Here is a 144,179-nt window from a genome sequence, read left to right on the forward strand (position 1 = left end):
CGCTGGATGCACAGTATATATAAATTTGCTATAAACATCTCTGCTCCAACAATGAGAGAATAGCGCACTATGGGTGATTGTCCGCATGTGATGCAGACCAAACCAAAGCTAGCCTCCTTTGGTTTTAAATTGGCTGCAGAAACCCAAATTCACTCTCCAAATGCATCTATAGCAATAGATTTTAGTCTGTTCCTTGAGACTCTTACCAACTCTAAAATTCCACAATTCTTTCAGCGTTCTGGGCTGGAAGACACTTTCAACTGAACCGTTAAATCCAATTTCCGACCACGGTTGATTACCACGTGGGGATTTACACCTCAGAGGGAGCTAGAAATGCCTTTGACCAAAGCTTCCCATAAATAGATACTGTTTCCTCTTTGCCCATAACAAGGGCTTTATTTTATATTTCGTTTCCGGATTTAAGTCACATATAGATTACAAAACGCCTGTCAACCAAGAATAGAGCACTTACCACAACTGGAAAAGAACCCAGAGCTGTATTCTTCACCAATGAGGCTTTGCCGCTATTTAAAATCCTGGGAATATTAGCACTTCTTTAAGAATCAATTGCTTCTGTCTTGGATGGAAGCCTAAGAAGTAAATGAATAGTGGATAAGCTTTTAACATGTAGAAGATAAGAGGATAGGAAAATATATGAAGACCAAAATCACACAGTAGTTGCAGGAAATAGTTAATGAATAAAACTGCAAAAATGATTCAACTGTTCAATCATCAATGTGACTTATCTCTAAATTATAATCCTTGTTACTGTCAAGTCATTCATTCCAAATGTAGAAGAAAGTGTCAGATTTCTTAATGTGGAATGTCATTGGAGGGAGCTTTCCAAATGCAAAATTTAAGACCCTCTTAGGTATAGTCAATATTATGTTTTGAAAATTCATATGATTTGATCATTGAGAGATTTTTTATATACTTATCTGTAACACACTGGCCTTCTGGGTTACCCTTTCCAATAGAACCATCTAAATCCCTTCCCATACAGAGGAGTAATAAAGGAAGGTAAAATAAACCAACTTGGGTTGCTGAGCCTCTGAAGATCTAACACTTCAAACAAACAGCCTCCACCTATGGCACTGCCCCCATACAGGGCGTCACCCCAAGTAGAGTACAGGCGTGTAAGAAGCTCCAGGTCTCTGTGGAGGACCTGCAGTCCCAGTAAACACAGTACTAGAAGATGGGGGGAAATTACATGCCCACATTGATTTCTAGAAGCCAACAGTAGTGAAGAAGAGATGCATTTGTGAAAAGTCAATGTTCCTTTTCTGCTCTAAATCACTGCTGCTATGTGCAAAATTCCTGTTTGCTAGCATGCACTTTGAGAAAACATGCTTTGAGAAACATTGGTTGGAAGCACCATGATATTGGGCTTCCCTTGTGGCTCAGCTGGTAAAGACTCTGCCTGCAATGCGGGAGACCTCGGTTCGATCCCTGGGTTGGGAAGATCCCTTGAAGAAAGGAAAGCTATCCACTACAGTATTTTGACCTGGAGAATTCTATGGACTGTCCATGGGGTCTCAAAGAGTCAGACACGACTGAGCAAGTTTCACTTTCACTTTCACCATGATATTATCTCAGACAGAGAAACACAAACACAGTAAAAAATAAGAAAACTGTCAGACCTGAAATCACACGAAATCAACTGAAAGAGCCACGCGGAGCTGGCAGCAGGCTGCATCCTCACCTGAGCCGAGCTCTACCAGGCAGGGGTGGAGAACACCAGGCTTGGAGAAGCAGAGCCCAATTCCAGCGGCTTGTCTCTTCAAGGTGGAGTGTGTTCCTTCATGAAAAGCCTGGAGCTATGGAAGCAGTAGGTCTCCAAGCCACACAGTCCTCCGGGGCACAGTGGAGGGGAGTGTGGGCAGGGGATAAAAAGGGAAGATGGGCAAGGAGGTGGACACCCACTAGGGAGGGTCAAAGGCAAGGAGCACAGTCAATGGGAAGGTGACACCCTGGGGTGCCTGGCATAGACGTTTTCATGGCACTTTATGCACACATCCATCCAACATTTATCCAGTCCCAGCAGAGAAGCTTTTGGGGATGTCCATCTCCCTGCTCCAAAGCTGACATCCCTGGGAGTCGTGAGGAAACACCATCTTCTCCTTCTCTTTCTGCTCATCTCTTCCCTCCCTCCCTGAAAAATTTAATGCAGGGCTGCAGAAGAACAGTCCCCCACAGAGAAAGGCTATGATCCCAGCGTAATCTGTGTCACTCTCGTGCAAAACCAAAACTCTGTGAGATCTAGCACCCTTGCTTGTGACAAGTGGAAATAATGTTTTGGAGGTTCAATGAGGGTGAATAAAACATAATTTATATCGTCACAGACACACAGTACAGACTGACACTTAAAATCTGTGACCATCTTGACATCATATTTCTATTACTTCCTCCCTTTTCCCTCACTTTATATTTTGTGAGATTTTAAAGTACTCATGTGGTTCAAGTTTTTATATTAATAAAGATATACAACAGTTTTTGAAACCCAGTAACTTTTTAAGCCACCTGGATGTGAAACTTCAATTTAGAATCATAACTGAGGTATAAGAAGTCCTATTCTTTTCAATAATAAAACAATTGAAGGGCTATAGAGTCAGCTTTAGGTAGATTTTCTTTCTCTATTTCTGACTCAGAAAGAATATTATTGAAGCTTTCTCTGAAACAAAATTATGTAGTTTTAAAAAGTAAGTTTTATATTTATAAAAATCCCTCTGAGATAAATGACAGGATCACACAATTCAAAAAACCTGGTCTTATTTCTTCCATTCAATTTACGTGGAATAGCATGGTGCACAATGGAGCTCTGCGGGTTAAAATACTGCAGAGCCACTTCTGATTAGAAATGTAAGTTCAAGTCAACCCTAGAAGGTTTTTCACTTGGCCCATAGAGCAGATAAACTGGCATTTAAGCCCGAGTCCCTGAGAATCTTGGCTTTGACAGACATAAATTACAGTCCTTCCAAGAATATACTTTCATTTATATTTCTCCTTCAAAGTAAAAGGATTGATAGTCAGAAAATCCACTGTGATAAATAACAGGAATTTTTTTCATGGCTCTTCATTTTACTTTCAATTCACATTCCATGCCAGTATATTTCTAGATAAAATTAGTTTTAACATATTAGCATTCCTGAGCGATTACGGTATTACTCTCATTTGCCAAAATGAGGTGAGAAATATAAAGAAATGGTAGAATTTGCCTTAAGTCACACATCCATCCCTGTTCATGCCACTGGCTGAATTGTAAGTCGCTGCTGGTAGTAAATGCTGTCAGAAGGGCTTTAACTGTTTCACAACACTGGGGATCAATTAACCTGTACAAATTATGTATTAAATGGACATCCAGTGCCCTAAAGGAGTGAAAGTACTGCTAAGGCCTTAGTTTAAAAACCAAAGCTTGACAAAGAAAAGAATCAGAAGCTATCAAAGGCATAGAGCATGAGGCTATGAACTCCTATTATTTATTCCAATTATCAAAAAGCTCTAATTTTCCACTTTTTGTTTTAGAATTTTCCATCCTTTTCTTTCTTCGGAGAAAAAATATACAAAAGGAATTAGAACAATATTAGAAAGTCACTTCAACTCCATGTAACCTTTCATCACTAAGTCTCAACCTTGGTTGAACATCATAATTGTTTGGAGAACATTTCTTTTTAATGTGGATGTGAGGCTCCCACTCTGAGAGATCCTAACTTAACTGGGGCTGGTGGGATATGGTTATTGCTTCCACCCTCCTCCCCCACCCCACAAATTCTCCAGGTGATTCTTATAAAAGTTCCAGTGAAGAACCACTGTTCTACCACAATAAGCTGTGTTGTTTAGCCACTCAGTCATGTCCAACTCTGCAACCCCATGGACTGTAGCCCTCCAGGCTCCTCCATCCATGGGATTCTCCAAGCAAGAATACTGGAGTGGGTTGCCAGTTCCTTCTCCAGGGGATCTTCCCCACCCAGGGATCGAACCCAGGTCTCCCACGTTACAGGTGGATTCTTTACCATCTGAGCCAACAGGAAAGCCTCCACCACAGTACAACCAACAAAATATAATCCATACTAGGACTACAGTTTGCTTAAATATACTTAAGTACTTTCTGAAACAAATGTGTATTTTTTGTCTTTTTATTTTATATTGAAGTATAGGTGATTAACAATGTTGTGTTAGCTTTCAGGTTCACAGCAAAATGATTCAGTTATATATACACATGTATCTATTCTTTTTCAAATTGCAAGTGTGAATTATATAACGTAATACAAAGTGCTTTTATTGTACCAAGACTAATTTAAAATCAACAATGCATATAATATATATATAATATGGCTCAGAAAACTAGAGTATCAGTTAATAAAACCCTTCCCTATTAGTTTCTGATGGACTTGACTTTGTCTCCATTGTGGTTCCTAAGACTTGGTCTAGCTTCTTTGCCAGAGATTTGCTCTTTCTAAAATGGGAGTGCAGAAAAAAATTCATCATACTAGCTCTGTGTGGCACATCAAAGATGAGTGATAATATAATTATATGTGTAATTTCTCTTTCTATGCTTTACCAGGCACATTTTTACACAAACTTGTTCCCTCTCCTACCTGGTGACAAGCTTTCAACCAGCCTCAGAGGAAGAACAGAGATTAACTGCCCTCTGGAAACTGTAACTGTTGCTTCCACCATGCCAGAGTCAGCATCTAATCAATAATATATTAATGACTGTATGCTTTGAGTCCTTGGAAATGAGCAGCTAAAGGCAAAGAGCTGTTTTTGTTCTCCATGCTACTCCTGTAGAGTTTAGCTCAAAATGAAAAGAAACATTGCGTGGGTTTGGGTTACTGTGAGCAGATTGCTTCTGCTCAGTGTAGTGAGTTCCTCCGCTTATCTTCCCATCACGGCAGGGGACGTTTGTGTCCCCAGCAAACGTCTCTAAGGCCACAGATTGTCTCTTAGCAGAGCTCTTCTTGGAGGCTGCAGGCAGTGTGCCTTGACTGGGTTTTGTCACAGGTTTCCTTAACATGCTCATCTTTTCTAAGTACAAATAAGTCACAGTTTAAGGTGAGAGCATGTGAGCTTGCCCTCTTTGCACAGCAGGTCCCTCATGCCAAGAGGGAGCCTGAGCAAGGAAAGGTGGTGAATTTAAAATCAATGCAAGACTGAAAAAGACCAGGCTAGATTGATTGATTTTTTTTAATCCTAGAAAATCAGAAAACTCTTTGATGTTCCACAGATGAAAATAAAGGTTGGAACAGGAAAATCTCCAAGATTATACATTCCTGCTAGAAATGCTGCTGAGCTCAGCAAAAGTCTCTCAGTCATGCTGACTCTTTGCAACCCCATGGACTGTAGCCCGCCAGGCTCCTCTGTCCATGGGATTTCCCAGGCAACAATACTGGTGTGGGTTGCCATTTCCTTCTCCAGGGGATCTTCCTGATCCAGGGATCAAACTCACATCTCTTGCACTGGCAGATGGATTCTTTACCACTGAGCCACTAGGGAATATTAGCTATTATTAAATCAAAGTTATTCTCCCTGAGAAACATGTCATAGAACTTAGAAATTATTTTTATTAATGGCTGGCAGGTCATGGACAATTGGACTGGCAGGCTGCCTTTCTCTAAAAGGGCAATGCATCTGAACTGTTATGATATGAACTTTTAAAAAAACGTCTTTAGATGGTTCAACATCTTCACATCACTTAATATGAAACACCACATAAACAAAGAATAAAAAACACATTATCATTAATTAGAAAAGATGTTTGCACCTCTGTGTTCATTGCAGCATTATTTGCCATAGCCAAGATATGGAAGCAACCTAAGTGCCCATCAAGAGAGGAATGGGTAAAGATGATATGGTACATGGATACACTGGAATATTACTCAGCCACACAAAATGATAACATCTTGATATGGAAGTTATTTGCAACAACATGGATGATCCTAGAAAATAGTATGCTAAGTGAAATAAGTCAGACAAAGAAAGACAAATACTGTATAATTTCCCCAACATACAGAATCTAAAAAACAAAACAAAGGAACAAATATAAAACAGAAACAGTCTCATAGATACAGAGAACAAATATGTGGTTGCCAGTGGGAAGTGTGAGGGTGGTGGTGAATGAAATAGTTGGGGAAGATGAAGAAAAACACAAGTCTCCAGGTATAAAATAAATGAGTCATGGGGATGAAATGCATAGTGTGGGAAATACAGTCAATTATATTTTAATATCTTTGCATGGTGACAGATGGTAACTGAATATCATGGTGATCACTTGTAATGTGTAAGAATATTGAATCACTACGTTGTACACCAGAAACAGACATAATACCATAAGTCAATTATACTTCAATTTAAAAAAAAAAAAAAAAACTCCTCAAATCTCTTTCTCTAGGCTTTTCAAAGATCGTGTTGGCTCTCACCACTGAGCTTCCCAAGTGGCTCAGTGATGAAGAATCCACCTGCCAAGCAGGAGATGTAGGTTTGATCCCTGGATCGGGAAGATTCCCTGGAGAAGGGAACGGCAACTCACTCCAGTATTCTTACCTGGAGAATCCCACAGACAGAAGAGCCTGGCGGGCTACAGTCCATGGGGTTACCAGAGAATCAGACGCAATTTAGCAACTAAACAGCGGCAGCACAATTCTCAGCTTTCAGGCAAAACTTCCCACTTGGAGTGGAGTCAAGGACATCATACAAACATGTGACATTGCACTTTCATTGTGGACGTGAAATTCTTCTCCTGATGCAACCAATAAGTAAAAAATACAGCTGTTAATAAAAAACGCTTTCCTCAATTAATTCACTACTTGTCTTTCCAAAGGTATCATTTGGACAGTTGGTGTGTGTTCTTGCAATGCTGCTCTTACTTTCAGTTTGTGCCTAGTTACTGAATAGGAGATCATCAAATTCTATCATGTGGTCACTGTTTCTCTCCTGAAATAGAAACAGCACAATTTCATAGGAAATTGCTCTGGGGAGTTTTCCAACCCAAGGCTGCAATCTTGAAACTTATGGAATCTTTGAAAAAGTTTAAGGTTACAAATGCAAAAGCTCCAAACCATTCCAGAAAACACTGAAATTTTTGAATTGCACACCCTGCTTTATTGAAATGAAGGCGGCTTGAACTATTCTTGATACAGTGCAATCCCAGAAGGTTGAGAAAGAGGAAAAATTTTAAAGCAAATGCTGCTTTTGTTTTTTAAAAATCGTTGGTTGAGTTTATGTGTCACCTTCATCCAAAAAAATCTTCTAAAAGTCCTCCACAAGCACCACTTTTCCACCAGAGGAGAAGTACAGGAAGGCATGCTCTGTGAAGCCTATCTTTTTTTGGTCTGACCCGCCCATGATTTTTAATGGTGTCATGGCTTTTGCAAAAATTACATACTACTTTAAATGGGTGGATTTTATGGTATGTAAATTATACTTCAACAAAGCTGTTAAAAAATGGCATATAGCTTGAGAAAAATTCAAACAATACAGAAAAGTACATTAAAAAAAAACTCTAAAAATTTCACCACCCAGTAATTACCAACTGTATCATTTTGGGGGTTGCCATCCTTCTGCTTTTCTCTATAATTAAATATACTCAGAAATATGTATCCAGCCTAATGCTGTGCTTAGGCACTCATCGTGGCTGTCTCTTTGCAACACCATGGACTGTAGCCCTCCAGGCTCCTCTGTCCATGGGATTCTCCAGGCAAGAATACTGGAGTGGGTTGCCATGCCCTCCTCCAGGGGATCTTCCCAACCCAGGGATCAAACCCAGGTCTCCCACATTGAGGGCAGATTCTTCACCATCTGAGCCACCAGGGAAGCCCAAGAATACTGGAGTGGGTAGCCTACCCCTTCTCCAGGGGAACTTCCTGACCTAGGAATCCAACCGGAGTCTTCTGCATTACAGGTGGATTCTTTAACAGCTGAGCTACCAGGGAAGTTCAGTTCAGTTCAGTCGCTCAGTTATGCCTGACTCTTTGCGACCCCGTGGACTGCAGCACGCCAGGATTCCCTGTCCAGGGCAAGAGTTGTGCAAATAAGAGACAGGAAAGCCAACCCAGGTACACTGCTTCAAATTTGACAGCCCACTAGTGGCTACAAACCTGCAGATGGGGGGAGTTACCAAAAATTCAGACATCTCTCCATCTGAAGTTTTACTCCATATATAGTTTATCCTCCTCATGAAACTAAGAATGTCACCAAAAATTTATAAATGCCACCCTCATTTCACTAAAACACATCCTTGGGATCTTGCTAAGGTGCAGGAGCTGGGCAGGCGGGCAGGTGTGGACTGTGAGGAAACAGCGCCACCTGCAGGAGGGATGGGGAATAACCACGCCTCAGAGGGGCCGCCCGGCCAGTAAGCCTGATGAAGAATCTGGAGGTTCTATCATTTCATGGTGGGAGACGGTCACGGGGGCAATGCCCTTGTTCACACTCAGCCCGGAGAGCCAACACTGTGTAAGCCGTTACCTGACAGCAGCTGAGGTTGCAGATCCATCTAGAACAGATGTGAGGAAAGGAAGGTGTCTGTCTTTGTTTTCAAGCCTGTCCTCCTCTTCCTCCCCACCCTCCCTTCTTCCCCTTCCCTTCCTCCCCCTCCTTCTCGTTTATTTCTGCTGCTGACCAGCTACACCTCCTGTCATTTGCATCTGCATTTCCAAACACACGTGCCCTGCTAATCAGTCTCCCCCAACACAAGACTGAACGGACACCGCACTGGCCGGGTAGGTGCTGTGTAAAGACGGGGCTCCCGGTGACCATCACGGCCACGTGACCCATGTCCACCTATGCTGACGATGTCCCACTGTGTCCTCTCAGGTCACACCTGAGCTTCCAGCTACCTGCCAGCACCGCCCCACCAAGGTGTCTTGTAGGCCCCTCTGGCCCAGCCTAGCATGGTGCCCCCACAGCCCTGCTGGGGCCTCACCCAAGGCTCAGCATCACTGTTCACTCCGCCAACCGCCCTCGTTCACACCTGCCCACTCAGGGACCCTGTGGCCTCCAGCCCCCCCACTCCATCCGCAATGCACTTGTCTTCACTCTGACTCTTTTTTAAAACTAGTTCCTTTACCTACCTCTCACTTTGGACACATGCAAACATTTATTATATAGCTACCAAATACTTTCTTGAATCACTTCTCAGCGCCTCCTTATCAACAAAACACCTTAGCACGCCACCTAGGCCCCCTTGGATCGAGAACTTCACACCTCGTCCAGCCTGCCATGAGGCAGTTCTGAAGGCCCGCAACCCACCACCCCTCAGCCCCCACACCTGGCCTCACAGGTGCCCTCGTGCTCCCATCTGCTTGTGGTGCTCCCCTGCCCCGCTGTCCACCCTCGGATTCCAGTCCGTAACTGGTGCACACTCCCTCCTCCAAGAGTGTCCCCAGAACCCCAGTAAGAACAAACTCCTCTGCAGCACGTACTGTCTGCCAGGCACAGCCAGACGCTTCATACACATCGCCCTGCTTACTCCTTACAGCAGCTCGCGGGGGAATACCATCCTTTTCACCAGGAATGCTCTGGTCCATGGCTCAGGACAGCTGTCTAAGGGGCCGAGAGGTCTCTGCACATAAACGCCTAACGCAGTAGTAACCGTGGTCGTTAGTGTAAACGCAGGTCCCCATGATCCTTACAACCTGGAAGTGGTAGTAGAGCCCTCCCCGGGAGAGTGACACAGAGGGAGCCCAGGGGGAGAGACAGAGGCAGCTGGGCCTTGGCTTTGGACAGAGGTGGGAAAGCAGAGAAGGCAGTATTCGGAGAGCCTGGAAGCACAAATCTGAACCCGGACTCCAGCTCCCTGGCTGTCAGATCCTGGCCAAGGAGCTGATACATGAGTGCCCAGCCCCTGCATCTGATCAGTGGTTGTGTGCCAGGTGGTTTGAGAAAGGGAAACACCAGAGCCATTGTAATACTACGGCCATGAGTGTATTAAATATTAATTTTTTTAAAAAGGTCACTGAACTATTCTTTAAGTTATTAAGATCATTGCCCTAGGGCTGAAAGTGACAGACCACGGAGGACAGGACTCGAGAAGGCAGAAACGAGGATTAAATAAGCTCAGCCAGCTGGTGCCAAAAAGATGTCAATGGGTGCACTTAAGGATGTAACAAAAAATGAAGGGAGAAAGGATGTCCCCACCAGCACCCTCCACCTGCAACCCTGATGTCCTGGGGGACTGGTACAAGACGTGCTGTTTTCACAAGCTTGCCAGGTGGTCCCAACACGTGAGGTGAGTCCAGCTGGGTGACTCACGTCATTCAGTCTGGGTGAGTCCTGCTTTGGCATGACCAGGCTCACTGCAGAGCAGATGAGGGTTTTAATTTAAGAATACTAATCCACAGACTACCCTCTTAAATTGGAAGTCAGAAAAAGAAATCCCACTAAAACCTCAAATGCAGGGCTTCCGAGGTGGTTCAGAGGTAAAGAATCAGCCTGTCAGTGCAGGAGATTTGGGTTCGATCCCTGATCCGGGAAGATCCCACGTGCCGCGGAGCCACTGAGCCCGTCCACCACAACTACTGAACCTATGCTCTATAGTCCGGGCGCCGCAACTGCTGAGCCCATGCGCCTAGAGCCCGTGCTCCATAGCAAGAGAAGCCCCTGCAGTGAGAAGCCCACGCACCAGAAGTAGAGTAGCCCATGCTTGTCACGGCTAAAGAAAGCTTGCCCAGCAACAGACTTGGCACAGCCAAAAAATATATAAATAAATAAAATATTAACAGTAAGATAAAAAACTCAAATGTAGGTGAAGTGTAAACAGCAACTGCTGTTTACAGAATGACTTCAAAACCTACTCAGACCCCTGACTCTTCCCCTTCAGACATCTGCCTGAAGCCCCAGAGAGCCCTGCCCCGCGCTGATCCCCTGGGCCGCAGCACTCGTGTGCGGGCACAGTGGCCACAGTCCGGAGACGCTCCTTCCCCGGCACCGACGAGCTCTCAGTGTGAGAGTCTGGCCTCCCCCAGGAGCCCTCGGAGAGCCCAGGGGTATCAGAGAACGACTCTGTTCCTGACATCCACTTCCTACTGAAGAACACACTTGGACATTTTCACAGTCAGGTTATTCTTTATCTCATACAGATTTTGTCTGGGATGGTGCAGATATGGAAGGTCCTCAAAGCCTCCTTTCATGCAGTGCCCATAAATGGCTCCCAGAGTAAGGCTCCTGCTGGGGCGTGTCAGCGAGGTAAAAGGATGAGGCTGTAAGACTGATCAGAAAAACCCTGCCACACTGCCCCAGTGGGCAACCAGTCCTGCCTCCCAGCCAGGTGCTCTGGTACGAACCACGGGGAACACAATATCGCTGTTTTCCATCAAATGTGTATCTCAGACCTGCTAACAGAGCTAGTTGGAAAGACACAAATAATGCAAGAGCAAAACTATTCCTGGAGAGGAGCTAAGAAACTGAATTTTAATGATGCTCAGAAATAGGATCAAAGTGCAGTCCCCGAAGCTGCACTCCAGCCCCCAAAAGCCTCAGGTCCAGGACGGTTGCCCAACTGCAGCACCCAAGGTACAGGCGATGCTGCTATCTGTGGAAGATGGACTATGATTTCACCCAAACTATTAATGCGACAAAAACATCCTACCAAAAATAACCCATTTCTGAAAAGAGTTTGAAAAAGAATACGTGTCTAAGTATATCTGAATCACTTTACCGCACACCTGAATCTAACACAACATTGCTAATCAACTGTACTCTAAAACAAAACAAAGCTAAAGGCACTATCTCAATAAAGTGAGTAACCCATTCTATTCTGCCTGGTCTAAATAGATGCACAGCATGTTTGGTGACAGACGTCCCAACAAATTGACCCACAGATTCAATGTAATTCCAATCAGAATCTCAGAGGGCTTCAAAGGGGAGGAGGGGGGGATTGAAATAAACAAGCTAATTCTAAAATATATATGGAAATGCAAACAATTTCTTAAAAGAAGAACTCAGAGGCATTTTACGTCTAACTTCAAGGCTTACTATCAGCCACTCTAGAAGAAGACAGATATGGCAAATGAAAACAGGAATGAGAGTAAATTCAGAGAAATATCTGGTAAATAATAATGAGATATTTGTATGTGTCCTTTATGGTCAGCTTTATTGAGGTATGATTTAGGTATAATAACTATTCACCAGGTTTAAGTATACAAATAAATTAGTTCTGATAAACATATATGTCTTTTAACCAACATCACAACTATAGCATGGAATAGTTCCATGACCCAAATAATACCTTCAAACCCTCTGCATCCAGTCCTACCCCTGTGCATGCCTGGTCCCAGGAAATCACTGATCTGCTTCCCATAACTACAGTTCACTCATGTGTTCTTTTGCTCCAGTCAAAATTTTTAGATTTTCAAAGTATCTATAAATTCAAAAGTAAAATGCTAGTTATGCCATCCCCTGTAGCATTAAATTCTTAAAGAATTTTAATTGAGTTTCTGAAGAAGAAAACAAGATGCTTAAATAAAATCCTTGAAATATTAACTTTATAATTAGAGAATATTTACAAGTTTAAATTTTTAGCATTTACAGCCAGTTATGGCTTAAGAAATAAAATTAGAAAGTCCTTTAAGATAAACCAGACAGATCAAGAAAAGTCAAAGAAATAAAGTTAATGATACTTTGTATCACTGGCTAAGTTTAATTTTGTATTTAAAAACACACCATTTTAAATTAGCTGTTTCTTTAAAGAAGTTGTACAGAAAGTAATCAGGAAATAATTATTACAAAATAATGATAAGAATGGCAACAAATATAATAAATATTTAAGTATTATTATTTCAGGATTTACTCTTCCCAAGTGCTCCATGTGTACCATCCCCAGATCACGGGGTCAGTCGGGCAAATCGCCATGATGATCCTCATTTAAAACAATAAAAGGAAACTAAGGCTTAGAGTTCTTACATGAGATGCTCAAGATTAAATAGCTAAGAAGTAACACTCACTTTCGGCCAGATCAAAGGGAGTTCAGTCTGACTTCTTCCACATCAGCTTCTCAGCAACCCTGTACTGCCTCTTTCCACAATTGCAGTCAATGATGGATAAGACATTCATGTTTAAGACACAGAGCTACTCATAACAGTTTAATGCAAGTATGAAAGCCTGCTATGACCTAATAAAGATGCTCCAGAGGGAAATATCCCGTTTAGGAATAAATACACATCAAAACAAAAGGAACAGTAAGAAATATAAAGTTGTGCATTGACGAGAAAATGCAGGTTAAAAAATAATGACAGATTAAAATGAATAACATCCCTTCTAGTTCAATCGTCATATGAGGAACACGGCTTGAAGATATTCGGGTCCTACGAAGCAAACAAGGACAAAGGAAAATTCATTGGCAAAGGAAAATATGATCAATGAAAATGTGTCAGACAGAAATTTTAGCTGAAAAAGAATGGAAAGCAGGTTGATAGACTAATAAGACAAGAAATGTTAAACTATGCTTCCAAAGAACACACCAGCTGTTCTTGTTCTGAAAGATGGGGCTCTCTATGTCATTTGCGGAGCAAAAGATGTGCTTCAGAGGTGCTATCCACCTTATCAGGGTGTTCAGCTATATATAAAACAGAAAACTATATCGAAGACAATGGTCTTTACATTTCGTAAAAATGCATCACATTCTCACAAGTTTCTTCATTTTAATATACACTCTTCTAATATGTGATCATTCTGTTTCCTCCATAAAAATTCAGTCGTTATAGCTCTTAGAAAAGATAATTACTCCTCCCTACAACAGCTACCCCTGGAGAAGGAAACAGCGACCCACTCCAATATTCTTGCCTGGGAAATCCCGTGGACAGAGGAGCCTGGAGGGCTACAGTCCAGGGGTCGCAGCTAACGACTAAACACAATGTAGCAACTAAACAATAACAACAACACACTATTTACAGCCCTGACACAATCACTATAAGAGCAAATCACGGTGAATAAATAGCTACGCCTTATTAATGCTTAAAATAACATTTGTGTTTTAGTCTAAGCCTTTGTTGTGTTTAATTATAAAATTTCTCTTTACATAACCAACATGTAGAAAATGATATAACAAAAAACCCTGTATTCTTGAAGCAGACTGTGATTTGACACTATTTTGTGTAGTAGATATCTTGGTTTTATTCATTTCAAATAACTGAAATGTTGCACCTTTTGATCAGTAATACCTTCACATTTCTTCTCCCCCAGCTCCTGACAATCACTACTCTATTTGTGCTTCTAGGTCTTTGACCTCATATAAGTGATATCACGAGATATTTGTCCTTCTGTATCTGGCTTATTTCATTAAGTATAATATCCTCCAAATCCATCCATGTTGCCAAAACTGGAAGTGTTTCCTTCTTTTTAAGCTTGAATAATACTTCCTTGTATGTACATACTACATTTTTTCATCCATATGTCTGTCAGTGGACAAACCGCTTCCATGTCTTGGCTATCATGAATAAAGCTGCAATGAACTTGGGGGTGCAGATCCTCTTCAAGATTTTGATTTCAATTCCTTTGGATAAACACCCAAAAGTGAGATTGCTGGATCATAGGGAAGTTCTATTTTTAACTGTAAAATGAGAGCTTAGATCTTGTGTTCTGGAAGTTCCCATATCAGCTAAAAGTCTATGAGCTAGTTTCATAAATTAATAATAATCACAACCACCAGTTAGCATCAGTAAAATGCCAATTTGGGGTCAAGCAATAAACTCATTCCTCCAGGCAACGTCTCAGTCCCCAGGAAAACTGTCTTCATTTCGGAGATCTGTGATTCATGCACAATCAATCATCATGGGGCGGGGGCTCCATCTGAGTCGTCTATCTTCCTGCCCTCATGCTGACCTGACCGCAAGCTCTGGTTTTATTCAACAGATAACAGAATACTCACTCATTCAAGCTGCAGGACAAAGCTTAACATAATGGTTCGACTCTTACCAAAAGTGGCATTTCAAAGCTTCTATTTGAACCATAACATCAGTGATACAATAGGGAAGTTTTTCTTACTTACAACTGTTCCAAGAACCTCAGTCCTTTAAATGTTTGCTTTTCTCGTGTACAAATTTCATCCTTGTAGAGGCACCTGGAAAACACATAAAATGTCATTAAACTATAAATTAGCATAGATACCACATTCTAGATCAGTATTTTTTAGTGATTTCTTTTGGGCTGCGTCAGGCCTCAGTTGCAGCATTCATTGCACATAGGCTTAGCTGCCTCATGGCATGTGGGATCTAGTTCCCCAACCAGGGATCTAACCCGTGTCCCCCTCATTGGAAGATGAATTCTTAACCACTGGACCACCAGGGAAGTCCCCAGTCAGGACATTTTAAACTACAGTGGACCTAAGGAGCTTCGAGGTCTTAACAGATTCCCTAAAAATAGAGGGAAACTTTGATTTCATATCAATATATAGTCTGTGTGGGAGAGCTCCAAAGGGATCCTGGACCAAAAATTAAGAATCACTATCTTAGCCTCTAAAACTTCAAGTGGTCATGGAGAAATTCCGATTAATGAAGTCACGTGCACTGACATAGAAGGTAGCAACTTCTCTAAGAAAATGAAATTTTCTAAATGATAATTATTTTTCTAAATCCTTGCTATCACACTGAATATATTGAACTGTGAGTTATATTGCAAAGCTGGCAAATAATACCATAGGACTCAAGCAGACAGGGAAGAAAACATATTCACAGAACCACAAGATGGATTTTATATTTCAGTTCTCCCGTGGCTGCTGCTGAAAATCTGTAGGAAAGGAAACTGTCATAGATTTACAGATAACGATGTAACTCATCTGAACCCAAAAGTGGATGGAGACAAATCATATCACCTGTGAGCACCTTCTCTGCCTTTTTTTCTTCAACTAGAGGATCGCAATGTTATCTCCTCTCTAAATCTCTATGGTTTTTGTGAACGTTGTGAAAGTGAATCTCTTTTTATCAAGCCGTTGCAAGCAGAACGGGACTGACTCCAAGTAAGTCCAGAGACTGAAGAGAGATGGCAAAGGCCAGTTAATGCTCAGTTAACAAGGACAGAGTCAACGACCCAAGAAGGTGAATTTGTAGATGGAGCCGTGCTTAGCAGCAGGAGTTCCTGAGACAACGATGCAAAAGCTGAGCCAGAAGGAGGAAGAAGCTGTAATTTGGAGAAGAAGCTGAACCCAGGAAACAGAGCTACACCAAGAACAGACTCACCGATATGAGTACGGAAGAAATTTCCTCTTTAAACACTATCGATGAGGCTCAGTGAATCTCCCACCTGCAAACCCATTTAACCGCTTCTGCCCAGTGGATATTTTTTAAATTGTTCAGTGCTTATAAGTGATGAGATCATGATCACTTTATGGATTCCAGATGTAATTAGAGGAGCACTGTTCCCAAGTCCTGTGAAAAGCTTTTTCTTGTTCTTGCCCAGAGCGTACAAAGCGCTTGCACATGTAACTGACCCAGCCCCAAGCAGTGTTGATCACTCATCAGATCCAAAGCTGTGTTTGTTGTTCAGTTGCTCGGTCGTGTCTGACTCTTCACAGTCCCGTGGCCTGCAGCCTGCCAGGCTCGTCTGTCCTCCACTACCTCCCAGAGTTTGCTCAAAACTAATCTCTCACTAATAGCTGTCACTGTGCTAGGGTTCTGAGTATCTCACTAGTAACAAGATTTCTTTATAAACCATTATTTACAAGTTATAAAGTACTTTGTCTCATACTGTTTATTAATGTGTTTGCTTTACTGTTGGGGAGAAACTTCTCACACCCCGGGACCCCCAGGACCAGGATGAGACACAGGGAGGTCAGAAGCAGACCGCCCACAGCACCAGCCTAGAAGCTCAAGGGATCCTTAACGACCTTGAACACATGGGGACTGGTCATGACGATTAGGAGAACTAACAGAAGGGGCTGATTCTAAACAGGAACCAAGGTTTTAGGACTGAGAGATGAAGAGTTGTGGGGAGGCCATGTGTAATAGCCTGGGATATTCCAGGTGAACATGACAGGCTGCAAAGCTCTTGAGCTAGGGTGTGATGTGAATTCTAGTGACTCAGGAGGATGCTATGATCTTTGTACAATTTAAATGTGAGCAAAAGCGTTGGGATAACATCTTCTCTTTAAAAGAATAACTTCAGGTTTTGTTTTTTTTTTCAGCTTATCACAAAAGACATTTCAAAAATAATTTTTATTTAATTAAATCACCCGAAAATACCCCAAAAAGAGTACTATAAACATTCTTGTTTTCCTGAAGTCTATCCTTTAAATTGAAAATTATCACCATGGTCGTGCTAACGAAGGAGCATATTCTTCAATAAACAGATGGAGAGTTACACACATTCAGCTTAAGCATTTTCCTTGAAAAAATAAACTGCACAGCTCTTGGCATCGAGTGAACTCTCATTGTGCATTTGCTGAACTGTCAAACCCAGAGTCAACTACACACAGAAGGGGAGGCTTTTATGGGGTGATCAAATGGTCCAGAAACAACTTCTCAAAAATCCAGGGAGAAAAATAACAGGTGGCAGAAATAAATTGTGTTTGAACAGTCAAACAAGTTACCAAAAAGTCACCTTTCAGCAACTTGGAAAGCTTCGGGAAATGCACCGGGCAAATGAGAAGTACAGATTGTTTTGGATAAAAACACTTAAAATTTCAAAGTTAAATGATTGTGCCAGGTCTAAATGTATAGGGAAAGTCAGCTAATTGGATTGGCACACATGTTTCTGAATATCCTGTAACAGCTACAAAAGGCACAACTTCTAAAATCTCCTGCCAGCGTCAATGCTAGAGGGTTCATTTATAGTGTATTTTAAAATCTTTGTTCTGTGCTTTTTTGATGATGGATTAATATGACAGAAGTGTGCTGGTTAATGGAGCAGGTGATTATTTTAGCCATTATACATAATTACCCAGACCGCCAGGGTCCAGAACTCAACAGCTCCTGACCTCTCAGCCCTAAAGATTCAGCCACAATTCTCCAAACAGAACCCTGAGCCACAGACACCTCACCTGTAGCACCAAGGCCACTTCTCATTACTTACGACTGCCCAGTGCTCTGGCCGTTGGGGCTGGCAGGCAGGCCAGCCAACCTATGGTCTGCAGTAGAGCTGATGCCATACAGGGATAATGGCCCTCTTTATGCACTGTTCCCAGCTCTAGTCAATGACCCAGTAAACTGCACAGTCCTCCGTGTGTTCCAGGAACTCCTATGCTGGCTGAAAGCCACGTGGCCAGTCCACATCGAGTTAACCCCGGAAGCTAACTTTCTCCTGAGAGAATTTGTCACATCTCTTTCTCTGAACAATCTCTTTAATGTTCAAAAATCATTACTATTCTTCCTTGAATTCCCAACTCTACCACCATACCAACATTTCTAATTAAAGAATGACAATTCTGTTCCCATATTTTATTAAACACATGTACCAACACATGCAGAAGTATATGTATGTATGCACATGTATATGTCTATAAACACATTTGCAGACGTGTGTGTACGTGCATATATGTACATATATGTGCATGTTGCTTATGCACATAATGTAAGTTGTGGTCTGCACGTGTGATGTGTGTATATGTGTGGGATCTTGTACACATTGTATTCTCAGTCTCATCTGAAACACATGATGCAGGAAACAGTTTGATTATTTTCATAATTCTCCCAAGGATGGGGCCTAGGAGAGAAACTGATTCATTCCATACAAAGAATGCCTTTCAGTCTTACTCCTAATTCTCCTTCAATACTGCAGTTGAGAAAGGAAAAGATACTACCTAGCGTAATTCATATTTCTTCAGTATATAAATGCACTTGACATCTGTTTCTGGATATTCTTATACAGTTATCTAGATTTTGGCAAAAATAAAATGTGAAATTTCTAAAAATTGCATGGAAGTTGTTTTTATTTCTTTAACATTATAATTCAATATGAATGTGGATACTCTAAAGTATAAGATAAAATATTATGAAACAGAAAACAGACTCAGACATAGAGAACAGACTCTTGGTTGCCGAGGGGTGGGGTAGGGGAGGGATGGAGTGGGAGTTTGGGATTAGCAGACGTAAAATTTTATATACAGAACAGATAAACAGATGAAAGGTCCTACTGTATAGCACAGGAAATTATATTCAATATCCTGGGATAAACCATAATGGAAAAGAACATGAAAGAGAGCGTACATATATGTATAACTGGATCACTTTGCTGTACAGCAATCGACACAGCATTGTAAGTCAATTATTCTTCAATTAAAAATCATAATAATAATAAAGTATGCGATTAAACATTTAATTCACAAGTTTTCCTGGAAATATTTTTATTGCCAACAAGAAACAAATCCATTAAAATGATTCACAGTTGAACGTGTTTTCCAATCACAAGTACATATCTCTTGTCAAGGTTTATTCAAACATTATGCTTTCCATCAAAATACCTTTGTTACAGTTTTAATGAATGGAATGTTTTCTGAGCAGTGTTCTGGTTAAGTGATTACGGATACTGTCATTTACATTATTTTTGCTTTATTGTTCATAAAGGAGACATATTCAAATTTTCTGAGAGATTCTACTGAAATTCAGGATACAAAACAATACCTAACACCCTTTCACCAGACATTAGCGCAAACTTGAGGAGATGTGTATTTGTCTTTTATATTCTAGTGCTCAGTTGTGTCCAGCTCTTTATGACCCCATGGACTGTAGCCCGCCCGGCTCCTCTGTCCATGGGATTCTTCAAGGAAGAATACTGAAGTGGGTTGCCATTTCCTCCACCAGGGGATCTTCCCAACCCAGGGATCAAACCCACATTTCCTGTGTCTCCTGCATTACAGGCAGATTCTTTACCTGCTGAGCCATCAGCAAAGCCCTCTAAATCTTCATATTGCCTGTAGAGCCTGATTCCTACCAGCCCAGGAGCATCAGCTGAGCCAGAAGTGACTCTGAAGACACCTGACCCAGACACCTGCAGGCCCCTCGGGACGGCTCAGGGCCTCCAGCCCCTGCGGCTATGTTGGGGGCTGACCTCTGCAAGTAGGTCCTGGGCGCCCGGCCCAGAAGCAGGCACACATCTGTCTCAGAGGAGGAGAAAAGGCCTAGTGTGGTCAGGTGTCTTCCCCCAACTTAGCCACAACAGAAGTATTCATTACCAAGTTTATTTCGGTAATACTGGCTTTGAATTCTGCATTTTCACATTACTACTACTAAGAGTATTGTTTTCAGTCTACTGAATAGAAATAACATTTTTAAAAACCATCAGGCACTAAAAAATAAAAAGATGGTTGCCAGCATTGAAAAAAAAAATAGAAGAGGGTGATTAGAAGCCTATTTTATGTCACCATGTCATTCTAATACACTATGCCCTTTTCTCAAAGCAGATCCAATATTGTTAAAATAAAATCCAACACAGGAATGTGACATAGCCAAGGGGGTCCTCAGCCTGAAAGTCCTTTTGAACATGAATCTGAATGAGTCAAGATAAAACAATTATTTATCCTGTAAGATGACCAGTGCCCACCATTACTGTGTGTCTGTTTCATTAACACAACTTTTTTTTTCAGCCACATCATGCAACTTGTGGGATCTTAAGTTTCCCAACCTGGGATGGAACCAGGCCCTCAGCAGTGATAGCACACAGTCCTAACCACTAGACCACCAGGAATTCCCTAATATATCTTTTAAAATAACCAACATTTTAAATGTTAAGTAGTAAATAATCACCATGAGCTCCAATTAATTTAAAACCTAAAAATAATTCTTACAAAAGTTATTCACTACATTCAAGATATATTCTGAAGTCCTAGAAGATACAAAGATAATAAAGTATAGAGAAATCTGAACAATAACTGGCATACCCAAGAAGGTCTGACACAGTAGAAAGGATATTTAGTTTTGAATCAGAGTGACAAGCTCCTGCATATAACCCTCACCCTCACTGAGTCATTCAGTATTTTTGTTTCCAGTGAGTCCACCTGCTTCATCAGGAAACTTTGTTAGAATCCTTAAGATACTAAGGTCTTCCCTGGTGGCTCAGGCAGCAAAGAATCTGCCTGTAGTGCAGGAGATCCAGTTCACCCTGGGTTGGAAGATCCCCTGAAGAAGGGAATGGCTATCCACTCCAGTATTCTTGCCTGGAGAATTCCATGGACAGAGGAGCCTGGTGGGCAACCATTCATGGGGTTGCAAAGAATCAGATGCAACTGAGCAACTAATACTACTATTACTTAAGATACTAAAGACTAGAACAAGAGAAGACTCATCTATAGGGGGAGAAAAGTGACATCGGATTTTAAAATATTACTCCTATAAATTATGAAACACTATTGTGACTTCTAAATACCATCACCATCAAATATTTACAAAGACAAATACTAGTAAACAGATGAATCTTCAAGCTAATCCCAAGGAGGTCAAATCATGCTGACTCATCTGTCATTCCACAACCATCTATGTAGACTCCTCAAGATTCGTCTCAACTGGAAACAAGTATAAAATATTAAATATATAATGATTTCTTTCTGATGGAGAAAAATCAATTTTTATTGCAAAACATTAGGGCCCAGGTTATACACTATGGCCTGGAGGGAGAGCAGGAAGATGAGGGAAAATTTTTGACAAGACCATATAGCAGCACATGATCAGGGTTACTTAGAGGTAAAACCAAACTGAGAAGCCAGAGAGAAGAAAGTACCAAGTTACAGTCACGATGATAAAAGAGAAGGAAAAAAGAAAACCCACCACGGAAATGGTTTTATGGCTCAAGTCCAATAATTGGCTGTCTTTAAAATATTTATTTAGATTGATTTTTTTGTACACTCGGGGAAGCACTATGGTTTGGAATTCTATCACCCGCTTCTTAAAAAACTAGACATACCAAAGAGACTATCCAAGATTTAAAGGTTTTTATTTTTTTAAAAATACGCCAATCTTTGACCCTTCCCCACGTAATGAGAAAATTAGGATTTCACTGTTTCATGTCCAAATTCAGGTCTTCTACAGCCAAACTCTGTCATAAAGCAACACATCTGGAGACCCAACAAAATATGCATTACTAAAACTCAGATATTATCTTTTATGTTAAAAATGGGGTACTTGTGCTCACTGCAGCGGCACATATACTAACATTGGAATGATACAGAGAAGATTAGCAGGACCCCTGTACAAGGATGACACACAAATTCGTGAAGTGTTCTGTATTTTCAGCCAACGGGAACTTGTTGTATGTCTCAGGAAACTCAAACAGGGACTCTGTATCAACCTAGAGGGGTGGGATGGGGAGGGAGATGGGAGGGAGGGGATATATGTACACCTATGGCTGATTCACATTGAAAAAAAAAATGGGGTACTTGCCACCATCGAATGACCTGAATTAATGAGACAATAAGATGGATTTTGTCAAAGATAATAACCAAAACTAATGTACATATTACTTACCAAGCACCAGCCACTGTTCAGTTGGCCACCTACCTACCTATCTACATACCCACCTATATCTATCATCTACCAGTCTTTCTAAACCAACATACCAACTTCTTATCCTCTCTGATATTTGGCTATAAAGCCACATTTCTGCTGTAATAAACACACCATTCCCCACCCGATCCATTTTTCTGAAACCTCATGTAGTAACAAGGGTGCTCCAGTGTGGCGGCTGAGATTCTCAGGCTGGCAGACCTGCAGGCCTTCCTGTGTTTGTTCACGTGCATCCTCCATACAAGTACTGCTTCGTGGAGAGAACTTTCCCGGGTAGACATGATGCTCTCTGTTCAGAACCTCCAAACACACTTTCAAACTTGCTCTACTTGGTTTTTGCTTAAAAGCAAGTGTCAAAGGTGGATCCTGTTATACTGACAAACGTTCAGAATAGCAGATCCTATAAAATGTAAATATAACTGCTTTCAAAAGTCCATCAAGTCATCATTGTGAAACAAACAGTCAATTTGTATTTTAACAAATAGTCAATTTTAACGGTCGCATCAGTGAACCTAGTAAAATGTAAATATACAAGGCAATCAATCTGCCATCATGAACCAAAAGGACTACTTTTGTTATCAAAGTTTTAAAGGGTAAACAACCCTGGAAAGACTCCAAGCTGTCATCATCTAGGCTGTGTCCACACAGACAGTCTTACACTTTCTGTTCACACTGTTCTGCCACACTTATACTGAACATGTATATTCCTACAATAGAGATTAATGGAGGTTTCAGTTCAGTTCAGTTCAGTCTCTCAGTCATGTCCAACTCTTTGCCACCCCATGAACTGTAGCACGCCAGGCTTCCCTGTCCATCACCAACTCCCAGAGCTTGCTCAAACTCATGTCCATCGAGTCAGTGATGCCATTCAACCATCTCAGCCTCTGTCAACCCCTTCTCCTCCTGCCTTCAATCTTTGCCAGCATCAGGGTCTTTTCAAATGAATCAGTTCTTCACATCAGGTGGCCAAAGTATTGCAGCTTCAGCTTTAGCATCAGTATTTCCAATGAATATTCAGGAATGATTTCCTTCAGGATGGACTGGTTTGATCTCCTTGCTGTCCAAGGGACTCTCAAAAGCCTTCTCCAACACCATAGTTCAAAAGCATCAATTCTTTGGCCCTCAGCTTTCTTTATAGTCCAAGTCTTACATCCATACATGACTACTGGAAAAAACCATAGCTTTGACTAGACGGACCTTTGTTGGCAAAGTAATGTCTCCTCTTTTTAATATTCTATCTAGGATGGTCATAGTTTTTCTTCCAAGAAGCAAGCATCTTTTAATTTCATGGCTGCAGTCACCATCTGCAGTGATTTTGGAGCCCAAGAAAATAAAGTCTGTCACTGTTTCCATCATTTCCTCTCTATTTGCCATGAAGTGATGGGACTGGATGCCATGATCTTAGTTTTTTGAATGTTGAGTTTTAAGCCAACTTTTTCACTGTTCTCTTTCACTTTCATCAAAAGACTCTTCAGTTCCTCTTTGCTTTCTGAGGCCAACTATTTACAGGCTAATTGTCATCTCATGCTGCAGTCCTTTGCTGGGGAAAACCTCTGACCCTGAAGAGTAGATTCTTCATAAATTTGTAATAATTAAGCCCAAGGGCATCCTTAATCTCATCTGCTAACCTTACTAGAATTTCCCAGTTTATTATTTTTCTGAGAAGCTTTGTCATGAGCTTTATTATCTGCTGTATCTATAGCTTCTTACCGGCCCTGTTGCCCTTAGAGTTTTTCTAGCAGTTCTTACCTATATTTTCCTCTGGGTGGACTTAATAATCAACTTATCTCATTCCAGAAAAAAGATCTGATGGTATTTTTATTGTGCTATAATAAATGCATAAGCTAACTTTTAAAAAAGACCTTTATGATGTTGAATCCAGTCTACAGCCACACTACCCTGAACACGCCTGATTTTGTCTTTATGATGTTAAGTCTTCCTATTCAAGAATACATATTTATTTAAACAGATATATTTGATTTAACAATCACAACCAGTATATTTCCATTAAAAAAAGTAACCATGAATCATATCTATAATTATAAGCTAAATGTACATGCAGGGATTTTTACATTCTAAATTTCTTCATGGATTTGCTTATAAAGATTCTGGATAAATTTAAATATTAGCAGGTAACCAAATGGATAACAAGTTAAATGGATACATTTCAGAATAGAGCCTCCAAAAATGAAATTAAGATACTTGAAAAAATTAATAGATGAGTTTTAATAAGAAATCAACTGTTCCTAATTATTTGTAAATGATCATCCAATTTAGTGATAATTTTAAAAAATCTCCAGTTATCTCCATCACCAATTATATTCATGGTCAAGGAAAACACACTGAATTCTTTACCAGGGAAGCCCTATAAATAAATAAAGCATCGGTATGTTTGACTAAGTATTTCTAGAACATTATACCAATGTTTTTTTTTTTTACTATTACTCCTCTTTGTTAATGGAGTAGGAAATGGCAACCCAATCCAATATTCTTGCCTGGAAAATTCCATGGACAGAGGAGCCTGGTGGGCTACAGTCCATGGGATTGTAAGAGTCAGACACAACTGAGTGACTTTGACTTCACTCTCTTTGTTAAATACCAATTTTTTGCTATTCCTTCAGAATTTTTCAATTCTAGCCATTGTATTATGCGTGTTTTTCTCTGTAATAGTGATTTTTTAAATATTCTCCTCATAAAGAACTCAAATGCTTCCATCACGAATAACTGACAGAAGACTAGAAAACACAGAAAAATAGTTACAAGCTGTACACTATCTGTGAATGTAAAGGCTCGTTTCTATTTCTTCTTCACCTGATGAAAAGGTTCTTCATCTTGAACCCAGATTGCTTTGTTTCCTGGAATCAGGGCCACCCTCCAGGATCAGCTCTCAGAAGACAGTGGGGTTCCCAGTCCCGACCACCCCCTCTGACCTGCCCATTCTAGGAAGCCATTTTCTTCATCATCTTATGCTGGACAAGAATTGCATCTGTGCTTCTGGGTTAAGAATTTGATGTAAATGCTTTTGGCATTTGTTCTCATTATTTTGATCAGTAATTCAAGCTTCATTTGGTAAAGACTGTAGTTTTATCAGTTTGATCAGACCTGATAAAATTGTGGATTTGATGAGAATAATTTCCTTGCTCATTTTCATTATTTTGATCAGTAGTAAAAAAATCTAAACAATTTGCTATGTCCAGTTGTCTTGTTTTTATTGTTGTGATCAGTAATTAAACCCGAAAAATGTGTCATGAACTCTGCAGATTTTATATAGGTCATGAATGGCAGAAACCTGCTCTTTCATTATTATCAGCTTTTAAAAATTTAAGCAGACTGCTTCTAAAACACTACCTTTCTGCTGCCATTTTCCCTTTTTCTGAGTTCTATTTTTGTGTCTTCTTTTCCAACCCTATCTTGTCATGTACTGTTTCTCAGTGGTCTAAAGAATTTTTAAAACATGATTGTATCCAAAGACTATTTGAATATATACACATAAGAATCCAAGATAAATATACAGAACTAAACACATTATTTTTCATATGTATTTTAATAATTTTTAAAAAAAAATAATCTAAACTGAGCAAGATGACACAGTAGGAGATATCAGCCTTCATTCCCTGCAACAAAAAACAATTAGACAGCTATTAACAAATGAAAATAGCTTTAGGAGGGCTGAAGAGTCCAATTAAGAACCTATAGTAACACGGTGGAACAATGAAGGAGAAAAACTGCGCAGAAAGGACCGATGGGGAGAACAGCTCAGCAAATACACTGGAGGCAGTGAGGATCAAAGAAGAAGGCGGTCCAGCAACACCAGCCACGCGGCAGGCACCACTGTGGGCCTGTGGCCCGGTTGGTGGGGCCCGGGCAGCCTTTGCCACCGGGGACCCCAACAGTACCTCGGTCACACTGCCCACAACCACAACCGCCAGCACTCTGCCCCCGGGCACACCCAGCCCCAGAGCCTGCTTGGCTTGCTCCACGCTCCCCAGCAGACAACAGCTCTGCTCCCTCATCTCAGGCTCCCAACCCAGCACTGCTGCAGGCTGGCCAGCACCGCGGGCACAGGAGCTGTGGCTGACCCACAAGGGCCCGCCCTCCAGACCCCAGGTCCACGGCCACTGCACGGGCACCCACACACCCACACCTGTGACATCACCACCATGAAGGTGACCACAAGCTGGACCAGTTACCAAAAAAACCCCGCAGTTACGACATCGCCCATAGAAGGAAAAACAGTAGGTGGTCCCAGCAGACTCTGCCTTGGTGATTCAGGCAGTAAAGAATCTGCCTGCAATGCAGGAGACTCAGATTCGATCCCTAGGTTGGGAAGATCCCCTGCAGAAGGACATGGCAACCCACTCCAGTACTCTTGCCTGGAGAATTCCATGGACAGAGGAGCCTGGCGAGCTACAGTCCATGGGGTCACAAAGAGTCAGACATGACTGAGTGACTAACACTTTCACTTTCTTTCTTCCACAGTAGACTCTGCATCTGTGCAGACACAGCACTGGTCCTTAGGAGCCCTGCAGCCTTCATCAACATCGTCCCCACCCAACGGCACTGCATACAGCCTACACACGGAGCAGCCCCCAGAGTCAGAACCACCATCCTCACCCAGCCAGGGCCTCTCACCCACACTCAGTCACGGTCTTCCCACACCAAAATCAGTCTGTCCAGAATGAGAGGTGACTGCTCCCCCAAGCACGCAGTCATCAGAGCGAGGCTACAAAAAACACAAACCCTGAGCAAACCTTGCTCAATCCAGCCCCTCCCAACACCCACTGGGTGCTGCCCCTGGGGATTCTTCTAGTCCAGAACTCCAACTTCTCTCTTAGCTCTGGACTAATTCCCTGGAGAAAAAGGAAAAAGCTCAAATTTCTTTACAATTAGTTTGGAATTCAAGATACCCCTGCTGCTCTACATATCTGACAAGCAAATATGTAAGCTAATATGTTATTAAAATTAAAAAGTCCATCAAAACTGACTCCTTGTCAGGACTAATTAGGAAATCTCTCATCCTTAACAAGTATAAGGGAAGTTAATTTTTAAATTAGATTCCTTAACTCCACATTCCAGCTGCTGGTTTGGTTTAATAAGATTATGGACCTGTGGGAGGGAACAAGACAGTTAATGAAGTTACTATAGCTCATAAAGTTAGAATGGCTTACTGAGTTGTTAAAAAAGAAAACACTATTTATGGTGGAAGTGTAATAAACAGCATTTTGTACTAAATATACATGTTGCTTAACAGACCCTTCAGAGTACAGAAATAGCATGAATCCTCATTTAAAAATCTGTCACAGGGTGTGAGACAAACATATACACTGACATAGACTCAAATGTCTATTGCAAGGAGATCAGACCAGTCAATCCTAAAGGAAATAAGTCCTGAATATTCAATGGAAGGACTGATGCTGAAGCTGAAACTTCAATACTTTGGCCACCTGATGCAAAGAACTAACTCATTCGAAAAGACCCTGATGCTGGGAAAGATTGAAGGTGGGAGGAGATGGGACAACAGAGGATGAGATGGTTGGATGGCATCACTGACTCGATGGATATGAGTTTGAGGAAGCTCCGGGAGTTGGTGATGGACACAAAAGCCTGGCATGCTGCAGTCCATGGGGTCGCAAATAGTTGGACACGACTGAGCAACTGAACTGAACTGAGACTCAAATGAGATTCACCTTATAGGATGTGTGTGTGTGCTTAGCCTAGTCTGACTCTTTGTGACCTCATGACTGTAACCTGCTAGGCTCCTCTGTCCATGGGATTCTCTAGGCAAGAATGCTGGAGTGGGTTGGCATTCCCTACTCCAGAGGATCGTCCCACTATCTGAGCCACCACAGAAGCCCTAGAAGAGGCTAAAGTCAACCCTAACTTTCTCATTTCTCAAATGAGAAAATGAAAGCCAAGGGGAAAACTGTATAACAGCCATACTGAGATAGAATTTGCACACCAAAAAACTCACCCACTTAAAGTGCGCAATTCAGTGCTTTTAGTGTGTTGGCAGAGCTGTGCAGTGATCACCAGTATCTACTTTTAGAATATTTTCATCACCCCAAAAACCCAAAACACATCATCATGTCCGGCGTTCATCTATCTCATCACACATCCTCACGAGCAGAAATCCTCCCGTGGATTCACCCACTCCACGACCCCTACATCACTGTCTCTACAAGGTGTCTATTCCAGGAGCTTGTTGGAGGTTCCAGCAGGGGAGCACAACTGCTTGCATGCCCTTGACCAAGGACCAGTCCTCCTCTACTGGGGATGGGTGTCCTCTTCAACTGGGCATGCAGCTTTGGAAGGGATGCGCAGGGGGAGGTGAGAGAGGAAAGGGGACACCCACCTCACCAGCCAGATCAGCCAAATCAACCCTGGCGATCAATGAGGTGGCAGATGTCGAAACCAGATCACCCTCACGATACATCTATTCTAGATGCTTATACAAATAAAACCATACAATATATGCTGGTTTGTGACTGGCTCCTTTCACTAAGCAAAGCATTTTTGAGTACTGTCCACACGGTAGCATGAATCAGTACTGCCCTTTTACTGCTGAAGGATGTTCCAGGGAATGGACAAACCACATTGTCTCTATCCACTTATCTGTCGATGGGCAGTAGGACCACGTCCTGATGAATACTACCACTAGGAGCTGACTCATTGGGAAAGAATCTGATGCTGGGAAAGATTGAGGGCAGGAGAAAAAGGGAGTGACAGAGGATGAGATGGTTACATAGCATCACTAACTCAGTGGACATGAATCTGAGCAAACTCCAGGAGATAGTGGAGGACAAAGGAGCCTGGCGTGCTACAGTCCATGAGGTTCCAGAGTCAGACGCGACTTAGTGACTGAACAACACACTACTGTAAACATCCCTGTACAGCTTTTTGTGTGGAAACATGTCTTTGTTTATCTTGGTTATCTACCTAGGATTAGGGTTACTGGGTCATATGGTAATTCTACATTTAAGGCTTTGAGGAATTGCCAAGAAGTTCTCCAAAGTGGTTCATTTCACAATTCCATCAGCAGGGTTTCTCCATGTCCTTGCTGACACTTGTTTTTATATTTTTATTTTCACCATTCTCAAGGGTTAAAGTTGTAGCTCATTCTGACTTTGATTTGCATCTCCATAGTAACTAATAATGTTGAGCATCTTCTGATGGGCTTTACTGGATACTTGTGTATTTTCTTTCAACAAACAACTCTTCAAATACTTTCCTCAATTTTGACTGTGTTACCTGTTTTGTTGTTGTTGTCAAGATGGATGGGCTCTTTGTTCTATTTACAAAAGACTCGTATCAGATATATAATCTGAAAATTTTCTCCAATTCTTTGTCTTATTTTTTAATGGCATCCTAGTTGCTAATTTTGGTGAAGAACTATTTATCTACTTTTTCTTTTGTCACTGTGCTTTTAGTATTGTATGCCAATTGCTGAACCCAAGACTGAGAAGGGATGTGGTGGAGGCTGGGACCCTCAGGGTAGACCAGACTACCCTGGGGCAGATCCAGCCGGCCCCCCTTTCCAGCCTGCATTCTGCATTGGGGTTCCTCTTGGAGGTCCAGTATAGCAGATCACTTTGCTATAGTTTGGTTGGTCCAACTCTTTGCGACCCCCATGGATTGCAGTCCACAAGGCTCCTCTCTCCATGGGATTCTCCAGGTAAGAATACTGGAGTGGCTTGCCATTCCCTTGTCCAGAGGATCCTCCCAACCCAGGGATCAAACCTGGGTCTCTTGCATTGCAGGCAGACATCTTACCATCTGAGCTACCAGGGAAGCTCAGTTGGTAAAGAATCTGCCTGAGATTCTTTAGGTGTTTGGGTCTGGCCTGGAGAATTCCATGGACTGCACAGTCCATGGGGTCACAGAGTCGGACGTGACTGAGCCACTTTCACTTTTACTTGCTATAGTTTGACCACATTGGTTACCTTTGTTTGTTTGTTATTTGTTGTTTAGTCTGTAAGTCTTGTCTGACTCTTGTGACCCCATGGATGCCCACCACGTTTCTGTGTCCATGGGATTCCCCAGGCAAGAATACTGGAGTGGATTGTCATTTCCTCCTCCAGGGGATCTTCCCAATCCAGGGGTCGAACCTTCATCTCCTGCATTGGCAGGCAGGTTCTTTACCACTGAGCCAACAGGGAAGCCCATGCCTTTATTTACCATGTTATCAAATTCAACATTCTGCTAAGAAACAGGGTATCTTGAGTCTTTCACATTGAAAAGTCCTTTCACTTAGCATATACAATTTATGCCATTTCCAGCAGTGGTCCATTTTTTATTACCAGTTATTCAAGGTTGCTCCACTGAACTGAATCTTTATGTGCAACATGAAAAGTGGCTTGCAATCCTCTGCAGCAGCCCTTGCCTTTTCTAGGAAACACTCTCCCCAAAAGAACCCTGCTCCTGGGAGTCATGGTTAAGAAAATCTTAGGGAACATGTAAATTGATATAAGGAGGGATGGCTACTATGTAGAATATGATTTTAAAAGAGCATCAAATACTGATTGCAGTGTAATTTCAATGCAGTGCCTTGACATGAGTGTCCTATTTAATCCATTAATGTATAATCTATAGGAAAGCTGTTTAATATCTCTGAAATTTTAATGGTTTAATGGTGACTGAAACAACAGGATTCTTTCACTTCATAATATTCAGAACTTTAAGCGAATTTTCAAAGTGAAGTCTATGTTTTACATTTGGTCCCATCAATTCATGGCAAACAGATGGGGAAAAAATGGAAGTGGTGAAAGATTTTATTTTCTTGGGTTCAAAAAATCCCTGCAGATGATGACTGCAGCCATGAAATTAACATACTTGCCTCTTGGAAGGGATGCTATGACCAACCTAGTGAAAGGGAAAGTTGCTCAGTCATGTCCAACTCTTTGCGACTGCATGGACTGTAGTCCATGGAATTCTCCAGGTCAGCATACTGGAGTGGGTAGCCTTTCCCTTCTCCAGGGGATCTTCCCAACCCAGGGATTGACCCCAGGTCTCCTACACTGCAGGCAGATTCTTTACCAGCTGAGCCACAAGGGAAGCCCAAGAATACTGGAGTGGGTAGCCTATCCCTTCTCCAGAGGATCTTCCTGACCCAGGAATCAAACCAGGGTCTCCTGCATTGCAGGCAGATTCTTTACCAACTGAGCTATCAGGGAAGCCCTATGACCAACTTAGACAGCACATTAAAAAGCAGAGATGTCATTTTGCCAACAAAGGTTTGTATAGTCAAAGCTATGGTTTATCCAGTAGTCATGTGCAGATGTGAGAGTTGGACAATAAAGAATGCTGAGTGCCAAAGAACTGATGCTTTTGAATTGTGGTACTGGAGAAGATTTTTGAGAGTCCCATGAACAACAAGGAGATCAAATCAGTCAATCCTAAAGGAAATCAACCCTGAATATTGATTGGAAGGACTGATGCTGAAGCTGAAGCTCCAACACTTTGGCCACCGGATACAAAGAGCCAACTCGTTGGAAAAGATCCTGATGTTGGGAAAGACTGAAGGTAAGAGAAGAGGGCAGCAGAAGATGAGAGAGTTAGTTAGCATCGCCGACTCAACAGACATGAGTTTGAGCAAACTCCAGGAGATAGCGAAGGGCTGGGAAGCCTAACATGCTGCAGTCAACGGGTTCACAAAGGATCGGACGAAGCTGAACAACAATTTGTTTTGGAAGAAGATCAGAATTTTCCTCCCCACTCAACAATAGTGTCAAACTTCAAAAGATTAAAACCAATGTAACTTCCAATGGCAGTTGGAATAAAAAATGCTTTACTAACCATCATTTTTAAAGGCTATTCCTTACTGCTTTCCAGAGAAATGCCATCAATGTTACTGTTTCTAAATTATCTATGGTGGGAAGATATAATTATTAACAACTTTATATTGCTGTTAATATTTAAATGGTTAAAAGAATCATATATCTTCTGAATATGGAAATTCACAAAAGAGATTTAAAAGAATGAGTTAAAAGTACGTCAATAGAGTAGATACAAAAGAACAGACATTGGTTATTTCTAAAAAAAAAACTATAATTTGAAAATGTATGTACCTAATTCTTCCATATTATTTTATGAAATTCATATAAAAGATCAAAAAATGTGTATATTATCATGACATTTCCACACTTTAGAGTAAGATACGCAAGCTATTTTCAGTCATTGTGAAATTGTATTCTGCATACAATTTACCCAAGGAAGGGCTTCTGAAATTTGTTTCACAGTGATTCATTTTATTCCAAAATTAAATACGTACATAAGAATAATATAGCTTTTATAGGGCTTGTTCTCCCATAAACTATGTTGAACATGTATTTATACACTAGTTATTTACATAGGTGGCTGGCTTACTAATTAGTACTCTCCCTCCACAAAGCGTGTTGGTGCAAATTTACAGGCTGATATGATTGCAAACCTCGGCAGAACAAAGGGAGAGAAATTTTGTATCCTCAACAGAGAAAAAGCTACATGGATAAAAGGTAGAAAATCAGTGGTTCTAATATTTATTCCCTTTATCATGAAATTAATCCATCAAGAAAAATACCAACAGCAACTTAATACACTGCTCCACCCATGATCGTTCAAAGGAAGGGGGGGGGCAGCCCGTCTTCTATCTGCCAGGTGGGTGTGGAGTGACCCCCCCCACCCCGAGGTGTGATCCTCCCATTCTACCTCCAGCAAGAGACCCCCCCACCACCACCATGTCTCCTCTTAGTCATCTCATACCGGCCAGTCATCTCGCATCTGCCACCCTGAATCCCCTCCTGGGCTGTAAGTCCCCCTGTTGTTAAGAGTAGACCCCAGTCTGCATCCGCCATCACAGTCGCCTTCAGACAGAGGCAGGCACAGTCAGCCCACCACACCGGGCTGTCCTCACCTCTGTCAGTGACTACATTCTTCACAGCAGGCTCACAGGTTGTGGCTCAAACCTTCAACATTTTCACGTTCAAGGCCAAGTGAGGTAAATAAGATGTGTGAACTTCCCTTTTCCTCGGAGCAGTCTCACAGCCACCTGCCCACGTGTACACAGAACACAACAGCCTAGAACCTCTGTCATCACCGCTCCCTCCCACGGCAGGAAGACGCGATTCCCCCCTTTTACCCATGAGGGGGACAGAGTACCCCTGCAAGCACCCCCTCCACATCCCTGTGGTAGGAACCTCATCGTCATCAAGCACAGAGGATGGTGTGAGCACCAGGACACCGACACCCCCAAGGGCTCCGGAAGCAATGATCCCCAGGAAACGTCGGCAGCCAGAGCCGCAGGGCTCCCATAGCACCTGGGGCCAGGTGAGCGCTCACCCCCCTCAGCAGAACAGGGGTCAAGGCACCTCCCAGCCTCACCTTCAGTTCTCAGATTGCTAATTAAGTGCCCTTTTTACCCGCAATTTAGTCAGTGCCAAGCAGATAGGCTGCATAAAGTGAGCTGGAGTCGGGGGTAGGGGGTAGTGAGAGTGTCCTCCGGGGTGTGACAGGAAGCAAGGAAGGAACAGATGCGGGGCCGGAAACAAGAGTCCAGATCTGAGCAACACTCACAGCCCCGGGACCTGAATCGCCTCTCCGCAGTAGCCGTGAGCCACACCATCAGTGGCGAGGCCCTGGGATGACTTCACTCAGGTGACCACCGCGGGCTGGGGTGGGAGGGGGGCGGGTGTCCACATCCCGGCAGGCTCTGCTCCTCGCCCTGACCCCCTGCTCCCGGAGAGGCTCAGACACATCACCCTCGTGTCCTCCTCTACATACATCTGTAAGCAGCACAGGATTTACCCACTGCGTGGCTCCCGGGGACCAGGCACCCTCGAGGCACTTCCTTATCCTTGTTTGTTCCAGACCCACAACTCTGCAAGTCAGATGTTGTTGTTGCTGCGGAGGAAGGAACAGGTTCTCTGGGGCTGAACATCTGGCCCTGGATCCCAGGGCGGACCAGGCAGAGCCCACTTCACACCCAGGTCGCTGAATTCAGCTCCTCCTGTGTGCAGCCCTCACGCCTTCACTTGCAAACAGGACGGTTCTTAAAATAGCCCTTACGTCTTCTTCTTGGCGTCCCAATTCCTGCCAGAAGTTATATTTTATTTATGATTCAGTTTCTGCAAGTATTCTTTTCCAAAAGTATGCTCTTTTACTTTCTAAAAAACACGCAGAGATGTGCTATTTACGGTCCAGAGACTTGACAAGCCAGGAAGAGCATCCACCTTGCGGGAAGCGGCCCTGGGCTTAAGAATCCGTCTTGTGAGTTTTTCTAATAAGACAATTCCATATTCAGGAGCATACAAAATTAACAGAACACTTAATAAAAATTACGATGAAGACATATGGGCCGAATATATATGTTCTATGTGTAACAGCCAACCCCCAGTGTCAACTTTCATTACCGAGCTAAAAACCCTCATTTCATGATTCTCCACATCCCACGCGGAAGCAGGATGTGGTGTGCTCTCCCAGGCTACGGGAGCCCCTGGGTGTTGAACTGGGTGCCCAGAGGCCCCCGCCCCTGCACTCCTGGCCTGGTGGCGGGGGGTGCGGGGGTGAGAGTGGTTTGGGGGAACTCGGAGCATCGCCCACCGGAGGATGCGGGGCGAGGCCCAGCCGGAGCGGTACGCGGCGTGGACGCGAGCCCCGCGCGAGGTTACGTGAGTAATTTTCCAAATGCAACAGACAGACCTCTTTCATTCAGTTCAGAGTAGGAAAGATGGGAGTAGGGTGGGGTGGGAGTGGGGATGATAGAGGGACTAAATTGGGAATCTGTGCAGGAAAGTTACCAAAGGAATGAAGATGACAATTCTCCGTGGAAATTTCTGGAAGATGTTTGAAAGGAGACGGACCCAGGAGCGCACCAGTTCATTTCAGCGCTTCACTGCTCGCGCTTTCCTCCCAGTCTAAGCGCGGAGGCCTGGGGTCGCAGGAAAGGTAGAAGCCGGCTCGACCACCATCTGGGCCTGGACCCGGGGGGTGCGGGGGAGGGCCCGGCGGCCTCGTCTGGGGCGTGCCGGGGGCGCGGGGCGAGGACCCATCCGCGCCAAAGCCGCCGGGGCAGGCGCGCGTCCTCCCCCGCGGTCGCGGCACCGTTTCCGGAACCCAGCGTCTCAGCCGCCGGGCGGGATTCGGAGCTCGCGGTGGCTAGTTATTTCGTCCACGCAGGACAGCTTTTCTTCTTTTTATCCGATAACATTTCAAACCCTAACGGGCAGGTGTGGTGATAATTGGCTTATCTAGGTATACGGTGCACATACCCCGTACTCCTGTCTGCTCTCAAAAGATGGTTTCCTCTCTTTCTGTGTATTGCGCTCCTCAGACACTGGGCCAATGATTTCTGATTTCTCCTCGACTACTGAATATGTAACAGGACCGGTGTGCGCCCTGCGCTCCTGCCCCTCCCCCCTCCCCCGCGCCCCCGGCGCAAACTCGCCCGCGGACGCGCGTGTGCGCGGAGCGCCCCGGGGAGCCCGCGCCTGCAGACCGGGCGCTTGCCCGCTTCGCGCACGGGCACCCGTGGAAGGAGCAGCTTCTGCAGTGAACGCGTCTCGGTTCAGCGTGCACTTTCTGGTCGCTCGGTAAGCAGGTATGTATAAGTTCTTGGTTCTATCTTTAGAGACTGAAATCTTCAAACAACTCTCATCCAAAGTAGAACTTAAAAAAAATAAAAAACAGAAAAACAAAGTAAAACTTGGTCAATTTAGGCGACAGTTCCAGATGACCAGCGTGGGAGACAAAGATGGTGAGTGGAGAACGTTTTGTCAAATTTTGTCTACCTTATGAGTATGAGGGGAAACAAATTCATTCGTCTTCTCTCAGTAATTGTTTGCTGCTGCTAAGTCGCTTCAGTCGTGTCCGACTCTGCGCGACCCCACGGACGGCAGCCCACCAGGCTCCGCCGTCCCTGGGATTCTCCAGGCAAGAACACTGGAGTGGGTTGCCATTATTGTTTAGTCACTATCTATTCTACTGTAGGTGAATACTGCCCTCTTTTGGCAGAATGTTTTTTTTTTTTTTAATATAAAAAAAGAAAAAAAAAAAAGAAGAAACTCGTCTCCGTGAACAAGAACGATTTATTTTAAAATAACCTTGAACTATGCTTGACATTGTTCATGTGTCTTTTATTATCTGTTATCAATAAGCCACAAAGCCGGCTTCTTCCTTTCAGGCCGATTGCTACCATTCCAACGCTCTTGCTGATGTCTGCAATTTATTAGATAACTTGGACTGGAGGAGCAGGTTTGTTACCGTTTTCAGCTCAAAATACCATAAATATTACATTGTATTCGTAGGGCATTTTTTTCTGGAAGGAAAGACTAAAAACTTTCTAGTTTAAAAGCTTAAGCTGATGTTTAATGAGAAAAAGAGAAAAAAAACCTACTGTTGCATTCCATGAATATAAGGCTAAGAACTGCAGGACCCAGGGAGCTTTCCACAGCTGCGTCGTGGAAAAATGCAGTCAGCAAGGTGGAGGAGTCTTGTTTAGCTGGAGAATTTACTTAACTAAGTGAAAATTCGGGTTTGATCCCTGGGTCAGGAAGATCCCCTGGAGGAGGAAATGGCAACCTACTCTGGTATTCTTGCCTGGAGAATTGCATGGACAGAGCAGCCTGGTGGGCTACAGTCCATAGGGTCACAAGAGTTGGACACAACTGAGCAACTAAGCAAGTCATATTAACTACAGATTTAGGGCAGTAGGGCCACGGGAAGAGGAGAAAAGCCCTTTCCTAAATTAAATGGGGAGTCTTGGCTAGAATCTCCATCCCTATCAAGTTCAGTAATGGCGAACTAAAAATAATCCACCTACCCACCCCCAGCTCCCAGAGAAGGCAAAGAAAACTGCCTATTTCAAAATTTGCTATTGGAAAGGAGGAAGGGAGTTAAGTTTCCCTGAAGATGCAACATGCCCCAGATTCGCTTTGCCATGGATGTTCATGCCACTCTCCCTGAATGGTGTGAAAACCTTAAATCCAGGACTTAAAAGAGGTCAGTGAACCAGCAGCACTCAGAAAGTACAAGAGAAACAGGGCTTATGAAAGCTAGCTGACAGCAGTTTCACTTTCATGAGAAAAAGCCCACTGTAGAGGTCAGATACTGGAATTAGACACAGAATCAACCCTGAATATTTACTGGAAGGACTGATGCTGAAGCTCCAGTCCTGATACTTTGGCCAACTGATGCAAAAAGCCAACTCATTGGAAAAGATCCTGATGCTGGAAAAGATTGAGGGCAGAGCCTGTGAAGTCAGTGAGAAACACATGTAAAGATATAAGGATACAACGAAGGTTGAAAATAAAAAATCTTTAAAAAGAAACTATCAGTAAAAAAATTTACAAAAGACCTGAACAGGAATTTTCAGTTAAGTCCTGTCACTCGGTCATGTCCAACTCTTTGTGACCCCATGGACTGCAGCACACCAGGCTTCCCTGTCTATCACCAACTCCCGGAGCTTACTCAAACTCATGTCCATCAAGTCAGTGATGCCATCCAACCATCTCACCCTCTGTCATCCCCTTTTCCTCCTGCCTTCAATCTTTTCTAATCAGTCAGTTCTTCACATCAGGTGGCCCAAGTATGGGAACTTCAGCTTCAGCATCAGTCCTTCCAATGAATATTCAGGACTGATTTCCTTTAGGATGGACTGGTTGGATCTCCTTGCAGTCCAAGGGACTCTCCAGAGTCTTCTCCAATACCACAGCTCAAAAGCATCAATTCTTTGGTGCTCAGGTTTCTTTATGGTCCAACTCTCACATCTATACATGACTACTGGAAAAACCATAGCTTTGACTAGATGGACATTTGTTGGCAAAGTAATGTCTCTTTAAATACACTGTCTAGCTTTTGTCATAAGCTTTGTCATGGCTTTTCGTCCAAGGAGCAAGCATCTTTTAATTTCATTTTTTTATGGGAATTTTACCAAAAGGATTTTGGTGAATTCAGATTCTACCAAATTTTAATGGGAATTTTACCAAAAGGAAACCTGAAACCAAGAAGCACTTGAAAAGATGCAAAACCTCTCTAATAAGTGACAAAGCCCAACAGCACTTCAGTGTCAGATGTAGGTGAGGATACGGAATAGCTAGAACATTTAAACACTGCTGGAAGAGACACAAGTCTGCACGATTCTGCACCATCTGGGAAAGGTGGACATCGTCACGGCCTCTGGGCAGTGGTTCCTGCTCCTGGCCAGGTGCTTGAGGACTCTGGCATATACAGGTACAGGCATGCTGAGTGGTCTGGGGGCAGTCCATCAGCAGTACAATGAACAGGTAACCAAGCTGTGACCTAGCATCGCTACAGACAACAGGGACCAGGCTCAGAAAGACAATGTGCAGTGAAAAGTGAGTGCACAGGAATGCATAGGGTGCACTCACATCACTTAGAGATACAAGTGTGTGTAAAACCACAGCAGAAAGCCAGATGCCTGCCCTTACATGTACATTCAATCAGTCCTTAGACTTCACATGCACCTTATAAATATCCCTCATATCTACTCAAATAGTTTATAAAAAATTAACTTCTAAGAACCCCACAGCCTTCAGACATGCCAGCAGTCAAAAGGCAATGAGATGTCCAGACACAGACACCTCTGTGCTGTAATTCAGCATATATCCACAGGTACTGAGCTTCTCTAAACTTGAAAAGGGAAAAAGAAAACACAGGCCACTGACAGTGATGCTTAATTATATGCAAGTGTTTATTTAAAATAGTTTTCCAAGTTTTCCTGTAATTTAACAGCTTTTGCTTCACTTTTATCCTCTCAAACAGCTAGAAACCGATGCTTACATTTTCTGTATTTTAACTATGAATGCTATTTTAATGACATCTTTATTAATACTAGAACCAAGATATATCAACCAACAAGCAGCACAGATTTAAATGACCTTCCTGGTAGTTACAGTGTGGCTGGCAGTTTTTGGACTTTATCAGATGCTGGACAGTATTTCACGCCATCTCCAACCAGCTTAGGGAAGTCTCACTTAGGGAAGTGTTGCTCCCCCCTTCAGGCCTACTTCCTCTCTTCAAAATAAATAAAGCTTATCCCGCTGTAAAACCCCATGAATGCACTGCTTATCACCTTCCAATTACTTCATCATTATTTGCAACCTCTCCACCTATAAAGCATAATTATTCACACTCAAATATAACATGATTCATTAAAAAATAAACACCCAAAATATCCTCAATCACTCTAATATATTCCCATTAATAGATAAAGGGCTTTCACTTAAAATTTCATTTTTTATTTCTACTTCTTCAATAGTAAAGTCACAACTGTAAAACAAATGCATTTAAAAACACAAAAGATACATTTCAACGACCAAAATAGGCAATGATTATGAAAATCTATTGTACATTTTGCCAAGGCCAACAGAATGAAAGCTGATATGAAAAAGTCAATCTTCAAATATATCCTTAACAAAAACTTCCCTCATGAATAGTAAAATCATTTAAGAAAAGGTTATCTTTACATACGTGGACACTTGCTTCAAAATCAACAAAGCTAGGGTGGGGGTACAAGTAATCTCCTAAAACACGTTTGTTTCAAAATAAAATGACCATTTCTAATATGATAACTGTATGAAACAATTGTTTTTCCTTGACAGAAATGAGATGGGCACGTAACAGTAACTACAGCTTAGTAGTCATCTAAGAAACCCTGTGGAGACACTATACCCCCAACCCCCAGCTCAGTCACTGGTATAAAACCAACAGCTTTCATGAAATAATCTTTGACGTTACTAAAGGGATCCTGGGATAATTCATGCTCAGAATATTTCCAACACTTGTTTTTACATGTGTAGAGTTTTCAGAACTGAGGTGTTTTTGGAACCATCCATGTGTGAACCTCTGCAGAACATCATAGTCCTTCAACTGCACTGTGACTGCATTTCCTCAAGCATGTCTGATCAACAGTTGTAACAGTGATGCTGGTGGCAGTGACACTCTCAAAATTCTTCCTTCTATAAATACATATAATCCATCAGAACACTAAATAGTAAATAGGCTACACTGTTTACTTTCATAAGCAAGGAATGACTCTTCAGGCCCTAGTAAGCTAAGAATGGCATTTACTACCTGTTTTACCACTGACATTCAAATAATGAATAAAGTATGTGATATTAAGCGAAAAACGAAAATCACTGTTATTTTACCACAAGAAACAACCACAAAATAAAAACACGGGAAGAAGTTAAATGAGCCCAATGCAGGTCCCAAGATTAAACTATGATTCCGGATTTTCAAAGCAAAAGGCATCTACACGTCATTTCTGTGAACGCTCCCGACACCACAGAGGTGAGTTTCAGACCAGGGCAGGCTGTTCTGCCCTACCTTCCCAGGGCAAACCTGCAACCAACCAGAAGCTCCCTCTGCTAAAGTGCACCTGTGGCCAGCCCGCTCCAGCCTAACTCACCCACGAGCCATCGACAGTCACACAGAACTATGCCTCTCCTGAACCAAATACTCTATACAGTGGACGACAGGGAAAACAGTCCTAAATATACCACTACCTTCTAAAACTTCGGAGTAACACAGCCTCATCATGTTTAAATACTGAAAATGTCAAGGGTCCATACAAACTAAGAGCTGCATTAAGCATGTATGTTTTACTCTGATATTCACTTGATGTGCTCTTAAAATCTTGATGACAGAAGCAAACGTTTTCCCCATGTCTTTTGGCAACAGATTCAAAAGCGAGAGTAGCGGTGCTGTTGAATTCCATGAAACGTGGGTTTTTAAAGCTAAATTATTCAGTATCTGCATTGTTATTGCACTCATACATTGCCCGGAGTAGGTCTACAGCAACTTGGCAGTGGGGACTGCAACGCAAGTAGGGGGTCTGCAAAGCGTCTGCCTTCCTTGCTAGACAGTTCCCATGCAGGAACTGCGCACGACTGCAGTTCAAATCCGATCACGTGCGCTTCATGATTGTGTCTCCCTGAGGGAAGTTAAGTCCAGCCCTCACCACTACTAACTAGTTCTGTCAGGAACCAAACGGGGATCTGCAGACCCAGTCCTGACTACGGCTGAGTTCCACTCCTGAAGCTGCTCTGAGTTAAAACAGCAATTTTTCCAAGATTTAAAGAAAAATATATTTTATAAAAGGGATTCTTTTTAATCACTGAATACATCATTTTTATTACTAAGACAGAAACAAGTTATACTTTTTTCCACTATAAATTCACTCTGATAAAAGAGAATTCTTTCTTTCAACTCCTAACAAATGCTACATTTTCAAGACGCAAGGAATTATCAGTAGGCATCCTTTCTTCTTGCTCTAAGCTACTTCTCCCTGAAGTATGTCAAGTAGGCTTTTAGAGACTCTGGCAGGGGCAGCTTCATGATCTTCTCCCGCAGCAGGTTTTGGGGTGGCTCCTCTGGCTTCAAGGCTTCGCCCGGCTCCTTCTCCTCCTCCTCTTTGTCTTCCTCCATCTTCTCGTCCTCCTCACTGTCGAGAGGCTGGGGGATGAGTTGGTTGCCCACAAAGACGTAAGTGTTAATCCTCTGCTTGACCCGCTTCCTCTTCCTTTTGGGCGGAGCCCTCTGAGGAATCCCCTTGGCCTGCATCTCATCATTTATGAAATTCCTAAGTGTGCGTCGGATGTAAATGCGAGCCAAGTCCTGCAGGTTCCTGACAGCACAGGGGGCTAAAAACACACGGGAAACATAAAAAGTGAAACATTACATACTGTTCACTTTTCAGTGAGCATCAGAAGACAGAGACACGTAAAAACTTTGACTTTCATCAAACACAGACTCAGCGAAGAGCATTGACTTCGTGCAGATCACTCCAGCACCGAGGCCAGCGGACAGGGTGGCAAAGGGGTCGTGGGCACAGACAGCCCAAGGCATGTGCATAAACCCTCTTGGGAAGGACAGGTAACTCACAGCAGGTGGAGCACAGGAGAACTGAGTAGTCAGGGGACTGAGGGACAGGGGCAGGGCTGGTGATAGAAATGGGGGTGACATCACCTCACCATGACCTACTGTCAGCCCACCATGACCTGCTAAGACCAGGGGGGCAGACAGGGGAGGCAAACATGGAGGGGTTGCTGCAGTAGGTGGGCTGGAGAATCACCCAGCAAAGAGCTTCAGAAGTTACAAAGATGCCAAGAAACACCTCCGTCTTCTCGATGGCTCTGCTCCCGACTCCCCCGCACTCCGGGTACTCTTCCAACACCTGCACTGTCTGCCTCTCCTGCCAACACTGCCAATGACCTGTCACAGCAGCCCAAGTTCAGAAGAACCCAATGGTCCCAGAGTGGAAAAGGACTCAGACCTGCTTCAGCCACTTCTAACACTCCCGAGTCCTAAAAGAGCTTCCACACGAGCTACATTTAAATGTTCTTCTGATAATACAGAAACTTTCAGACAATTCTCAGCCCTAATTATTCAAAAATAGTGTTTTCTATACTTTCATCCTCCTGGTTCCTAGTCATAAGAAGATCCAGTGGACCAGACAATACGAGTCCTAACTGCTATAGAATTGTACTGTGAACTGAAGCTCTGAGGCCACAACTACAAGGAAGGTTCTCTCTAGCACACATACACGTCAGCTCTGTTTATCCCACAAGGTTACTTACGGAGGCCCACAGAGTCTGGCTTGCCGTTGTCATTCTTACTTGGCTGCACAAGTGGAGCAAATGACACAGCAAGAATGTTTTTACTTTCCCAAGTGTTCTGTCCAGTTCGCATAATTTGTGTTAACTATTTAGAGGGTAAAAAAAAAAAAACAGAATGGCTCAATCAGGGAAGTGTGACCACCTTACACTCACAAGTTTAACAGAAAATAGCAGAGATTGCTCTATAATCACCTGTATTTGAATGCACCCAATTACCTTCATTTAAATATTTACCATAAACTAATACAGGAAGAATCCCAAGTACTGGTTTCACAACATATTCCATGCACCCAAATGGCTCTGCAGGTTATATTCATATGGGGGTCTGATGTCATCAAGGGGTATTATTCTAACACATGCCTGCCACTGGCTCCCAAAACACACATCTCACACAGTTGTGTAGTTAAAGTGTTATATTAGTAAAAACACATTTTGATTACTGAACCAATGAGTCAACTTCACAGTCTTCCAGGGTGGAAATAAAATACAGATTCTAATCCCAACTTCATGAACAAATGTAATTAGTCACAAAGGGATTAGAGCTTTCCCACTCAGCAAACACCCATCAGCAGTACATGGCTTGATCAGGACAAATCAGTATCGTCAATTTATATTATAAAAGTCAACCCATTATTATATTTTACATTAGCATAATGTATATAAGAAATATTCAATAAAATACCAATGGGAAACCATATTTTAGATCTTTAAAAATATATCTTTAAAGGAAAACAGGAAAAAGATGATTAATCTGGGAGTCTCAACTCTGGAAGCATTCAAGTTAATGTTTTTCCAAGAACGTATGTTAATGAATGCTTTATATTCTCTTTTTAATAACTGACACACACAGTGTGATGAAGTCCTCCAACCTGCAGTTCACACGCTGTGGAAGTGGAGGACTCTCAGACGCCAAGACGACCACTCTAGGTCCAGTCATCTGGGACAGTCCAGCTCCCACTTACAGACCACAGGGTGTTGTAACATCTCAGACTCAGGTTAGCATGAACATAAAAGCTAGTTTTTGAAATGTATATTCATAAATTTTCAAAGTAAAAGATCCACCCATTTTCTGAATAGATTATTTCACACATTTATTATACTTAATAATTCCAAATCAAAGGCAGGCAAAGTGAAAAATAGTTTCAAATGAGTCATTGTAGTACTAAAAGATCTAAAAATTTACTGGTTTCTGAAATGGAGTTAAGTAGTTCCAACCACATCCCTTCAGCTAGAAGAGGCCACCACATTCAACAGCAAGGACACTGGTGGGTCGGGGCGGGGGGGGTGGTGTGCGTGGAGGGCAACGCGGCCAACCCCACACACGGGAGAGCTCAGCTTGGCTCGTCTTTCCCTAGGTAGGGGCCTTTTCCACACCTGCTCTGGTTGCGAGCTGTGTGTCCGTTTCAGTGCTTTTCTACACAGATTCCTGTGTGGAGAGCACTTCCTCCTTAACAGTCACAGTGCACCTTTCACTGACGTAACAGCCCCCTTCCTACACTGAGTGTGTCTCCCGCACCATCAAGCACGACAGTGGCCGCTACCTGGTCCTCTATGGGCATGACCAGAATGCCCCCGACTTTCAGCAGAATCTTCATGTAGTTCTCATGGTCTTTCTGGACCCCAGCTCCACAGTAGATTCGATCATACTGATGACTGTCCGATGCTATCTGCAGGCAATTACCAACCACAAATGCAGGCTCACAGAACTCAAACCTGTATGGAGAAATAAAAAGTATTTTAATTCATTTAAACAAAAGATGAGACCTAAAAAATTAACATAATCCAACTCTTTGAAAGTGAAGTTACCAAAATTAATTATAAGGATAAAATATCATAAAATTTGAATTTGAATTATGTGTATTTATGAAATCTAACAGTGATCAAATATATTGTTTTATTATCAATGACACAGTATACATTTTTCCAAAACATCAACCTATTTTTCCCCCCCACTGAAACCTTACTTAAGGCTCAGAAGGTGAGTATAGTGAAAAGGCATCACAACACTCTTGTGACTGACAACCTGAAACAGTCTCTAACATACATAGTTAAAACCCCAAAGCACTAATAAAACATGTACGGTAACTTTAAGAAATTAATTCATGAAAATACCCTCTCAATTTTAAGTTGATTGAAATTAATATGACCACACAGCAAAGTCAGGTTATCATCTGAGGATGAAATAATTTGCATTAAAAGGCTCAGCATGCAGTGAAAAATATCTCTGAAATAATTTTTATTTTGTAAAATGTATCCTGCCCTTTGGTAATTAACAGACTTATTACCAGGGATTCCCTGGTGGCTCAGATGGTAAAGAATCCACCTGCAATGCAGGAGACCTGGCTTCCATCCCTGGGTTGGGAAGATCCCCTGGAGGAGGGCATGGCAACCCACTCCAATATCCCTGCCTGGAGAATCCCATGGACAGAGGAGCCTGGCAGGCTGCAGTCCATGGGGTCACAAACAGTTGGACATGACTGAGCAACCAAGCACAGCACAGACTTTTTACACAATGTGTTTCCATTAAATTCACTAAATATACAGACACCCCATGGTCACTGATATTTAAAGAAGAGTTTCCCAGAATGATGCCCAGTCCTCAGCTTCCTGTTCCGGGGTGGGGAGTAGGGTGGGAAACAGCGCAGGCCCTGCCCTCTCCTCTTGACACCCACAGGGGCGGGTGGTCCTAACCCCAGCTCCTTCTACTATGACTGCCCAGTGCCCACACTTTCTGGGGGTCCGCCACCCCCACCGCCACCCTGTGCCCAGCTGCTCAGGACAGGTTCCCACCTCTGAGAGGCCTCATGGGGCCCTTCCTGGCTCTGCCCCATCCCAGAGACACTGCTATAGCCATGGGTGGAATTACAGGCCCCCAGTCATTTAGAGGAAATACTACAAGGTGTCCCCTGCATCTGTGTCGTTCCTGTGACTGCACGGCCCCTCCCTCTCTGCTTCTTAAATGCCCAGCATCCCTTCAAGACACAGTTCAAATACGAGCCACACTACACAAAGCACTCTTACCCAACTCTTCAGGAACATCTCAGTCTTTCTACCTGCATAACACTCACGAAAGTATAAACTTATGTATGTAATGGGCAGCGTTTAATTTCTCTCTTATACTCAAGACTACTGGACAACCTAGGACTGTCTAAAATACAGCCAAAACAATCTCTTGGTCTTTAAATAACTAGATATTGTGGATCACACTGTTTAATCATCTCAAAGTTACAGTAAGCATTCTTTGAAAAAAGACTAGTATTTCCAATCTAAAAACCCTATTATAAAAATTTATTCTAATAACTTAATTTTACAATAATTTAAGCCACTCTTAAAATTTTCTAGATGAACATGAGCAAGGAATTTAAGTAAAATTATTTTGAATTATTAAACCTTTTATCATTCAGTCTGTTAAATCAACTTAAAAATATGCTTATAGTTTAAAAGCTTCCTACTAGTTAAAAATATGATAGCTTACAGAACTATTATCTACAAAAACACCATTACAAGTAAACAATTTAGAGTTAAAACTGCTTCTCAAATTAGTGATATTTTTATACACTCTCATCCCAGCAAAATGGACTAAAAAGAACTGAGTGCCTGATTCTAAAATCAAATGTGACTCTGGTCAAGTAGCCTGACACTAGCAATTAGCACAATTCACTCCAAACACTATCTGGGAGCCCCAGTTGCATGTAAAGACTGGATATACAGTGGGAGGCACTAATGCCTAATGCAGTGAAAGAGACAACAATCTCACCAATTAAAGATGAACTTACAAGGATGATAAATGCTCTAGAGGAACACCACTCCCTAAGTATGGCTGAGGATGCAAGGGAACTGACAGGGCTGGAGAGCCTGAGGAAGGCTCCCCAAGAAACGGCAAGCTGGGATCTGAAAGGTGAGACAGGACAATCAGCCCCGCTAGCCACCAGCCTTGTGCAGACAGGAGCCCTGAAATGCAGCTGGTGGCAAATGAGGTGCACAGAAAGGGTAAAGATCACACGAGATCTCAGTATCTCAAATATTTAGCATGTAAAGTATCTCAGGATCTCGTTTAGATACGTGTGTGTGTGTGTGAGTGTGTGTGTATCTCAACAGCCACAGAAACTGAAAGCTTTATCAGCTGTGAACAGGAGCTTCAAATACTTTCCTGAGCACAACCTCTCCTCTGGGACATTCTCCTGCTCTCCCTGATAATCTCTTAGAACACTTCTTCTGAACTTTAGTTATATCTCCATCACCTTTTACAGTCTCAAGAAACATTTAGTAAGTGAAAAACCTAAGAAGTGTAATTGTTTTGTCATCTTTTCCACCTACCAACTTTGAACATGAACTCAAACTTGACAAATATGCTAATCACAAGAACCTCAGGACTAGAGATTTGCCCAGAAACAGTTACAGAAAAAAATACGTGCCTGTGGCACCCTCTAAATCAACATGATGGTTCTTGCTTTACTAAATTGGAAACTATAAATAGCTGTAGTTTAATGTTACAAAACACATGATTTTCCCCCCAAAGTGCCAAAAAAAAGCAAAACTTAAAACAGTAAAAAGCCAAAACAAAACCTTGCCTTTAATAAACCAACTGTCCCCCAACTTAAAGGTGCTTTTTAGTGGCCTTTCTGAAGATCTTAAATAAGCCACCCTTATTTATTGTAGGAAACAAAGGCTTTTCCCCTACAAGGCAGATCTGAGCCAAGTATACTATCTTCTTCCATTTAGGAAGTGTTACAAAGAATCATTACAGAGAAAAGTTAGACCTTTACATTTACAAATTATTTCTACTAATGCAAATGGAACATACACTTCTAACATGTATATGGGGTCTTCAAAAGTGTGAAGACCCTTTCATTTAATATACCAAATTCATTTCCTTTACCAGCACACTCAAATTTGAAAGTTTAACTGAACTGAGGCAACATTCCAAAAGGAGTAGTAGGACTAGACTATTTCTAGATACAAAATAGTAAAGTTTCAAGGACATAATCAGGGAGAAAGGTGTGGCATTTTAAAATATAAACACTAAAACACAATGACTTAATAGTTACAAGAAACAGCCTAGCAGAGACAGTGTTTCATCTGGGGACTGTTGATTACATCCACAGCTGTGGCTTCACCTTCTCCACCAATACTAAGCGAGTCCTTCATGATAGTAAAGGAAACAAAACAACTCTCCAACTGCCTATACTTACAACATTATTTTTTAATACATACATGGGTTAAAGATGATCCTTCCTATAAGGACTTGGAGATGACTGTTAGCATTTCTGACTAGGTAGAGACGAAGATCTTACTTAGACACTTTATATTCTGATATTGAAATTATGGCTTGTTTTTATAACAGCATTTCATGTAAATAAATTCATACAAATTCTACTGCTAACAATACTTTTCCAAAAGTCGATGATTAAAATTCTTCAGGCAAATGTTTACGGATATGCTCATATATGTATAAAGAATAACTGACTGATGTGAGGCAAGAATGACAGCTACCAGGTGGTCAGGGTAAATTACAACTGCTATTAATTTTTCCAGCATAAAGAGGAAAATAAAAGTTTCCTCCTTTTAGCTTTAACTAGATTCTGAAAGCTGCACCTTCTCTAAGTCTCCACAAACCTCTGTAGGCAAAGGACACATTTTATACCATAAACACAATTCTGTATAATCCAGAAGCCTGCATTAATGAACTAACCAGAGGTTTTCACTATTTGTAGATTTGCACATAAAATCTAGGTTTGAAAACAGTGAAAGAGAAAATCTAAATTCCACTTTTCACATCAACTACACATAAATGGAACCCAAGAAAGGAAAATAAAACAACAAAAATTTTTTTAAAATGGCAAGAGGCCTACCAAAAGGATATTTTCTATGGTTCTAATTTTAATCCTATAAGTATTGATCTTGTGTTCTCTCCTAGTTTTCATACTTTATTTAGGGCAGCTCATTAAAATTTTTTGCCTGTTAGTAACATGAAACTTAGCAATCATTTTTATTCTTTGAAGAAATTTTCCAAAACATAATTTCCAGGTACAGATGTCTTACACTCCTGAATTCCACCACGTTATACTTCCTAACCATGTAAATTATCTGTATACAAAAAAGTAGTTCTGAACTGTAATAACTACAAATTCAATCACTTTAGACTTATAATCATTTATTGATTTAAACCTGAAAACCTAATGGCTTTTTAGACTTAGAAAGGGGAGAGTATCTGACATACGCTTACTAAAACAAAACATACAAACAATATTTGTGGGAAAACCGAGAGCACAAGTATCTTGGTTTACGACATGAGCGCTTGGCCAAAAGGGCACCGACTCCATCACTTACCTCGGCAGGGGTCTCCTTTACAGGTGCACGCTGGGTTATCTTCATCTCCAGATGCACAGACGCTCCATTCACAGCAGGGACCTTGCCAACGTGCCCACATAATTCTCTGATAAGCTGCTAGGAGATCAGGGTGACCTAGCCTTGCCCTGCAGCTTCCCTCTTAGACGGGTATTCTAGGTCTAGGAGCTGACTGAGAGTAGAAAAAACAACATTCCCCTTCAATACACTGTTGAAATCGGGGCTGAAAATTTGCACACCTAGATTATCACGTGCCACAGGATGCTGTCATCAACATTTTAGACTATCGTTCCAGCGCAATAAAGGATTTCAGGGACACAGGAAAGACTCCTACAGTGTTCTCATACCTCACCCAAAACAACCTGCCAAATGAATCACATATACTTCTTTTTCTTAAAACACTTTGTCAAAATGTTCACTTTGAACTGTGACAGCCATGACAACTTCATTGAAACAAGACAAACTTCACAACCTTCCACTGGAAAGAAAACTCAAGGAAATAATCATCTCTTCTTTGCCAAATACAGTTAAATCATTCAAAAACTCTTGTAACCAAGAATTAAGCTACTGAATTTTACAAAATTTAAAAAACAAAGACTTTACCTTTATAAGAGGTTTCCCTTCCAACTGCACCAAACTCACCTCAGAATAATTTAAACATTATTTAAAGCAAAGTGTTAAGAGTAAATACACAGATTTTTTCACTGAACAGAGCTTTAGGAAACTCCATAGGACCAAAAACAATCTCTAAACATTTTATAAGAAGTGTGACTGGTACCTGATATGAAAGCGAGCCCTCATATTTCAACAGTAATTTCTTATAAAATAACTTGGGCTACAAACTTTTATTTCTGTCAGTGTTTTATTCTTGGAATAATTTCTTCTTTGCCCAATAATGTGTCAGAAGCTACCAAACCTCCCCCCATACCATTTCTAACTGATGTTAAAATACATAACTGAGAGCTTAGAGGACTAATTTTAAGCATTTCTCTGTCCCACCAACTGAATGTCTGTCATGATTAAAACCTATATTTAAAACCTATATCTATCATAAAACTACCATCTGAACATGACTGATATACCCAAATGTTCAACTGTCTTAGAAAGAGTTCAAAATAATGTTGACTATGTATCTACAGATAACAAAACTTCTTCAAGTATGCCACAATTCTCTTCAAGATGAAGTGGGACTGCTCCAGTGATAAAGGTGACAGAACACAGTATCATTTCATTTTCTCCAATCCAACATGAATTATGTGAAAAAGGAGCCTATAATCAAAAATAAAATTAGGACACTACACCCAGCCACACAGCCATTAAATCTTCTAAAATGCAAATGACTACGCTAATCCTGAATTTAATTTAGAATTTATACCTTGACTACACCTGAAGAAGGCACGGCCTCTCCAGCTCATCTCTGACCCCGAGTCATCCACCCCAGAGGCAAGTCTCAATGAACAGGGCAGGTGTGCTCTGTGATAAAAAGGTTATCATGCATTTAACCAGACTAAGAGCACTTCCTAAATTCTAACCTAGGAAAAAATAAATGATGGAAAAAAATAAATAAACAAATGATGGAAATAAAGGTGCCGCTTCAACTGAACTCTGTTATCTGGGGCTAAGCTGTAATTCATTGGCAATCTTACTGCTGGGAAGAACATTAGAATAAATCAGTTTTTACATCATTATAGCTAAATCAGAACTAAACAACAAGGACAGGCCTGGCTGAAGTTTCAGCCTGTCTGATCCTGTCCTCCCATCTGGGAAACATGGACACCAACACTGCCTCTAGAACTGTGGGTACAGCTCAGAATGGTGCAGACGACACACATTAGCTGCTATCATTTTCATCATCATTTCATTACTGTCTTCAGTACCCACATTGTGACTCATTTACACAACAAACTACAGGAAACAATGGTCCTCCATGCAAACAGAATGAAAATCTTCAATAAAGCAGACAACGCTGCACTCATGTGGCTTCTGGCAGGAGAGCATTTCCAAAACAAGGTACAGTGTCCTTGGAGGGGAGAGGACACAGGACCTACTGTCTCACAGGCAACAGCTCACCCCAAAGCATGCCCTCCAAGCAGTCAGGTCAGCTGCATGCACATGTACACATATTACACAAACACATACATGTAGTTGTGAATAAATGCTATGCCAATTATCAACTCACAAAGCACTTACAGGGTATAATCCAGGCTCCTTTTATCTGACCTCCTCTTCCAAGTAAACACAGCTGGAGAGACTGTTTTGCTTATGGTACATGCACAAAACTGATTCAGATGATCTGGGCTTCCCCCATGAAAGCCAGATACCCAAGGGCCTTTAAACCTGGGGCTGGAAGACTTGTTTACAACAGAATGGGCTAAAGTAAAGACGTCCTGGAGAACATGTGTGAAGAGCAGAACAGGTTAGCACACTGCAAACAACAGGCCATACACAACCTGCTTGCTCTGGTAATGAAGTGACTAGAACCCCCTGCCTACCCCTGCTCGGAGTGTCTGAGGAAGGCTGTGCACTGCCACAAAGACCACTTAGCCCACGAAGCCAGAAATATTTACTATCTGCTCCTTCACTGAAAACGCTTGCCAGTGTTTTAGAGAACCTGTGAAATCAAGTGTCCGTTCATAAGGGAAGGTCAGTGAGTCTGGGAATACCAGAGGCAGAGCATAAGCAGAAACCACACAGGAGAATCTGCCTTCTCTCCTGCCTCCAAGCACAGTAAACTCAGAGTAGCCTCACCAAATCTTCGCATTTGCTGATACAGAACTAAGACACAGAAACAAAGTTTACAAGTATTAACATTGTATTAAGGATATTTTTTTCTGAAAGAAGAAGTAGTACTTTCAAGACTCAGGAGCCAAGGCTCCTTTATAAAGCATACACAAAAATATACACCTGCATTTTTTTCATCTGTATCTCACATGATACAGTCTAACGTTGAGTACTGACTCTATCCTCACCTACTATATTTGGGAGTTTATTATGATCTCCAATAGATACATACAAGAAAACTTCAAAGATACAGTTTAAATCATAAGTGATATGATAATACTTTTGAAAAAGGAACTGGTAAGATCCAAACCAAGAGGATAAATAAGACTGGATAAATATTAGGTTTTAGCTTTCTACTGTCTTCCTGTTACACACAATCAAGGTAGCCTGGTCCTAAGTACTAAGGGATACATAAATAGCAATTTTGTTTCCTGAGTTACTTTATATTTTATTAATTAAAACAAGTATTTTGATGACCTGTATACAACTAAATATAGTAAAATTGCTTAGGAATAGAATTTTAAAAATCACTTTGCATGGCAAGTTTTTCAAATTTAAAAATTGAAAGTAAATAGAAATATTCTCCACAAACACCAAGAAAAACTGCAAAGAAATCATCAAAACATAAAGACAGGAAGAAAACTGCTACATCTTTATCATTTCTATCACCAAAATTAAAATGATAAATGATCCCAAAAGGAGTCCATTAAATGACCTTAAGTAGCTTTGACTACTTAACTTCCAACCAAGTCAAGACTTTATGCAAAACGAAGCATTTGCCAGTACCTGCTACCTTGGTAAGCAAGATACCTTTATAATCTGAAGTACACAACTACTATTTCAGAAGCTACCTGAAAACCAAAACAGGTAACATTTCCAGAACCGTTTTTTTTTTTTTAAGAATAGTCTGTTAACAGAAGAATCTGTTTTAAAAATAAGTTGCAACATTTCAGAAACAACCATATAATAAAGTTTGATTATTTTAACTAAAATAAGACCATTAAAAGTTATGAAGAAACATTTAGATCAGTCATATCACCATATTTGAGATGATTCACCATTTTAAGAATAACAAACCTGTATAACACAGTCTAACAACACTCAAGAAATACAAGCCAAGGACATTTGATATCTCATAATTACATGAAAACAATTTTAGAAAAATTTTTTTAACTTGAGACACTTAAATACAATAGCCCTCAAACTTAACTGTGTTCTAGATTATTCAACATTTAAATTACATCGACACAGAGCCAGTGCTCTGGGACAACCCAGAGGGACAGGTGGGGAGGAAAGCGAGAGGGGGGTTCAGGGCTGGGGGGACACATGTATACCTGTGACCAATTCATAATGATGTATGGCAAAAAACATCAGGATCTTATAAAGCAATTATTCTCCAATTGAAATAAATTAATTTAAAACAAAAGCAAGACTTTAAAGAATGACATATTTTACTGTTTGCCAGGACCATGCCCTTGTCAGCAAGACTTGTCTCCATAGATACTGTAGAGGTGCTTCCATGATTCAAAGTTCTTCCTTGAGCTTGTTCTGCCTGATTAATGACCCAAAAGTGAATTATCTGTGCCTTTATGTGTTAATACCTGAAATCTATTATTATCTAATATATTAAGATAAACCTTAAACATTTGCTTTTACTAATATTACTTTCATATTTTCTAAGTTTAATTGTATTCAAATGGTCTTATGTGTAATTAAGTTTCAACATCAAAACAAATACTTAGAATAGAAATTCAATAAATTCCACAGAATTCCACAGTTCTAATAAACAATATGAAAATATCCATGCCCACATTTTAAGCACTTACCATATCACTAATTATAAGATAGAAATGATGAAGACACAAAGGGTACCACAATTGAATCTCAATTTCTTACAAAATAACTTGGACTAAAATCTATTTTATTTCTGCCAAACAGTATGTTATTCTTGGAAATGGAAACAGAACATGGTAAGCACTTGAAAAATGATTCAAAAATGTGAATTAAAGGTTAACTATTTATTAAGACAGAATAAGATAAAAGGACAGTGTTCAGAAAACAGGTGCCGAAAATTCCAGTGACTTGCTCAAACTCATTGGACTGATTACAGAACAAACCCAAACCCCAGCATGTGCACTCTCCCGGCTCGCTGGTCTCAGGTCTGGACACACCTCCCGCACACTCCAGCCCTCCCTCTATACTGAGCACAGGCTTCTGTTCCTCAGCCCACCAAGTGCCACTGCCAGGGTGTGGGAGGCAGAGGAGGGAGGAGAATGGGGGAGACATGCCAGGAGATGCCTGAACTCAGAAAACAACCTCCAGCTCAGATCCGGGCCCACTCGTAGATCTCTCACCTCTGTGGCCATGGCCATGGCCAGATCAGAGCCGAGTGAGGAAGGCTCACACCCAATAAGCTGGGTTGGAACTCTGGACCAAAGCTCTTGTCATGTCAAGGGACTAAGTTCTAAGCTCAATTCTCATCCTTTGTTAGCCTTTCTCTCTTTGAAAATATGACTAGGTGAGAGAGAAATGCCATCTAAATTTTTCAGTTTCACAATACTATCCACATTACTATCACTGCTGGCTGAATGTTAGGGACATGACATACCAGACTTCCCTACAAGGACCAATGCCTGTGCAGTATTTTTCCTAAGGGAAAGTAGCTCAGAACAATGGTTGTATAAACAGATTTCTCAAAACACAGCCCTCACAGGATATAGTGATATATTTCTATGATAATTTTATTTAGCTATATTATTAAGTAATTTTATGTTTTTAAGAAAAAGTCCTCCATATGCTATGAAGTATCACTCTTATTAAATTACTATCCCCAAAGGTATAAACACAGTTGCCAAAGATTCTATGGCCAGGAACATCTTTACCTTCTATCTTGAGAAAAAGTACCTGTGTGACATTTAATGAATGGAACAATACCCTACTAATAAAGTGACAACAGCATATAATTAAAACATAAAAGTTATTTACTTGTAGTCTACTATATGTTTACAGAGAATAAGAATTAGAACACAGTTTTCTAACTTACTTTCCTCTTGCATTTTATACATGCTGATTTTTGCTGCACTCAGTCAAGCCAGGATCAATAAACTAACAGTAGTGAGGAACACAGATGTCACTCATATCTACTTATCAAGTGCTTTCAGAGCAAAACCACAGATACGAATACTTACTTATCAAAGCTATCACTATTTTTGATGAAGCTCTCCAGCTTTTCCTTGGCATATTCCACCACATCTGAATGAAGTTCAATCCCATGATTTATTCCAAAAGGACCTGCAATTGTAGCAGCAGCATTTATAAACAATATTAAGAATGCCTTTACAGAGCTCTTTTAATTTCTGTTCATTTATCTCTCACAGGAGCATTTAAAGAGAACTCAAAATGTATCTACTAGCCACAGATTTATAAAGCTATATGGAAATCTATTTACATTGCTTTAAAAAAAGGAAGTCATAAAGAGTTCTCTCAGGAGTGTAGTTTATCTGTCAGGACAATACTGCCAAAGAAATAATCACATTTCCATATGAAGTTTAAGTCATTTGCCATTATGTTTTCCATTTCACCATCATAATTTACCATTATTTACCACTTGCTAAAAAACTTGGTTAACTCTCAAATGTCTGAATCCATGGGCTGACACAGGTGAGCACCCCATTGCCCAGTGAGTACTAAATTCTTCCAGGGCTGAGATCACACCCTCTGTCCCTGGAGCTCCCAGTGTCCAGGGGAGTGTGGTCACTGGGCAAAGCTGGTTGATGCTCCTGTTCCAGTGCACTTCTCACTTGGTATTTCTTCCTGCACACAGCCAAGAATGGGTGACCATCCAGGAATGAGGAGCAGAAGACAGTCCCAGGATGGCTCCTTCCCCAACCCTGGTCCTGGCCGAGAACATGACCACCTGGATTCCTGTTTCCTAAGGCGGCTGTGCCTCCTGCCCGCCCTGCAACCCCCAACAGTGACATACCATCTCACCTAGTCACCTGGCTCCTCCTAGACTTCTGACACTGAGCCAACCAGGTTTTCCACTCTACTTTTTCCAAATTTTAGTTATATTTTTATCTTACTTCACAATTGGTCTCCCAGTGGGGCGGGTCGGGGGGAGAGGGGAACGGTTGCGCATGGGTGTGTTATTTTTTGCTTATCTGGTTCATATCTTTGGAACTACCTGAATGTGCCCCTACTGAATGCCATTAAAAACACAACATATATGGGAGTGCTAGAGACCTCAAAGGACTTTAAAATAACCAAGAAACCACATTTACATTTAAATAAACATTTTTGAATGTACAAAGGGGGTATGAAAATATCAGCTTGTAATCTAGGAATTACCTAATTACAAAAATTAAACCAAAATTTAATGGTTTAATTTAATTAAGATGGTTTGGATACCATCTTCAAGTTGAAAGCAGATAAACCTACTATATTTCTATTGATTTGCTTAAAAAAAAAACTGATGCTACTTGAAAAATGTATTTAGATAAAAAGATTAAATAAAAAGGTACTTGATCCATCATACCACAAAAGAGAGCATTAAATTCCTTTGCAATGCTTTTATACCTTTTTAAAGTTATTCTGATCAATGTAATCTTAAATGTTTCACTTCTCAGTTTTTGTTTTATCAAACCATAAGCCTTTATCTGCAAATCAGAGCATCCATTCAATATTATTTAAGATCTCTTATAATTCCTTATTATTAACAAATAAGACAAAAATTAGACTTTTTTTAAAAGAAATGAAAATGGCAAAAAAAAAAATTAAACAGAGAAGTACATACAGTGACATCACTTTTTAATTTAGTATTGAATCTTGAATAGTGTGAAAACTTGGACTTCCTTAAGGAAACAAAAGAGGCTAAGAAACCCTGAATAGTTTTGATTTGTTGTTCGGTTGCTCAGTTGTGTCCAACTCTTTGCGACCCATGGACTATATAGAACACCAGGCTTCCCTGTCCTTCACCATCTCCCAGAGTTTGCTCAAATCCATGTCCATTGAGTCAATGATGAATAATGATTATGAATAGTTTTCCTCATTTAAAAACCTCAAATTACACTATAATTATTTAACATTATATATATATATTATATATATAGTATTTAACATTATATATATATATAGTAAGGAAAATATTGCTCTAGGAAATCTTAATTTTTCTTTTACTCTTTTAAAGTAATCCACTGAATGTAAAACATTAAGAGACACTTATATTTTCATTAAGAATCTAGTTGTATGGATGAGAGATCACGGTCAGTTATTTCTGGGGTTGAAGTTTCCAATAGAACTGAATGAATAAGCACTATAAGAAAGGTGTCAAGAATGTAGAAATCTAGGCTGCTATTCAGTATTTCAAACTGCTTTACTAGCAGAGGGAGTCAACTTGAGTGCTCTGGATCAAAAGGGACCACATATGCTGTCACTTAAGACAGCTCTGGTCTCATTTTCCTTTTCTTGTTTTCTGCTCATATAATATCTAAAAGCAAAGTGGCAAGTTTTAGAAATAAGGCTTAAAGTTTGCTAAGAAAATTTAAGACTTTTTCACATCAGCTTGACACAAAATAAAGACAACTTCATTAACATACAATGGATTTGACAGATAAATGTACATACTATCATTAATTCTGATACAAACACCACTGATGATTTAATGGATGGACTTGTTTAATTTTAAAATAACATGGAGGTATATCTTTATTATCACTAAGGAATTAAACAGTAATTGATATACTGAAAAGAATGCACTAATAGAAGGCAGAACTTATATGGCAATGTCACCAACGTCTCATTTATTTAGAATGTGATATACAAGTAGAACACATCGAGGATATGATAGAAGTGTATGTGATGCTTTTTATTACAGTTCATTTGACACCTGTATTGAACAGAACAGAAAAATAGAACACAGGAAACTGAAAAATATGCAGCTGCTTCCAAGGAAGGGGACAAAGAGGTCTGGGTGGGAAGAGACATTTCCATCATTACACCCTGTTGTCTAAAGTGTGTCAACACAGGCATGCACAACTTTTTCAACCAAAAAATGATGTGCTAGTCAGAGATTTTTTTTTTTTAAAGTACACGATTTTCAAAGAAATGGATAAATAATACAAAATAATTCTAACACAAAGGTATAAGCTGTCACTGGAGAAAATGAAAAAGGCATGCAAAAGCAAAGCCTAAGACTTCCTAACATCATCTAACAGACACAGCATGAATCTGACTGCACTGAACAGATTCCAACATTATTCTGTGCCAATGGGAAGAGATCTTTCTAGAAATAATAAAAGTTTAATTTGTCATACAATTTTTTTTAACTTTAAAAACCTTGTCATACAATTTTTAAAAAAAAAAATCAAAGTACTAACAGTTGACCACTATCTTTAATAGCTAAATACTGAAAGAGAAACTTACACAGAAGTCAATGTTTATTAAGACAAATACAGTTATTAGAAGAACCTAGATACCCTATATTAGAAATTATTTTTAAGGCTGGCGAAAGTTCAGTAACAAATACAATAAAATGTCAATATAATAATAATCTCTAGAGAATGTTTTTCTTTTGTGGTACTTGAATTAGCTTATTTATCACCTTCCAGTTAGTCAATAATCAGAACTGATACATAAAGGTCGCCGATTATTATGTCTAGGTATCAGGTGTCTCAGGTGTCTATCAACATCTCCATTTCTCAGCTATATATCCCTTACTCCACTCCTCTCTGAAGTACCAGAAAGGTGACCGAGTGTGGCGTGCAGGTGGAAGGCTGTCCATGGTAGGTGCGGGAACCTGAGAGCTGCATGAGCCAAGGACGCCTGTGCCCTCCATCCTGTGTGGAGAGCTAATCTGGGGAACAGCCATAGCAAGACCACTTCACAGCACTTGGTACAGTGGAGCCCTAAAGATGCACTCAGTCACTGGGCGGGGGGTGGGGCGGCAGTGGGTGCAGGGGAGACAGAGGGCTCAAGGCCGGTGCCTGTTTCCAACTCTGGCCCCTACAGCTGCACAGTCAGACCAGTCACGTTCCCCATGAGGTCCTTCCTACCGTGTGAAATGGGTCTGTGGGAAATCATCTAAATGATGTCAGAGCCTTTCATACCATAAAATACAAGACAGCTACAAATCACCAGAAATTCAAGTGTGCTCTTTCTGCAAATACACAACTGGTTAATCATAGCACCAAAACCACAGCCTGTTTATAAGTGGTTCTCTACCCTGACTGCACGTTAGAATAACCTGGAGATTTTTAAATTAAATTTAAAAGTAGATTAAATTTATTCTGATTTAAGCTGTGAACTGAGGGAGGGAGTCCCTCAAGGAGAGGCCCAGGCACCGCAGGTGACCCTAACGGGCAGCTCTACTGACCACACTATCCACACTCCCCTCATTGCTGCAGTGCCCAACCTAAATGTGTGTTTAAATCTCTTTGGACTATCAGATCTGTGCTTTCTTGGGTAAAATGACATAGAGAGATAACCACCACAAAAAAAAAAAAAGAGAGAGAGAGATAACAACCACAAATAGAAGCATCAGGATAAAACTAAGTATTTACCACAAGAGGGAGTAGCTGAACCAGTTATTTGGTTTCTAGGAAACTAGTGCAAAATTTCTCAGCAAGAATTAAAACATACAGTCATCCTTTGGTATATGGGGGTCGGGGGAGAATGGGGGGGGCTGACTCTAGGACCAGACCCTACAAATACCAAAATCTATGGACTGTGGACACACAAGTCCCTTGTATAAATGGGAGAAGTATTTGCATATATGACCTGCACATCTGTATATCCTCCCCTAACTGTCTCAACTACTCAATACCCAATACAATGTAAATACAGTTGTAAATACAATGTAAATGCTATGTATACAGTTGCCAGCATGTAATAAATTCAAGTTTTGCTTGGCAGATGAATCCTCAAACCCTGGATACAGAAGGTCAACTATATACAGGAAAACACCCTTAAATAAACTGCAGTGATACTTCATTTACTAATTCCAGGCATCTTTGGGAAGATTCAGGAGTAACTTTATAAGGATTCAGAGACAGCAGTAACAGGCGGAGAGCAGATATGAGGTCTCTTTCTGAGAACACCCTGCCAGTGTGGTGCAAAGAGACAAAGCAATACAAAGGGGGATAAAGGAATGGGGAAGAAGATGAATCAGCCAAAGATTAAGGAACCAATAACCAAATTAAGAGAAACTTACTAAGATACACCTATTTTCCTATGGTTTCTCCATTTGATTATATGACGCTAAAAAAGCACATTAACAAAAGCACTGTCAAACGTTTACTCAATCTTGCCACACTAAAGCTTCAAATTCTTTGGCTAGCAGGGCACACCTAAGACTAGGAACCTGCTCTCTAGGTTTGGGAAAGGCCTTGTGAGGCCAAGTTTTGCAATTAATGAGGAAGTTGCAGTCCCGTGGGCTTCCCTCAGCTTATGGATAGAAGTGCTGGTTTCCCAGGTGGCTCAGCAGTAAAGAACCCACCTGCCACTGCAGGGTCAGGATCCTGGGTCAATCCCTGGGTCAGGAAGATCCCCTGGGGGAGAAAATGGCAACCCACTCCAATATTCTTTCCTGGGAAATACCATGGACAGAGGAGCCTGGTGGGCTATAGTCCGTGGGATCACAAAAGAGCTGGACAAGACTTAGTGACTAAACAACACTCAAATCTTAGAAATATGTTTAACGAAATCTGAAAAGGTTGGTTTAAACAGTTATGGACCACGGGCCCAAGGCCCAAAGTAAAATGCATTCCTAAAATGTCAAACTATCAAGAAAAGACATCACAACCAGCTGCTTTAGATACCTCCACCCAGTGGGCTGATAATACCCAAGTCTAATGTGGCTGAGTAATTTACAACTGCAACTCACATGTCTACACTGGAACATTACATCAAAGCAAAGTCAGTAAACTGAGAAGGTATGCTCAACTATAACACAACAGAACATGGTTTAAAAGGTAATGTAAACAGCGTTCGATATCAGTCCACTTTCCCTGGAAGCCATTTTATCAGCTCTTTCACTGCACTGTGAAAGATACTCCAGGGCCAATGCATGTGATCAAGTCACAAGTAACCAAAACACATCGATACTCAACAACTATTTCCTGACCTAAATGAAGAACAGCCAAAAAAACTGACCCAATGCTCCTGCTGCTGGTTCAGAAATAACACACATGGTATGTGGGATGCCTTCTGCACAGCTGTATGTTCAACAGCTCACACAAAGGCACACATAGCAAATACTCTTTGAAGAAAAATAAAAGTACATAAAGGGAGCTATGGTCCCAAATTTAGAAAGGTTTACAAGTAAGACTGAGGTCAGTGATATATACAAAGCATAAAAATGTGTATTTTTCATGTCTTTATAAGTATATTGGCAAAAAACCATGTGTCACATCTACTTCATCACAGAATGAGGCATTGTACAGAAGTGCATCTTACACAGAAAAGTATATTCCATTCAAAATAAATTTCTTATTAATTTTAGCAGTTTGCTAGAAATCTTCTAAGATGCAATACATATTTTCCTTCATGTACCTAGGAAAATTCTTCTGATTTCAAGTCAACTATCATCCCTATAAACATTAAATTGAGTCTGTGCAGGAGTGGAGGTATTCCCAGGGCTCCATACGTTGCTCTTCAAATGGGGAGGGCAACCAGACAAAGTGGAGGAGAGGCAGGTAAGGCAAGTCTTTAAAAGTATGCCTTCTGATTCTTTTTGATTATTTAACTCTGTGAATGTATTGCCTATTCCACCAAATATAATTAAAGAGAAGAAAGAGTGGTGTTCAGGTTTCTGCCTTGAGTCACCAAAATGGATACACAGGCGGCAGAAGCCAACCTCAACTGCTCTGGTGTGGCTAGGGTGAGGAAGGGTCACTCGAGGTGGAAACAGGTTGAACTTTCAGAATCTCGTGCACACTGAAGAAGAGATATGCAGTAAGCACAGCAAATTAAGTATCCAGTTTGTTCGTCAGCTTGGAAGATGCAGTGTCCAGAGCTCCGCAGACAGACCTGGTGCTGGAAACCTGTGAATCCTCTGCACGTGGAAGGAACCTGAAGACAGAAGAGGCGCCACCCTTCACCACAGGCTGAAGGCAAAGAAGCTTCCACAACAGGCTAAAGTAAGTGTCTATAAAGGAAACGCAAACAGGAGTGAAATCCATCAGATGAATCTTTGCAGGCAGAAGGCATGGGACGGTGGACAGGCTGATGCTGCAGGAGCCGCCCACACAGGGTGTGAAGGCCGGTGCAGGCGCAGCCCTGCGACACAGGTGAGCTGCTCACATGGGCGCTAGTCCAGCACATCTCAGCCCGGGAAAGACTGAGGAGAGAGCCGAGGCCACGGATGCCCGCTCCAGAGTAGTGACTCAGTAGAAGCTGGAGATTCACAAATTATTTCACACAGACACACAAACTCAGAAAGGTTTAGTCATTTTCTGAAGCATCCAGTCAGTACTCATTATTTGTGGTACCTTATGTTCTATAAAGTCCAAAAACACAATAAGCAGATGCCGCACCACCCAGTGGCTTCAGGGGAGTAGTGTGCATATACTACACATATATACCTACCTCAGACAGACAGCAATGTTCAGTCCTAAGAACTCACCCTAGAAGAGTCTGTTTTCTTTTATGAGAGAAATGAGCTCCAAAAGAAACTGGCCCAGCACCAGAGCTGTCTGCACCACGCTGTGACTGCATCCTCTGGCCACTGCCCTGAGGCACGGGCAGGACTGCCCCCCTGACCCGGCCCAGGGGGACCATGTCCACAGAACTACTCACTCTGTCCCCCTCCCCAAACACATGCACCAATAACGAATACTGATGTGAGGGTTACAGACACATTTCAGCAAGGAAGCAAATTCACAAATACAGCTCAACTGTTCTCAGTTGACAGATAATGCAAATTGGGGAGTTAAGCCTGAAGGTAAAAACTCAAGACACCTCACGATGCCATGAGATCCACCTGACACTCTTCACAGCACTGAAGGAACTGCCTTTCAACCTCTAAGGAAATATACTCAAATTACTGTAAAAATTTGCAAAATTTCTAAAACTTGTATCGTGCGTGTGTCTGCATGCTCAGTCATGCCCATCTCTCTGCAATCTCATGGACTATAGCACACCAGGCTCCTCCGTCCATGGGATTTCCCACAGGCAGAATACTAGAATGGGTTGCTATTTCCTCCTCCAGGGTATGTTCCCAAACCAGGGATCAAACCCGAGTCTCCTGCAGCTCCTGCACTGGCAGATGGATTCTTTATCACTGAGCCACCTGGGAAGTCCCTGATACAGGGTATATGGACAGAAAAAAGATGCATAGAAGCCTAACTAGGACTAAGAAGAAACGGTTTAAATAGTAAGGAGCTTTACTGATTTCAGAAAATCTTAGCAGCCTAAAGGAAAGGGCTCTTTTCAAAACAGATTTACTCAAGAGCCCAAAATAAAGCACATACCAAGAACAGTCTTTGTAATTCCTTTAACAAAAAAAGTAGGATAAAAAGATAGAGGGAAAACTGAAGTTTGGCTTAATGCAGAGAAGAGAATCTGCCTTAGAGAGAACCATGGAAACCTGCAGAACTGTGTTCTGTCCAGAAAAAAAGGGATAGGGGAAAGGAGGCCCCTCTGGATCTCCCTCACTCTCAGGCCTCAAGGGAGGCATGAGTTTTCTAAAGGGGTGCTTAAAAGGAAATGAAGAGAGATTTGAAAATCATACTTCTGAAAAAGGGCTTGTACTTAAAAGAACACTTACAACTCATTAATAATAAGGATGCCAACAATGTAATTTAAAAATGGAGAAAAGAGGTGAACAGACATTTCACCAAAGAAGATAGAGGAATGACCAAAAGTCACAGGAACATATGCTCTACATCATTAGTCATCAGACAGGTATAAGTTAAAACCACAAGATACCATGTTATGCCCACTAAGATGCTATTTAAAATAAAACAAAACACCACCAGTGAAGATATGGAGAAACTGGAACCTCATACATTGTTGGTGGGAATAGAAAATGGTGCAGCCACTCCAGAGAAGTTTGGCAAGTTCTTAAAGAGTTAAACACAAACTTACCATAAACAGTCCAGCAATCTCACTCCTAGGAATCCACCTGAGAGAAATGAAAATGGACATCTCCACCAAGACTTATACATGAATGTTCACATCAGCATCATTCAAAACAGGCATCAAGTGGTCAAAGGACAAACAAATGCAGTCTACCCACACAACGGAATGTTACTCAGCCACCAAGAGGAAGGGAGCAATGATACATGTTACAGCACAGGTGAATCCTGAAAATCTAACGCTCAGGTAAAGAAATCATACAGAGAGATCACATGCCACATGATTCCACTGACATGAAATGCACAGAAAAGGAAAATCGAGAGACAGAAAAGAGGCAAGCAGCTGCGAGGGGCTGGGGGAGGGAATCCACGGGGTGATGGAAGGGCTCTCAAAATGGATTACCTTCATCAATGAAGGACTACATTCTCTGTGACAGTTCTTCATAGGAAGACTCTTAGAATATGAATGTATCTTCAACTGGAAACTAAACAAGTTAATCTGAAATGAGGTATAATTTAGAACTTGGAATCATCCATCTTCTCTGTGTGGGGCAAAAATAAATTCCATTTATGAATAACTACTTCAAGTGTACTTTAATCATGAGAAATCTCCTGAAGTGAGAATAAACCTAACTCCTCTCACCGAACAAGAGCTCTCCAGACTGCAAGGTGGAGATTCCTCAAGAGGCCTCCTCCGCAGACTCCCCCTCTCCCCGCTTCAGCCTGGACCCCCAGATGACACCAGCACATCCCTGGATGAGAGCCTCTGTTGCCGGGGAGCACCTGTCACCCTCGTCTTGTGACTGAAGTGCAGGGCTGAGCGCCAGGGTGCTAGCAGAACTTAGTAAGACAAGGTCATGGGAAGCACTGGGGCCCAGCCTGAGGCACCACACTCAAATAATTACAAGGCACATGTAAGCACCCTCCTCTAGAGTGAGTGCTAAGTGATTTCTGTGGATGTGTCCCCTCCTTGATTTAATTAAATGCTCAGGAAACACAAACCAAACAAGGGGAGCAGGGGAAAAATGATTAGCTTCTCAGAAGCTGGCGAAATCCAAGATTTATTAACTGTAATCACAGTTTTACAGGCTCTGTTCTTTCTTTCCTTTTTAAAAGTTTTTATCTTTCTCATCAAACACTTTCCCCATCAAAAGGAGAGAAATTATATCTTGATCTTGACTGCAGGAACACACACAGACAAATCCCCCAACAATATAAAGTAAGGGTAGTCATGCCTGTGACTGAATACGTGTGACTCCCTGGAGCCTGGGGGCAGATGTCCTCCCTGTGGATTGCCACACAAGGGTCTGTGTTTCCACACTGGCTTCAGGTTGGAGGAGGAAACACTCCAGACACAATAAATTTAACGCACATACATGGAATCTAGAAAAACGGTACTGATGAACCTATCTGCAGGACAGGAATGATATGCAAACATAGAGAATGGACTTGTGGACATAGCAGGGGAAGGAGAAGGTGGGACAAACTAAGAAAAGCAGCACTGACATACACACACTACCATGTGTAAAACAGACAGCTAGTGGGAAGCTGCTGAGTAACACTGGGCCCAGCCTGGCGCTCTGACAACCTAGAGGGGTGGGATGAGGTGTGGAAAGCTCAAGAGGGAGGGGATATAGGTGCAATTATGGCTGATTCATGCTGTTGTACTGCAAAAACCAAAAGAACGTTGTAAAGCAATTTCCCTCCAATTAAAAAAAAAGACAATAAAGTTGGCAGCTGGCCCACAAAGGCAGTTAGCCCCAGGAAGCCCATTTCTTAGGGACCAGGACTAAGGAATGGATTGAGTGAGCAAGACTGCCGATTCCTTCTCTCCCCGCCAGGCCTTTGGCTAAAACTCCGGCCTGCAGCAGGAGCCAGCTAACCAGTTGGAGGAGCAGAACACTCATCTGAAGCTGGACTCCAGCCCTAGTGGCCAGAGCTGGTAAAGCAGCACACTGGCTCAAGGACAGCAAGCCCACTTTGGGAAGAAGCTCTCTACCACTCCCCTCTGCTCCTTGGATTTGGAGACCCTCTCAAACCCTGGATCCCCTTTCTAGAGGCTCTCATGATACAACAGTTGGATTTCTGGGATTCCCAACCTGATGAAAATGCTATCTCAGAATCAGAGAGATCACCAAACATAAATGCAAGTTGCTTAACTTCTCTCTGGGCAAAACTGAATAATGTCACCTTTCTGACCAGTTACTACGTATCAGGAACTGACTCATTAGTGGGATAAACAGGCTTCAGGTGAAACAACTGCAGGCTCCACAACTGGGAGAGAAAGCATGGAGACAGCCAGCACACAGCAATGGGATTTCAGGCTTGAAAACGACTGAAGCCATACGATGTGGCACATAATTTACTGTCCAAACTGGGACACTTTGGCAAAGAAAAGGACATTACTAATACTGACGCTAGGATAATCGAAAAAAATCAGGACTGCTTAGTCACAGGGGGATCACAGTCATTTTCTCTGAAGTCCTCCAATGATTCCCCAGCGCTCCAGAGTGAACTGTAAGCCACAGCCTCGTCCTTGTAACCTGGGAAGACACCCCAGCCACAGGACACATCACATGGGATAAGAACCGCTCACTTCCTGTCTCTCCACCCCCGCCCGTCTAGTCTGCAAAGCCCAGGGCAAGTCTGTGTCACAGGGGCCTTGGTGTTGCACCTTGATGCCTGTCACGCGGTGGTGCCCAGCAAACACCAAGGGGCGCAGTGACAGCCGAGGTCCATCCTCCGCCTGACGTCACCGTGTCTTTCAGCAGTCTCTCCCCTGGCATGCTTTGTCCACCCACAGGCTCAACCTCACAGCTCTCAGCTCCTAGCTGTGGGACCACAGGCAAGTCAGTGGACGTGACTCAGTTTAAACACACAGGAACCATGACAATACACACCTCTCAGGGTTACTGGGAACACTAAACAAGTTACCAGACCATGTCAAGTGCTTTCAGCAATGCCAAGCCCTCATCGTGAGCACGAGAAAGCTTCGTGAAGGCAGCGCTATCTGTCCCTTTTGATTACTGCCGTACCCTTGCTTTAGAAATAACGCTTGGCAGACACGTAATGACCCACACTCTTCCCCCTCTTCCCCGCCCTGCGTCCTGCGCTTTGCCCCAGCAGTGCCCCATCTCCCGCCCCCCACAGGCTTCTGGATCCCTAACCAGCACAGCACCACCCCCTTCAGCAAAGGACACCAGGGCCCACCAAACTCTCCCAGCCGCTGTCAGGATGCTTGACCCCAAGTAGGCTACGAGATGCTCCTGAGCCTCCCAGCTGCCAACTGCTCAGTTGTACAGTACAGATGGTGGTTGGGGGATCAAAAACAGTTCCAAGAACTTTTCACGTCTAGCACTGAAGGCAAAGTTAACTATGGGGGGTCAGGGCTGAAAATAAGAAAAGATGACTACTCTGACCTTAAGGAAGGAAGGTAACTACTTTGAGAATATACATTCAAACATATGCTGTATACAAAGTTATAAACCCTGTAAATCAGAAACAGCAGTACAAACCCAGCTTACTTTTTAAAAAAGAATTTTACAAAAATAAAATTACCTAAAATTAAGCCCACCATTGTACTTAAATATCCGGTTCCACTTCCCAGGTTAAGAAAAGACAATCCTGGTTGAAGTTTCAAGGCTTCCATAACTTCAGAATAAATGCAAGGTGCTGACAAGTGTATGTTGCCATGCTTCCAGGCTAAGTCTTTGTACGCATTGTCTCGGTAGCCTTCCAAATAGTAATCTCCGCGATCAATCGCTCTGAAGGCTTGCTCCACTCTTTCAGTGCGGATATACTGGGCTTCTTTTAAGTTATCAATTAAGTCATCATTATCTTCCCCAGCACTCACAGCTCCTCCCATGATAGTATTCAAATCAAACCATAAATTTTAAACTGTAATAAAATTAGCAGAAATGGCTTCCAATAATGTAGTGTGGTTTTGTTTTCCTTTTAATATTGCACTTGATTTCCAAAAATAAATTAATCCTGAAAGGGAAGAATAAAAATAAACAGGTTTAAATGAATGCTCAAAAGTAAAGTAACTCTAGTTTATTAAATATATAATAGTCATTATAACTAACGACCACTTCTCAAGGACATAGTCTCTTCCAGGCACAGAGTTAAGCTCCTTAAAGATAGTATTTATTCTTAAAACCACCACAAAGGGCAGCTTAAGTGTGATCTCATCTCTCCAGAGAGGAAACCTGGGACACAGAAGAGTTAAGTCACCTCATCTTGTGAAGCAAAGTATAGCAGCCATGGGTCACACAGGGCTGCCTAGACATAGGCTGATTTAAACTCAATACACCTAAAACTCCAGCCAGTCACACCAGCCACACTCCAAGTGCTGAACAGACCCATGTGACCAGTGGCTGCCACAGTGGACAACGCTGCTCTGGAAGGTGATGCTGCTGGGGTGAGGTCCCTGGTGGTCTAGACTTCAGAGACCATGCTCGTCATCACTGAGTCACGTGGACTTCTACAGTGTGGAAAGCCTAGATAAATATGCATGTGTTACTTCATTTAAAATTCCTAAACAATCCACTAACAATTCCTAAATACACCACATAAATTCAAAATGTTAACATAAAGAATAATATATTACCTAATCACTGAATACAAAATGGAACTTAAAAACAGACTCACATATTTAAAATGTGTGTGTATATAAATCAATATATATACATACATACATTTACACCTATTAAGATTTTGTTTGGTAAATTCTGTCATGATGAGACCACAAATTTTGTTAACAACTTTTAATAGTTTAAGCACTAGAACATAAGTTATACGCACACACATACAACAAACTTCTTTAACAAACTCAGCATATTTGAAAGGAAACATAAGTACAAACTGTTAAAATAAGAATTTCGATGCTGAATACACAATTTAAGCTTTATTCAATAAGTTAGTAAGCAAACTCGTGTGTCAATTAAATTCTGAATTAATAAATCAGCCAAGGGGGAAAGTGAGAAATGAAATAGCCATGGCCAAAAACAAGTGTCCTGATGCCCACTCCGGCCAGGAACTGGAGGAAAAGCAGCGGGAGGAGCAGGGCCCCTCGCCGCCAGGCTGCCCCACTGCCTGAGCCCCTCTTGTCTTCTCCTGCTTCCCCCGCTCTGAGACTGATGACAAACTCCCCTCTCTCTACTGAAAAATGAACAAACTGGAAGTTCTGCATACAATTTCAGAAGGCTCCTGAGTTCCCAGAGGCCCCTGAGTCCACTGCAGCTTAGGAACATCTACTACAGGTGACAGTAAGTAAGTTAAGTCGCTCAGTCATGTCCGACTTGTTGCAACCCCATGGATGGTAGCCTACCAGGCTCCTCTATCCATGAGATTTTCCAGGCAAGAGTACTGGAGTGGGTTGCCATTTCCTTCTCCAGGGCATCTTACCGAGCCAGGGATCGAACCCGGGTCTCCAGCATTGCAGGCAGAAGCTTTACCATCTGAGCCACCAGAAAAGCCCTTACAGGTGACAGTTAGTCAAGTATTAACACGGGAAATTACATCTCCATTTAGAAAGTGCAGGGCATCTGTGTTTCAAATCCACCGCTACAGGCCTGAGACACAGGCCTCAGAAGGCTGGCGAAAACACCACTCTGTCAGCCAGACACACCATACACTGTGGAAGCCGACTTCCCTGACTCCTTTCCATCTAGTCTGGTAGGAAAGACAAACAGATCTGAACAGAAAGCTCAAAGGGTAATGCAGGAGGAAGTCGGGAAAGGCTTCCCAGAATATAAGGTACAACCTGCTATGATGAATGTTTCTTTAACACAAATCAAAGTTACTTAGTTGCTCAGTCATGTCCAACTCTTTGCAACTCTGTGGACTGTCTCGTGGACTGCAGCCCGCCAGGCTCCTCCTTTCATGGAATTCTCCGGGCAAGAATACTGAAGTAGGTTGCCATTTCCTTCTCCCGGGGATCTTCCTGACCCAAGGATTGAACCCAGGTCTCCTGCATTGCGGGCAGATTCTTTACCGTTTGAGCCACCAGAGAATCCCAACACAAAATGAGCTCACATTCAACATACAGAGTAATGACGTGGAGATAAAGATGAAGGTGTGGTGGTCACAATATATGTGCATGTTCTGAAGTGACAGGAAGGGACAAGCTTCCACACTTTAGAGGCACACCTCAGCAGCTTATGAAAACTTTAAACAAAAAGCTGAGAACAGAGTACCTTCCTGTAAGACAATGAGACAGGGTCTTCAAGTGATCTGGGGGACTGTGCACACAGATGAAAAAACACTAAGACATTTTCCATGAATTAAAACAGACTAATGAAGGCTATAACCAGGTTCAGATTTTTTTTTTATTTTAATAAATAAAAATGACATCTGTCTCCAAGTAAAATGATATCCAGGGCCTGAATGTCAAAGCAGGTCAAATGTCAAAATGTCAAAGCAGGGTTAAAGCAGGACCATGAACACTGGGGGTTACGACTGTGGAGGACTGATTGACTAAAGCCAGGTCCAGACCCCAGCAGAGACAGCTGCCCTAGAAATTTTATTGAGATTGTTGTTTCTGCTGGTACAGCTGATTGCACAGGCTTTCAATGTTACACCCAAAGCTAAGCTTCCCACAAGCCCAGCTGCTTTGCAGAACAGAAGGTGTTTTCAGAGGTTACAGTAGAAAACCCAGGAAAGACTACTCAGGCCCTTGAAAGCTCTCAGAAGACCTCAAAGACCCCAGACCACATGTGGAAAACAACTGGCATAAACAATTCCAAAATCAGATGAGCACAGAAGTTACACGAGGGTGCTACTGGGCACCCAGCCCAAACACAGGTGGGATGGAAGAATCAGAAGAGCTGCCTGGAGAAGCACAGACAGCAGAAGGAAAGAAAGGTGTCTGGGGATGTAGAAGAGATGGGGGCCACATGCCCACTCAAGGCACAGCACCGCAGAGCTAAGCCTGGGTAAGAAAGCAGTGCTGCTGAAGCCAGAAGAACCCAGGGTCTAGGCAAGCCGGCAGGCCCCGGGACACAGAGCCTGGGCCTCAGACTGCCAGGGAAGGCTCAGAGACAGACAGGGCACACTAAGGGACTAAAACAGGATATTAAGGGAAAACCAACACCCACCAGAAAACAAAGGGACTTTTAGAATGCGAACTCATTATTTGGTCTGTGGAAGACAATATTTACTATTTACATAGTAGTACCAGTGCAAACGTAATTGCTGATATTCATCTGAATAGTCCTTTAACCACCCTGGGCGAATAAGAGGAAAGACTTCGAGGGGCATGGGAGCTAAGCCTCCACCTGTAATGGAGAGTAAAAGCTGTCCACGCTGCACAATGTCTCTGTGCACCGTGGAGGCAGTGTTCCCTGCGGCGGCTCCATGCCGTCCCCTTCCCTCTGGCGTCAGTCTCCTGGCTGAGGACAGGTGGAGCCGGGAGCCGCTGAGCTGTCGTCAAGGCCTGCAGCGTCACTCAACCTTCTCAACTGTGTGCATGCGTTATGTGAACAAAACTGACCAGGTAAAGATAAAGACAGCGGTATTGATTTATTTAGACCAGATGACGTACAACAGAGACACATGGACAGTAACTTCCTAAGGAATAAAAATACGCTAAATAAAAGTATACAGCAGAAAAATCAAGGAACCGGAAAAGGTCATAATATAAATAATTTACACCACAGAGCTTCAAAGATGCCATTTTATCATATAACATTTTTCTGAAAAAAAAGTGAAATATGAATCCATTACATATAAATAATATGCATAATTATTATAAATTCCATTTTATAATATTCACTGATTTGATTATAATAGTAGTATACAAATTCACAGAAAACTTGAAAACCAAGTAAAATAAATATTACTGATAATCCTAACCTTCAAAGAGCCACTATTATTTACTTTGTAAGCATCAATATTCTTGTTTCTTAACACAATGTTGATACTATACTGTATATATATTTCAGACTTTCACTTGATATGTCTTCATTATTTATTCATGCCATCAAAAATACTTGCAAAATCCAAGGCCATGATATCCCACCAGACAGATGCATCAAGTAACCAATCCCCTGACTACGGAACAAGAGATTGTAAATTGATTATTATCAATGTACGTATGAGGAGTTTGCAAGTTAAATCTGTAGTGAATATTTTGATAATTCAACCATAATCCCCTAACTTGAAATACAGTTCATTTTTATAAGTAAAGCAAACAGTAGTTTAAAAACCAATTACAGCACTAAGTCATGGGATGTGTTTGCCATTTGTCTGAAGTAATTCCATCTCAAACATGCAAAGTGCCAAACACAAGTCAAGAGACCAAGGTCCAGCCTTGACCCCAGTGACAACTTTGCTGTATGGCTCTGGGCATCCCTCCAGGACGTCATTTCCTCACCTGTGAAGTGAAGAGGCTAAATTCTCTGATTCCTAAGGTTCCCCAGGGCTCTGACTTCTCTGCTAGTTGGGCATCGGTTAAACCTGCATTTGAACACAACTGAGTTTTAGTTATCTAGGAATGAGTATGCTTGTCTCAGCATTTCTGTTACTTCAATCACAATTTTTTCTGCTCCCCTCCTGCCATTTTCTGTAACACAGAAAAAAAGTTTTAAGGGTATTCAAGTCCTACATTAAACATAAAAGCAAGATAAGGGCTCTGAGAACAAGAAGAAAGGATGAAGGCAGAAAAGGACAAAATGCAGACTAAAGGACTGAACAGGTTAAGGAAGCGGCAGCCTTTACTCCTCGAGCACAGTCTCACCCCGCAGCCTTTTCTCTCCGGGACGTGTCTGGTGTGGAAGAACAGCGGGCATCTTCACAGCAACTCACCTGACGTGACTGCTAAGTGCTCCAAAAGGTGCTTGCTATTCTTTCAAAATCAGATCTGTGACTGGAATGCATTTGGTTGAGGGGAAGAACCACTGGCGGCACAGTTTAATATTATGTTGTCTTTCAGGCAGCTCAGGGATGTTTTACAGAAGGTTAAAGACAAGTCAAAGGAGGTGGGAAGCAAGCAGATGGCAGACAGATGTCGTGAAGGGGGAAGAGAACAGACTGAACACTGACTCCTCCCTCCCCTCCTGGCCCAGTGGCAAGCAGCCAATGGCAGCTCCTGTGTGCGCCTCTCTCTGCAGAGGTGGGGACAGAGCGCACCCAGCTTTGGGGGAAGAAGATGAGTGACCCACACAAAGCAGAACACACTATCTGAGGGCATGAACAAAGGACCTTTCTTTTTTGGGCCCTCAAGGACCTTGTCATTGGAGCCATGGACCAAGGCTGCTTCGAGTACAGAGGCAACCACACAGGGGAAAACCTTCCTCAATGACGACAAATACGTATCAGGGAATATAAAAAAAAGAATTATGAAAGAAAGAAAAAGAATAGGATAAGCTAAGGTTCAGTACTCCATGCCAAACACTGCTGAGAATATCCACTTAACTCTACATCAATGGTAATATAAACCTTACCCTTGTTTCAGCAATGGTAACATACACATGGGCAATTTCCTATGCACCTACCGAGCGCTGGAGTCTGTATCTTCAGCATACCTATGAAGAGGCACCAACTTTATTTTACTGAGGAGGACAGAGCTCAGACCACAAGACAAGCTCACAGCTGGCAGGGGCTGAGCCACAACTCAAATCCGGTCTGTCAAGCCGTGAACCTTTCTGAAACACAACAGCTGGCCCACAGGCTCTCGACCTCTCACTCAGGAGAACTTCCCATTCTCTCAGCTGAAAAGATGTTCAATTCAGCTCTCCTTCCCTCTCCTTAACCTCTCATTTCCTCCTCTTCCTGCCTTTTGGACTCTTGGTTCCAAAGAAAGATTGTATCAGAGGGAAACAAAGCATCTGATGTCATTTACTGACCATGCATCTCAGGCCAGTTGTTTAACCTATGGTCTTCAGTTTCCCTGTCTATAAAATGGGAAAAATAACCACATCATCAAGTTATGAAGAGTAAATAGTGAGCTACATATAAAATTCTTAACATACACACCATGAGGGTATATCTTATGAGCTGGATGGAACTGGAGGAATCAATGTGAACACATGATATGAGTTTACATTACTTAATGTGTACACACACACACACACACACACACACACACACACACACACACCCCTCTCGTTTATGAAGGCCTAGAACATTGACAATGACTGCTTTCCACTCCGTCGACCTCCCCATCTGCACTGAGGGCCCTGAGGGCCCAGGCCCCGTCATCAGCAAGGACTCTGGCATCTGAGCTGCAGGTCCTCGGCTGCCAGACCTAACCATCATCCTGGGCACCCTCACAACTGTTCAAACTCCAAAGCCCCAACAACTGCACTGTCGGAGTCTCTGAGGAGCTGCTCCCACTGCCCCTCCAGGTCCTCATCTCATTTTCCAAGCACGTCTTGTATCGAATCACTGACCCTTCTACCACTGCACTTAACCTTCAGGCCTTGAGGTCCTATAAAAGGTCAGACCGCACGTATTTTAAGATTTACAGGCCACGGTTTCCATCACAGCTTCTGAACTGTGCTTCCAGAGCAAAGCAGCCACAACCAGCTTCTAAGTCAAACACGGTGGCTGTGTTCCAGAAGGTTTATTTATGGACACTTGAAACCTGATTACATACAATTTTCACATCATAAAATATTACTCTTTTTCTAGTTTTTTTCCCAACCATTTGAAAATGTAAATGCCATTCTTAGTTTGCAGGCTACACATAAGTGCTGGCCCAGTTTAACCCATGGGTCAGTTTGCTGACACGTATCAGGACCACTCTCTTCCCAAATCAAACAGGCCCCACGAATAATGCTTCCTTCTCATGCTCTCCTGTTCCTCTCAGCTCCTCACCCTAATCTTCTGCCTAACACCTCTTGAGGACTCCCAACCTTGGATAGTCCAGTCATCTCCTGGCAGGCTCCCACAGCTCAGCAGGGGTCCCTGCACCCAGTTCCCTCAGCAGCCCCCATGAGCATCTGGTGGAAAGCAGCCTCTGGTGAAACACCTCTCTGTGAACATCTCTGCCTGGCACCCCAGAGAGCAGATTTCTGGCAGCTTCCATCAAGGAAGCACCACAGCAACTTCTCTGCTGTCTGCCTGCTTTCTTTAGGCTTATGGTCCTTTCCTCTGTCTTCCAAGCAGCCCCGTCAGGCTGAGTGCTCACTGTCCCTCCTCCTTCCACTTTTAAGGAACCCTGTGATTACACTGGGCCCATCAGAATAATACAGGATACTCCCCCCATCTTTAAGTCAGCTAATCGGCAACCTTAATTCCCCTTGGCCATACAGGATGACATTGTGACAGGGCCCAGGAACTAACACACGAACATCTTGGGGAAGGAGGCAATACCTGTCTGCCATACCACCCAAACTCTATAGTAGAACGCTGCTCCATGGGGAATTAAATCTGGATACTTGGGGACTGAATCCATTACCACCTCTCCTATTACTCACCCAAGATACAGGAAAAGAAACAAGAGATCACAGTATAATCAGTGGCAAGAGATCTGCTCATGTTCCTTGACAGAACTTGGAATTCACTTAAGTATAAGGCATGGTCATGTGAAGACAATCTAAAGGCCCCTGAAACAATAACAACTATACCACACACTAACTGCAAGAGGACTTTAAAGGTGACCCTGAAATTCAACTTGATGTACTAACTGTAAACACTACAACAAATAAAACCATTAACACTTTGCTTTGGTTATTCTTAAGCCATGTTATCATTTTTTTTCTTATAAAAGACAATGTATGCCCAGCCCTAAACCTTGAGCAGTATCACAAAAAAATTTTAGCATTCCTAATATAGTATACCATTGGGAGAAACTGCACTCAAGCTTAAAACCACTTAGGGCACCAATCTGCTTCATTCCTGACCTTGCTTTTAGGACAGTGGGAAGGGAAGCCACTACACAGATTCTGAGTGCTGACAGAAAGTGAAGGCAGCATGAGTAAGACCCCATATGTGAGAGTCGGCACCTTTTCCCAGTTGCTGGTACTTTTCAGGATATTTGCAGCAGATTCAAAACTGTCCAAACTTGAATGCAGTATGACCCAGGCTGGCCTCAAGAGGGAGCACACTTTTAACAACACACTAAAAACACACTGCCCTGCAGGTGGTGCTCTGTGTGTTGTCACTAAAAATGAATGGAAAGATGCGTGAGCAAAAGGGATATTAAGACAATTAGGAGCAGGACTTCATTTTAATAACATTCTGCACAACAGAGTGATTAATGGATATAAAAGGAAGCAACCAGACACTGGACTTTATAAATAAGCTTTGGACTAAGTGAGAAAAAGGCCCAGAATCAAACATATTTATGAAGGTCTAAACTCCTGGCCTTTACCTGAACACTGACTATGAACCTCACTCTCAACTATACTGTTTTAAGAATCAAATAAAATGTACATATTCAAATTTAATAAAATTCATTTTCTCTAACACCATAGACAGCCAAAAGAACTAATGCTACAGATAACTGAAAGATAGTTCTTTAAAGAGTGAAATAAATTGATGAAAGTCTTCCTACAGTGTGACAGTTCCACAATCTTAGAAAATATCCAGTATAAGTCAACATTTCTTTATGGTCCCAAATCATTACCAAAAACATCAGTGACAACAGTATGTTAGGAACACCTCAGGGACTAACGCATGCAGGACACACGCTCCACAGTTTAGAATTCTGTCTTTCCCTTTCGCTGTAGGAATTTCTTGTTTTTTGTTGACCAGATGACTCAAATTTGCTATTTCACACATGACCATGTGACCTGATGTGGCTCCAGGACAACCGCTCTCCTGGCTCCCTGGCTCCTCCAAGGCTCTCTCTCCTTTCACCTCTGATTCCACCCACACAACACTGATGTGAGACTGCTCCCACGCCTGGCCTTTCATTTAAATGGACACTACGCTATGTGAGGTCCCATAATCTCTGAATAGCGTATGACTCCTGTTACTGTTTAGCTGCTAAGTCATGTCCGACTCTTTGGGACCCCATGACTGTAGCCCACCAGACTCCTCTGTCCATGGAATTTCCCAGGCAAGAATACTAGACTGGGCTGCCATTTCCTACTCCAGGGGATCTTCCCAACCCAGGGATTGAACCCATGTCTCTTGCACTGGCAGGCGGATTCTTTACCACTGAGCCACCGCGTGAGGTCCCATAATCTTTGAAATGTAGTATGTCACTCCTAAAACATTATTATCTTTATCATTAGTGCAACTGTCATTAGCTGAGCACTTACTGTATATTAAGTTTTGGCATTTTTATGTACATTAACTCAAAACTCTGTGTAACAGTATTACTTACAAGGAAAAGGGTTACCTAACTTGCTTAGGAGAAGGCTTTGAGTTCAAGGTCTATTCTTGTATCAAGTCCTTTGTCCTTGAAGACTGCAGATCATTTCACAGGAAAGAAAACAAGACTCAGGACAAGGAAGTAACTCTGAGTCTCAATTCCTGCATCTATAAAAATGAGACTAGTGATACTCACCAGACAAGATCCTCTTTGACAAGGCTGTTGGAAAGATTAAATAAATAGTTACATGAGTGAAAATGTTAAAGCATCAAAATATTAGCATCTCCTATCGCACAGCTCCCAGATAGGGTTTCCAGGTGGCTCAGCGGTAAAGAAACTGCCTGCAAGGCAGGAGACCAGGTTCAATCCCTGGGTCAGGAATATCCCCTGAAGAAGGAAATGGCAACCCACTCCAGTATTTTTGCCTGGAGAATCCCATGGACAGAGGAGCCTGATGGGCTACAGTCCAAGGGATTGCAAAGAGTCAGACACGACTTGAGTGCACACGCAGAGCTCGGGGGAGCATCAGCCACACACCTGTGAGACTTCCTAAGGCAGCACAGGAAATGGTGTCTGTGAAAACAGGGCATTCGGGCATGCGTCCGTGTCAAGTGTGGACCACACACATATAAAATGTACCATGGAGGCACGATAAAACCAGGTGTTATTAAAATAAAGTGACAACTGAATAATTCCTTAACAAGAAGAAAGCCTGCAGAAAGCTTTTTTGCCATCAACAGTGAGGTAACTGAGCTAGTTTAGGACCATGCTGACTTCCCTCCCTTTCCTTCAGAACCAAACCAATTTCAGGAACAGTTACAATATAGATATTTGTATCAATTACTATAGAAAAGCCTAAATTTTCTTCTTCCATTTCTAATTTCTGCGGTTCAAAAAAGAATAAAGGTTCAAAATCACTCTACTTGCAGGAAAAGTCAAGTCCCTTAAACCATTAAAATGGTTTAGCAGTATTTAAAGTAATTCTTTTACAATGTATTATTTTACAATATATGTTCAATCACTACAGACCACTGCCAGGCTTTTTCTTAAAAGTAAAATTGTAGTAACTACCTTCACGTATTCCAAAACTTGCTCTTATATTTGAGTATTGAGATGACTGACTCTGAATTTAAAAATCTACTCTAGTCATCAAGAGACTACAATGCAAACAGGAGACTAATGAATGGGATAAAATACACCCGCCTTCTAAACACTGTCTGACTAAGAAAGGTTCACTTGTGTGGGGGTTTTTTTGGTGTTTTTTTTTTTGAGCTATGGCATTTCTAAATATTCCTAAGGCACTTAAGATCCAGTATTTTAAAGACAGATTACAAAAATACAATGATTTGTTATCAGAGTAAGATCTCTGAACTATTAACCCAGGAGCAGCAACAGAGGAGCGTACTGACACCCACTGACACATGGGGCTCCCTCACAACAGCTACACCACTCGGCACTTGACCACATATGTGTACAAACAACCTGACGGCTGAGCCGAGACCCTACCACAGTCCTGGTTACCTGGCAGAGCATGCAGGTCAGAGAAGATTCAAGTGATCACAATTTCCAAACTTCTATCACCAAATAAATATATGTCTTATTTGACAGCAGGATTTATAAAGCTGAGCTTTTCTAGCTGGTGTTCTCATTAATACAGAAATCTCTGAGAATTAACTAAAGGAGACACCATCCCAATGACTGCATTCCCAATGATCTATTTGCTTTTTATCCTTATCTTCTAGTCTTTCTACAGTGAATTCTTACAGCTATTATATGTGGCAGGGGTCCATGGATGAACAAAAATAAATGACCTTTTATTACCATGTTCAATAACCCTGTTCAGTAAGCCATGCTTACTACACCACCACGGATGACGCACAGCACTTCCTGGCCCAGTTAGGAGTAACCTGGTAGGACAGCTGCACCACATCAGCAGCTGACACGCACTGTACACCGCCACTCTGCACTCAGAGCACCCCTGGTCTGAAGGAATCAAGGGGCACTCACTGTTTAGCTGGTACCCACCATCGCTCACTTGTTAATCCATACAATTCTGACCTTCATTAGTCTTACCATTACTTGCTATTCAGTAGGATTCTGACTGACATGTCTAAGATGCATGAATGTTACTTTTGTTTATACATAAACTCTGAAAGGACTCACACCACACTGTTAAAAAGCCATCATTATTACCCAAGCAACCCATGAGGAACAGATGTGGATGGCAAGAGGTTTGCTGAAGGAGGAATTTGTTTAACTTCATTTATTTCAGTACTTTAAATCTTATCTCTGAACACACAATATTACAGTAAAAAAGTTAATGACCTCATAAAATATATTGTGTTGTTGGCCATGACACTTCCTTCCAGACAACACCCAGATATCTTATTCCATTCCCTGAAAAGGTTTCCTAAGTTAGATATACTACTATAAGCCACAGTCCCAGAGATGACTTTCCAGATATCAAGAATCATTTCTGAGCACAGAACTTGTAAACACAGGCAGAGTTGGCCTCGCCCAGAGCAGACAATTAGTCCCAGGAGCTGCTGCCATTCATCACTGCCATCCCCCCTCTTCCTATTAGGCTGTCAACAGCTCCCAGCATCCTCACATGGTCCCCTCCTTCTCTCCATTCACTCACCCATCAGCAGCCTCAAAAGGTATCCATCTGATTCTCTACCAAGAAACAGCCATTTTAGCTTTCAAATTTTATTTTTCTCTAGAAAGATCTTCCAGTTTTTATTTCTCTTCCTTCAAACAGTTGCCTCAATGGATGTGTGTAACAGTAAAGAATGGGAAACAATCTAAATGTCCATCAGTAGGGAATATGGTTAAATAAATGACTATATAATCTATATATGTAGTGATATACAGCTGATCCTTTGAGGCTGCAAAAAAATTTTAAAGAATGAAGAAATTCTTTATCTACTGTTATGGAATATCACAGAAACACTGAGTGAAAAATGCAAGTGAAACTATTTGCAATATATTATACCTCACCATAACTTGAAAGAAAAATATTTATTCAAATATACTTGTAAACAAACGAACTGCTTCTTCTGTATCATTCCAAAGATAAGTGACTACCTCTCAGTGGGGAAAATGGGAGGTGGAGGAGGAGTAACTTTCAGTCTATAAACTTTTTATAACACTTATACCTTGACCCATGTGACTATATGTTTTTAAAATCAAGTAACTATTATAAACTTGCTTAAAACTTTTATCTTCAGAGAAGTATTTATGATTATTTTAATCCTTTATAAAGTTGAGAGCTGGAAGACTGACAAACTGATTAGTCTGAGAATCGATAACACTTTTATTAAATACTTTTTTTTACAAACTTATATAAACACTTTTATTAAACTCCAATGCCATCACCGAGATAGCCTACATTCTCAGCTTCTACCAGAAAGGATTATATTTTTATATAACAAAGCAAAAACATATTACTTAATAAAATACTTACATTAATATAGTACTTACAGTAATGTAATACTTAAACTGTAATACAAGATGCAAAGGCAGTATGTTGTTGTTTAGTCGCTTAGTCGTTTACGACTATTTGTGACTCCATGGACTGTAGCCCACCAGGCTCCTCTGTCCATGGACTTCTCCAGGCAAGAATACCAGTGGGTTGCCATTTCCTTCTCCAAAAGGCAATATAGAGAAATATAAAATTTTAACCTCTGCATGGTAACCATTAACCATGAGAAAATCAAGGTTAGACATGTGCATGTAAAAAAAAATCTTATAAGTAGTTTTACAAATAAATTACTTATCATAATTACCTAGAAATGAGTCTGAAAATTTAACTCATTTGATAGCCTACAACAAGGAAATCCGGTTTTGTTACATACACAAAATTAAAAATTCCATTAAACTACTGTGTCATCCACCAACTAAAATAAAAAACTACTTAAATTACCATTAATGGGGCAGGTGACCAGAGATCATTTTCATCCACACACATCTCCTAAGTGTCTACAACACATTGCTTTCTAACATTTTATAATCCAATTACAACTGTTAGAGTACTCAAAATTCAGAGTAGAAGGTTCTCATCAAGAGCTTAACAACTATATGAATGAGAAAAGACCTCGCTAGCAGACAGGGAAGAGGAGCCCGAGGGAAATATAGCCCATCAGCTAGCCTTTCTGCACAGGGACCTCCTTGAAAAGCAGACATGGGAAAGGGAATAAATCCTGAACGAAAATGTGTAAGAAACCAAAAGCCTGAATAAAACAAGAAACAAATGTGCGAAGGAGTGCTGGGGTCAGGTAAGGCACTTTTGAAACGCAAAGGTGAAGAACAGGGACCGTATCCCAGAGCTGATCAAGAGCCACTCCGTGGAGGTGCAGAACTCTGCAAGAACACAGAACTGGAAGACAGGCTTCGGATTCAAACTCCAGATCTTCCACCTATTAGCAACTTCTTCAGGTTCATGAAGTCTCAAATTCTTTCCCTGTAAAGTGGCACAATAGTACCTAAGACAAAAAGCTATCATGAGGACCAAACAAGACAAAGCATGCCAGCACAGTGACTGTCAGAAGAAACAGTAAATTTGGAGCTCTGCTTTGTTCCCATGCAGGGAAAAAAATGATCAGGGCTGCACAGTTAATTTGACAGCAGTATGCATGATGGATGGCACAAACTTAAGAGATTATGGTTGTCCCCTGTTAAGGACAGCTGAAGCAAAGGGATTAGAACTGTTTCACCGCTGCAAATATGCAAGACAGGAGAATCAGGAACAATATGCAATAAAATGACAAATCATTTCTAAAAAAAGGAAAGCGAGGAATCAAAGATGTCCTTTGAGTCCAGATGACTAAGAAAATGTGATGATTAATATAAACAAGTAAATGGAGAAAAAAAGAATTAAATTTGCAAACAAAACACTTCAGTTCTGAATGTATTTGATTCAAGAAACAAAATGACAGCCACTTAAAAGTTTTTCAAGAAAACCAAGTTAAAGGCAAGTCTGAAGCTTTGGAAAGAAAATGAAGCTATGCAGAACTCGGGCCTCACAAAGAAGGAAAGAACAGCGGGAACAAGGGGCCTGTGGTGGCCAAAAGGGAAAAAACAGCTCCCAAAGGGAGATGAGGAGGCCCTCTCAGGTGACCTGTACCTCAGGGAGGTGAGAAAACAAAGGTCACAGGGCCCAGGAATCCGAGATGCTGGCCAGGAGAAGAGGGAAGACAAGGGCCTCAGGGTACTTCACGGCCCACAATTCTCAGATGCTCACTGCACTTGAGATTACACACTCAACTGACTCATGCTAATGTGGTCATTACGGGTTTACAAGAGCCTGCAGGTTACCACATAGTGTTAATTATTTCATCTCAACCCCCAGACATATTTTTTTTCAGTATCTCTAAGCTCAGAGAACTGTAACTTTCACATTCTTATTTCCCTTGATCTCCATCCACATAGCTGACTCCCCTCTGTCTACGCTGAGGGCCAACTCTCAGATTTTCTCCCCTCTAATTCCGGCTTCAAGATCTTGCATCTGAACTAGCTTCTCCTTAGAAACAAAGTTGTCAGGGAACAGGTCCTTTCAGCAAGTCCAGAGTTGTTTTATACTTAGCTTTTAAATCCCATCTAGATTTTAAACTCTGGTGATGCTGATGCTACTGCTACCATTCATAGGATGTAAAAGTTTATTGATTTCTGGCTACTCATGAATGCATTCCCCTCACAGAAACAATTTTTTAGGCTAAACTGGAAAACTTTTTATTCCTACCCACCAGTCATAAGAACTCTCTTACTAATTTCTGAGAATATGCACACACAGTATTGGACTCCCCATCCTACAATGGCTGGGAGTACCAGCGTATCCTAAAGACGTCTTGCTGGTGCTGCATTGTTGTTTATATCCCACAACTATAAACCCATTTACATCCAGCATGAGTCGTCCAAGAGACAAGCGATGGCAGATTAGCCACTTAAATGTGCACATAATTACATCCTTTAACAACTGCCAGGAATAAAAGCTCAAATATTTTCCTATACATGGGTTTCTTCTCAAATACATATATATTACAACTGATCACACTTTAACTTCAGTATTTGCCATATTTCTTTAAACCACAGTTTTCACATGTGCTGGAAAACCAAAACAGATTAATAACCATAACATTATGACATAGATGCTATTAAATTGCTGGTCACGATGCAGTTTTAGAAGACCAAAATAAATATGGAAATCAATCTTTTTAGGGCCCTCTTTGTATTCTTTCCATCATATTAGTTTACAAAGAGTGTAACTGGGTTCATAAAAAATGCTAAACGAAATGAGACTAGTCTTTAAGGAACAGAATAAAAGTATCTGTAAGAGCTACAATTTACTATGATGCCCAAATGAGCATGGTATCTAGTGGAGTAACCAAAGACTAAAGTAACACAATTCCCATCTTCCCGGTTAATGGCATCACTCCAAGGTATTCAATATTTTAATAACACACCATCAGAAACCCCATCTAAAAAGATATCACTAGAGATTCACACTAATTATCCTTTAGATTATTTTTCAATGCACACAATTATATTCATGTCTCTACTCTTAAGGAACATTTCCAAGCCAAAAAGGAGGAGGAAACTCAGACATCAGTGATTTTGTAAGGTAATTTTCACTAATGGGGGGCAGCACGGCAGAGCAAACCACAGGCTCTTGGCAGCATGTGTGGAGCAAGAAGCATGCCCAAGTCTAATTTAGCCACTACCAGTAAAAAGGTAACAGGGTTTTGAGCAGTTGGCTTTGAGAGCCTCTCTTTAAAAATCCATAGACTGAACAGCATGCCACCTAGGTTGTGAGAAATACAGGAAAGAGTGCTTCTATTATCAGCCACGATAATTAAAAATGCCACGGATGTTTCTGATTCCTTCTGAACATAGTTCCCCAAATAATAAAATGCTACACAGCTGGGCCTAAGATCGCAAGCTACATATGCTGAGAATCAAGTGGTTCCTTGTGATTCCCAAAGTTGTCCTCCCTGGAAGGCAATATGAACATGCTACACATTTCCAATAAGCACAGGGCAGTGATTAAATCACCAAAGCCTCCAGCGTCTGCACACACAACTATAAAACTTAACAGCAACTTCCTAGCTTTCTATCTTACTGAATGGTAAGCAGCTAGGGTCACCCTTCCACTTAAGAGCTTACCTCTTAAACGGGCCTGAAACACGAACCTGTGGGCCGCCGGCCTTCTATCCTATCTCCTCCTTTTATACACAGTCCAGTTCTCCTTTGAGGGACAGAATTTGCTTTCAACTGGCCCTATGGAATTTAAGTTTACTCTGAAAAGTACACTTAAAAAAACCAAAAAATAAACTATTTCAGTAACCTGCTTTGTGAAGTCATCCAAGCCTCCTGCAAGCTGCCATTAAGTTCTATGTAAACATATTACTCAATTTTTTAATATGTAAGTATCCTCAACTGGCCTCAGACACTCTAGAAGTTTTATTATGTTTCAAAGTATCACTTTGTAGACTTTAGTAAAAGCTAAGTAAAAGCTAAGATTATAGAAATAATAATGTTCAGCAATTAAATTTACATATACAGCTCTGTAATTTATTGAAAGAATGAGGTATGTAAAAAAAAAAAAAGGAGAAATAATTGTGATATTGTTGACCAATAAAAACTATGTGCTATGTATGATCCCATTTTGGTTTTTGTTTTTGTTTGCTTGAAGTACAGTCGATTTACAGTAAGTTTAATATGCAAAGAAAAATCCTTAAAAGCTAAACACCACACTTTAAGACTGGTTACACCCTGGGTATTAAGGGAGGGAGGAGAAATGGGTGGGAGTGAGGGGGGTGAGGGGAGGGAGGAAACTTCTGTACCTGTACGGTTAGGCTGCTAAATTTTTTTCTTCAAAGAGCATGTAATACTTCAGTAATAAAGGTAAATTAAAAACTAGGAGGAAAAAAAACTATTGGCACAAACTATACCTCCTCCATACCCAAATGATTCTAATAAGTAACATAAAAAACACAGTTAGGCTCTCTAAATGTTAAAGACGACAGATGAAAGCACAGTATTGGGGTGGGGGATAGCCGTGGACTCGTACAATCCTCCCCGCCTTGCTGCTCCATTCCAGGGCCATTTCGACGCCGGCGCTGTAAACCCCCTAGGGACCAGCCCGCACTTCACAGGAGTAATCGCCCAACCCCAAAACCGAAAGTGGGAACAGGCGGCGCCGCTTCAGCCCCAACACCCCTCCCCTCCGGCCCCAGCGGGCAGGTCCGCCTCCTCCAAGACAATAACAAAGTCAGGGGGGCGGGGAAGTGCCCAGCGGCGGGCGCGACCCCGGCCCCCGCGACCCTCCCCACTCCTTAGACCCCGGGCCCCCTCGACGCCCTTCGGCAGCCCGGCCACGACGCCTGTCCCCCGCGACCCTTCCGACTCCTTAGACCCCGGGGCCCCAGTCTCCCTCCACCCCCCTGGTCCCCCCGACCTCTTCAGCCGCCGGGCCCCGACCCCCGGCCTCCGACCCCAGCTCCCGCGACCCTCCCGATTGCTTAGACTCCCGGCCCCCTTGACGCCCCTCGGCAGCCCGGCCCCGAGCCCCGGCCCCCACGACCCTTCCGACTCCTCAGACCCCCGGCCTCCAGTCTCCCTCCACCCGCCGGCTCCCTCGACCACCTCAGTGGCTCGGACCCGACCCCCGGCCCCCGACCCCGGCCCTCACGACCCTTCCGATTCCTTGGACCCCCGGCCCTCAGGCCCCCTCGACCTCAGCGGCCTGGCCCAGAACCCCGACCCAGACCCCCGATCCCCCTTCTCGACTCCCCAGCCCTGACCCACCCAACCCCCAACCTCCCTCACGCCCCTCAGCCTCCGGGCCCGCGACCACCCTCCGGGACTCACCCCTGCAGCCTCCATCTCCCCTTCCGGCCCCTCGGACTCGACCCTTGGGCCCCGCCCCCGCCCTCAGCCCTCGACGGAGGCCTTACCTGTGGCGACGCGGTCGGTGGGCCCGCCGCAGCCGGTGCTGGTGAGGCGCTGGGTCTCGGTTGGCTCCTCAGCAGCCAGCGCCGCCGCCAAAACAACACGTCCGCCGCAGGAGCAGCCGCCGCCGCCGCCGCCACCGCCGCCGGGGGGAGGGGCGGGGCCGGGACGCAGGTGGGGGAAGCCCGAGAGCCGCGGCCTCGGAGCCGGCGGCGACCGGGCATGCGCGGACGGCGGCGGGCGCGAGTACGCCGGTGTCAACAAGGCCCGGGGACGCTCCATCCGGCTCCGCCCCTCGGGTCGCCCCGCCCCCAGGCCAAAACCACGCGAGGTCTCGAGGGTCCCGGGACGCGGCGTCAGAGAGAGGGAGCCTGCCAGAGCGGTTTCTGTGTTGCCACTGGTCCCTAGCCCTCCTTGGCGGGTCCCAGAGCCGAGACCCGAGCGCTAGCTGAAGCTGCTCCGCGGTGCCCGCCGCTGTGTGGGTGCCTGTACGTCAGTCAGGGCGGGCGGTGCCGGGAGCGGAGGCGGGACCGAGGGCTGCCCGGCGGAAGGGCTCTGTCCCAGCTGCGGGCCTTGCGAACGTGCGGACAGTGTCCGCGGGCCTCCTCCGCTGTGCGCCTTCCCTGCTGTAGGTCTCCGGGTGAGCAGCTAGTTGGGGCTCCCGGGATGCCGCCCTGACCGTGTACGGAAGCGTTTAAGTCAGATACTGTTGGCGGAGAACCTGCGAGAACGAGGAGCGAGAGCGCAAGCGAGCAGAGCAGTTGCTGTCCCGTTTGCTATATTTGCAGCGGACGGAGCATGAATGCAGGCCCAGCGGCCACCCTCCTGGGTCTCTTGCAGGATCGCTCCATCTGCGGCGCCCGGCCCCAGGTCCCAGCTGTGACGGGCCCACGTAGCAGTCTCGCAGGGTTCCCTTTCTGCCATACCAAGCAGGAATTTCAGCACCCGAAAATCTCCTCCCATGGGCTAGATAACTAAAAATGGTCAGGTTAGGAAAACTGCTGAAATCATGAAACACCTGCCAGAGCATTTTCTCTGATTTTTCTATTTCTTTCTGTGTTTACTTTCTGCAGTCTACTATAGGAATTTCTCAGAGTAATTGACCTTTTTTTTTTTTTTTCTCTTATTTCGCAACTGCTTGAAAGCTGACCACAGGTCGTTTGTAACAAGACTGCTAGTAAGTGAGGATTAACAAACAGGACCCAGTGCTGTTCTTGTGGGTGAGGTGTTCGACAGCAGACAGCAGATCGGGGGGAGAGCGCAAGGTCTTCCCAGGGTTCTCCATCTTCAGACCATGTCTGAGTATGCCTCCAGTTAGCACTTTTCGTGATTTCCCTCTGGTGAGTGTGCGTTCCTACTGCTGTGTGATCCCCAAAGTCTGGGCCCAGGCCCACTTCGTTCTCTGCTGCTCTTCAGCGCCCAGTGCAGGGTCTCCTGCAAGATTGGTGCTCTGCGTTTGTTGAATGGCTAATGGAATTTTAAACTATCCCATCATCTGAAATTATTTAGAAATTTATTTGGACTTTACTAATCTAGATTCCCACAAGACAGTTTATTCCTAAAGTTCTTGGCTTGTAGTTGCAGCAGGTCTGGCCCTGGAAACAAGAAAGTAACACTTGCTCCCTTGCCTTCATAAATTAATTCTTCACACCAGGTTGCTTCAGTTTTAACTTTAAGCACAAAATAACCAGAGTGAATACACTGCGAATACAGAACCCTGGGTAGGCAGGAGCCTTGTGATATCAAAAAATTTCTAATTGCACACATGAGGCCGTTGACTGGGGGGAGCACCACATGAGCATTGTGAGTTAAGTTTTATTCGAGGAAATGAGAGCTATAGCCCAGGAGACAGCATTTCATTTAGCTCTGAAGAACTACTCCAAAGTGGTAGGGGTGGAGGTCCGTGTTGCATGTAATTTTAGTGAAGGTGGGGTACATAGGCATTTTGGCAGACTTGCTGCTAATCACAAGGAGCAGATGTCATCACTGATGCTTTTAGTACTTTTCTAGCTATGGGGAGATACAGGAATTGGGCTTATAAAATCTTCTGAAAATATCTGTCTGAAGACCAGTTCTATGGGTTCTTCCCAGAGCACAAGTTTCCTCATTCTTGATCTCCACCCTGAACTCCTTTCAGGGGATGTTGAAGGTCAGCAGCTGCAAGGGCTCATGATTTAATCTTTGTAGAAGTAGATAGATGGCAAGTGCCAATTTGTACTTGGCAAAGCATTCAACAAATGCTTATTAAACGAAATCAAATTCAGAATACAAACTACTGTAACCATTCTAGAAGTTCACATTTCCCAAAGTCATGACAAGAGTTGTTGCCTGTTTTCTTCAGCCTGGGAATTGGAGGTCTTTGTGGGTTGCCCAGATTAACCTTAAATCACCTAGTCATTTGCAAACACCTCTGTTGCATAACGGGCCTTGGTTATGATTTATAATGAGTGCCAAGTCTGGTCTGAGGCCTGGAAGAATTTCCTTCTATCTTTGATTTGACCTGCAATATCTGGGGGAAATCCAGAAGTAAATCCTACTAAATATGGAACTGTTTTGTTCTGCAATTTTATTTCCTTGTACTATTTTCAGTACAGTTACAAGTCCATTGCCTTCTCCCCACCCCCCACAAAAAAAACAATAAAAATAAATACTTCCTCTCTAATAAAAGAGAATTAGTTTAACTGTACTTATTTTACTCTGAAAAACAAGGGCAACACAGTGGCATTTCCATACTGATTTAGTTCGTTGGGAAGATGGCAATATTTTCTAGAGCAGAACTAAATTTAAATGTGAAGAAAGCATCTAACCCTACATTCCTGAGAAATGATATCTATATAATTTACAAATTGAGGAACTATAACACATCTTCAGAGCTGACAGAGGTGAAAGGGGAACTTTGAACTTGGTGACAGTCTTTACAGCCATCGGCACTTACTACAAGGCATCTCCTTGGTGTTATGTCCCACCATAGTCACTAAAGACTACTTAACTCCACATCCTAAGAAACATCATAGTCAAAATTAGGGATTTCTCTATGACAATCTAGGTGGCTATCCTCTAATAAAAAAGTGAAATAGACTTTGTTTAAATTAGTGGTTCTCAAACTGTGGTCTGGGCCCAGAGACATCAAATCTTAAGGGCACTTCCCAGAAGTGCAAATTCAAGGGGCCCCACCCCAAGCTAAGAAGTCATCTGGGCGATTCTGGTCAATGCTGAAAGCTTGAAAATACACTTTTTCAGTACTTTTTCCCCCCTAAGTTACATATAATTTGTAGATATGAAACTGGGTGGAAATAGACTTGCTTTGGTGAAAACTCTCCATTCCTGGTATTCCCAATGTTTGTAAATCACATGGCTAAGGAAATTGTACCTACTGTTCATGGACCTTCCCAAGGGTTTCTTCCTTCATGAGGCTTTCTCAGTCATTTGAGCCATGATCTGATGTTTTGTTGCTCTTGTTCACATTCAAAGATGCTATTCGTGACTGAGGGTGTGAAAGGAAAGACTTCTCCCACAATCCTTTCCAGACAGGAAAGTCACCCGGAATTGTGCACCACTGCTGCTTCTGGGGGCCCCAACCTTTAGTGACTGTTTTTTATTTTTCATTTTTCCCTCTGAACTACCCACGCAGAATGCCAAGCTGATCTTCAGACTCCATTAGTTTCCCAGCATTTCAAAGCTAGTCTGTATTTTCTGAAACTTCTTACTGTTTTGTTTTAAAAAAAAAAACAAAAACTGACAAAGTTTATGTAAAGTTACTTTATGATCGTGTTAAAAAAAAAAAAAAAAAAAAAACCTGGAACAGTAAGGAATTTAATTCTTTTGAGACCAAACAACAAATGTAAAAACACATACCTTGCTCTGTCCACCCCCCTGCCTACACCGGAAGTATTTATAGCAAAATACTTAAAAAGCAGAAAAGTTGCTTTTAGCTTCTCAAATTCAATAACCATTGAAATCCAAGTAATAAAGGAATTGTATGTGCAATTAAAAAGAAAATACCTTCCCAAAGTCACTTCCAACATTTCTGCTCTATTTAATATTAAGAATGAAACCTGTTGGTGCAGACTATCCAAATAGAAATGAATTTTAATTAGAAATTTAATCTCTTATATTAAGCCACAACATGTGTTTGTGCTACATTGCTTTTATATGTAGATGCCTTTCATTCTATCTGACAATACATAAAAATACCAAAGACATTTAAATGATTGTTTTAGGCCTCCTTGCTCACATTTTCAGGAATTTACTTGAAAATAACTTATCTGATAATGGACTACTGATTCCTACATCAACACTTTTTCTCTTTTCCGTTGGTTTGGAAGTCTTTATGCTCAAAGAAAGCTATGCAGCTAGCCCCTTGACCACCCAAACTGAGAAGTCTTCGGATTACTTATCTTGTTGCATATGCCTACCTCTCTAATTGTATACTATGTAATATTAAATTGGCCAGATGGTTTTAAAGTGATGTATCCATTTTATTAATAAGTAAATTGATAGATTCAGTGAAAATAAGAATAAGAAAAAAAGGACAATTGAAAGCCAAGTTAAGGAGCAAATTTCATTTCTAAAATCACTTAAGATATTGCTGTATTTATGCTCATATGTTTTTATGTCATGGATCTAAGATGTTGATGAATAAAATAGTTTATTACCATAAACACTTAAATAGATGAAATAACTATTTTGAAGTGATGACATAAATTGCTTTATCTTAAACAATTGATAATTATTTAATGACTGTATAGTTATCTTTGCCTCCTTTTTCACTTTCCTTGGAACCTGTCTTCCTCCACATATCAGATTTTGGCCCCTCTCTAATAGATTAAATTACAGAAGTTAGAATCATTTCCTTATGACAAATACTTACATTTTATCTTAGTTTCAAAATTTGCAAAACAGGCTGCTTTCTGGAACTCAAGTATCATTATGTGGTTAATAAGTTTAGGGAAGAAATTGCCATAATAAGCTAACTTTATATTGTAGGTTTATATATTTTAAGTTACTAACATAATATAGTGAAGATATTTTTGTTGACAAAAATAACACTTTAGATACTCTATTTCCATGAAAACTTTCAGCTCTTTTTCCTCTCCTTCTTTCTCCAAGGAGACAAGTTTTCACCATCTTTTCTACTGTGGGCAGTCAGGCACTAATAAATAGAAACAGGAAGTTATTCCATTTTTAGAGCTCATTAAACGTTAAGAGAAGAGAAATCTAACCCTCATCCTTTTTTTGTTAAACTTTTTATTTTGCACTGAAGTATAGCCAATTATGGCTTCCCTGGTGCCTCAGACAGTAAAGAATCTCCCTGGCTAACACTTCATGCTTCCAATGCAGGGGGCACTGGTTCAATCCCTGGTCAGGAAACTAAGATCCCAGAAGCTGTACAGCCAAGAAAAGTTAAAAACAACATCAGTCAAGAGCCGCATAATAACATTAAAAAAAAAATCCAAAATTGAGAGAATTTTGCACTGCAAAGATAATGAGAATGGTTATTTTAGGACTAAGGGTAACATAGAGTAACACTGAAATATTAACATGTTGTTCATGGTGTGCTTCTGAAGAACAGAGATTATCTCATCTGAACGTAGGGTACAAAGGGGTAAGGGGACTAAGTCTGGCTGCAGCTGGATTTGGTTCATTAGATTCTCGCAGTCACAAAGAGCCAAGTTCATTTTCTTTATGTGCCATTGACCCCAGAGCCTCCCATCAGAGCTAAAAAGTCTACTGTGTGTCACTGTTGCTTTGAGAGTTTATTATCATCCGAGAGTTTGCCTCAGTGAGTCACAGTATAAAACAAAGTGTGTGTGTGTGTGTGTGTGTGTGTGTGTGTGTGTGTTTTTGAGCCTTGGCATCTGAATTCTGAAAAGAAAAGGATAAATTCCCTGGTCAATAAGCCTATCTTTACTGACCAAAACTGAACCATAGCAATGAGTAGTCTAGGCACTGAAGTGGTAACTAGTATTTATAGATTCTTCCTGCTCTAAATAGGTTGATAATCTTGAACACAGTAATTAGGAGGAATTGACTAGAACCAACTGGCCTTTGAACAGAGTGTTTTTAAAAATCTCATTAGATGGAATAGTTTGCTAAAAATAATACTGAAAATATGGGTTATGTCAACAAATCCATTATTAGGGCAGAACAGAGAATTTAAGTGAAAAATCCTAAAACAAAGCCTGGGCCTAAATAATCATCAAGCACCTATTCCATTTAGCAAAAATGCTAGATAAATCAGAACATGATTTAAATTCTATGCTTTTTCAAGGAGATACTTACAGAGTTTGGTCCACCCCAAACACTCTGGACGAGTATTCAGTGTAGCCCAATCTGGAGGTCACGGTTAGGTGACGGAGGCAGTCCAAAAGCACAGGTGCTTGGATCACATGGCCCCCACTGCCCCCTGCCAGGATGAGACATAAACCAGTACATGACACAAGCAGCACCTCAGCTCTTCTCCTCCACCTGGTCCCTCACACTGCCCGAGACTGGGAGAACCCAGAGTGGACGCCTCCCTGGCCTTGTCCACACCTTCCACCACTGTGTGATGTTTTAACCTGATATTCCCTCTGCTTCTCCATGATATGTCCTGTTGGCCCCAGAACTAGCACTGTGTTTGAAAAAACTTACTATAAAGGGATTCATATCGAGATGCTTCACATACAAAAATCAACTTGGTTTCCTTCCAGGAGTATTTTTACCAAGACAACTGTTGAAAAAAGCTAAAATCCTTACAAAGGAATTAACTAACAGAGTTCTAGTCACAGAGGACTTCAATCTCAGTAGTAAGCCCCTACAGAAGGTTACAGGAGGAGGGCTTTCTGTTTTCTGAGCTTCTTTCAATGTCTGCTTAAATGGCTGAAAGATGAAATACATCTCTGATACTGGTTTGTATTTTTATTCTGCATCTTTTCCTTTTCCCTTGATCTGTTTAAGCAGGTAGCCAAGTCACGTGGCTCCTCACTTTGTTGCAGAGATGAAGTTGTTGGCAGGACAGAAAGATGATTTTGTTTGCATAATAGTTACACCCCAAGGCTTCCCCAGATGGGAATGAAACAGATGACCTGGGTCCAGTGAGCAGCAAAACAAAACAAAAGCTTTTTTACCAAGCAGGGGACAAGACCTCGGAGGAAATGGATGCACAGTATAGCTAGAGAGGCTGGTCTTTTACGCTTGACATTTCCAGCTTCACTACGTTTTCTCATGCCTGTAGGGTAGAATGGACTCAGTAGAACCTCAAGGAGTGAAGGGTCCACACCAGCAGGGACAATGGGCATCTTGGCAGAAAGCACTGTGAGATGACGGCCCCCGACCAGGAGAGCCACCTCGAGGATTTGACCTCACCAAGAACCCAGAATGTTTCATCTATATGGACATGTGCATGCATGCTAAGTTGCTTCAGTTGTGTCCAACTCTTTGTGGCCCCATGGACTGTAGCCTGCTAGGTCCTCTGTCCATGGGATTCTCCAGGCAAGAATACTGGAATGGGTTGCCATGCCCTCCTCCAGGGGATCTTCCCTAACCAGGGATCAAACCCTCATTTCCTGTGGCTCCTGCATTGCAGGCAGATTCTTCACCGATGAGCCACCGAGGAAGTCCCTTTATGGACACAGGAGATCTGAATGTGTAGTTCAAATTGAAATTTCTCAGTAGTTCCAGAGATTATCAGCTCACATTCAAAATTCACTTGACTAGGAAAGAATATTTGTTTTAACTTAGGCTCTAAAATTGCACAATCTGCTGCGGTTTGAACTGCATTCCAGCATACCACTGGAGAATGTTACTGGGCAGCTGTCTGGTGGTCAGACATTCTCAGGCCACAGGCTGAAGATGACCATACATCCTGGTCTGTTTGTGGCCGTCCCAGGTGATGACTGTCCTCCCGTCATGGTTATTAGTAGAGAACCCTTTCATGGTCAAGTGTGCAGATTTGGAGGAGACACTGCGTGGCTCCCTGATACAAAACCCTCTCTACTACTCTTAAGCTGCACAGGGGAGACGGCCGCTCTCACAACACAACACTGCACTGGCTCCCAGAACACAAGTCTATCAGGTGAGCTCCAGGCCGCTGTCCTCAGTGGGCTGGCTCAGCACTCCAGACCCCACCACATCAACATGTGCTCTGCACGACCCTTACCATGGCGAGAGAGAGCTCTTCAGCTGTCTCATGCCAGCAGATGAATAATCCAACTTGCTGGCCAGAATTACTCTCACAGCTCAAGCTACTGGCAAAGGTTGTGGATGGGGGGCAGTAATTTTCCAAGAAGAAAAGAGCAGAATATGAGTGTGAAAAGTCTCCCTGCTAGATATTCAAGCCAGAAGCCCAGGAATCCTGTTTACTGCTGTGTTATGAAGCTGAGAAATGTGCTCTCGAATGGGAAGGTGAGTTCTTAGCCACTTCCTTCACGCTAAACCACAATTCTAGTAACAGCTGCTCTTATGAGGATCCCAGGCCCAGTTCTCAGAGACAAGATAAGAGGGTTTAAGTTTTTGTTTGCCACTGAACAGGTTAAAGAAGCAGCAGCAGACAAGAAAAAAAAAATTGAAAATATGACTCAAGATCCTTTCAGTCTGAGAACGGAACAATAAAAGTCATGAAACAAAACAAAACAAAACAAGTCATGAAACAGAAATACATCCAGCGTAAATGTATATGTATTGCCCCTAACTTAGCTAATGAAGAAGTGAAAGTGTTAGACAGTCACGTTCAACTCTTTGTGACCCCATGGACTGTAGCCTGCCAGGCTCCTCTATCCATGGAATTTCCCAGGCAAGAATACTGGAGTGGGTTGCTATTTCCTTCTCCAAGGGATCTTCCTGACCCAGGGATTGAACCCTAGTCTCCCACATTGCAGGCAGATTCTTCACCATCTGAGCCACCAAGGAAGCCCAGAGCTCCCTCAGCCTCCTGCCTGCCATGTGAGGACATAAAGAAGCCGGCAGTCTGAACCCAGAACTGCGCTTCATTCGTTGTGAGCATCGGAGCGTGGCAGCCGCCCTGAAGTTCATCATCAGATCCTCCTCACCCAGGGGTTCATCTATAACGGTCTCTGGAAAGGCTTTTATAATTTGCATTTTTCAATTGTATCAAAGTCACGCGTGTCATGGTGAATAAGAGCCAAATCTTGCTATAGAACTGAAAACATCAACAGTTCCTTCACCCATCCTTCCTTATCCCTGACCCACTGTCTTCACCACTCCTTTAAAAATGCTTAGGGCGCTCATTTCTTTTTCTAAAACCACACATAAACCGCTGTTCATTGATGATCACATGCAGACGCTGTTATCCTCTCCTGACAGCAGACATGGAGATGGTTCACTTACCTCACTGCTGCTCCCATGCGTTTACTCTTTTGCATTTATGTCTCCTACCACCATTTCCGTCTTTAGGACCATCTGTGTCAGCCCTCGTCTCCTGTTGCAGCCTCTTACTCCCTTCCACTGACCCTTCACCCCTTCCCTTCCCAGTTTACAACCTCTGCGACCTCTCAAGTTTATCATTTTTTTTTATATTTGTAATACAATTATAATGATAGTGAAATTAGAAGCGTTCTTCCACCTGGGACTTTATAAACATAGATTCAAAAAAGGACTTAATGAGAAGAATGACTAGAGAATGAGGATTGTGTAGTTTACAGTTCAAGCATGCATAATTTCTTGCCACAAATTTTGCATACCATAGATTAATGGGCTTGAATTGGCTCTTCTAAGTGAGCTTTGAATATCTCTTTATTTAGAATTGTGGAGAGCTTTAGCCAGCTGGGTCAGTCTGTTGCAGGATTTCCTGGTCTCGTTCTGTGGGTCCAGTGGACCTGCTTCCTGGTTTTATTCCACACTTGCTGATCCTCCAGGGGCGACTTAAGCTGTTCTCAGGCATTTGCACCTCCAGTCACTCCAGGTTTCATTTTCTATGAATAAATTCCTTTAACCTCTAAGAATGTCTTGCACGGCAGGCAAAATACCTGATTCAGGTTTTACATAATCCAGAAAGTCTTCTTTTACTAATTATGGGTATCTGCTCCCCGAATCTTAATAATCATAATTATTGTGGACACACAGACCATAACACATTTGTGCAGCTTACAGTTTACTGTCTCATTTGCCATCTCTTATTTCTCATCCAAATGTCCACTTCTCAGAGCCGGGTTCCCTCTAGGCCTGTGCTAGTCACTCTCTACCCTATGACCCTGTTTTATTTTCACTGTAGCTCTCATCCCCATGGGAAATCGAGCCGTTTATGCATTTATGAAACTCACCCTTCTAGAAGGTGTGTGCATGCGTGCTAAGTCACTTAGTCATGGCCGACTCTTTTCAACCCTATTGACCATAGTCCACTGGGCTCCTCTGTCAATGTGATTTTCCAGGCATTAGTATTGGGATAGGGGTGTCTTGCCAGGGGATCTTGGCAGGGGGGATTTTACCACTAGCGCCTCTTGGGAAACCGCTATAGAAGGTGAGCTCTGTGCACACAGGCACTTTTTTGGCCTTCTATCTTTCTGTGTCCGGAATCCGGGCAGTGCCTGCAGCAGGCTGGCTCAGTGAGGGTGGCTGGTGTTCACCACCATCCACTCTCCTGCCTCCTGGTGCAGAACAAGTTATGTTTTCCAGCAGCACAAGCTGAAGCTTGGCAGGCTCCATCCCTGGGGATTCTGATTTAGAAGATCTCAATGGGCCTCCTGGGTTTGCATTTCTAACAAGCTCACAGCATCATTCAGTGGAAACAGTGTTCCAAGGCCGACCACATGCCCTTCTTTGTGCCAGTACATCTGTGGCTGCAAGAACTGAGAGACCCTGTTGTTTTGTTTTGCTGTTTAACTACTTAACACTTTTCTGTAATTTCCTCCAAAGGAATGTAGCCCACAGCATCTCTTCTCCAGAAACACAGGAAACAAGTGTACCAGGACTCAGTCAGAGGCTGTTTGAGAGATCAGTTTACCTCAAACATCTCGAATCCACCTTCCCGTTTGTCCCAGGATGGAGCCCCTGAACCTCACCTTCCTCTTGTCTGAGAACGAGGACTTGCCCACCTGGGGCCCCTGGCAAGCTATTTGAGAGGGCCTTTGCCTGTCTTCTTGAGATGGCACTTGTACTATCTTGGGGTCTTAATCCCAGTTCTAAGCAAGCCTGGTTTAAATGGAGCGTGGTGAGCTGGCTCACCACCCAGCCTATGCCAGGACTGATTCACTGTAGGCCTGTGCCCTCTGCTTCAGCCAGAGAGGCTTAAGGCGATGGTGTGAGAAAAACAGGCCACTAGAAAGTAAGATGTGTGTCTCAGAAAGAATGGTGATGAACCCAGAATTTTGCATCTTCCCATCAGAGAAAAGAACTAAAATCATTAACTTAAGATACCTATGTGACTGTCAGTAACCTTTTACTGCAATGTAGACTTGCCTGTATGTATTCCCCAGCTGAAAGAGTGAATAAGCTCACCTCCCACTCCCACTCTTTGGACCAGAGAGCTTCCTTCTCAGAGATCCTGAGAGGTTGCCTCTCAGGCTACAGTTCTCAATGTGTGTGTGTGTGTGTGTGTGTGTTAGTTGCTCAATTGGGTCTGACTCTTTGTGACCTCATCGGCTATAGGCCACCAGGCTCCTCTGTCCATGGGATTCTCCAAGCAAGAACACTGGAATGGGTTGTCATTCCCTTCTCCAGGGGATCTTCCCAACCCAGGAGTCAGACCCAGGTCTCCTGCGCTGCTGGCAGATTCTTTACCATCTGAGCCACCAAGGAAGCCCACAGTTCTCAATAAGACCTTGAATAAAACATCTCACAGCTCTTATGTTGAGCATTTTTCTTTGAGCTGACGCATGTGAGTTACTTCTGCAATCAAGGCTCATCAAAAGCTCTTTAGGATCTCATTCTGTAGGGATCCCTGGGTGCCTACTCTGGTCTGAGAAAACACCTCTATAAATAGGAGTTGACTCTGGGACTCGAATTAAGTTGGGAAGAAATGAGTAGACAGAGAAGAAGTATTTCACATTTTGCAGACAGAATTAAATGAATAATATGAAATAATGTCTTTTTCACAGAACTTTCAATTTAACACTGAACCACGGGTCTTGTAAGCCTTGCTAAGACCCCATGATATTAATCAATACAACTTTCACTATTATCTGGGCTTTGCAGAGAACTCAAAATAGTAAACTATAAAACACACGTCAAGGACTGTCAGATCCTAAAAGCGGTGCTCAAACATTTCCCCAAGGACTGACCAGATGCTGTGAAGTGAGTTCTCCCAACACTAACAAGTCACCCACCCCAGGCAGCATGAAGGATGCTGAGGAATTCTGGGGGGGGCGTGGGGGGGGGTTGAAGAGGCAAGAGGGAGAATTTGGGGGAAGAGCTGGTGTTTGCTGGGACCACTTCCCCAAAGGAGGGGCTCTGAGCTGCATAGGGAGCTGTGTTCCTCTGGGACTCTGGGGGCTCATGGGACTGCTAGATTAGTCAGTTCAGCAAACGTGCACAGGCGTCACAGTGGCTGACGTGAGTGTTGGCTCTGCTTCCTGCAGCAGCTTGAGCTTGGGTGTGATCCTCAGTGTCTCTGCGCCTTTGCTTCCTCATCTGTAGAGTGGGGTCACAGAGGACCCATGTCCCAAAACAGTCATGATGATTTAATGATGCTTGTGAAGAAACAGCGCCTGACACGTGATGGTGCTGCATGTGTTAGGAATTCACTAATTCATCCTTGAGTGCCAGGATTGTGTCTGTCGTTGGGGAAGCAGCAGATAACTGAAGGACACAGCTCTTTGTGATTCTGATAGTTGTCAACTGTGATCTGAGCATCTCTGATGTCAAGATGCTTCATTTTTAAACATCTTTCCAACTCTGACATTCTATTAAAAATGGAAATATTTATATGTTGACAAAGCATGTATCAATTCAATGTTACTTTCCCACTGTATGATGGTTAATCGTAAATGTCAAGTGCCTGGATCATTGTTCCTACATATTTGGCCACATACCAGTCTAGATGTTGCTGTGAAGGTATTTTTAAGATGGTATGAACATTTAAGTCAGTAGGCTTTGAGGAAAGCAGAGAACCCTCCACAAGGTAGGTTGGCTTTATCCAATCAGCTGAAGGCCTTAAGAGAAAAATACAACTCAGATAACTCTGATGCAGATGGTTTGAGGATCAGAGTTTTGAGAAATAGGGTCTAGTCCCTTATTAAATTTCAAACTCGGAACTTTTAAAATATATCACAGTTTAATTGAATAAAGTACCTGAAGTTTTTCATTCTTTGCCATTTTAGATGAGATGAGAAAAAAGAACTTAGTAACAGTGATGCTAGATTTTTATAAAATGCAGCACATTTTTACAAAATGTGCAAAATGTTCTTTGAATAGGAGCAGATTCCTTTATTTAGTATTTCTCACCTACTCCTTAATTTCACATTAGAGTCCTGAATTCTTCATCTGTTTTGTAATTGACTGAGAAGCTTCAAACAACTGAGGTGCGTGCATTCCAGTTGTCAGTCTTTTGCAATGAGTACAATTTTGTACATTGGGATTTTGTTCATTGCTTTGCAATCAGCATGAAAGACAGTCCAACAATGTTTTAAATTGTTATATCAAAAATAAGAAAAAAAATTCATGATGGATCATGCTTTTAAGATAAATGTTTTTAGCCATAAGTTACATAATAGTACATGAAAGAGTGTTTTGCGCTTTTGTTGAATCGATAAATGTGGGTGTGTTTGTGGGTAAATTTACCTGAAGTTCAACCTCTAACTTTGTCCTTATGTAATAATTAGAAAATAACTCATATGAAACACTTTTAAAAAGTACCACAAATAAATGTCACATCTCACAGAAATCATGACTTTCCCAAAGATGAAAATGACAGGAAACAGGACTGTTGAATTCTAGGAAGTCATTGTCTATACCAAGGACAATGGTCTTTTAAACTTCGACATTCCTTCTAAGTCGTGCCTTTTCAGATAAGCCCATGGGCCAGTAAGTGGTTACACACAGGGACTTTGGGTTCTGGTAATGGATTGTGAAAGCTCTGGCCTTTTCAAAATGCTCAAAGTCACCATGTGTTATAGCCCAGCACCCTCCTTGTGTCTTTGTTGAAAACCAGAAGGAATGTACTAATGAAAAAGTCAGTATTTCTTTCCTTGAAATATTTTTTCCTAAAGTAAAGAAATGCCTTTTAGTAAAAAAGAAAAGAAAATCATCTTTCTGTCTTCCACTAAATCATAACAGGCCTTTACAGTTTCTTTTGTTCTAGTAAGCTGAGACCATCCTTCCCTTGTTAGAAGGATTAATTCAAGAAAATAACAGATGGTAAGGAGTGTGTGTGAAAGCAACCACAGCGTCACACTATGTGGTAGAGAGAAATTGTGACCCCCTCTTGTTTAACACAGTCTGAGAGACTTCCCTGCAGCTGAGTGGTTAAGACTCTGAGCTTCCAATGCAAGGCGAGCTGGTTGGATCCCTGGTCAGGGAACTAAGATCCCACATGTGGAGTGGCAATAAAGAAAAAAAGAAAGATCATCATAGATCATTCACATTAAAATGTATATGAATTAGGTAAAAATTAAAATAATCTGAGGAGAGAGAGAAGATGCTCAGAGGCAGCGGCAAGTGGGGGTGACAGAGGTGCTTTTAAAGGAAACAGCATGAAGGCCCAGACTCTGTGAGCGCCTCCAGACTGTGGGTGATTTTATTCAGGAGTTCTGGCCACTAAGTTCGGTGGTCACACATGTTGCCTAATTAGTTCTGCCTTCTTAAGTCACTTTTTATTAAGCTTTAAAAAGATGGGGAAAAGAATGATTTACACTAAGAGAAATGGATGCTGATAACCCACGAATTAGAACAGCCTCCTTGCTGAGAATATATCTGTGAAACATTTTATATTCTCATTCATGGATCAAAATATGAAGTTACCTATAAAATGTACTGATTGCATTCTGCTTTTTCTTTTTGTAAATTTTAGCAGCATGTCATTACTTGGGGGAATGAGGAAATAGATAAGAACAGAAAAAGCTTGACCTCCAGTTCTGTACTGAATGTTTATTCCAGTTTCTGGATTATGCAAATATTTAACCAGAGAGAAACTATCCTAGAAATACAGATTTATTGGTGTAGTTTATTTTATTTGCAATGATATTAATAGCTTCTATTGGATATACTTTGTGATTGAGAATTCCAAAAGGAAAACTTATAAAAATACATATTTTTAAATTTCAAACCTCTAGTGTGTGTGTGTGTGTGTGTGTGTGTGTGTGTGTATGTGTATGTGTGTGAGATGTGGTAGAAGGAGCTAGGTGAAGGAACCATGAAACCCATTTTCCCCCATTATCTAACGTTCTTTATTTTTTAATTTATTTTATTCAGGTATAGTTGACTTACAATGCTGTTAATTTCTTCTATATAGCCAAGCGAGTCAATTACATACATATATATATATTTTTTCATACTCTTTTTCCTTATGGTTTGTCATAAGATATTGAATGTGGGTCCCTGTGCTATAGAGTAGGACCTTGTTGTTTATCCACTCTGTATATAAAAACTGTCTGCTCATCCTGAATGCCCAGAGCCTCCCTCCCCCACACCCCCTCCCCCTTGGCAACCACAGGTCTTTTCTCTATGTCTATGAATCTGTTTCTGTTTCATAGATAGGTTCATTTGTGTCATATTTTAGGTTCCACATATAAGTGATATCATCATGATATTTGTGTTTCCCTGTCTGACTTCATTTAGTATGATGGTTTCTATATACATCCATGTTGCTACAAATGGCATTATTTTATTTTATTTTTTGTGGCCGAAAACTCTCCTCTTCTTTATCTTTTATTCTTTAATTAAATAGTACATCACCCTATATGGGAGACAGCGAAAGAGACACAGATGTAAAGAACAGTCTTTTGGACTCTGTGGGAGAAGGCGAGGGTGGGATTATTTGAGAGAATAACATTGAAACATGTATATTATATGTGAAATAGATCGCCAGTCCAGGTTCGATGCATGAGACAGGGTGTTCAGGGCTGGTGCACTGGGATGACCCTGAGGGATGGGATGGGGAGGGAGGTGGGAGGGGGGTTCAGGATGGGGGACACATGTACACCCATGGCTGATTCATGTGAATGTATGGCAAAAACCACCACAATATTGTAAAGTAATTAGCCTCCAATTAAAATTAATAAAAAATTAAAAAAAATAGTACATCCAAAAAAAAAAAAATAGTACATCAAGAAAGCAAGTTATCTGATTACAGAATGGATTGGTCACAGAAAGCTAAACCTATTACTTAATTAAATATAACCAGTAAACACAGCTCCTTAACCAGGATGGACTGCTGGCTGGGAGCAGATGGTCCTTGTTCTTTTACTAACATCACAGGGACTGACCCAAACCACAGTGGCTGCCATGGACTGGAGCTCCTAAAGGAGGCTTCAGTCTCAGGGATTCAGCTCGGCCCTCCCCGGCACTGTTTCTGCCTGTGAAGGAAATGAAAGTTTTTGAAAACCTAAGATGTAGATTGCTTCCCGAAAGATGGCTTAATTGCCGCATTGTTTATAAATGTGGAAATGGAATCCTCTCTAATAAATTAAATACAACAAATCCACTGGAGATTGAAAAAAGAAGAAATGAGGCTAAATTGCAATGGGAGACATTTGGTTTAAATAGAAGAAAGACTTTTTTAACAGAAAAAGTGTCTGGACATAGCAAACAGGTCCCTGAATAGGGCATAAGAAATCTTTCTCCCACAGCATCTGTAATAATGTGGCAGAAAGCCATGTTTTGAAATGGCTAAAGTATTTTAAAAGTTAAAGAAAAGAATTCTTTTCCAGGAAATGGACAGTCTTCTGTTCAAATAATTGTGAGTGTCAAAACTTTTTAGAACTCATTGTTATCTTCCGTATTGCATGTGCGTGTGTGTGTTAAGTCACTTCAGTCATGTTGGACTTTTTGTGACCCCATGGGCTGTAGCCTACCAGGCTCCTCTGTCCTTAGGATACACCAGGCAAGAATACTGAAGTGGGTAGCCATGCCCTCCTTCAAGGGATCCTGGTGACCCAGGGATCAAACGGTGTCTCCTGCATTGCAGGCAGATTCTTTACCCACTGAGTCACCTGGGAAGCCCCTTTCATATTGCATAAGACCTCATTTTCATTCTTTCTTGGTCGCTATTTGTTATTACAATATTCAAAAGAGAATTATATTAGGTCTTTTCTTTTTACTTTGTATGATTTTTTTTAATTGTGGTAAAATACATAGAATATAAAATTTACCATTTTAACCGTGTTTAAATGTACAGTTCAGTAGCACTAAGTATATTTTACACTGTTGGGCAACTATTCCCACCATTATTTCCAGAACATTCTCATCTTCCCAAACTGAACCTCTGTCCCCGTGAAATGCTAACTCCACCTCCCCAGTCCCTGGTCATTTACTTTCTGTCTCTATGAATTTGACTACTCTTTGTATCTCACACAAGTGAGACACAATATTTGTCTTTTTGTGACAGATGCTTCACTCAGCATAACACTCTCAGGTTCAGCTATGTCTTTGCCTGTCTCAGAACCCTCTTCCTTTCCAAGGCTGATGTTCCACTGTAAGTACATGTTGCCTTTCGTGTGCCCATTTATCCCTAATGATCATTAGGTTGCCTTCCATCTCTTGGCCACTGTGATTAATGCTATTGTGAACTTGGGTGTTCTAACTAATGTCTGAGTTCCTGCTTTCAATTCTTTTAGGGTACTTTCTCAGAAGTGGAATTTCTGGATCACATAGTAATTCTATGTTTAATTTTGTCTAATGGGGGCTTCCCTGGTGGTACAGTGGATGGGAATCTGCCTGCCAATGCAGGGGACACGGGTTCAACCCCTGGTCAGGAGAGATCCCGCATGCCATGGGGCCACTAATGCCTGTGCACCACAGCTTCTGAAGCCTGAAAGCCCTAGAACCTGTGCTCCACACCAAGAAAAGCCCATGCACCACAATGAGAGAGTAGCCCTCCTCTCACCGCAACCAGAGAAAGCCCTCTTACAGCAACAAAGACTCAGCACAACCAAAATAAATTAATTAATAAAAAATTTTGTCTGAGGAATTGGCATACAGGTTTCTACTTGTCTTCATCTTTTTGTAGTCCCACCACCAATGCACAACCGTTCCAGTCTCTCCACATCTTGGCCTACACTTGCAGCTTTCTATTTTTATTTTTTCATGAGATCCATCCTAATGAAAAGTAATCTCTCCTTGTGGCTTTGATTTTCATCTACTTAATAGGTAGTGGTGTTGAGCATCTTTTCTTGTGCTTATTGGCCACCTGTATGTCTTCTTGGGAGAAATATCTATTCAAGAATTTTGCCCTTTAAAAACTAAGCTGATGGGTTTTTGTTGTTGCTGTTGTTGTTGAGTTTTAGTTCTTTATATCTTCTAGATATTAATCCCTCATCAGATATATGATCTGCAAATATTGGGTGTGGGCCACGGTTGAAGTCAAAGTTTTAAAAATTCCAGTGAAAATATTCTAATGGGAGTCAGATCACAAATACTCGGCTGGTGTCCCAGACATCGGCCGCTGCTCCACCCTGTGTCACTTGTTTGCTTTGGCTCTTCACTGAGAGCGGGGTTCCCCAGCTGTGTCTCCAAGTGGAACGATTTAATTCATCGCAGCCAGGCTGGCACCACCGAAGGTTCCCAGCACCCGTCTGAGACTTGTTTTCAAGACCCTTGCATGAACTTGAACCAGTCATTCACACTCTCCGGGCCTTATTTTTCCATCTCCAAACTCTCCTTTCATTCTCACCTCCTCAGTGAAGTTATGCAACCAGCACGCCTGGTTCTTGTTCTTGATACTGAGGATGCTATTTCTAGAACTCACTAGGGCAGAAAATCCAGTTCATCATAGAGAATATCCTCTCGACGTGCAGTGGCTTGTAGACTGAGTTACATTCAGAATCATTAACCGTATACTTTCTCCTTCTCTCTCCAACCTCATGTTTTATTTTTTACCATCTTAAAATATTATGTAGCACCATTAATATATTTTGAAACCAAAATTTTTACATTCTTTCATGTACGGTCACTCAGGATACTAATTTTATTAGCAAATTAATTGCATTCAATGTTAATATTGTACAAGTTATTAACATTTTATTGCCAGTAATTTCCAAAGACCATTTAAATTAATAAGCACTTGGTATCCAGCATTACAACACCCATGTTTGGATGGTGATTTCTCCTTGCATAAATCACGTTTCAGTGCCCACCAGGCCTGTCTGAAAGTACTAGATGCTTCACGTTATGGTGCAGCTTCAGACACAGCATGTTCGGATGGGAGTCCACGGAGCTCACTGCATTAGGAGTGTGTTGACCAGCCTTAGCGATGATTATGGTGAGTGCATCACCACTGATATTCCTGTCGTGCTGCCTGGTAGCAACACTGGGGTCATACATCCTTACCACACACAGCTCCGGGCTCCCCTGTTGCTAGCTCTCTTCCACTAAGGTCTCTGACAAGCTTTCCATAAATTTTTCTTGCTATTTAGAGCTAAAGGGCTTCCTAGGAGGCTCAGTGGTAAAGAATCCATCTGTCAGTGCAGGAGACCTGGGTTCGATCTCTGAGTGGGGAAGATCCTCTAGAAAAGGAAGTGGCAACCCACTCCAGTATTCTTGCCTGGAGAATCCCATGGACAGAGACGTCTGGTGGGCTACAGTCCATGGGATCACCAGAGTCAGACACAACTGACCGACTGAGCACCCATTTAGAGCAAAGTGGATGTTGAAACACTCTGATGGTTCTTAAAGGGCTTCTTTAGAAGGTAAGAGAGGCTTTTGCCCAGGAGATTTGTTTGGTTAAAGGGCTAAAATGCTCCAAAGGCCCCGCAGCTGTTAGCACCTGCCTGCACATCACCCTGGATCTTTGGTCCTTCCTCCCAATGAGTGTTATACTGGAGGGAAAAACCACACTCCACATGGCTCCTGGCCCCTCAGTGCTGCTGAAACAACCCAAGTAGCAGCCTAACATTTCGTTTCATGTTCTACTTGAGTGGGCTGGCTAAGGGACAACTTCAAAGCTTTCCTGTAGACTCTGTGTCCAAGGTTACTTGTTTATGTACTAGTTTATTAGTTTCTTTCCTTAGTGTGCATCGACTGTAGGATGTATCAGTCAGAGATGAGACTTTAAAGTATTTCCACAAGGGGACAGCATTTTTGTATACTATATGGATAATGTAAATTATATTCTTCCTGTTTTCACTTTCCCATTTCAATTAGCTCATTGAAAAAGCCAAATCCCCTTTAAAGAACTCTAAAGCTAAATGTTTACACTGTCAGCGCTTTGGGACACTGATGGCCTTGGGTCTGCCCACCTCCAGAGGGAGGTTCCAGCTGAGACAGAAGAGATAGCTACCAGGTTTTGCCTCTTGGTGGGTCAGAGGACACCTCCCCCACCTCTCCTTTCCATGCAGACCTCAAGTAAAGCATTGACTTCCTGAGACACCAGCATCGTGGATCAGACGACACACCCAGCCCTACCTCTACATGAGTTTTGGCCAAGGCTGATTCATATCAATTTATGACAAAACCCACTGAAATGTTGTGAAGCAATTAGCCTCCAACTAATAAAAAAATTAAAAAAAAAAAAAAAAAAAGATCTTCCTTTATGTCAGCTATCAGGTACATAAAGTTCGCTTTTTAACCAGGGTGGGGTAAACACAGACTAGATAAAAGGAGGTGATTGTTTAATGAAACAGGAAATTGATAGAGATAAGGTTAAACGGGGTGAATGGGACTTCAAGCAGGTCTGGGTTTCAGACCCCCTCTTTTCATTGTGATGTGTGCTCTGAGATCCGGTTCTGGTTACCTTCCATCTTCTCCGCGCCTCTTCTCCCTCCTGCCCCCTCCTCCTCCCCCAGTATAACACCAGGGTCTCAGAATCAAGCATTCTACCTTTCACAGGGCAGGAGGATCAGTCACTAAAACCCTGCAGAATGTGTTTGTTGAGACATTAACTTTGGTCCTCATTTTGTGGGCCACTTTCCTATTTGTTGGCCTGGTGGCTCAGACGGTAAAGAATTTTCCTGCAATGTGGGAGACGTGGGTTTGATCCCTGGATTGGGAAGATCCCCTGGAGGAGGAAATAGCAAGCCACTCCAGTATTCTTGCCTGGAGAATCCCCTGGACAAAGGAGCCTGGCGGGCTAAAGTCCACAGGGTCACAGAGTCAGACACAACTACCCCTTTTGCCCTAAATGAGACTGGGAATGTCATTCTTACCAATAAACACATCTCTGAGTGGGACACTGAGTGGCAGGCAGCAGGGGGAGGAGGGGACCTGAGTTGTGCTGGGACACCCTGCACTTGGGCCAAAGGTCCGGCATGGGAGTCAAAGCCCTTCAGACACTGTGCACTGGAGCCTCGGCCAGGAGACACCAGAAGTTCATTCCTGCCCGGATAGGCCAGCAGCCTGGACAGGGTACCCCCTGCCTCCCACCCTTGGGGTCTGAGTGCACAGTCCAGCCCCAGGGAGCGGGCTGTGTGCTCAGCGGGGACTTTCTGAGGCCCCCTAAGAGCACTGTGACAGTGCACGCCTCCATGTGGGCAGGTCTCCTTTGACAAATCCCCAACACCTTCTGCCCAGAAACCGAGCTCATGCTGCTCTTGTCAACAGAGGCTTCCCCGGGCTTCCACCTTGAGTGACTTAATACCTGCACCTGTCAGAGACTTCATCAGTGAACATTGTGACATGCAGAATGCACAACTTTTCAAATAAAAGCTGCAAAACAAAAATAGTATCCTAATATTAATTTTCTCTTTCCATGGTTTGGCAGTTAGTTTTCACACAGTTCAGTTCAGCCGCTCAGTCGTGTCCAACTCTTTGTGACCCCATGCACTGCAGCACGCCTGGCCTCCCTGTCCATCACCAGTTCCCGGAGTTTACTCAAACTCATGTCCATTGAGTCAGTGATGCCATCCAACCATCTCATCCTCTGTCGTCCTCTTCTCTCCCTGCCTTCAATCTTTCCCAGCATCAGGGTCATTTCAAGTGAGTCAGTTTTTTGCATCAGTTTTCACACAGTCCTTGAGAAATTAGAGTTTTCTGGAAACAGAATAGAAACGTTGTAAATGAATTCAATGGGGTAACACTTGATAACTCTGCTAGAAAACAAAAAACACTTCTAAATGCTGAAAAGTAAGCTGTGAAGTGCAGCTGTGAATTCCCTTTATTAGGTTCCATACCAGATGCCGGGGGGAAGATTTTAGGGGTGGAGTTTGTGTATGCGTGTGTGTGTGTGTATAAGTGTGTATGTATATATGTGTATATGTGTTTGTATTTGTATATATGTGTGTGTTTGTGTGTTATGTGGGTGCATGTGTTTATGTATATATGTGTGTGTGTTTGTGTGTTATGTGGGTGCATGTGTTTGTGTGTGTCTGTGTGTGTGTGTATGTTACTTGGAGAAAGACCACATTAAGCTCGAAACCAAGAGGACTTTGTTCATCCCTCGCTTGCACTGCGGGGTGGAAGTGGCGGGATGTGAGCTGAGGTGACCTCAGGGAACCTTGTGTGACCCAGGAGGCTTCCCAGGACAGTTGTGGAAACAGGGCCTTTGTGTCTCCACTTTGGGATTAAGGGCCAGTGGGCAGGACAGGTGACTGTCCAGCGCCCGGCTCAGTCCGAGCTCAGGTTCACGTCCAGCTCACCTCACGATGGCCATGGACACTCAGCCCTGCCGGCAGGTGTCCGTAAGCATCATGCTCCTTCTCTGTGCCCTGGGGACTGCCCTCTGACCCCACAGGGCTGTGGGAGGGACACGTGAGCAGTGCCTGGACTCGGAAAGAAGAGCACGGGTGGCAGCAAGGCCACCTTGGCCGTCAGGAGTCAGGTTTCAGCTCAAGGCAAGACGTTTGATGAAAGGAGGAGCTAATTCTGGAAGTGCTAAACTTTGGCCTGGATGAGTGCCTTGTGAGGAGGCGGTATAGAAGGTCCGGGATGTTATATTCAGGCACCCTGACTGCCCCTTCCTCCTGGTCAGCTGGGGTCCCTCCCAGGCTGAGTCCCTCCACTTGCAGACTCGGATAGAGCTCTAGGTGACATGGGAGCCATTCCTTGTGGCTAGATGTCTGGGTGGGGCCAGTCCCAGGGCCCTCACTCCCTAGGGCCTGGGAGTGAGCCTTGAACAGGGAGGAATGGGACTGGGTGGAGGGAGCTGGGCAAATACCACCCGTCATCCTGCTCACCCCCATCCCCTTGTGGCCGCTCCAGAGTCCTGCATGGACTGGTGGGTGTGAAACGCTGTCACCCACACACAGCCTGTCCTCTCCCCTGAGTCTTACCTCACCCTTCTGGGCCTGCACCTCTTTAAACAAGCTTAACAACTTAATCCTTGCTTCTGGCTCCAGTTCTGGATGATCTGGGTAAGACAGGTGTTTCTTTTAAGTCTGAGATTTGCTGTTATGGCAAAGCTAGGCTTTGCCTTTCACTTCATGAGAGAGGGCATCATGCAAAGAACAACGTCCATGGATTTGTCCAGAATTTGTCTACCTATTCCCAACGAGGAATCACATTGTCATGACATTAGGTATTCATATAATTATTTGGGGGCCCAGACACGGAAGTTGTCTTGTTTTTCATACAAATTGTGATGTTGCAGAGGTGGTGGTGGTGGGCAGCTAATCTCTTACAGTCCAGGGCACCAATTATTCTTGAAGAAGGAGTTCTAAGAGGCTTTTTCAGAGAAGGGGAAAGTATTAATCCTGAAGATGCAAAGAGAGGGGATTAAGGAGGATCCACAGAGGTAGGAGGGAAACCAGGAGAGGGTGGGGTCCTGGGAGCTCCGGGAAGAGTTACTGGGAGAGGACAGCCTGGCTGTGCTCACGTTACCGAGAGAGTGTGCAAGACAAGGCCAGAGTTCCCACTGCAGAGAGTAACCGAGACACCAGGACGGGCGCTGGGTGTGGCCGAGCCTAGGGCGAGGGTAGATTTGACGCAGCAAAGATGAATGAAGAGGTGGTGTGTGCAGACTCGAAATCTGGACAGGCGGCTGCACACAGGATCCGGGCTGGTGTCTACATGCACGCAGAGTAATCAGAAGCAGGGAACAGATGAGAGTGATTCAAGAGGCAGGAGATGCCAGAGAGAAAAGACAAGGGACGACCGGTAGCAGGTGGGGGCCGGGGGCAGCAGATCCCAGCTGGAGAGATGGCCAGAGATTGAATCTGCACCCCCTGTATTGGAAGCATAGAATCTTGACCACTGGACTGCCAGGGAAGTCCCAAAGGAGGAGATTTTTAATAGGAAATTTCAAGAAATGTTTATGTCAGGAACAACTTTGGCTTCCTGATTTGAAAAGCTTACTAAACATCCAGTGAAAGAAATGAAATGTAGATATTTTCCTCCCAGAACTTTGTCTTCCCTCAAATGCATTTAAAGAAGCACTTGGCACATCCAGAAAGTGAAAGTGGAAGTCACTCAGTCGTGTCTGATTCGTTGTAACACCATGGAATTCTCCAGGCCAAAATACTGAAGTGGGTAACTATTTCCTTCTCCAGGAGATCTTCCCAACCCAGGGATCGAGCCCAGTCTCCCACATGGCAGGCGGACTCTTTACCAGCTGAGGCACCAGGGAAGCCCTAGAATACTGAAGAGGGTGATTGTGCTATGTGCTCAGTCGTATCAGTTGTGACTGATTCTTTGCAACCCCATGGACTGTAGCCCACCAGTCTCCTCTGTCCATGGGATTCTCCAGCAAGAATATTGGAGTGGGTAGCTGTTCCCTTCTCCAGGGGATCTTCCCAACCCATGGATTGAACCCGGTCTCCCACATTGCAGGTGAATTCTTTACCAGCTGAGCTACAGGAGAAGGCACATCCAGAGGATATCCCTATTTTTAAAACAGGCCCTGGAGGACTGTCTAGCAGAGTCTACCTAGACCTGCAGGTGGGTGGAGGGGTTGCCTAGCAGGGGGCCTGGAGGAACCTGATCTGAGGAGTTCCCAGACGGGACCCTGAGACAGCGGATGTCCCTAGGGGAACAAGCGCATGGTGTTCCTGGAGGTTGGCTTTACTAAACATCTCATCATCAAAGTAGTTCAGAATTATTGGAGCTCCCAGACTTCCAGACTCAGACAGTGAACATGTCAGCAGCATTTAGTGTTCTGGAAGATGTAGGAAGCCAAGGACTCCATTAACCCCGAGGAGAGGAGAACTCAAAAAAAAAAATAAATAAATAAATTTGGCTTGGAGAGATGAAAAACCTGTGACTTTCTTTTTAAAAATATTTATTTACTTTTTATTTTTTATTTGGCTGTGGCATGTGGGATCTAGTTCCCTGATCAGGGATGGAACCCGGGTCCCCTGCACTGGGGGCAGTAAGTCCTATAGCCACTGGACCACCACGGAAGTCCCAAAAAACCTGTGACTTTCTTCTTCCTTACCTAGGGAGGAAAACGCCCTAATGGAAAACTTAATCCATTTCATGTAACAGAAATGAGAAATAATCGCAGCTTCACCAGAATTTTTGACCCCGAATTTGAAATATGAAACAGCTAGAGTCTACAGAGCATGACTGGTCTAGATTGTTGGGGCTGTAATCAAATACAGGTGTTGTCTCCGTGGGGATAAAATCTACACACCTGAAAAAACATCCAGAAACTCAATACCTTCAGCAACATCTGTTCCTCACTCTTCTGGAGGCTGGCAAGTACAAGCTGATCAAGACTTGGGCAGATCTGATGTCTAATGAGACCTCTTCGTTCGTTCATGGAGTAAGGGGGCTCCCTGGGGTTTCTTCTCAAAAACATTCATTTCATTCCTGTGGACTCTGCTCTCGTGACTGTCTGGGGACCTGGGCAGTTTGCCCTCAAATGTGTACAATGGCATATTAGTTATTTGAGAATTAAAATTAGTCAAGAAACAGCCAACACAAGAGGGACACTCTGACTCTCCCTTCTGCTTCCCTGAAGCAGAAAATAAATCTCCCCTGTGAAACGGGCCCCTGTGCAAGCGGAAGTGGAAGGAAACTTTTATCACTAGGGATGGGGAATCCAGCCAAGAAGCCTGGGAGAACAAGCCTTGTGACTTCTTTAATCAACTACCCCAAGCCCAAAGTCTGTTTACATTCTTCACCACTTGGGCACCAAACCCAAGTTTCTTTGTCCTGTCAATTCCTCACCAGGGTTTTGTTTTTTTTCCAGAAAGTATAAAGCTACCTACTGTGGCCACTCGTGAGGTCTCATTTCTATGGAACCTGTGTGCACACGGTTTCTTTTTCTCCTGCTCAGCTGTCGTGTGTCAACTTTATTATTCATCCAGGCTCCAGAACTCAAGGGCCTGGAGGGGGAATATTCCACCCCCCAACCCTGCCCCCTACATGACTTGATCACCTCCCAAAGGCCCCACTTCCAAACTCCATCACATTGGGTGTTAGGTTTTGTGCGATCTGGGGGAGCTCGGGGGGGACACAAACAGTCAGCCTATAGGAGTCACGTTGTCACCTGCTGGGCTCAGAGCTGCAACATATGAATTGTGGAGGTGGACTAATTCAGGCCATAACAAGGAAACACACTTTTTCTCCTGTCACTTCTATGACAGGAAGGACGGGAAGGACGAAGAGACCCCAGCAGGTGTATGGACTCAGTAGCAGAAATAAAGGGGAGGTTGCCTAGTTTTCGGCATCTGGAGTCTCAGGAAAACAAGTATGTATACATTAGAAAAGAGGAAACTGTCTGAAGCAGTTGCCTGGGGGAGCATTAACCTGTGGAAGATCCAGAACAGGAGTCCTAGGCTGCACTGAGGCTGGGTTCAGGTCTGTGGTCTTGAATCTAAAGTGAAACCAGGTGGCTGGGTTTGTAATTTCCTCTAGCAGCTGCTCCGGAAGGCAGAAGAAAGCAGATGGGCTTTTACCAGCAAGTGTCACTTGCTACCAGTAATGAAAATTACATGCAAGCAGGAGAGGGGGTTAAAACAACATGAACATTTAAACAGAATCCATCATGCTTCTCATCAAATGTTAGCTGCTACCACTCACACCTCTTTCTCTTTCTTGGGCTGTCTGAGTTTGGGTAAATGAACTTGCATCCAATATTGTCTTCGAACCAAGACTTTCCACCAACCATGTTATACCTCTGGGCTTCAGAATAGTGAACCAGGCCAGTGAGACCCCCTAGAGGGGAATCAGGGGTGTCTGCCTGGAGACAGAAGACAAGCCAAACCCCAGGTCTGGAGAAGGCTTAGAATCCACCGACTTTCCTGTTCACTTGTAACTAGGCAACCTGGAGAGGTTACAACATGCATGCATAGCCAACAGTGAACGTGTGTTTATCTGCTCAGCAGACATGTCCTGAGAGCTCTCGACGTGCAGGCTCTGTTCTCAGGCTGCAGGAGGCAAACACATCTCTGAAGTTGAATAGACAGAAGGAAAAGGACGTGTGTGTAAGCAAAATGTTCATGCGACCTGACATGGGGATAACACGATGGAAAAAATAAAGCCTGCTAAGGAGTGGGGGTCAGTGCAGGGAGGATCTAGACGAGGATCCAGTGAACTCAGAGGATCGCATTTGGGGAGCAGGTGAAGGAAGGGAAGGGTAGGCACCCCACAACCCCCAGAACTCTTCATGCTCAGAGTTTACTGAACTACAGATGGAAGATGGCAAAGCTGTCTCCTCTGGATTGGACTTCTTGACACACAGAGATTTGGTTAAGAAGTTGATTAAACATTGCTTTATTGGAAACACTGCACCAAGGTATAAAAATAAAAAAAGTCCATTATCAAATTATTAGTGAATACACAGCTATTATTTCCACTGCATCAGTTGCTTCCTTTATTATTTGAAATTTTAGGGACTTTTCAGTACTCATAAACAAAGTTAACAGAGACGTTGAAGGCACACAGATTGTCAATTTCAGTGGATGGAGAGATACTAAAATAGTACCCCCACCCCCCAATACAGCTGCTAAATGGGCTTTCGGACCAACAGACTCTTCTGATGACATAGAGGCTATTTCCATATCACAGGATTGTCACATGAGCTTTTTCCAAATATAAATTCACCTCTCTGCCAAGGCACCGTGACATGATAGCTGAACACGTCTGGTATTAAAAGCAGTGGAGACCTTTAGAGAGGGAGGTAAGATCACAGTTTAGAAGGAAGCTTCCCATACATACAGAGTCTACGTAGACATGTGTGTCCACCCCTCAAAGTGCAACCTTTCTGTCTATTTCAGGGAATCTAGAAATCCACAAATGATTAGTTTACATTAAGGTAAGCCAATTCCAAGTAGGCTAATTCATTTTTGTTGTTCCTTCACTAAGTCCTGTCCAACTCTGCGACTCTATGGACTGCAACACGCCAGGTTCCTCTGTCTCCTGGAGTTTGCTCAAATTCACGTCCATTGAGTCAGTGATGTTAACTAGCCATCTCATCTTCTGTCGCCCCCTTCTCCTTTTGCCTTCAATCTTTCCCAGCATCAGGGTCTTTTCCAATGAGTCAGCTCTTCACATCAATGGCCAAAGTATTGAAGCTTCTTCAGCTTCAGCATCAGTCCTTCCAATGAATATCCAGGGTTGATTTCTTTAGGACTGACTGATTTGATCTCCTTGCTGTCCAAAGGACTCTCAAGAGGCTTCTCCAGCACCATAATTCAAAAGCATCAGTTCTTTGGCACTCAGCCTTCTTTATGGCCCAACTCTCACATGCGTACATGACTACTGGAAAAATCATAGTTTTGACTATATGGACTTTTGTTGGCCAAGGGACGACTCTGTTTTTTAATATGCTGTCAAGGTTTGTCATAACTTTCCTTCCAAGGAACAAACGTCTTTTAATTTCACGGCTGCAGTCACAGTCCACAATGATTTTGGAGCCCAAGAAAATAAAATCTGTCACTGCCTCTGCTTTTTTCCCTGTTTGCCATGAAATGATGGAACTGGATGCCATGATCTTGGGTTTTCTGAACGTCGAGTTTCAAGTCAGCTTTTTCACTCTCCTCTTTCATCCTCATCAAGAGGCTCTTTAGTTCTCTGCTTTCTGCCATTAGACTGGTATCATCTGCATATCTGAATCAGGATTGCCAGGAGAAATGTCAACAACCTCCAGATATACAGACAATACCACGCTAACTGCAGAAAGTGAAGACGGACTGCCACAGACGGGGTGCCTAAAACAACAGAAATGCATTTGCTCAAGTCTGGTGGGAGAAGTCCAGGCCAAAGTTCTGGCCCGTCTGGTTTCCGGGGAGGGCTCCCTTCCTGTTGTGCAGAAGGTTCCTTCTTGCTGTGTTCTCACACGGCCTTACGTCGTGCAGGCATATGGGGGGGGGGGAATGTGTGAGTGTTGGGTAGAAAGCTCTCATGTGTCTTCTCACAGAGACACTAATCTTTCAAGTCAACACCCCCACCCCTCATTTAACCTTAATTACCCCCTTTGAGGCTCGGTCTACAAAAACAGCCACACTGGACATTAGGGCTTCAATATTTGAATTGGGAGCAGGGGAAGCACAATTTTATAACAGGCACCTATTGAACCCTGAAAAGAGATTTAAAAAGTAGGGTGTCTAGTGAAAGAGGAGTTAGCATGGACTTTCTTCCTGTAGGTTCCATGAAAGACTTCTAGGGGTGTGTAACCTTCTTGAAATTATATGCAAGATTGTCTTGGCATTGGTTCTCAGGGTAGAAATAATGCAGAACTTCCATCAGATGTTCAAGGCATATGTGACTTTGGGAAAGTTAGGAACCACTCAGAGAAAATTCAAGAATAAGAGCACAGCAGATGCAACTGTAAATGTAAGAAGAAAGAGTAATATTTCAATGGAGGAAACATGACTCTGAGCGTTTCTCATACAGAGCAGAGACAACTTTGCAAGGACGTCAAAGGCATGGTTTTGGACCTAGTGGGTCTAGGTTCAAGTCTGTTCATCACTGAACTGAAGCATGACTTAAGTGAAGTGTATCAGCTTCCTGGGGTCTATCACAGCATCTGCAAGTCTGGCATGTTGGCTGAAGTTGGTTGAGTGCTGCCACCACCGTGCTAAGCAGTTCACAATTTGCATGTACACCTCGTCCATGCAGTGACCCCTGGGGGCAGGACACAGGAGATGCGACCTGCCCAGCAGGGTAATGCAGGGTAATGCAGGTAACGCAGCAGGTAATACCTGCCCAGGTAGCACGTAGTACATGGTCTGCAGTGAGGAGACAGCCTGGGGTGGCTGGCCTCCATCCCACTGAAATGGGACAATTATGTCATCATGACCACACAGTCCTTCCTGTTCTGCTCCTTCTGCTCCCCTCTCTGATGTCCTGGACATCAACAGACACATGAGAGGATTTTTTTTTTTTTGTCTATAATCCTGGGCTCTCTCTCTGTTTTTTTTTTTTTTTTTTTTTAATTTTTTATTTTGTATTGGCGTATAGCCAGTCAACAATGTTGTGATAGTTTTAGGGGCTCAGTCATACACATACATGTATCCGTTCTCCCCCAAATCCTACTTCCATCCAGGCTGCCACATAAGATTGAGCAGAATTCCCTGTACTGTACAGTAGGTCCTTGTTGGCTATCCATTTTAAACATAGCATTGTGTATACCTTATACGTGGAATCTAAAAAAAAATGATTGAGATGAACTTACAAAACAGAAACAGACCCACGGACTTAGAGAAGGAATTTAAGGCTGCTGAAGGAAAGGATGGGGGAGAAGGGATAGTTAGGGAGTCTGGGATGGACACAAGTGAGTGTTTTACTGCAGCCCAGTGACATCCTGGAGGGGGTGACTGAACCAGACCCGGCAGGGCTCGGGGGTGCGGGCCTGGCTGAAGGACCACAGGTGGGGCTGGTCCTTGCAGGGGTTTGACTATAAGACAGAAAGCCCGTGCCGAGAATGTAACGATCTGGTGCTGAGAACGATGAAGTGATGATTGCTGAGAAGAGACCAGAGGATACCCACTTTGGGAAACCTGCTCTCTCTCTGACTGTTCTCAGGGGCTGGCCACGGCGGCCAACAGATGAACACTGATCCTCATGGGCAGGTGCCCCTATGATGCCTTCCTGTGCCTTCACATATGCTGTGTTTAGCTGCTTTCACAGACTTAGACACTGGAGAGACACACACAATTTGTACATAATTTTCCGTTGAAGTTTGGATCTCTAGAAAGGATGGGATTAAATCACTCAAAGCAGGAGACACTGCCCCCCTGTGGCAAGACTGTGAATTTCAGGGACGGTACTTGGCAGAGTAAGGCAGCTTGAGTGTTAATTTATAAACCAGGATAGATGCCATATTATTAAATCCCGGTGAGTCAAAAGACTGTCAATTTTGTGGGGGAGGGGATGAATGACACTAAAAAATTAAGTGAAGAAGAACTCGTACCTATCATAAAATTCCAGTGCGTCCTAAGTCACTTCAGTCGTGTCTGACTCTGCGACTCTATCGACTGTAGCTCGCCAGGCTCCTCTGTCCGTGGGATTTTCCAGGCAAGAATACAGGGGTGGGTTGCTGTGCCCTTCTCCAGAGGATCTTCCCGACCCAGGGATCAAACCTGCATCTTTTCGGTTTCCTGTATTGGCAGGGGGTTCTTTACCACTAGCGCCGCCTGGGAAGCCCATAAAATTCCAGTACACAATATTTTTGGAGTGAGTTTCAAAGTACAGCCCAAGGAGCAGTCCTAAAACAAGTCAACAAACTGAAGCAAACTTATATCACGTGACATGGCTCCCCACCCTGCAAAATCCAGGAGGCTTTCGCTGTGAGAGTCCCGCTCCCCTGTGAGAAGGCCCCCTCCCCTGTGAGAAGCCCCTCCCATCATCCAAGCAGAAGAGGTACTCCCTGCCTGTGCTCCCAGGACATCAAGTATTCTGAATAGCAACTATTGGTGAAGTGAAATTCGAGGCAAAAACAATTGATTTAAAATTGTTTCCGGTCATTTGTCATCTTCCAAACCAGCGTGGGAAGGCATAGGACGAAGAGCTGGAGGCCAGAAGTGAAAACAAGTTTATTTCTGGAGAGACCAAGGGCATGTGAGAAATTTCAGGAAGGTCTTGTTTTCACTTAGTTTGTGAACCTTCTGAGTCCAGGGAGCCCAGCCCTGTGACCCTATCCAGCCAGTGCCCTTGGCCTGCCCCCTACTCCGGCTCTGCACCTGGGGCCCCACAGGACTCACCTCCAGGACCCTGGGGGAGATGCTCCCTTACAACACACCCATTACTGGCTTCACGCCCTCCATGAGTGCTGGCCACATTTCCTGGGATCAATTCCCTTGTTTCAGGTCCTGGGCAAACCTAAGCTGATCTTGAACTCACTCTGGACTATGTCCTGGCTTTCATCACTCGCTCCAGGACGGGCCGTGGAGTCTTCCACGTGACTGTCTGTGAGGCCTTGTCTCACTTATCCAACAGATCTTTGTGAAGCAGTAAACGTAATCATTGAATGAAATCTACCCCACCCAGGAGCCACACGGTAAAGTGGGAGATTCCTAAAACGCTGGGAGTAAGGGTCCCCATGGTTTTTCTACTTAAGCAAACACACCCGCTCTCCATGAACTGAGCCATATTAGGTAGTGAGTGAAGCTCAAAATATCTGAATCACATTCATTCTCTCCAAATGAGTCATTTTTTCCAAACCTATGTAGCGTTTTATTGGCTTTAAAGATGTTTTCACTAGTTAAAACGACAATAATACTGTTTCCAGTGGAAGAACTTTTTATTAAAGAGTTTAATGATCCCAGACACTCATTACTTTTCTTTCTTGAAACACAGAACCAAAACATTTCCATCTCGTCCTAAATCATTTTTATGAAGCTAGCTCTCTTTGAATGCCATCATTGACTCAGTGAACATGAATCTGAGCAAACTCCGGGAAATAGTGAAGGACAGGAAAGCCTGGTGTGCTACAGTCCATGGGGTCACAAAGATACGGACACGACTGAGCAACTGAACAGCAACATCAGCTTTCTCCACCACTGAATTTAGACAGAAACCTCGTGATTCAGAATCAGATATTACCCACTTTCTGTTGACTTAAATATGTAAGGATATATTTAAAGGAGCTTATTTTCTGTACCACAGAGCTATACAGTATTCAAGTTGACATTTTAAAGAATCAAAATACAGAAGCTAGAAGGTAAGAGGGTTAATTATTGTTAGTTGGTCAGGAATCAAGTTTAAGACACACACAAAAATATATTCAGCCAGAGGTGGCTGATACTCTTCACACCTCATGCACTGCTGGAAAGCATTCTGATTTGACAGCATCCGAAGCAAACCTGTGTATGCACTTTCCTTGCCACTGGGTGTCGATGAGGAGTTGGGGGTATGCTATTTCATCTTAGTTTTTAACTAGTGTGCACGTAGTGCCGGAGTTCTGCTGTGGACTGAAAGCCTGTGTTCCCCAAGTCCATATGTTAACGCTCCAACCCCCAGCGTGACTTGGGGCCTTCAGAGGGAATTAGCTCAGGAGGGTGGGGCCCTTGTGAGTGGGATTCGTGCCCTTAAAAGAAGAGATGCCAGGAAAGTGACCTCAGTCTCCTTCTGCCACGTGAGCACACAGCGGGGAGGCAGAGGTCTGCAAGCCTCGAGGACAGCACCTTGACCTTCGGTTCCCAGCCTTCTTAAATATCTCTTCTGTGGGCCTCCCAGGCTGTGGTGTTCTCGTTACAGCAGCTCGAGCTGAAGGAGACAGCAGAGAAGAGCTAGGAGAGCCTGGGAGGAGACTGGGAGGGGAGGGTAGAGGACGGCTGTCCCTGGCTGCCCAGCACAGGATGGTTGTTACCGTCTTGTCGCTTGATGAGCCGGAAAGCCTGCCACTGCCCCAGGGGAGGTGCAGGATGGCCGGGCCCTCCCCGAAGTGCTGGAGGGTAACAGCCCTGCAGGTGCTCTGTAGTCAGCACAGGCTCGTTCGGGTGGAGGGGCCTGTTTATTCCCATCTGTTCTGCCCTTTCCACCTCATGGAGGGAGATGAAGCAGGAAGAAGAGGACAGGGATACACATGTATCACACAGACAGGATCTGGAGCCACGGGCACACTTCCCATTAGTCTGCCCCTCGCCCCCAGCAGCCCGCGAGTTCTTGGCTTCTCCTTTCTCTGATAAAAGGCGGGGTGCTTTCTACAGTCCTTTCAGGCACTGTGAGGAAGGATATCTATAACATTTATGGATAATTTTCAATGGGAAGGTACTATGTACAATGCTGTTCCTCTGGAAAAAAAAAATCTGTCCTCAAAGTAACGTTTGTTCAGAAGGAGAAACTCGCTCAGGAATGCGGCTGCGTGGCCACCCAGGCTGAGCCTCCTTCACTGTTGCCACCAGGCTCGTCTGTCAGGAGGAGCCTGGGCCATGAGGCCCACACACGGAGTCTGGGAGGTGACAGTTTCCCTCTGTGACCAGACTCAGGTCAGGTCCTCTGAGCCCCCTCTGGCCCCCACGGAGAAACCTGGGCAAACCCAGTCCGAGGCGAACACCCAGGTGACACCTCCGGTTCTAAGTGAGTGCTTGCTGGGAAGCCAGAGCCGCCCAGAGCACCTCCTGTCTGTTCCAGAGCCCCGGGTCTGGGCTTCGCGGGAGGAGCCAGACTTTGATAAGAAAAACACCCATTAGCAAAGCCACACAGCTTGGCCTCAGGGACGGACTGCCTCCCTCCTCTGTGAGGCTCTCCTCCCCCGCCTCCCTTCCCTTCAGGCACCTGGTCACCTCCGAGCAAATCCGCGTGGAGTTCGGGTCACACTGGACTCTCTCTTTTGTCTGTTTCTATGAATTTTGGCTAAAGATAGCCATCACCACAGTTAAATTGTGGAACAAATGCAGCATTTTAAATCACCTATGCCCCAATAAGAGGCCCATGTGGCTCCGATGGTAAAGAATCTGCCTGCAATGCAGGATACCAGGGATTCAATCGCTGGGTGGGGAAGATCCCCTGGAGAAGGGAATGGCAACCCACTCCAGTATTCTTGCCTAGAGAATCCCATGGACAGAGGTATAGTCCATGGGGTCACAAAAAGTTGGACACGACTGAGCAAGTAACACTTTCACTTTCATGCTCCAAAAAAAAAAGAAAGAAAGAAACCACAGCAGGACAAAAAAAGAAAATCCTGACTTCTTCACTTATAAGCTCTGTGACTTGGACAGACTTTGGTTTTATGGATGAAACCTTTCATTTTATTTACTTAGTGAGAAAAAAAATTGCTTGTATAAGCCTGCCAGGATCTTCTGTCGGTGGAATTTTCCAGGCAAGAATACTGGAGTGGGTTGCCATGCCCTCCTCCAGGGGATCTTCCCGACCCAGGAATCAAACCCACGTCTCTTGCATCTCCTGCATTGGCAGGTGGCTTCTTTACCACTAGAACCACCTGGAGGGTCCCAGAAAAGATTACATTTTTATCTTTTTTTTTTTGGTATTAACTTGGTAGGTTGTTATTTTAAAGGAGAGGTCACAGAAATGAGACAGTGCGATTCCTGTAACATACAGGTTAGCTTGAAGATGCCTCCCAGCTCTTTAGGGCTGAAGACTGACGATGCTCATATTCAGACAGGCTGGAAATGAAGCCTTGAATGCCACAATTGCCACTTGGACCCACCCTTGTCTAAGAAAACAATTCTGAGATCTCTTCTGCTGAAAAGAAAGAGCTCTTTGTGTTTCAACCATTCAAGGCGGCTCAACCCGCCCATATTATGACACCATAACTACAGTCACAGCTTCCAGGAGAAGTTTCCAGGGAAGAACAAAGCTGGAAGCTGAGATTAGAGAACTCCAAAGAGTCTGGAGAAGATGGTTCATATTAAATATGCCTGACAGTGTTAACTTAAATAAAAATAAGGACGTAGCTGGTGAAAATATTTTAAGTTTCCTTTCAGGGGCATGTGCTGGAAGAAGATGAGAGAGAGATTTAAAGTGTTTCTTTCTTTCTCTTCTGATTCAGGATCAGAAAACCAGCAAGGTATTTTCCAACAGTGGTCAAAACAAAGATAGCTAGAAATGTGGTTAACATGTATGCTTTTTAAAGATGTATGTTTTGATGGCTACATTTTGGAGATATTTTTAATAATTTTAACATCTAATAATCACCTGCATTAAAATATTTTAGAAGTGTAATCATATCCAAGCTGGTGTGGAGCACCTTTATATACTGCAATCTTTTAAAAATTAATTTGTAAACTAATTTATCAGTCATGAAAACAGTATTAAGCTGATCATTCATTAGCATGCAGCTTCATCTTTGTGTTATAAACAAGTGAGAAAGATGCTTAAACATATATTTTTTCCTTTTAGCAGGTCAAATTCTGTACAATAATACTGCTAAACCCTGATTTGTACACCTTTAGGTGACTCAGTGGTAAAGAATCTGCCTGCTAAGCAGGAGACATGGGTTCGATCCCTGGATCAGGAAGATCCTATGGAGAAGAAAGTGACAACCCACTCCAGTATTCTTGCCTGGGAAATCCCATGGACAGAGGAGCCTGGTGGGCTAGTCCATGGAGTCACGAAGAGTCAGACACGACTAAGCACACATGCACAAAAATTATATTTGGAAAGATAAACTATGTTACTTAAAAATGTCTCTCCGATATTTTCTTTCAATTAACAGATTTAAAGGAAGAAAAAAGAAATGTGACAGCTGAGAAATATAAAAGAGTCTATTTATTAACAACTAGTTTACAGATCGAGTTGAAATAATGAGCTGAAGAAACTCCTGGCAGACGCATAGGACTTGTTTACGTTCTGATTGCAGTTTAATAATTTGCTGATTGCATTATAATCACAGCAATATTGCATTTTAATCACATGCATACATTTAGTTAACAAAATTAATGCCTTTAAATCACAATTTGATTTTTGCTAATACATAACCAGTTCTTTCTCTGTCCCTGCGCCAATAAGGGTCATAATCAGTAAGCATGGTTTGGAATCAATTCTTTTTGGTGAACTCCCCAGCCATTGCCTGATTCTAGCCTACTAAGGGCATTATCTTTCACACAAATGTGGAAAAATAAATAATGCTTCATAGAATAATGTATAATAAATTGGGAGCATGCCTCATCTAGCACAAACCTGCAATGTTCCTTGTGTGACTAAAAGCCACAATTACTCTGGCCAGGCACTTGTCGTCTCTTCAGATGCTGGACACCGTCTACCCGGTGCTGAAGTTGTGTGGCTTCCGAGGACCAGCGGCTGGATGAGCTGTTGCAGGAGGGGACCCAGGGCACTTCACCAGCCCCACTCAGCTCTGCAAGCACCATGGGGAGTTTACCACATTCCCCTCCCCAGGAGGCAAGCATTGACTCATCTTTGTTTCTTTTTTTCTTTTGTCAGTGCTATTCAGCTTGTGGGATCTTAGTTGCCTGACCAGGGATTGAACCCATGCCCCCTGCAGTAGAAGCAAGAAGTCTTAACCACTGGGCCTCCAGGAAAGTCCTGAGCTTTTATTTACTTTTGGTGGAAAAGATAAGAAAGCAAAAATGACTCATCATCCACTGCCCAGAAAATCTCTGTGCCACTTTATTTATTTTTGCAAACTTTAAACTTTTCATTTAGTATTGGAATATAGTCAATTAACAATGTTGTGGTAGTTTCAGGTGGACATCAAAGGAACTCAGCCATATATATACATGTATCCATTTTCCCCCAAACTCCCCTCCCATCCAGACTGCCACCTAACACTGATCAGAGTTCCATATGAGGTATAGTAGGTCCTTGTAAGTTATGCATTTTAAATACAGCAGTGTGATTTTCGTTCTAGTTCTATATTCATTGATTACTAATCAATGAATATAGTAAAGTTGCAGGATATAAAATTAACACACAGAAATCCCTTGCATTCCTATATACTAACAATGAAAAAACAGAAAGAGAAATTAAGGAAACAATACCATTCACCATTGCAACAAAAAGAATAAAATACTTAGGAGTATATCTACCTAAAGAAACAAAAGACCTATACATAGAAAACTATAAAACACTGATGAAAGAAATCAAAGAGGACACAAACAGATGGAGAAACATACCGTGTTCATGGATTGGAAGAATCAATATTGTCAAAATGGCTATTCTACCCAAAGCAATCTATAGATTCAATGCAATCCCTATCAAGCTACCAACGGTATTTTTCACAGAACTAGACCAAAGAATTTCACAATTTGTATGGAAATACAAAAAACCTCGACTAGCCAAAGTAATCTTGAGAAAGAAGAATGGAACTGGAGGAATCAACCTGCCTGACTTCAGACTCTACTACAAAGCCACAGTCATCAAGACAGTATGGTACTGGCACAAAGACAGAAATATAGATCAATGGAACAGAATAGAAAGCCCAGAGATAAATCCACGAACCTATGGACACCTTATCTTTGACAAAGGAGGCAAGGATATACAATGGAAAAAAGACAACCTCTTTAACAAGTGGTGCTGGGAAAACTGGTCAACCACTTGTAAAAGAATGAAACTAGAACACTTTCTAACACCATACACAAAAATAAACTCAAAATGGATTAAAGATCTAAATGTAAGACCAGAAACTATAAAACTCCTAGAGGAGAACATAGGCAAAACACTCTCCGACATAAATCACAGCAAGATCCTCTATGACCCACCTCCCAGAATATTGGAAATAAAAGCAAAACTAAACAAATGGGACCTAATGAAACTTAAAAGCTTTTGCACTACAAAGGAAACTATAAGTAAGGTGAAAAGACAGCCGTCAGATTGGGAGAAAATAATAGCAAATGAAGAAACGGACAAAGGATTAATCTCAAAAATATACAAGCAACTCCTGCAGCTCAATTCCAGAAAAATAAATGACCCAATCAAAAAATGGGCCAAAGAACTAAACAGACATTTCTCCAAAGAAGACATACAGATGGCTAACAAACACATGAAAAGATGCTCAACATCACTCATTATCAGAGAAATGCAAATCAAAACCACAATGAGGTACCATTACACGCCAGTCAGGATGGCTGCTATCCAAAAGTCTACAAGCAATAAATGCTGGAGAGGGTGTGGAGAAAAGGGAACCCTCTTACACTGTTGGTGGGAATGCAAACTAATACAGCCACTATGGAGAACAGTGTGGAGAATTCTTAAAAAACTGGAAATAGAAACTGCCAATACGACCCAGCAATCCACTTTTGGCACACAACACGATGGAAAAACCAGATCTGAAAGAGACACATGCACCCCAATGTTCATCGCAGCACTGTTTATTATAGCCAGGACATGGAAGCAACCTAGATGCCCATCAGCAGATGAATGGATAAGGAAGCTGTGGTACATATACACCATGGAATATTACTCAGCCGTTAAAAAGAATTCATTTGAATCAGTCCTAATGAGATGGATGAAACTGGAGCCCCTTATACAGAGTGAAGAAAGCCAGAAAGATAAAGAACATTACAGCATACTAACACATATATATGGAATTTAGAAAGATGGTAATGATAAACCTATATGCAAAACAGAAAAAGAGACACAGATGTACAGAACAGACTTTTGGACTCTGTGGGAGAAGGTGAGGGTGGGATGTTTCAAAAGAACAGCATGTATACTATCTATGGTGAAACAGATCACCAGCCCAGGTGGGATGCATGAGACAAGTGCTCGGGCCTGGTGCACTGGGAAGACCCAGAGGAATCGGGTGGAGAGGGAGGTGGAGGGGGGATCGGGATGGGGAATAAGTGTAAATCTATGGCTGATTCATATCAATGTATGACAAAACCCACTGAAATGTTGTGAAGTAATTAGCCTCCAACTAATAAAAAAATTTAAAAAAAAAAATAATAAATAAATACAGCAGTGTGTACATGTCCATCCCAAACTCCCTAACCATCCCTTCCCCTGCCACTGGCTGGCAACCATAAGTTTACTTTCTTAGGTCTGTGAGTCTATTTCTGTTTAGTAAATAAGTTCATTTGTATCATTTCTTCCTAGATTCTGCATGTAAGGGATGTCATATGATGTTTCTTCTCTGTCTGACTTATTTCACTCAGTATGACAAAATAAAATGAAAGTGATACACCTGTGGTAGAAAACTCAAAAAATGCAGAGGGGTTTGTGGTGAAAAATCATTACTTTCTATTCATTTCTACCTCATTCTTTTCCTAGAAAAACCCTTCCAGGGGAGTTTTCTAAAATAGAAAAATGTTATGTTACTTCTTTAGACCTGAGGTGTGTTTTTTATGATAGGCCTGTTTTACTTGAACTATATCACTTAACCATAACAGCTTTAGGCAGTATCATCTCATTTTAACAGATGAAGAAACTGAGATTGGATGGCTGAACTTACCCAGAGTTATATGGCTGGGAAATGGTGACCAGGCTTTGTGCCCAAACCCCACAGTTCCAGTTATTTTGCACTGGATGGGTCAGGGGGCCATCAGAAACAGGAAACCACACCAGTTATTTTAATGGAGAGAATTTATGTAACAACATTCACTAGTATTTAAAACCAGAAAACTCAGAAAGGTAGACACTTCTTCCTGTCTCCTGGACTATGAAAGTGATGGTTGGCGCCCTGGGCACTATATTGGACCTTGAGGTAATCTTAAAGATAGAACCATGGGACTCAGAACTTGAGGGTGAAAAAGCAGAAAATCTCAAATGACTGTGGAGTTTATGTGTGATAGAAACAGATGTTTATCTTGTTTAAGTCACTGTCATTTGGAGTTTCCTTTATATGTAACTCAGCATAATCCTAACTATTGATGGGTACAGGATTCCATGAATATTTAAGACTTTGCCTCAGATCATTCAGTTTGTTAGGAGCACAGCTAGGATTAAAATCTAAGATGCACTTTTCTTCCGTAGCTCGTAAAATATGAATAATAACACATAATATATTTATATCAATTCATGTCAGTTCATTAACTCAGCTCTCTTTCAACAACTCCATTGGCATAATTTATGGTACTTAAATGAAGTAGCAAAAAAAGACTAAATATTAGGATCAAAGCAGGATAAGACAGTTTTTTTCCTTTAAAGTTTAAACCACCTATTATCTAGATCACTGATTTATTTCTTTCTTTCTTTTTTTTTTTTTTACATTTTTAAACTAGAATGTGTTTTCATCTCAGTAGTCAGCTTCATCGGTAACAAGCTTCCAGTGACTGAGTTTATGAAAGAACACAGTCAGGTGGCGCTAGTGGTAAAGAACTTGCCTGTCAATGCAAGAGACATTAGAGAGGTAAGTTCAATCCCTGGATCAGGAAGATCCCCTGGAGAAGAAAATGGCAACCTACTCTAGTATTCTTGCCTGGAGCATCATAGGAGCGTGGCAGGTTACAGCCCACAGAGAGTTGGACACGACTGAGGAACACGGGAAGGTGCAGTGATTCCGAGCGTCAGCTACTGTTGCAAGTCCTGTCTGGACCTGCTGGGGGCGCTCTGTGACCTCTGGCTCAGGCGCTGCTCCCCTGCAGGACGGGCTGCTGCAGGTGTGGTGATGAGGCTTCCGGGCTCAGAGGAGAAAACCCACTGTGGGGCAGAAAGCTCGCTCAATCCTTTTCTCGGAATTCACCTGATTTCCATGTTCTTTAGAGTCCTAGGCAGGATAGATTTTTGCTGATCAGCCTTTATTTTATATTTTAAGTAAAAGAGTCTAAATCAGTCATCTGAAAAGACCACATGTAAAAAAATGTAAACCTAGGCCAAAATGACCAAAAAAAAAAAAGAAATTTGATTTCAACCTTCCTAGGTACATTCTTACCTTTTTCATTTATATGCTCACTTTTAAGCCATCATAGGTATTTGATAATGTCAATAAATTGATATAGTAAATTAGTATAATTAACATAATTATAACATAATATAAATTAAACTGTATTTTGTTTGACATTTAAACATATAGTGGTGATTTAGGCAATGATTAAAAATTATACCACTAGGGCTTTGATTTAATTAGTGCTCTTGGACTCGAAAGGTACAGTTGCTAGGTAATAAAAATGTTGAACTGAAATTATTTAGTCACTTCAAAGACAAGGACCCTTTCTTTAGTCCCATATGATATTTTAAAGTCTCTGAAAGGAGAGCTGTTTGGAAAGGGCAAATGGGGTGGGACATTTTACTTTCTTTATGGCCATGCCACGATGCACGTGAGGTCTTAGTTCCCACACTAGGGACTGAACCCTTGACCCCTGCATTGGAAACTCAGAGTCTTAACCACTGGACTGCCAGGGAAGTCCCTGGGTGGGAAATTTTAAATGCTAATGATTCAGTTCTTAGTTTCAGGCTACTTTAACCTGGTGAGAAGGTGCAGAAACACTGGAGCTGGCTGTGGAGTTGTCCGAAGATGACGCAAATGGAGATGAGTTGAGAGGAGCATCATGGGAAGCCACGGGAGGATGGATGTGGCTGGAAGGATGTGTGAGTACCAGTCCAACAGCCCTGGGACTTACGTCAGCACCAAAGACCCAAACAGCCCGGAAGAAGGGTAGCAGCTTCCTTTGGGCTTGGTGACCAAAAAGATAGACCATCTAGCCTGGGGCACTTCTGAGAATAAGGGGAGTCTCAAAGTTGAAAAAAATTGAACACCCAATGGCTGTATGATGGTGGCAGACTTGTAAAATAATTACATTAAAAATTATGTTCTAATGTATATTTTCTTAAAAAATAGCATATATTTGCATATACTAAAGAAAAAAACTTAAGCTACTTTATACTGGTTATCTGATCATTAAAATGACAAGAGCAGGATCATTATTCCTGGTATATATTCAAACACTTCAATTTTTTAGATGTCTCTTTTTTTCCTAAATACCATGGCACTGGTATTTCTCTGAAACATGTTTTACAATTTTCTTATTTTGTTGTTTGTAAATTGAAAATTGCCTGCAGATGCGGGCAGCTGGGGAAAGGATTCTGAATCTCTTGTACCCTGAAGGAAGGGAGGGGATGGCAGGAGGGCCAGGGGGCATTGCTCAGGGCCCAGGTCAAAGGGTGGACTGAGTTTCATTTTCTTCTCCTTCATAAATAACTTAACTTGGCCTCATTTAGAAACCCATGGGCTTCCCAGGTGGCACAGCGGTAAAGAACTTGCCTACCAATGCAAGAGATGTAAGAGATATGAGTTTGATCCCTGGTCCAGAAGATCCCCTGGAGGAGGGCATGGCAACCCTTTCCAGTACCCTTGCCTGTAGAATCCCATGGACAGAGGAGCCTGGCAGGCTATAGTCCAGAGCATAGCAAAGAGTCGGACATGGCTGAAGCAACTTAGCAAGCACAGAAACTCATTATTTCTGCTAACAGTTCCAGGAATGACCTGAGGTCACTTTGATTCTACCTTTGTGTCCACATCTGCCCTCTCTGAGCGTCAACCCTGCACTTGGGCAGCCCCAGGCCCGACCCACCTGCTTCATGGAAAGTAAGTGGATTTCCTGATCCCTCTGTGGGGTGTGGTCCCCTTTTCAGACTGTCCCCAGCCTGGCTGCCAGGCTTGGTCTGGATGTGGCTGTCCCTGGTTGTCCCCATGGATACGATCCTCATAGGGTCCAAGGGTCTGGTCACTTTTGGGGCCCAGGTGAGGTCTTCTAGAGGACGAGGGTGGTACCCACAAGCCCCAGGGTCTCTCCGTTGCTTTCAGCATCCCCAAGTGTGACTGTGGGGCCGGGCCTTGTTCAGTGCAGATTTTGGTGTCTGGTATTAACTAACCCAACACCACAAGATGCACAAGAGATGGAAAAGACCCCTGCAAAGACATCATGGCGCGAAGACAATGGCACCAAAATAAACATGAGCTGGAAGTAAGAAAAGGGCAGCGCTGTCCCTCTGATTCTAAAACAGGCAAAAAAAAAAAAAAAGAAGTCAGATCTGTCCATAAACCACACAAAATTGAGATTATCAATAAGAAAACTTTGAAAAATATATTTATAAATGTGATAATAAGCCTCAGCCCAATATCTTGTGAGGCTCCAACAATAATGTAGAATCATCCCAGAGAGTGGAACATGTACCAGTCAGATACCCAGAACATGAAGACACATGTCTACATCTTTGTTAGAAAAAGAAAGTTCACATGGAAAACAAAAAAGAAAAGAGCAAGTACAAATTCTGGCAAAATAAATTATAATCTTCAATGTTAGGTTTTTCTAGACAAACACTGAGATTCTTTCTGAACAGAAGTTTGCCCATCATAATGACCAGGCCACCCCCTCCTCCCTCCGGAGGTTTGGGGGCCTTTTGCTCTTGCAGTTCTGGGAACTGGTATGGTCTTTTGAGAACCCCCACACTGTGGGCTTATGAAAAATGCAGTGTTCAGATTACCTAACTTCTTGCTGGGGAATAATCCCCTTCTTCTTGCTAAGCAGTTCTGGACAGATGACCATCGATTTTATATGTGATGCCTACCGTGGCCTTCATCTTCAACAGTACTTAATTCAAACTGAAAAGAAATTATTGAGTTAGATGAACAAGTGATTAGAAGCTGTTTTGCGAGTTTTTGTTTTTAATAACAAAAGGCAAAAGTCTCATGATGTTTGGGAACCACTGAAACCTCTCAGAACACAACAGGGACACATAGGCTGAGGAGGCTGGGTGACTGCTGCTGGCAGCCAGGAAACAGTGTGCCTTGGGAAACAGTGGACGTCTCAGTAGGGGTGCTGGAAGAAAGCATTATGGGACTTGCCTTGTGTTAAATAATTTGGGAGGAAGGTTCAAACAGGGGTTTCTGCTAAGGCATGAGGCTGTCGGAGAGCAGGGGCGACTCTGACTGCATATCCTAGGAAATGAGGTCTTGCTTCTAGGGCAAAGCTAGGGCCGGGGCCCTGTGCAGAAGCCGCATTACCTATCCTGGCCAGCAGAGGGAGATGTTTGGTCATTTGTGCTTTAACGGCAGATGTTCTAAGTGGACAGTGATCGTGCTTTTGCTCCTGGGGTCATAGCCTCAGAATGGCTTGTCCGATATTGATGAATGTCCTGTGAATGGTGGGAGTTCCAGAGGAGGACACCAGCCTCTCTGTGAGTGCCGCGCATTGGTTATCACTGTTGTGATAGTAACTGTGTCCTTACTATGAAGGATTTTATACTTTTAAAAAGTTATTTGTTTATTTATGACTGTGCTGGGTTTTCATGGCTACAAGGGCTTTTCTATAGCTGCGGTGCACACGCTTCTCATTGCGGTGACTTCTCTTGATGCAGAGCACAGGCTCGAGAGAAGAGGCTTAGTAGTTGTGGCAAATAGGCTTTGTTGCTTTGTGGCATGTAGGCTCTTCCTGGATCAAACCTGTGTCTCCTGCATTGGCAGGCGGATTCTTTACTTCTGAGCCACCAGGGAAGCCCCAGGATGTTGTACTTGTTAATGGATAATTTTTACTGTCAGTATGGAAAATGTATTCTTTATTAAAAGAGTCGACTGTAACATACATGTTTTTACTATGTAGATATATAGTTATATGTAGACACGCAGACCTCGGGGCTTATGTATCTATATGTTGCACTTTGGCAACGTGGAAACACCAATCTGGTTCCTGCCAAATGGCTACATTCAGTCCCTGGTCCTCAGTACTTGGAGATGATGAGTGTTGATACGGCAGATTAGAACTAGCACACTTGTTTTCCTGGTCCCATGTCCCCGATGGTCCAGGAATGGATGGCTTTACCACCACCTGTTTCCTCAGGCTCCCGAGACAGACAGACTTCTCGGCGTCCCTCTGTCCATGTTGGGTCCTGGCCTTGCAGTGTCTCCTCACTCTGTCCCTGTTCTCACTCACCTCTGCCCTTCCACATGGCCGGGAATATCATTTTCATAAAGCACAGCTCTGATCATGATGCTGCTTGGAAAGCAAGGAAGCACGCGGGGGACACGATGTTAATCCTGATGCCCTCATGACCTTGAAGACAGTCCCTGGCTGGTCGACATCATCTCACATCTGGGCTAACTTTTTAGCCCAATGTAAAATGTCTTTTCTTCCTTTCTCTGCTTGGCACAATGTGACATTTCCTCCCAGCGGTCAGGGCTTGCCATCTCTCCAAGGGGAAGTGAGTCGCTGGCTCTTCTCGGACCCTCATCACGTGTGTGTGAAGCCTGTGCCCTGCTTGGGTGCCTGGCCCCTCTCAAGATCCTGGTGTGACCAACGAAGGACAGGCTGTGGGCAGAGGGTTGATACCAGCACCGCAGCTTGCAGACTCCTCGCACCCCTCCTTCCACGCCTCTGATCGCATCTCCCCAGGGGCTGCATAGTTCTAAGAGGCCAGCAGCAGGCGCATCGCTCTCCACCCTCCCGGCCAGACCACAACCTCTTTAAGAATGCTTGTCCCAAAGTGCTCCGGCCTGGTGCACTGGGAAGACCCAGAGGAATCGGGTGGAGAGGGAGATGGGAGGGGGGATCGGGATGGGGAATAAGTGTAAATCTATGGCTGATTCATATCAATGTATGACAAAACCCACTGAAATGTTGTGAAGTAATTAGCCTCCAACTAATAAAAAAATTTAAAAAAAAAAAAAAAAAAAGAATGCTTGTCCCAGCAGGCCCAGCACAGACACTGGTGTATCATAAACTCTCAAACATTTATAGAATGTATGAAACAATATGTAAGCAGAGATTAAATAGAGGCATTGACAGAGATTACAGTGAGAATATTTATGATACATTCTATTAGTACCAAGTCTTAAACTCTAGCGGGCTGTGAAGTACTGCTAAAGCGGCGGCCAAGCCTCATGTTGCCATTTTCATAACAACATATTCTGGATTTGACTTCTGATTAGGGAGGCAAACCGAAAAAGCAAATTCTGTTTCCTTGATTAACTTATACAGGATAATTTCCAGGGTGCAACAACTGGCTTCCATCCTTGAAATTCAGAATTTATAACTCGGAGGTCCTCAGTTGTTGGAGATTTGGTTAAATACAAAATCAAACCTAATTCAGACCATTAATTATGGAGCTCCTGATGTTCTATTCATCTCTGATAGCTGTATTCTCCTGAAGAAAACAGCAACAATTATAAAAGAGTTATTCATATTGGCTTGGAAGTTCCAAGTTCTTTGGGATTTCACCCAACTCCACGGTTATTAAACCCTGTTTTTTCCCCATGTGTTAAGAACAAGGTGTGTTGGGTATTTGCATGGGTTCACTTGGATTACCTTGCATCCAGCATCATCACAGATGGGCAGATCTGAGAACTAGGAGGAGAGAACATGCGTTGCTGTTCCTGCCCAGGGTCTGTTTTTTCTCATGTCGTGACCCCCACCCTAATCCCTACTCTGCCTTGGTCTTGCTAGGACCGTACATCAGCGTTTCCCCATCCTGTGCCATCAGTGGGGACTTGCTGGGTCAACGGGATGCTCTCTTTGCATCCGAGACTCTGCTCCCAGCTGTCCAGGTATCTAAGCATCCCTGGCCCAGGTCTCCAGAGTTGTCTGAAGCCCAGGTCTGCAGCTTCTCTTTCATCCTTAGGAACAAACTGAAGGCTTGGTAGGAAGTCCCTTTTTCCCTTGTTATGCAGAGTGGGTCCCTGTTGCTCATAATCAGAGAATCCTAGCTACCACATTTAAGGAAATTTGCATTAAAGGGAAAATATTTTAATCTCAGCATCATTTTAATCGATGTCAAGTGACCATCCTCCACCCACCGTCTCATGATGGATCTCTAACTACAGATGGGTCCTCTGTCACTGGGGGTGATCTGCCACCTCCCCCTCAAGACCACCCAGCCTTGACTTTTGCATCTGTAAAGTGATGATGGTTAAACATCTTATAAAATTAAAACTATTTCCATTTTCTAACCCAACAATGTCACTCTTGGGAATCTAGACTTCAGAAAGAAAATCACCATGAATTAAGGAGATATATTAAAGGTATTTCCTGTAAGACTGTTTGCAGGAAACAACTGGAAACAGAATGAATGCCTTATTACGAGGACATGGCTGGACTGAGTATGAAATACTCACACCAAAGGAAAACATACAGCCATGAAAAAAAATGAATGAAAGTACTGTCAAGTGACTTGGAGGTTTCTGCAAGATGAAGAAATTGTTTAACATAATCTTTTTTGTTAGAACAAATAAAAATAAACAAAAAACTCAAAAAAAATAAAATTGATTAAGTGTTTTCTTGAGCAAAACAACAAAAACAAGCAGCAAGATACCCATTTTTCATAGACTTGCTGTAACAGCAAGTTTTTTTTTTTTTTTAGATACAAACGAAACTGTTTTTCAAACCACAAAGGACTAAGACTTTTATTTATTTTTTATTTTTTTAAAGACTTTTATTTATCTTTTTCTTTTAACAAACATTTCCTAAAAAACAAACTGTTCCTACAGAAAAATCTGCCTTGGGGATATTTTAGTGTTCACAGTGCATGTTTCAAAGAAATAACCAACTATTTCCTAAAGTGTGCATCTGTGTGTCTGAGCACTGACTTTGGGCTAAGCTCGTAGACTTTGGTCTTCCTGGTCTTCTGGTATGGACGAAGTTGGATTGCAAATCCACATGGTCATGGCTGCCTGGCACTCATGTCGCAAATGAGCTGTGTCCTTATTTCTGGGTGAAGAGAAGGAACTTGTGAATCTGGTCTTCAATTCAAGTGAAATATTACAGTCTAACATGATTCACATGGAGATGTTTGTTACATAGTCTCTTTTAAATCACTGTCAGGACTTGGGTAATTAATTATTTTTCCTTTTTTTGTTTCACAGAGTATTTTGCATTGTTCTGTTCTTCAAGAGGAAAAACACCCTGCTGGACATAAGCCACATTGGACCCACACTCACCGAGCTTGGCAAAGGGTGAAGAAATCAGGAGAATGGAGAGAAATTCCACAGGTGGATGGCAATGTGCCACTTCAGCTCCTCCTGGTGCCTGGCATCCCCTCCAACTGGAACATGGGGACCTTTCTCGAGAGAAACCCAACAGCTTTGGGGAAATGTCAAGACCAGGCAGGGACCAGAGGCCCCAGCTCCCGGCTGATTCTACTTTAAGTCCTGTCCATTGACAAGGGGTTCCAAGAGATCTGTTAGTGTCTCTTGGTTTGTTTTTCTTTTTAGTTGCTTTAATATGGGCATCACCTACTTAATTTTTTATTTTTTTGGCCACATCGAAGGGTATGAAAGATCTTAGTTCCCTGACCAGGGGTTGAACCCACGCCCCCTACAGTGTAAGCTCACAGTCCTAACCACTGGACCACCACAGAAGTCTGAGTGTTTCATTCTTAGCTATGAATTAACAGCCAACAGTCACCAGTAGGGTTTCCCGGGTGGCTCAGCAGGTGAAGAATATGCCTGCAGTGCAGGAGACACAGGAGATGTGGGTTCAGTCCCTGGGCTGGGAGGATCCCCTGGAGAAGGAAACGGCAACCCATTCCAATATTCTTGCCTGGAGAATCCCACGGACAGAGGAGCCTGGTGGGCTACAGTCCATGGGGTCACAGAGTTGGACTAAACAGCAAATCGCCAGAAGTAAAGTCATGCACTGAATGATTAAAAAAGTAAAAAGGAACAAAATAAGAAAATAGTAAAGAAACTTAGTATGAAAATGATAATAAAGACATTAGCCTAAAACAGTAAAACTATACTTAATACCTTTGGAGAAATAAGAGATGATATTTTATTCAAGAAAAAAAGACCACAAGGCACAAAGAGGGAACAAGAGCTTTGTACAACAGAATATGTGAGAAATGGAACTAAAAAACTCAGTTGGAGATTTGGAAGACAGAGTAGAGAAAACCTACCAGAAGAAATGAAAATATAACAGTAAAAATCAAAAAATGGGAGAGAAAAAATAAGAAAGGAAAATAGTGCTTGAGTTGCAATGTCTTCTAAAGAATTTCATTAAAAGAGAAAGAGTGGGAGTGAGAAAAAGACTTTCAAAATGCAGCGGTTTTTGTTTTTTTCAGAGTTGAATAACATTAGCTTCTGGTTTAAATGCCTCTCCTCCCACTAACCTGATTCCTCAAGACAATGAGCAATAAAGCGAAGAGTCTAAATATCCTGTGAGATTAAAACAGGCACTGGCAGCGAGCACACAAGATCAGAATGCTCTGATACTGGAATTGAAAGACAGTGGTGACAGACCTCCTAAACGTCAAAGGAGATCACTTTCTCCACTCCAGTGAGGGCAGAGAGACGGAACCGCAGAAATGGGTCTCGGGACTCACTCCAAGGAGCTCCAGTTCTCTGCGTTTCAGTGCTGGAAGAATCCAGCGAGAGGCAAAGTGAGAGAAAAGAAGTGACTTATTAGAGTAGGACCCTTGTGAGGCCTACAGGCAGATGGGTGGAGAGGGTGCTGCCCCGAGAACTTGGTGGGCTACAGTCATAATCAAAGAAAGTGGGGAGGGGGAGAAGACCGCCTTCTTCCTCCTTCCTGAGTAGATGTCATGCTTCCCTCATCAGCTCCTCCTCCACCCTGGGTGGGGGTGTTTTCTTGGCCCAATGTGGTCATGCCAGGACTGTCATGGCATAGTGGAAATGAACAAAAAGGTGGTCACATGTGCTAAAAGTGGTAACTCATTCAGAAAGGGAAAAAACTCAAATCTTTTTTTTTTTTGGTTGTGCTGCATGGCATGTGGGATCTTAATTCCCCAACAAGGGATCGAAACTGCAAGCCCTCCAGTGGAAGCAGAGTCTTAATGCTGGACCACCAGGGAAGCCCCAGAAGCTCAAATCTTGGTGGTCCACTAGTGTGTTTAGGGGGTCCACCTGGCAGGGGGTGCAGGTGTTATTTTCTGACTCAGAAATGCCAACCGTCCAGTTGCAGACGTCCCCGGCACCCGCCGGTCTGTGTGTTTCCCAAGCCCTCCTCTGTCCTATTCTGGGCTTTGACCTCAGGGTGGGGGCCCAGCTTGGGAACCTGCTCCAGTTGTTGCAGACAGGCATTGACAGAATCACACCTGGGGTCGTCATATCCAAGCTCCCCGACTTATGGGACCACAGGCTGGTGTCTGTTTGGGGTCCATGGATCTCTTTGATCTTGTGAACAATAGGTATCCCTGGTGCGGTGACGAATCCTCTGTGATCATGCTGGTGAATCATGTTCCTGCAGGATACACAAGAGATGCAAGTTCAATCCTGGGAAGACCCCCTAAAGTGAGAAATGGCAACCCACTCCAGTATTCTTGCCTGGAGAATCCCCTGGACAGAGGAGACTGGCGGGCTACAGTCCGTAGGGTTGCAAAGAGTTGGACACGACTGAGCACCCATGCACACATATTTGGCCTCACCCATAATGATAGCTCAGGTGGTAAAGAATCTGCCTGCAATGCAAGAGACCCCGGTTCATTTCCTGGGTCAGGAAGATCTGCTGGAGGAAGCATAGGCTACCCACTCTAGTATTCTGGCCTGGAGAATTCCATGGACTGTATAGTTCATAGGGTCGGACATGACTGAGTGACTTTGACTTTCACTTCACTTTCATAATTATCAAGTAGGATTCAACACAAAGAGATGGTGAGATTCGTAGAAATCATTCACGGCTCCTTCAATCATCCCAGGCTTTTCTTGTCTTTGAGTTCTCACACTTAAAATTAGTGTTGGAAACTTTTCATCAAATCATTCTGCAAATATTTGAGGATTAACTGTATGCCAGTTCCTACAAGGCAGGGGAGAGGTGTTCCCATCCCCCCAGGGCTTGCTGTGACAGATACAAGAATAACTGTGGGATTTTGCAGAATGACCACTGTGGAGCAAAGAGGGCGCAGCGTTTCACCCACCCTTGGGTCACTGATTAATTACCTGAAAAGTTTTCTCACCTCAGACTCAGAGAGTCTGGGCTTTTCCCTTGTTTATTTTGGCTCCTTTAAAGCTCCGGTGGGATGGTTACACAGTAATCCACATTAACTTTGTGAGGAAGAGCTAAGAAAAATTTCCCTTAAAAGAGTTTATCACAAATGCTGGTAAGAAGATGATGACTCAATTCCTGCACTGGGAAGTCAACATGTCTCACTTCCTGGGTTTTTCAGAATGAGCTGCAGAGTCTCTTAAAATCAAATAGTTGCTTTTCATTAGATATTCTATTTATATTATTTATGTACTGAAATGTGTCCCTTTTATTTTAAGCAGTAGAATAGATATCTCTACAGTCTTTAAGAAATACGTGGTCAGGGCCGTGGGTTCTGGAAACACTGTGTTTTTCAGACTGTAACAGCTGTGGATGGCAAATTGTCCTTGCCTCTGAGGTGAGCAAACAGTATTCAACTACTTAATCCTATTATCAAAGTGAGTTAACAGGATTCAGTTTAAATAGCACCAGTTCATCATTGCTGGTGCAGACCTGAATAATGAACACACAGGTCTTCTTGTGTCTCTGGCTCTAAGACAAATACTACCGGTTTCACACTGTCTAGTGTGAGTCTGGGAAACTGATGACCCACATCCCTCTGTTTGTACATGTGTGTGTGCTTATGTGTGCATGTTGTGAGTGTGTGGGAGCATTGTACATGTGTATGTAAGCACGTGTGTGCATGTTGTGAGTGTGTGAGCTTGTGCATGCATGCACGTGTGTGGGAGCATTTGTGCATGTGTATGTGTGCATGTGTGTTGCATGTGTGTGAGCATGTGTATGCATGCACGTGCGTGTATGTTGTATTGTGTGGTAGCATGTGTGCATGTGCATGCATGCATGTGTGTGATGTGTGTGTTTGTTCAGCATTAAATATATCCCTGACATTTGATTAGCTTTCCCTTTTTCATCTCTGTTGAAAGAATGCAAGTCCTATTCCAATAGCCAGCTCTTCTTAGCTGACTAGTGTTTAAACTTATCGTAATTTTTAGGAAGCAAACTGAAATGCAGCTATCCACCAGTCGGTGTTGACTCCATGCCAGTATCTTTTTAGCGAACACTTTATTGTTATTGAAAAATAGTATAATATATAAAGACAAGTTAGACATACAATGTTTGACTATACAGAAAAAATGACAGAGAATGAAAATTAAGTCAAAACAAGGTGGAATAATAATAGTTAGAATATGAAAAATGGATGATCAGTACATTTTATAGGACTTCAGAAGCCACAATCAGAAGTGCAACTTACAGAGAAGCAAACACGTGGCCTAGTAATAAATCTGAACTATATTTTTATGTTATCCTGAAATAGTCATAATTAACTTTGTTCCAAAATTATAAATGAGTCAACATGACTAAAAGGTGTTTTGACACTGAGAGTTCTTTTCTAGAGGAAATAAATTTGCCTAATTTTCAACATACTTAAAATAGAATCAGATTTTAAATGAAGTCAGCAATGACTTGGCACCAGGTTTTGGAAAAGTTTGATCACGTTGTTGAAATAGCAGCAACAAATGAAATACTTTTTATTTTTAAATTAAAAATTACAGAGTGTATATGAATAAAATGGCAGACCTGGGTTCTATCCCTGGGTCAGGAAGGAGGGTCCATCCCTTCTTCATGCCTTCCATGAGGGTCCATCCCCATGGAGAGGGGAATGACAACCCACTCTAGTATTCTTGCCTAGAGAAATCCACAGACAGAGGAGCCTGGCAGGCTACAGTCCATGTGTTCACTGTTCATCCTTCAGGCAAGTGGCACCATCCGAGTCTCCCTTGTTTCTGGAGGCTCACAGCCTGTGTTGAGGTGGGAACCCAGGCCCCCCCATTGCTGTCCCGGCTGTGGCTCATCCCACTTGTCATCCTAGCGTACCACCCTTCTCTTCCTGCTGCCACCACCCTGCCTGACTCACCGTCTCCCACCTGGCGAATCTCCACAGCCTCCAGGCTGGTTTCCATGCTCAGATCCACCCAGCCCAGGGCATTTGCTGCAATGCTAGCGGCTGAATGGGCTTCTAAAACTCATCCTGAGCATGTTACCGTTCTGCCTAAAATTCTTCAATGGCTCTCGACAGGGCAAACTCTAAAGTCCTTCACAGAAACCCTTGAGAACAGATTTTCTGCCCTGTCTTGACCCTGTACTAGATCTAGCAGTCCCCCAGGGACCTTCCTGCTGACCTCATGGGGGTCTCTCTGCTTGGGGATCTCAGCCTGTCACTGGTGGGGGGGCTTGCATGACACCCCTGCTCTGTTCCTCTACAGAACCTCACAGCAGACTTTTTTTTTCATCCGGTCCTGGAGTAGATTATTGTTTCAATCAGTCAGTCTGAATTTCCTGTTAGAGACTAGACACGGAGCCCTGTGGGAATGGACCATCTCTCACTACATTGCTTTTGTTTTTGCATATTAATACACAGCAAATTTTCAAAATTTTTAGTAGATTAGTATTTATGAAAATCTTAGGTCAAAATATTCCCAATATCCTTTCTTTGAGTCATCTGATTATCAATCATCATTTGAGTCACTGCGTTATTTACATGTCATATCTTTAAAAAAAAATATGGAGTTTTCTAACAAGAAATCTACATCGTGTCATTACAGTGAAGCTTAAACAGTGGGAATTACACCACCCGGGATACGCTGGTGACTGTGATGCCATCTCGACCATTAGGGAAAAGCACGGACAAAAAGGCAAAAAATAAAAATGCACAAAGAATTACCTACGGTGGAGTGTTACAGCTTAGCTTTAAAACCTTAAATATCAAAGAGTTCTTTTGTAGCTACCGTGCTTTTTCTACCGACCGTATCTCCTCGTCTCTCATCAGATGAGGATGGTGTGAAGATCCTGCTGAGGCGTGTCTCGGCCCCCAGAGTCCACTGGGGTCATATTTAGAACTTGGCCACAGCAGAGACTTGGCGCTCACACCCCCCAGGCCAGCATTCTGCTTGGCGGAGCCTGCCAGGTGCCTGATTGCGTGAGCTGGGATGGGATCGCTCAGTGTGACAGTCGGGGGAGATTTCACAGATCACAAGTGTTTGGAGAGCCTAGTCGCAATCCAGCCATGGACATGAGGCCTGCCATGTCCCCACTAACGGCGGTGGGCTGCCAAGCAGGAGGCGAAGGTCACACGGCGGCACCGCTCCTTTGGATGGGCGCCGTGGAGGAAGAGATGCCTCAAGGCAAACTGCGGGTGGGTACCGTTTTTGGAAAAGAAATTTCCAAACTCTGTTCTTTACCTGATCAGCCGGCAAGCAGAGGGAAATTGGAGTTCAACATCACTCGGTGGATAATAAGCCTTTAAGTAATGACATTTTTACAGGCCGTCCTCAAAGGAGTCCAATGCCAACTTTGTTGTGAGGCAGATGGTGGGGAAAAAGGTGGATGTGAATCTGATCATTTAGCAGGCAAATTAATTTATGTGACAATAACCAGCCTCCAAATTGGGTTTATTGACTCATTACATTTTCTCCCTATGAAATTTAGTAAAATGCCAAACTCTACATTTTAAAGGAGCTGAAGGTTATTTTCTCATTTTAAAGGGGGCACATTCAACATTTGTTAGGATCTATATTAACAGTATTCCCAGAGCTTCAAGTAAGCTGGTGATTTTTCTGTAGTTTCCTGATAGTATGTGTGTAATAAAATTATGGTCCCCTCAGCAATCCTTAATTAACCTTAGAAATAATCAATTATTTAATTGCTGGATCACTCTATTTAGGAACCCAAATTATTTTTTAAAATTAACTCTCCCTTTTAAAAACTTTATTTTACATTGGAGTATAGCCAATTAACAAAGTTGTGATAGTTTTAGGTAGACTGCAAAGGGACTCAGCCATACATATAGATGTATCCATTCTCCCCCAAACTCCCCTCCCATCCAGGCTGACACCTGACATTGAGCCAAGTTCTCTGTGCTATCCAGTAGAACCTTGTTGGTTATCCCTTCAAAATAAGAGGAACCCAAGTTAATAAAAAAAAATTAGACCAGTAAAACCTCAAATTATTTTGATAAGTTAAAAAAAAAAAGAAATTAAAGCAAAGAAGAGTGAGATGAAATGTTAATATCATTTTGGCTGCTCCTCGAGTTTGCAAGTTTTGCTTATAATAGAGAGGTTGTCTTATGTGATCTGCTAAAGCCTAAGTTTGAGCAAATTTTCTGGTAGATGGTGAAGGATAGGGAAGCCTGGCATACTGCAAAATCCATGGGGACACAAAGAGTTGGACGTGACTTAGCGACTGAACAACAAAAGTCTAAGTGATGAAAAGGAAGGATTTTCTTACTCTAGAAAATCTAGAAGAGAAACAGTCTATGGTTTTGATGAAACCATAGACTGGGCACTGAGTTCTTCTATCCCAGACCTTGACTCGTAGGGCTGGCCCTGTAGGACCTTATTAGATACACCTCTCCTAGGCATCTCTGAAGATGGTGTCTGGGGCCGGTGGCTTTGTTCTGGTTGTAGCTGGGTGCTTCAGCAGCCCCACCCCAGCCCAGCTGCGGACTCTTGGACTTGCTCTTCTTGAGCTTTAAAAAGCCACATCTTTCCCAGACTTTCTCACCCTACCTCTTGCTCATCTCCTCAAGTCAAGGAATTTTGCTAGAGGTGTCTGTTTTGTTTGCAAGACAAAAGTAATTGGTATGGGAACCATGCTTTTAAATCTATCTTTTTAAAAAAATCACATAAATACACTTTCATTGGCACCAATGTGAGAAATGTGGATGGATCTAGGCTACTGAGTGTATGCTCCCGGTCCTCCAGGGCTGATTCTGGGTGGTGTCTTTGTACTTGCCCACGGGGGTCTGTGGGGCTGAGGCTGCCCTGTCTGTTTTCTAAATGTGTAGCCAGCTGCTTCGACGCTGTCCGCTGCCTTGGATGGTTCATGTATGCATGCTCAATCATGTTCTACTTTTGGTGACTCCATGGACTGTAGCCCGCCAGGCTCCTCTCTCCATGGGATTTTCCAGGCAGGAATACTAGAGTGGGTGGCCATTTCCTTCTCCAGGGGATCTTCCTGACCCAGGGGTAAAACCAGCATCTCCTGAGTCTCTTGCCTTGGCAGGTGGTTTCTCTACCACTGAGCCACCTGGATTTTGAGCTCTTGGAATGATGCTAAATCACACAACCTTTTCACAGCTGCATAATATTCCAGGTGTGACTGCATCTGTTTTGTGCATCCAGGCCTCTTGGTTTCCTCCCCTGAGAGGGAAGAGATAGGACAATCTTCCTCTTCTGGACAGAAACTAGCTGCACCATTTTTTCTTATGGCCAGAGGCAAGATCTGCCAGCAGACATGGGAAAATAAGCATAATAAAGCATGATTAAGATCAACAATTGCTCATTTGTTTAGAAAGCAGTGTATCCAGCAAACTACTTTTGTAAAATTCTCTGAAGCTGGTCCACCCAGTATGTCCCCTAAAATACACACCACTGCTCCCTCTCCCCCCAACCCTGGGCCACCTCCTGGGCCAGGCTCTCCCTAGTGGCCCCCTGCTGCTGGTCTTCTGCCACTGCCCAGCCTTGAGCAGGACCCCAGACCCTCCTTCCTGTGACCTGGGTCTCAGCACCTTGTGGGCAGAGATCATTAATGGCTATGTTGGCAGTAGGGTTAGGGTGGGCTCTGCACCCCTGCAGTGGTACCCACAGCCCCCACAACCCAGCCCCAGCCAGAGCCAGGGGATGGATATTCTGACCCGCCTCAACCACTGGCCAGTCATGGGCTCATCCATTGCATCACTGGCCCTCCCCACGTACCCCCTCGTGCACAGAAGGAGGTGTCCTGTTGTGTAACCCATGTGGTTCTTCTCGGTTGTAAGACTCAGCCCATCTCTGTATCGATCAAAGAGCAGGGGAGCTCTGTCTCTCAGACGCCAGCTCTCAGATCAGCTATGTATTTCATCCTCACTTCAACAGTGTAAGATCTTTTGAAGGATTTTGCTTCTGCTTTAAGCATGTGAGTAGAGATGGTTATTGAAATCCCCAAGCCGCTGGGACCTGGCTCGCTCACACCCTGGCACCGCTCGCCGTGACTGGCAGGAGGTGCTTTGGCCAACAAGGCCTGTTCTAATCAAATGCTTTCATCTGAGATGCAATTCACCATTTCTGAGTGGC

General features: G+C 42.9%; 1 protein-coding gene and 1 non-coding gene across 5 annotated transcripts; one reads left to right on the forward strand and one right to left on the reverse strand.

Annotated features, from left to right (window-relative positions):
- The first annotated feature begins 22,039 nt into the window (after positions 1–22,039).
- On the forward strand, positions 22,040–22,146 carry LOC122451591. Its single transcript, XR_006272485.1, has one exon. It is a non-coding gene; the product is annotated as a U6 spliceosomal RNA (small nuclear RNA).
- Positions 22,147–39,075: 16,929 nt separating this feature from the next.
- On the reverse strand, positions 39,076–86,680 carry PCMTD1 (protein-L-isoaspartate (D-aspartate) O-methyltransferase domain containing 1). Of its 4 annotated transcripts, none has more exons than XM_043484478.1 (6): positions 86,446–86,581; positions 67,786–68,217; positions 55,345–55,447; positions 44,569–44,740; positions 42,989–43,112; positions 39,076–42,052 (listed from the first exon to the last, which is right to left on the reverse strand). In XM_043484478.1, the coding sequence occupies exons 2-6, from the start codon at positions 68,090–68,092 to the stop codon at positions 41,688–41,690; spliced, it is 1,071 nt and encodes a 356-aa protein (XP_043340413.1). In that variant the 5' UTR covers positions 68,093–68,217; positions 86,446–86,581; the 3' UTR covers positions 39,076–41,687. The 4 variants fall into 4 exon arrangements, with proteins under 4 accessions (XP_043340413.1, XP_043340412.1, XP_043340414.1 ...); XM_043484477.1 differs by lacking the exon at positions 86,446–86,581 and adding an exon at positions 72,602–72,684; XM_043484479.1 differs by lacking the exon at positions 67,786–68,217 and having other exon boundaries at positions 86,446–86,680.
- Positions 86,681–144,179: the final 57,499 nt, after the last annotated feature.

This window comes from Cervus canadensis, chromosome 12, assembly GCF_019320065.1.
Source record: "Cervus canadensis isolate Bull #8, Minnesota chromosome 12, ASM1932006v1, whole genome shotgun sequence".
In the NCBI taxonomy this organism is placed as follows: Eukaryota; Metazoa; Chordata; class Mammalia; order Artiodactyla; family Cervidae; genus Cervus; species Cervus canadensis.

Coding starts and splice junctions, on each gene's coding strand:
- PCMTD1 (XM_043484478.1), bottom strand. CDS start 68,092: ATGGGAGGAGCTGTGAGTGCTGGGGAAGATAATGATGACTTAATTGAT. Junction 55,448..67,785: donor AATGGTGGGCTTAATTTTAG/GTAATTTTATTT, acceptor CTACAATTGCAG/GTCCTTTTGGAATAAATCAT. Junction 43,113..44,568: donor TCATGCCCATAGAGGACCAG/GTAGCGGCCACT, acceptor CCCTCTAAATAG/TTAACACAAATTATGCGAAC.